The sequence below is a fragment of the Trichomycterus rosablanca genome, chromosome 2, assembly GCF_030014385.1.
Source record: "Trichomycterus rosablanca isolate fTriRos1 chromosome 2, fTriRos1.hap1, whole genome shotgun sequence".
NCBI classification, from domain to species: domain Eukaryota; kingdom Metazoa; phylum Chordata; class Actinopteri; order Siluriformes; family Trichomycteridae; genus Trichomycterus; species Trichomycterus rosablanca.
The window spans coordinates 25,793,168-25,915,884 of NC_085989.1; the positions used below are offsets into that span (position 1 = coordinate 25,793,168).

The 122,717-nt window shown below is 37.8% G+C and overlaps 7 protein-coding genes across 11 annotated transcripts; 1 reads left to right on the forward strand and 6 right to left on the reverse strand.

The window, feature by feature from the left end:
- Window positions 1–3,131: 3,131 nt before the first annotated feature.
- On the reverse strand, window positions 3,132–37,028 carry med30 (mediator complex subunit 30). The gene is made up of 5 exons (XM_062990471.1): window positions 36,978–37,028; window positions 33,091–33,303; window positions 31,041–31,199; window positions 22,620–22,727; window positions 3,132–3,488 (listed from the first exon to the last, which is right to left on the reverse strand). The coding sequence occupies exons 2-5, from the start codon at window positions 33,241–33,243 to the stop codon at window positions 3,393–3,395; spliced, it is 516 nt and encodes a 171-aa protein (XP_062846541.1). The 5' UTR covers window positions 33,244–33,303; window positions 36,978–37,028; the 3' UTR covers window positions 3,132–3,392.
- A 4,973-nt stretch (window positions 37,029–42,001) lies between these two features.
- LOC134331617 (proton-coupled zinc antiporter SLC30A8-like) lies at window positions 42,002–47,376 on the reverse strand. Its single transcript, XM_063013103.1, has 9 exons — window positions 47,324–47,376; window positions 45,267–45,412; window positions 44,983–45,129; window positions 44,741–44,894; window positions 44,617–44,660; window positions 44,426–44,547; window positions 44,236–44,341; window positions 43,593–43,727; window positions 42,002–42,408 (listed from the first exon to the last, which is right to left on the reverse strand). The coding sequence occupies exons 1-9, from the start codon at window positions 47,344–47,346 to the stop codon at window positions 42,263–42,265; spliced, it is 1,023 nt and encodes a 340-aa protein (XP_062869173.1). The 5' UTR covers window positions 47,347–47,376; the 3' UTR covers window positions 42,002–42,262.
- Window positions 47,377–57,177: 9,801 nt separating this feature from the next.
- Window positions 57,178–68,897, reverse strand: LOC134331624 (regulation of nuclear pre-mRNA domain-containing protein 1A-like). Its single transcript, XM_063013115.1, has 7 exons — window positions 68,637–68,897; window positions 64,627–64,756; window positions 64,385–64,491; window positions 63,249–63,340; window positions 63,026–63,152; window positions 60,749–60,924; window positions 57,178–58,642 (listed from the first exon to the last, which is right to left on the reverse strand). Exons 1-7 carry the CDS (start codon window positions 68,785–68,787, stop codon window positions 58,493–58,495), a joined length of 933 nt encoding a protein of 310 aa, XP_062869185.1. The 5' UTR covers window positions 68,788–68,897; the 3' UTR covers window positions 57,178–58,492.
- A 1,454-nt stretch (window positions 68,898–70,351) lies between these two features.
- On the reverse strand, window positions 70,352–86,155 carry grinaa (glutamate receptor, ionotropic, N-methyl D-aspartate-associated protein 1a (glutamate binding)). 2 transcript variants are annotated; one of them, XM_062990477.1, is made up of 7 exons: window positions 86,065–86,155; window positions 78,882–79,229; window positions 76,408–76,526; window positions 76,058–76,258; window positions 72,971–73,099; window positions 71,927–72,070; window positions 70,352–71,332 (listed from the first exon to the last, which is right to left on the reverse strand). In XM_062990477.1, exons 2-7 carry the CDS (start codon window positions 79,219–79,221, stop codon window positions 71,183–71,185), a joined length of 1,083 nt encoding a protein of 360 aa, XP_062846547.1. In that variant the 5' UTR covers window positions 79,222–79,229; window positions 86,065–86,155; the 3' UTR covers window positions 70,352–71,182. The 2 variants fall into 2 exon arrangements, with proteins under 2 accessions (XP_062846547.1, XP_062846555.1); XM_062990485.1 differs by lacking the exon at window positions 86,065–86,155 and adding an exon at window positions 84,482–84,523.
- Window positions 86,156–88,205: 2,050 nt separating this feature from the next.
- mapk15 (mitogen-activated protein kinase 15) lies at window positions 88,206–99,057 on the reverse strand. Of its 2 annotated transcripts, XM_062990492.1 has the most exons (15): window positions 98,840–99,057; window positions 98,607–98,701; window positions 97,332–97,430; window positions 95,571–95,600; window positions 95,001–95,091; window positions 93,830–93,960; window positions 93,569–93,732; window positions 93,339–93,478; window positions 93,032–93,089; window positions 92,111–92,248; window positions 91,857–91,962; window positions 90,722–91,016; window positions 90,477–90,610; window positions 89,674–89,826; window positions 88,206–88,662 (listed from the first exon to the last, which is right to left on the reverse strand). In XM_062990492.1, exons 2-15 carry the CDS (start codon window positions 98,673–98,675, stop codon window positions 88,471–88,473), a joined length of 1,800 nt encoding a protein of 599 aa, XP_062846562.1. In that variant the 5' UTR covers window positions 98,676–98,701; window positions 98,840–99,057; the 3' UTR covers window positions 88,206–88,470. The 2 variants fall into 2 exon arrangements, with proteins under 2 accessions (XP_062846562.1, XP_062846558.1); XM_062990488.1 differs by having other exon boundaries at window positions 98,607–99,057.
- Window positions 99,058–101,380: 2,323 nt separating this feature from the next.
- Window positions 101,381–114,282, reverse strand: vps28 (VPS28 subunit of ESCRT-I). Of its 3 annotated transcripts, XM_062990504.1 has the most exons (11): window positions 113,405–113,444; window positions 112,522–112,579; window positions 111,702–111,758; window positions 111,566–111,594; window positions 111,263–111,300; window positions 111,027–111,116; window positions 110,847–110,952; window positions 110,328–110,429; window positions 109,467–109,520; window positions 109,254–109,345; window positions 101,381–101,813 (listed from the first exon to the last, which is right to left on the reverse strand). In XM_062990504.1, exons 3-11 carry the CDS (start codon window positions 111,739–111,741, stop codon window positions 101,693–101,695), a joined length of 672 nt encoding a protein of 223 aa, XP_062846574.1. In that variant the 5' UTR covers window positions 111,742–111,758; window positions 112,522–112,579; window positions 113,405–113,444; the 3' UTR covers window positions 101,381–101,692. The 3 variants fall into 3 exon arrangements, with proteins under 3 accessions (XP_062846574.1, XP_062846579.1, XP_062846570.1); XM_062990509.1 differs by lacking the exons at window positions 112,522–112,579; window positions 113,405–113,444 and adding an exon at window positions 114,265–114,282; XM_062990500.1 differs by lacking the exon at window positions 112,522–112,579 and having other exon boundaries at window positions 113,405–113,516.
- Window positions 114,283–116,465: 2,183 nt separating this feature from the next.
- LOC134307546 (aurora kinase A- and ninein-interacting protein) lies at window positions 116,466–120,788 on the forward strand. The gene is made up of 3 exons (XM_062990517.1): window positions 116,466–116,668; window positions 117,948–118,110; window positions 119,727–120,788. Exons 1-3 carry the CDS (start codon window positions 116,573–116,575, stop codon window positions 120,710–120,712), a joined length of 1,245 nt encoding a protein of 414 aa, XP_062846587.1. The 5' UTR covers window positions 116,466–116,572; the 3' UTR covers window positions 120,713–120,788.
- The last annotated feature ends 1,929 nt before the right edge of the window (window positions 120,789–122,717 follow it).

The window sequence follows — 122,717 nt, forward strand, 5'->3', positions numbered from 1 at the left end:
TTATTTTTATACATTTAGTTGATTTTGTTTTAGGGTTGTAAACCTTCTAGTTTTTTTTTCACTGATTTTGAATGACCAAAAAGTTCTGTAGCTGTACCTTTTGCCACCAAACTTCCAGGCAGCCTCCAGCAATTAGTGCTGTCTGCAAAATAAATCAGTGATTTGGTAAAACACTTATTCTTCTACATTTTTACTTCTAGGTTCATTACAACTTCACATGGGATTATTTCGTGAGAAAGCAACATTAGTAAATTTAGCTTAATTCTTTTCTGTAACAGTTTTTGCAGTCGCGAAGACCCAATTTGTGAACCCGTATCCTTTTCACACACAGCAGTTAAGCCACACGCACAACATGCCAAATGTCTATCAAACGCTTTTTGACAGGCTGTTATGCATATTCAGTACATATTCACTAAAATTAAAACCATAAAAGGGAATGCTTATCTTTTTGCATGAACAGTACTGCAACACAACAATTAAGATAGGCCGTGGTGTGTATTGTAGCTTCCATTTATTCTATTACTCAATTTTTGAGTGTAATTTAACGACGGTCATGACAATGTGACATTTTCTCTGTAAACATTTTTGAAAAACGAGGTTTGTGAAATTAAGCTAATTTTTCCGTAAATTTAGTAGGGCCTTACCTATGATGGTCTTTCGCTGGTGTTTGTTTTGGCAAGGTTGAAGCAAGCTTCATCAATGTAAAGGAACTTGTTTTTCCGCTGCATCAACATCTAATACCATCACTCTCTGAAACCAAACATTACAGTCTTGTATGACAGTATGAAATAGGCACACAGAGGTCAATAATGCACCAGACACTGGATTACAGTACCAGTGAGAGGGTAGTATAGCACTCTTGCACATTCACAGCGCAGTTGTTTCACGCTGTCAGAGTTGCACTGAAACAGTACCCTGTATAGCTCCTTCATGCATACTTGATGTCTTTTCAGGAGACGGCCCAGTGCAGATAAGCTCACCAAACAGATGTTGCTGAACGTAATGTCAGTAAAAATGTGCTGTTTTAGTAGTCGTAAACGTATGCTGTTGCTGCTCTGACCATGTTTACAATGCCCCCCTCATGCTCTGGGGTGAACAGCCTTTCTCCAGCAAGGGGGAGTCTGGCAGCTCTGCAAAACATGATGTGAATGGTTTTTCAAGATAAAATGGAAACAAATGTACTGTAATGATATGGAACCACACTAAGGTAGTACAGTAATGAATTACAAAATATCTGGATGATGCTTGCTACAGTGTAGTGGCTCAGATTAGGCTGGACCCTCTGCTCAGTCTCCTGAAAATTCAACCTGTGGTTGACCACATGGTAAACCAAAGTGGGCTGGATCTTGGGTCGTGATGGTTGCTCTTCCTCATCCTCTTCCTCTGTCCAGTATTGGCTTTCACTCTTGTGCAAACTAAGATAAGTATGTAACCTGTGGTCACTTTATAGGGCTCAGACTCTGACCGCTAAATATTTGTAAAAAATTAACCAGTGTTTTCACTTGTGATGGGTTGGGTTTGGGTAATTGGCACATGTGTTTGGCAGTTTTTTCCCAAAAGAAACAGTGTTTTCACTTTTAATTATGTAGGGAACTGTGTTTAGTGTTTAGTTCAAAATGTGTGTTTTAGAATTGCTAAATGAGTGTAAGGCAGATTGTTTAGTGTACCAGGGTCCATAGATGGGCTCCATGAGTTAGTGGTTTCCAAAACTATGCTAGAAGTACCAGTTTTTGGGACTGTTAGTTAGATTTTTAAACATGAAGAAGAGCAAAAACACCAGTCAGCTGAATGTGAGTGAGGAACTGCTGATTTATTTTTGCTGAAAGTGCAAATCAGAATCAACATGTAAATATTTTACATTACACATGAATGGATAGAATTACAAAATTACAATATGTTCTTTAACAAATAAAAAAGGCAAACTGTATAAGGAGAATAAAGCACTACAGCATATGCAAGTAGGGAAAAAATATCAGCTCAGTTTTTTTATTGGGGTGACATTAAACGACCTGTAGTTGACATTTAGCCATATCTTCTGATTTTATTTTAGTCATATCCTATTACTCACTCTATATCTAAAACCCACTCTACCTTTACCTAAGTAATCTACTACAAATAAATATGGTAAGTAAACAAGCTCAGATAAATAACACAAGAGCTTATGTATACACAGATGAGCCAAAACATTAGAACCACTCACCAAATACCTGCCAAGACATGGTCAGATCTAAAGGAGTGTCTGTCCTACAGGGAATCCTGGTGTCATCTCTTCCTCATGTATATGATGCACACATGCCTGACTGTCCACATAAACTCAGAGAAAACAGGATTTATCAAACCAGTCAGACTTTTCCCATTGTTCTGATGCATTTGTGCCCATGTGTGTATTGTTGTATCTTTCCGCAGTGGAGTAAGCATGGCTAATGACTACACAGCCCTATATAAAAAAGTGTTCGATGCACTGTGTTTTGACACATTTACTTCATCAGCAGTATTAAAAGGATTTGCAATTTGAGCCACAGTACCTCTTGTGATGGAACAAACCAGACTTCATGGCTTCATGTCCTCTTGCATCCTGGCCAAGATCAAGTCTTGGCTTCTCAACAACTATTTGATAGTTTGTGGTTTGGCCCTCCTTGGACTACTGTCTGTGGGTACTGAACACGGCCTGTGGGCACATCTTGCTGTTTCAGAGGTATTTTAACCCAGTCTTCTGGCTGTAATGATTTGGTCCTTATTTTGGTCTTAATGCTTGATCGTATCTTCCACATTCAACACGTGTAGGAGTAACCATCAGCAGCCCAACATTTAATTTATCCCTAAAGTGCACAACTGTTTCTGAATAGGCTAGTGCTATGCACATTTTAGGGAGATGGTCCTAATATTTTGGCTAGAAGTTATATATTATAATTATACAATATATAGCTGATAAATAATATTTTAGCATTACATAAGCTTTGCTTTAGCTACGCACAAAAAATAAATTTAGTATGTTAAATGTAATACATTTTCATGCTACATTTGTTTTAGACGAATAGTAAGATACTTTACTGAATAAAAGTAATATTAAAATGTAAAAACATACAAAATATAATTAAGACTGTAATTTATCACAGCAAAGAGAGAACCGCTTTAATTTAGCAGGAAATGTTCTAGCTGGAAATTTAATTCAAAGCATTAAACGGATTGCTTTCTCAACCATGTAGCATGAACGAGAAGCAAAATTTACTACTTTTCACCCAGCCGTTTCTCTTTCCTTGTTTCCTTATGCAATTTTTCACCTCAGCGCCCCGTTCTGTCTTTGCTATCTTTCTGCTTCATGCTCAGTGAAATCACATTGCATTATTGCAGCATGTGAAGACAATAATATGTCTTGCGAGTGTGTGTGCATTTTAACTCCTCACAGCCAGCATGGAGTTAATCTCCCAGATGAGGTTTCTAAGCTGGTCCATTATCTGCTTCAGCTGTTGGTTCTTCTGTTTGATTTTCTGTAAAAAATTGAAAGGTTTGTATGTTACTCTTTGATGTGTATTCATAATCTTATTCACTAAAAACTAGACAACAGATATGCCATATGGAGAATGTAAATGTTTTACGTTGCAAATCTGTCAGAACTGTCTTATAAATAAGTTCCTCTGAAACATCCAAATACAGGATGATGTTTAATAAGGAGTCCTTACCAGATGATGAATGTCCACAATGTTGGCACTGATCCATGTGCATTTTAGGTTTGAGTTAGTAAATGTGTAATGTGTATGAATTATTGCCCTTCCTATGGTTTTTACTGTCCTGCATCCAGTATTTTCTTTATATATATATATATATATATATATATATATATATATATATATATATATATATATATATATATATATATATATATATATACAGGGGTTGGACAAAATAACTGAAACACCTGTCATTTTAGTGTGGGAGGTTTCATGGCTAAATTGGACCAGTCTGGTGGCCAATCTTCATTAATTGCACATTGCACCAGTAAGAGCAGAGTGTAAAGGTTCAATTAGCAGGGTAAGAGCACAGTTTTGCTCAAAATATTGCAATGCACACAACATTATGGGTGACATACCAGAGTTCAAAAGAGGACAAATTGTTGGTGCACGTCTTGCTGGCGCATCTGTGACCAAGACAGCAAGTCTTTGTGATGTATCAAGAGCCACGGTATCCAGGGTAATGTCAGCATACCACCAAGAAGGACAAACCACATCCAACAGGATTAACTGTGGACGCAAGAGGAAGCTGTCTGAAAGGGATGTTCGGGTGCTAACCCGGATTGTATCCAAAAAACATAAAACCACGGCTGCCCAAATCACGGCAGAATTAAATGTGCACCTCAACTCTCCTGTTTCCACCAGAACTGTCCGTCGGGAGCTCCACAGGGTCAATATACACGGCCGGGCTGCTATAGCCAAACCTTTGGTCACTCGTGCCAATGCCAAACGTCGGTTTCAATGGTGCAAGGAGCGCAAATCTTGGGCTGTGGACAATGTGAAACATGTATTGTTCTCTGATGAGTCCACCTTTACTGTTTTCCCCACATCCGGGAGAGTTACGGTGTGGAGAAGCCCCAAAGAAGCGTACCACCCAGACTGTTGCATGCCCAGAGTGAAGCATGGGGGTGGATCAGTGATGGTTTGGGCTGCCATATCATGGCATTCCCTTGGCCCAATACTTGTGCTAGATGGGCGCGTCACTGCCAAGGACTACCGAACCATTCTGGAGGACCATGTGCATCCAATGGCGGTGCCGTGTATCAGGATGACAATGCACCAATACACACAGCAAGACTGGTGAAAGATTGGTTTGATGAACATGAAAGTGAAGTTGAACATCTCCCATGGCCTGCACAGTCACCAGATCTAAATATTATTGAGCCACTTTTGGGTGCAAGAAGAATGGCTTAAAATCCCTCTGACCACTGTGCAGGACTTGTATATGTCACTTCCAAGACGAATTGACGCTGTATTGGCCGCAAAAGGAGGCCCTACACCATACTAATAAATTATTGTGGTCTAAAACCAGGTGTTTCAGTTATTTTGTCCAACCCCTGTATATACTGTATATATATATTTTTTTTCTTTATGCATTTTCTCCCCTTTTTCTCCCTTTTTAGTGCGTCCAATTGCCCCATTGCATCATGCTTCCTCTCCACCAATGCTGATCTCTGCTCTGATTGAGGAGAACGAAGCTAACCCACGCCCCCTCCGACACGTGGGCAGCATGCCGTATGCATCTTATCACCTACACTTTGACGAGTGCAGTGCAGCCTAGCTGCGTGTACGGAGGGACACACCCTAAGAGCACTATTTTCTCATCTCTGTGCAGGCGCCATCAGTCAGCCAGCAGAGGTCGTAATTGCACCAGTCATGAGAGAGAGACCCCATCTAGCTTAGTCCCGCCCATATGAACAACAGGCCAATCGTTGTTCATGTGGCCGTTCAGCCTCAGCCGGCAAGGCAGAGATTCGATATGATGTATTCAAGATCCCAGCTCTGGTTCCAGAGTGTGTTTTTACTGCTGCGCCACCTGAGTGGCCCCGGCATCCAGTATTTTCAGGTAGTGCAGACTCACCATGACCCCCTTCAGGATTAAAGAGTACTAAGAAGTATAAATTTAATACATTTTCTTTTCATACCACAGTTTTATTCTGTTCAAGGTTGTGGCAGGTCTGACCTCCACAGAATAACTGGGTAAAATGCAGTAACAAACCCCAAACAGGATGCTAGTCCATGTTGGGGTGTTGGCCACCCCCTTCCCTCAGACACAGTAAGTAAGTAAACATTTATTCATATAGCACTTCTCAAAGATACCCTACAAAGTGCTTCACAACAGTAAAGAAAAAATAAACATAAAACATTAAAATTAAAATACACATTAAAATTTCAACACAATAGCAGATAAACTAGATGTGTCAATCCACTAGGGCAAACACATACAGAGACCAAGCAAATCTAAAGGCAAGAGCAAACCATTCCATAATTTAGGAGCACAAACTGCAACAGCACAATTGCCCTTTGTTTTCCACTTAGTTCTTGGGACTACTGAGTAACCTTGGCTGAAGAACCTCAATGCAATAGCATTAGAATACAGAACTAATAACTCAGGAATATATTCCGAACCATCTCCATGCACCACCTGGTATGTTAAGATCAAAATCTTAAAATGTACACTAAAAGCTACATACAGCCAATGCAATGATGCCAGTAGACAGCCAATTATGTTTGTATGTAGAAGCCCAACTGGCTCACAGCACCACTGGGGATTCGTGCCCTGGACTCCAGCAATCAGAAGGTTGCTGGTTGAAGGTAAGCAGCGCAATTTGTCGTTGCACCACCCGAGTATTTGATAGATAAATTATTTAATTATGTATAGGATTTGGCTTATTTCTAATTATACATACATACTAATTGATGAGAAAGATCCACAACTATTTAAACCATATGTTTGTTCTAGTAGTCATTAATGCAGAATTAGAATGCATTTTTTTGTTAAAACAAATTTTTAGGCTGACCTTGACCCAATAATCTCTTCTGTATGTGTTCTTAACAGTCAGTGCACACTTAAATATCACATCAGCTACAGCACACAGAAGCCAAAGAACCATCATTAGCTTGTTCTTATCAAGGACAGATAAATTTCTTTAATTATATTCCTTTTGGACTACTTTGTCACATAAGTGAGAACATGCTGCCTAATTTCGCTTCTCCCTTCATCTGCTTCTCTTTCCCTCACAGCTCTAGAGAAGCCATCCCTGATAATGTGTCTGAGAAAGGGCTTTTGATCACATGTTGGCTTATTAAAATTCTAGTTCCTTCTAATCTGTCAGCTGTAAGGTCAGGCCATTGAATTTTAAGACTCCAAGACTCTGCTCATTTTATTTAAAAAAAATAAAATGAAATAGGTCATTCTGCTTTAAGGAAACTAGTAAGCAATGTTAGCAAAGAGAACTGCCAAATAAAAGATGGATGGGATCGCCAAATTGAGAACAACAGTGTACTTAATTGCAATTTACTTTTAACAACTATCAAACACCTACAAAAGAAAAAAATCTGTTTAATTTAGTATGACACTAAATACTATTACTTAACAATGTAAAGAAATTTGGGCACCTCTCTCCAAATTACATATCTGTAGTTGTTTGATTTTTGTGGTGGAAATAAAATTAATTTCAAATACAATTCTATTTACATTTACATTTTCGGCATTTAGCAGACGCTTTTATCAAAAGCGACTTACAGTTGTGACGATATACAATCTAAGCAATTGAGGGATAAGGGCCTTGCTCAAGGGCCCAACAGTGGCGAGGCTTGAACCAGCAACCTTCTGATTACTGGACCAGTACCTTAACCACTAGGCTACACTGCCTACTGTCTCCATTTAAATGTAAATGCAGATACATGCAATGAACTTAATAATTAAATGCAGAAAATAATAATTGCGGTACGGGCAAAAGTTCGAACACCCTTTAAGAACTTGTTTTTTCAGAACTTCTGAATTAACTCTTTAGTACATGTTAGTCAAGTCAGGAATTTACAGTTTTATATAGCAGGAGTACCTAGGTTACATTAAACCTACAGCTATTAATACTGCTATGGCAAAAGGCCTGCAATAGATTGGTGCCCTGTCTAGTGTATTTTGTATTGGCTGAACTTTATTCTTTAATTAGTGCTGATCCAGCGAAACTTTCATTAATATAGCCCTAAAATAGTCTGTATGAATCAGCAACCCACCCTGTGTGAAAATTAGATATTAGTTATGAGAACATTGCTATAGGAGAATATTCTAAAAGACAAAAACAGACAAGCCCTGACATCCCTTTTTTACATTTTGTACATTTTTGGCATTTAGCAGATGCATTTATCCAAAGCGACTTACAATTGTAACAGTATACAGTCGAGTGTTAAGGGCCTTGCTCAGGGGCCCAACAATGGCAACCTGGCAGTAGTGAGGCTTGAACCAGCAACCTTCTGATTACTAGTCCAGTACCTTAACCACTTAGCTACAACTGCCCTACTGAATTAAAGCCCTTATCTATCTCTTTTTTGTAACTTACACCATTAAAGCCCATGTCTAAGTGGTCCAGATCCAGCATTCAGTCTCAAGGAAGACAGGCAAAAACTTTGCCTGTCTGTTCGAACTGTTGAGTTTCTTGCTGTCTCTTGCCGACTGAGCACCCAGCTTTGTTTATTTAGTTGAATGGGAACTAGCCTTATACTTACCAATGTTTTTTTAGTTCTCCCACTTACACTGTAATTTCACATGGATTTAACAGATTTAATTCTTTGACTGTTGTCTTTTTGTACTAGAGCAAGAAAATGTTCACTGAAGGAAGCACAAAACACTTTTGTAGATGGCTCTGGATAAGTGCATCTGCTAAATGCTGTAAATGCCCATAAATACACACCTTAGCCGATTCCCATGCTAAGAACTCGTCCTGGATGAGTACTAGCATACATCAAATAAGGGCATTCTAAAATTCACAAAGACTTTACAATTCTGTACCCCATTAGATATTAAACCTAACCAATCTAGATATATGATATCTATATAATGTATATGTTACATTTAAACTAATAAAACCAATAATTCATTTTAAAGGTTTAAAAAAACATTACTTGGAGAAACTCACATGCACCATATCAAGCACATTAGTCTTAGTAACTTGTGGTTAGCCCAAAATGTTTAGTTCTACTGGAGAGATTTAGTCCTAAATCATATTTGATGCAGTCTGTGTTTGTATTTAGTTTTCATTCTAGTGAGATTAAAGAATGAGCATTTTTAGGTTACATGGTGCACAAAGCACTGTGAAGAAATCAGTCAGTGGCTTCTAATTAGGAATGCAAATTTAGGTCAAGTCTTTTAACCAATACCTGATCATTGTTAGACACACAGCAGTGGGCTTCATAATAATGGTACTTTACATTTAAAGAAACAATAACACAAATATAAATATCAAGAAGCAGTCTGCAGCTCTAATATCATGCCTTTCAATTATTTTATACAACATGAAATAACGTGTATTTAGATGCATTTATTCTGTGCATTTAAATGAGCTTAAATTATATTTCTATTTTAGGTAGGTCAGTACTACCATGGTGATATCAGAATCTAAAAGAGCAAATGTAACAGAGTATAAAGTAATGGTGATGTTGCTGATTCTGAATTTGTTTTGAGAAGTTCAGCACTCAAGCCAAGGCTAGACACCTAGACGCCAGAGCTTTAAACACTCTATCCAGTCTATCCCATTAGCCTATTATCTACTATAGCAATTATGGTATAAAATTGTAGCATATTTATACAGTGGATTCAGAAAGTATTTAGCTCCATTGTGCTCAATTTCTTGTGCTGTGGCTTTAAATAGATATACTTTCCATTTTTACCCATCAATTTTCACTTTAATCTTCATAATGACGTCAAACTTCATAATGACGAAAACATAATTTAATTTGTAGATCTCATTCTTCATGGCAGATCCTCTCAAGAATGAAGGGTGCTATCTCAAATCTTTTCACAGCTGCTCAATGATTTTCAGTCTAGGCTTTGGCTGGACCATTCAAGGACCTGCCCCAAAGCTACTCCAGTAATGTTTTGCTGTGAACTTCAGGTTATTGTCATATTGAAGGTTGAACTGTTGCCCCAATCAGAGTTTTTGTGCACTCTGGAGCTTTTCCTCTTTGATGTTCATGTGTATGGCAAACGTATAAAAAGTTAAGGGGTCTGAATTCTTTCTGAATTCACAGTATCTCTGTATGAGCTAAATTACTGAATGGGATGATACAGTATAGAATGTACAGATCATTATTATATGTTACATGCTATTGCTGTCTAAACAACTAGACAACATTTAAAATATAGAATGTAATTTTTAAAAAAGAAACAAAAAGCTCTGTTTTTATAAAGCAGATGTGTCATATCCATTCAGATGATTACATATAAATCAGAGAGAAAAGTACGTGAAAACTTCAAAACTTAAAACTGAGACACTTAAAACATCACATTAGATTAGAGCATTATTACACTTTATTATCATATTAATTGGCCTTTATGTCCAGTCAGTGGTCCCTAAATTGCAATGGTTATCAAATTATGCCAGGTCTTAACAGAATGTATCTATACCAAGTAGTAATATGAACAGAGATGTATCCTTTAACAAAACCATTAGGAAGCAAAGATTGAGTGCCGTGGATGTAAATGTGAAGAATGCATTAACAGACCGTCTGCATTTGACAGATGGCAATGCATCAAAATAATGCTCAGTCACTGACAGTGTGTGTATAAGTCTATAGCATTAGCACAAATGACATACAGTTTACTTTAATAAAACAAGGCTGGTTATATAACAGTGCTTTATGTATTATAAAATCTTGTAAACATAGGTTATAATTAAGTGGTGCAAATATTGTTTCAGACTCTTCTTACTTAATTGTGCAAGCCATTTAGCAGTGTTTCAAACACTTAAGGTCATCATGATATTTTAGAAGATATATAGATTATACCTGGATCAATAAAACAAATAAATACCCTGACAAACTGTACATCCTTCGTTGGATCTGTACTTCTACTCTGCACAATGACAATAAAGTTGAATCTAATCTAATCCTCTTTTTTCTTCAAAATAATGAGACAGTAAATCTGTAATAAAATAAAATTCATAAGTTAAACCATATGGACACTGATTTATAGAACACTGTAAACTGTGAACTGTAATTCCCTCTGCTCATAAACACACCTATAAAAGCCTGTCTGTCAGTACATTTTTGACAAATGCCAAAGTATTATTTGCTATTAGAAAGCAACATTAATACAGAAATTCTAGACATCAGTATGTGGACTGCAGGCACATATCTGTGCTTTCCCCAACACACTGGAGAGTTTCTGGCATTAGCCACAATAACACAGATCAATTTAAAAACACCACGTTTATGTTTTCATGTTTACAGTCTACACTAAAATGCATTACAATGATAGAAAAATTGCAGATGTCTGGAAACCTGACACATCATACCTGATGCATTAACATACTTTGTGGTACAGAATGTAGACTATATAAAAGCATAAAATACAATTCCTTTGTAAAAGAGCTTATTTTGGTCACCTGACTCAGAACCTGCTGCTTAACTTTTTTTAAGTTACCTACATTCTGAGAGAATAGATACACTGATACAGCCATAGCATTAAAACCACCTCCTTGTTTCTACACTCACAGTCCATTTTATCAGCTCCACTTACCATACAGAAGCACTTTGTAGTTCTACAATTACTGACTGTAGTCCATCTATTTCTTTACATTCTTTTTTTTAGCCTGCTTTCACCGGGCCCTGTTGGCTGAATATATTTTTGGTTGGTGGACTATTCTCAGTCCAGCAGTGACAGTGATGTGTTTAAAAACTACAACAGCGCTGCTGTGTCTGATCCACTCATACCAGCACAACACACACTAACACACCACCACCATGTCAGTGTCACTGCAGTGCTGAGAATGATCCACCACCCAAATAATACCTGCTCTGTAGTGGTCCTGGGAGAGTTTTGACCTTTGAAGAACAGCATGAAAGGGGGCTAACAAAGCATGCGGAGAAACAGATGGACTACAGTCAGTAATTGTAGAACTACAAAGTGCTTCTTTATGGTAAGTGGAGCTGATAAAATGGACAGTGTGTGTACAAACAAGGAGGTAGTTTTAATGTTATGGCTGATTGGTGTATATAATAGTAAAATTTATATTCATCTATATCAGATTCTCTGGTTTAAAATGTGACCATCTCAGAATCAATCCATAAAACAACTATGATGCTCCCTTCACCATGTTTTACAGATACAATGCTACACTTACTTTCCAGGTAAAAGGGCAACAGGAACGGACTGCAGATATCTGTAGAACATCTTAACATTTGTTTGTGTCTATAAGAAAATACTAAACAAAAGCGTGTTCTTAAAGAACAAACTGCTGCTGTAAAAACATATGTTTACAAATGACCTTCTGAATATTACACAATGCTCCTGGGATGATGTTAGTGTAGATTAGAAGCATTTTTCTGCAAAAATACACAGCAATATGTTTGGAAGACAAAAACAATCTATAAAGCATATTAAAGGAAGCATCATGATTTGGGGCTTGCTTTGCTTTTTAGAGCCAAGATAGCTTGCAAGTATTGAAGGCCAAAGCTCTGCAACGGATTGGTGCTCGGTCCAGGTTACTCTACACTAGCACCCAGTGTTTCCCAGAAACCGGACCTATCGCGATCCTGACCAAAGCAAAGCAAATGCCAGTGTACAAGAAGACACAGCATGTTACAAAATTATTCTGACCCCTTTGTCCAATACAACATTACCAGTGTTACTGCTTCTGCATATTTAAATTAAAAGGAAACTCCAACCAGTTTTCTCTATTAGTTCTTATTTGTCACATTTTTGGATTTAGTTTTAAATCCTCCAGCTAATTTTAATATTAGATTAAAAAAAAACATGAGAAAACAAAAATGCATTTTTTATGATGTTTGCAGAATTGTTTAAATTTAGCTACACTGGAGGGTTTGTTTAAGATCCTGCCACAGCATCTCAATAGGATTCAAGTCACCCACAAAAGGTAAAAACTATGCCACTGTAAGGGCATACAAAATGTCTACCCCAAAAAATCAATAGCTAACATGCTGTTTCACACTAGATTTAGCTCTGCTAATCCAGCTTGTCACTACTACTCCAATCACTGCCTTTATTCCAGCAGATGAAGTGGGAATCAGAAGTCTAAAGCTGAATTCCTTTCCACAGGGTCCCTAAGCAGTGCCCTTGTACTTCCTTGTACTAATCACGTGATACCAGCTAAGGGAAATTAACTTAGTTAAATCCCTTTTAGAATGCCCTGTAACATCATAACCTAAACGTCAGAGCATCATGTTAACAGCAATCTTTAACTGTTTCTTTGCTTTCTAAAGTAACTAGAAAATGAATGAATCACAGCCTTGTATCATATTGTGTATGTTATATGGAGATAAATGTGATTTTTTTTAAACATACAACAGGTTTGTGTTATGTTTACACTGTGTCGTATTGCTTGTGATTAGCTACGTGGAAGTTAACAAGCTAAATTTGTTTTCTGGCTGAGATTGCAAGGTTGCTGGACATTTACTGGTTATTTTCACATCGTTGGTGGTATTCAGCAAAGATTAATGAAACATTAGTCTGACATAATCTTGCTTGTGCCAGCTGTCCTAACCCGCAAGACACACAATGATTGATGGGTAAAATTTACTGTCAACTTCCTGGGTTGTGATAAACCATTACTCACTACTCCCTATGCAGTTTGAAGTTCCCTTCAAACTCAGCAATTTCACTCCCTATGGTTTGGAAACTCACTTAAACTGTCAGAATTCCCTGTGTAGTCAACTTTAGGGGGTCCACCTTGAATGTCTGGGAGTTTGGTGAAGGGATCAGGCAGGTGAAGTGAAAGGAGGGGAGGGAATCACTAATACCACTGTTGCACCTTGTCCTCCTCATACAATACATTGGTCAAGTAAGTAGGAGTGCAAATATCTTCTATTTTCTCATAAATTCCTCTGTATATGCAAAGTTTCCGTCAAGCAGCACTGCCTGTGGGTGTAATAAAAATAGATCTATAAATTCATGCTGTTGCAGTGATGGTGTGAAGGCTCCATGCCCTGAGCATCTCTGTTTTTACAGTAAGAGGGGAGCAAGTGAAAAATGAACCCATTTGTTAGTCAAGCTTTAGAAAGCATCACATATGAATTTCTGAACAAGACACAGTGTGTTACAAATCCACAGCTTTACTTTGTTTTAAAACATTATTTTAAAAATTATTTGGACCCCTTTGTCCAATATAAAGTCAGTGGTGTTCCTGCTTCTGCATATGTAAATTACAAAGCAACTCCTGATTTGAATTTGCTTAGTCATCGTTATGTCTTTCTTATCTGTTGTGTCATTTTTGATGTTGTGCTGTACAAAAGTATTTGCCCCCACCCAAATTCTTATTAAGTCTTATTTGTCTCTTTTCCAAATTTTGATCCCCAGCTAATTTAAATAATAGGTAAAAAAAACAAGAGTAAATTAAAACTGCAACTTTTACATGTTGCAACCTTTGTTTAAGATAAAAATATATTTAAAACCTATACCACTGAAAAAGTAACTGCCCCCCTAAAACCATTAACTGGTTGTGCCACCCTTAGCAGTAACAAACATTTGATCAAACTTCTGATAAGTCTTTTACATCACTGTAAAGGAACAGCATACTCTTTTGTGGTGCAGTGGTTTGCACCTTGCAACTTTCAGTATGGATGCCAATTCCCTATTGTGGAATTATGTACATTAACCTTAACTGATGAGGCCTAAAGTTTTTGTCTGAGTTCTTTTGACCTCCTGGATTAAATTTTGGTAGGCCGGTCACTCCTGTGAAGGTTTACCACTGTTACAAGTTTTCTCCATTTGTGAATAATGGCTTGCACTGTGGATGGAGTCTTAGAGCCTTAGCAATGAATTTGCAACCACTTTCACACTGACAGATTTTAATGATTTTGTTTCACATCTGTATTAAAATCACTTTAGAGCCGCTCAGGTGGCGCAGCGGTAAAAAAAAACATCGTATCGAAAAAATAGAAAATTAAAAAAAAAAAAAGTGTGGCTAGTATAATTGAACACAATTGTCAAAAATGTTTGGTTAAATGATTGATTTAGTAGGTAATGTGGCAATTACTGTTGAAGATTAGGACAGTGATATCATAGTGGGTAAAGCTTGAGCTATCAAACAGAAGGTTAAGGGTTCAAATCCCAGTCCTGCCGTGCAGCCACTGTTGCGCCTTTGAGCAAGGCCCTTAACCCTCTCAGCTCCAGAGGCACCATGCAGTAGCTGACGATGTGCTCTGACCCCAACTTTTAAACAGATAAATAAAGTCATTTCATTTACCTAAACAGCTTTTTTTTTCTTGGATGAATGAAATCAACATAAAAAATTGCTTATCTTGGGTTATCTTTTTCTAATATTAAACATAGTTTGATTATCCTAAATATAAAAGTGACAGGTCAAAATAGAAGAAATTAAGAAAGAGGCAAATAATAGGAATTGATTGTATTGTCCACTTGTTTTTTCATCTGACCTGGAGCATTACATTAGCATGTAAATAATAAACTGCAAATGACCCTAAAACTGTTTTAATATTATTTACTTGCATGAATACATCATAAAATTGCACACTGACAAGTAAATAACTCATTAGCCTGTGCCCCACTGGATAAATGCTCAGACCCTTCTTGTTAATAACCCGTGCTCCAGATGCAAATTTCTGTAAAGCTACCGGAGGACAATATGGTACAAGGACAGAAGGCACTGCTTCTGTGTTAGACTTTATTGATCAGCCTTGTATCCCTGAACATTTTTCAATCAAGCGCTTTTGCTGTTCGCGCTTTATCTGTCGGTGATATCGATCGTGCTGTTTTCGGTTTCATACTTTGCAGTAGTTATTTATCAGCCTGCTAGTCTTAAAAGTATTTTATGTGCTATATTTGGATCCAATGCAAACCCAATCCTAGTGCATAGCACAAAGCGCTCAATAAGAAGGAAACAAGAAAATGTTTGATTGGCACTAATAAGACAAAAGTATTTACTTACCTGGTCTGGCAGCCTGTGTTTTTGTTCAATAGCTGCTTACTTCTTAAAGCTCTATTTTTATTTCTGAAATAGGTCAAATAGTTGTATAATACAGATGTTAAAATGTATATTTAATTCTTTAAAGCAGACTTTAGGGTTAGAAATGCCCACCCTACTGTGACTGGACTAAGATAGAGAACAGCAAAAGTATATTTTCCTGGAGGACGAACAGGGTAAAAAAAGATAGTAGGAGGGATGGTGAGCACCAGAAAGATGGACACTGCCTGCAGCATATACTGATGCAAAAAAAATCAGACATGCAATAAGAAACAGGATAAGAAAAAGCCTGTTCTCAGTGCAGGGTGTAAATAACTGATAAAACTACTATCAAGGCAAAGCACAAAAACAGGACTGATATTAGCTGTTCAGCCAAACACTGTTTCAACTGTGGACCAGTTTAAAACGGTTTTGCTACAGGACAATGTTTCATACAAAGACTAAGTCTGTGCCTTTCATGCTCCTGCAACTTTAAACTTATGCCTCTACTGAAAAAGGATTAGGCCAGAGTGCGCCAAGTGATTCCAGTTATCAGAGATTTAGAAAGATCCGGGTCACAATGCTGCAAAAATGTAATCTTATTAAACCAGAGAATATTAAATATAAACAAAGGCATATCTTTTCATTAGTTTTTTCATTATTCTAAGATAAACAGACTAAACAAGATTTGTTTGTACAAGATTATTCAGCTAGCTTAAATCAAAAATGTTTTGAAATGTTTAGACAAAATAGCTATTAGAGTACTTTTAAAGTCTTTTTCACTTAATCACTTTAATTTATGAGACTCACTTTTATGGCAAAACAAAAGTAAGCAAAGACAAAGAAAGTCATCTGTATAAACCCAAAGACTGAAATGTCAACAATTCATAAGTACTTTACTATACATTTTAGCAGCTGTTATAGTAGTCAGTAGTCTTCTTGGATTAGTTAAAGTTTTCTAGGCCAATTCCTGTTTGGCAAGTAGTACTAGGCACTACTTTTTTAGTAGTAGGTTAAGTTTATGTCACCGAATCCATTCAATTCTTTTTGTATAAAAAATCTTGTAAATTATAACTGAATTACATTTTAGTACAGTGTTGTTTACCTTATAAATGTAGTTTGTTTATAAATAAACTGGAAGAAAAATATACTAAAAAAGATTATTCACTTTTACACTTAATAACCAGGAATTTGACGAGGCTATTAGTTGCGTTTTTTTTTTTTTTTTTTTTTTTTTGAAGTGTGGTCTAGCTGCATTTCTCAAAAACACCTCAGCTACAGCTCATGGACAGATAAGTTTCCTCAAGAATTTTCTGTTAGAGAGTAACTTAATTGTTTCATTTATCCACAGCAAGTGGCCTAAGTTCTAAAGCACCGTAGCACCCACACACCACCACACTACCACTGCCAAGTGGTACCACTGATCTTCCTAACAATAAATGCTCTATTTGTTATTTATAATGGGTAAAAATGTGATCTAATGCTGTGAGTAATGCTGACCATGTCTTGGTAGTTGCTGCCAAAAGGAGCATGCTATTTTCATGCACAACAATCTGTACAGTTTAGAAAGAATGAGCAAACTGAGCAGTGGTTCTGCAGGCACTTTTCTACTGAGGTTTAGAAAAGAATGATCAACCTGATAGGAAGAGTGAGCAACCTGATAGGAAGCTATAGCAACTCAAATAACTAATCTTTAAAATCTTGGTAAGCTGAAAAGCATCTCAGAATGGACAAAATACACCAATCAGCCATAACATTAAAACCACCTCCTTGTTTCTACACTCACTGTCCATTTTATCAGTTCCACTTACCATATAGGAGCACTTTGTAGTTCTACAATTACTAACTGTAGTCCAGCTATTTATCTACATACTTTTTTTAGACTGCTTTCACCCTGTTCTTCAATGGTCACACACATGACCACCACAGAGCAGGTATTATTTAGGTGGTGGATTCTCAGCACTGCAGTGACAATGACATGGTGGTGGTGTGTTAGTGTTTGTTGTGCTGGTATGAGTGGATCAGACACAGCAGCGCTGCTGGAGTTTTTAAATACCGTGTCCACTCACTGTCCACTCTATTAGGCACTCCTACCTAGTTGGTTCACCTTGTAGATGTAAAGTCAGAGACGATTGCTCATCTATTGCTGCTGTTTGAGTTGGTCATCTTCTAGACCTTCATCAGTGATCACAGGACGCTTCATCTGGCCATTGAAGAACTGGGTGAAATCAGGTTAACAAAGCATGCAGAGAAACAGATGGACTACAGTCAGTAATTGTAGAACTACAAAGTGCTTCTATATGGTAAGTGGAGCTGATAAAATGGACAGTAAGTGTAGAAATAAGGAGTTGGTCATAATGTTATTCCTGATAGGTGTATATGCCATGCATTAATTCAGCATTGCGGAACAGGGGCAGTGGTAGCTTAGTGGTTAGGGTACTAAACTAGTAATTGTACATGGCCACAATTGTAAGTTGCTGTCAATATAAGAATCTGCTAAATGTCGTAAATGTAAATAATAAGATCCCCTTCCTGGGATTCCCTGGCTTATTGTAACATACACCAAATATTCAGTGACTATAACTTATTCCTGCAACAAGCATTATGATTTTTGTCTGACCTAACATGCACAGCAGATACTTACTCCTTAAATGCTGCACCCTAGTTTAAATACTTTTTCCTCATACCCTAAGCATGCTGTACTTCTTTGGTTCAGCCCCTAAACACCAATTAAAGTAAGCTCCATTCAGCAGACCCAATCTAAAAGGCAATATATGAAGTAGCCAGGTGCCTTCTACAAGAAGTAGAAGTGTGTGTGTGTGTGCCTGTGTGGCAAGACAAGCCAGGGTCTCATTACAGCTTTGTGTGTGCGTTTGTTTATCAGTCCCTCCCAACCCCAGCGCTGCTTCAGCGATAAGAGCTGCAACCACAGCTGCCAAAACCACTGCTCATTATGTGCTCGCCAGCCGTTCCAAGAGTCCTATTTGAAATTACAAACATTCTCTTTTATAATATCTCACTTTCTAATTTGAATAAAGAGGACAGACGTGGTAATTAACAGAGTATTAAAAATGCTAGGGGAGGGAGGGGGCAGAGAGGGAAGGAGGAGAGCAGAAGGACAGTCTAAGAATTAATAAGAGCTGCGATCTCTCCAAGGCCTTTTTAATGGGCTGTGACAAGAATTTATTCACACTTAGAGAGATATTAAATCAAACGGCCTGCTCCGACAAAAGACTGCCCGTCACCATAGTGTCAGCAAACTGAGGCCGTTGGGACCCTCGGAAAAAGAGCTTGGGTAATGCATGAGGGTTCGCAGAGGGAGAGACCAGACAGGTTTGCAGTCTCGGAGATCAGGTGGTGTTATAAATTGTCTAGAGCCCAATAATGAACTAATTTGCTGCTGTAGATTGGATCGGCTTTATTTGTGTTCAGCATTTTGTGTGTCTGCTTCTGCATTAACTTGCAGGGAAAATTCAGAGGCTCTTTTAGGTGAGACAGAGATGCATGTTCACAATTAAGCTAGTGAGACAACACTTGAAAAATGTGACAAAGCAAATGGACTGGACAAATCATTCTCACCTCTAAGGCGATATAAAAGACTTGGAAACAGACACACACATGCCTTGTTCTGTCTGTGAAAGTGTGTGTGTGTGTGTGTGTGTGTGTGTAAATGAGAGGAGTGACATGGACGAAGGCCGCTCTACTGCTTGGTGGACTGCTGAGCGATTTTTCACCCAGTTCCTGATGAACAGCAATTACCTCAATTGACAGATAACAAGGACAGGGCTATCATTCACAGCCAGGCCTGTCCCCAAAAAAAACAAAACACAGTGCATTACTATTCATATACTGCTATACTTCACCCTAGTGGTGACTGGATCCATGCTTATAGCCCCCAGTTAGACTAATCAATTTATTAATAACTTCATAAAAAGAACAAATGCAAACATTTAGTTATACTCACACATTCACTCTCATTTACTCATTCTACACTGGCCTATCCATCTACTAGCAGCTTTTAGAGGTGGAATAAAACCAGATTATCTAGAAGAAATGAAGAACCATGTCAAACTTCTTACATGCAGTTACTGGAACCAAGGTTCCCATAAAAGTGCAAACTTGCAGCACTAACACTAACTGCAGCACCATTATAAAGTAATTATGATTGGTTGTAACTAGTGAATGTTCTGTATAAATATGAATAAGGATAGAAATGGTGCTGATTTTGGAGCAGGGTCTTTTTCTTGCACAGCCAAATCCACACGGGCAAAGCTTTTAGAGACATGTTCAAAAAGACTGGCAACTGTAATTGCTGCCACGATGACCTCTACAAATTATTGAATAAAGGGTCTGAAATGGTTTTATTTAGTGAATAAAAGATTGTAAATTTTTTCACTTGTAACAAAAATCTAAAAAACAGCAACATTTTTGCTTTGTCATTATGAGTGATAAGTGTAAATCGGTGAGTAAAAATGGCAATTATGTAAATCAAAACTATATCCTCAATACAACAAAGTGTGCAAAAAGCCGATGTGTCAAAATACTTTATGAATATCTTGTACAATTCTCTTAAAGGGGCCAATGGCAGATTCGTACAGAAAAGATCCTACTCAAGCCGCTCAGGTGGCGCAGCGGTAAAAAGAAACCCGCTGCAACCAGGGCTGGATTCTGAGAAGCGTGGTATCGAATCCAGCCTTGCTTTACCGGTTCGAAGCTGAGTGGCTATATGAGCAACGATTGGCCGGTTGCTCATGTGGGGGGTGGGACAAAGAACCGGATGTGGGTCTCTCTCTGTCAGAATGCGATTGCGTTCTCTGCCGGCTGATTGGAGGCGCTTACACAGAGATGGGAGAGGGTGCCATTAGGGTGTGTCTCTCCGCATGCAACGCTAGGTGGCGCCAAACTCGTCAATGTGTGGGTGGCAAAGATGCATCTGGCTGCTGCTCGTGTTTCGGAGGGGATACGGGTTAGCTTCAATCACCTCCGTCAGGGCAGGGTTCAGCATAGACAGAGAGGAAGCACGATGCTAATTGAACAATTGGATGCGCTAAAAGGGGAGAAAAAAGGGGTAAAAAAATAAAAATAAAAAAATAAAAAAAGATTCCTACTCAAAAAGAGGAACATCCCAGGTCCTATGTATTTCTCTGTCGCTAGTGCAATCAGACAGGGAGGTGACTTCTAGTCCAGCCTGTCCCCTTCTGACACTTCTAATTGTGGATGTAGAGTGGCCAACCACACCAGTGGAGTATTCATGGTGAAATAATTTTTTTTTTTTTTTTTATAATGCACCAATGCAAAATAAAACCTGAATGTTTCACTCTTGAGGGTTACAAACAGATGACACAAAAGCCTTCAGACTACAATTATGTGTAAGGCATAAATCCAGGTAATTCCAAAGCATCCACGAAATCTGCCAAGTCTGCCTTGTGGATCCAAAGTCTGCACGGTTTGACAATGTTAAATTGACATGGTATTAGAATTTAATCCAGCATAACCAAATGTAAACAACATGATTTTGTATTTTCTAAGGCTGGTAATAATACCAGAATATAATTGATGAAAACACTTCCCCTCTTTTACTATTTTCTTTGTAACAAATGATTTGAAATATTTTTTCCATGTGTGTTTTCTTGGAAGTATTCCATCAGTCGCATTCACGCTTGATAGCATAGCTGAGCCAGATGCAGAGAGGCGACTGACATCTGCTCCCCACATTCTGCTGCCTCCCCCAAATCCCCCCCCCGCAACATGTTCTTCTCATCCAGAATGTCATTTACAGCTGCCTAGTTGGTCAGCTCAACACTGTATGTGGGTCATTTTTGAGCAAAACAATGGTGGTGATTACACACAGCAATGGCACCATTTATTACTTGTCTGGACCAAAACAGCCAGTTATTGTTTCCAAAAGCACTGATGAATCTTGTGGATGGATCCCAAAGATTTTTTTTTGTGTTCCACAAAACACTAACAATGAGCCTGAAAAAACATGTGTACACTATATGGTATATGGAAACAATACCAAGCGTTAAGGTTTAAGGTTAAGCGTCTTTGAGTATCTTGAAAAGCGCTATATAAATAAAATGTATTATTATTATTATTATTAATACCTTTTTTGGACAATCCATTTAAAAAATGTGGGCATCCCCACCATCACCACCTTTTTTTCTATTTATTTATGCATTTTTTCCCTTTTTCTCCCAATTTAGCATAGTCAATTAGTGTTGCGCTGCTGCGGATCCCAGCTGTGTTCGAGGAGGGTATACTTGCCAGCCCCAAGCCCCCTCTGACTCATGTGCAGTCCCTCAACCCCTTCTTTTTCAATCGCACCTCGTTGGATGTGCACATGATGCCAGATATCACGCACAGAGAGACACGCACCAATCTCCATGCTCCTCCACTTCTGCGCAGGCGCCTTAGGCTGCCAACCAGGGTCCTTGCACAGCATTTAAAGACCCCCACCCATTTATTAGTTCAGTCTTTTCCCACCCAGCAGACTTTATGGCCAATTTTGTCTGCTGCAGGCACTGGCTAGAGGGCACCCAGACTACCAGTAGCAGAGCTGAGATTCAAACTGGGAAGTGCTGGTGTGCTAACAAAATATTCTGCTGCGCACCTGGGCATCATACAACTACCATTGCAATGAGTGGTCAAGACTCTGTGAAGGCCTCTGTAGTTCTTCAATAACTCAGTAACTAATCAAACAATGTCTTCATGGACCTTGCTTTGTGCCCAAAGGCACAGTCATACTGGAACACGTAAGGGATTTCCCCAAACTTCTGCCACAAAAATTTTAAGCATATTATCTATGTAATGTTTTATGATGTTATACATCTGACAGCAATGGGTGTGACTAAACAGCTGAACTCAATTATTGGAAACAGTATTGTGTATTTAATTCAAGTATTCATATTGCTCCAAGCAATACATCAGACTGTAGAACACTAACACAGCATAAAGAGATGACACTGACCTTGTTGACCTCGAGAACTTCTCTTTTTTCTTCACTGGCTGAACGCAGCTGACTGGCCACACGCTCATCTAGCTTTGAGCCGTCATCTTCCACATAAGGAATAAGTTGCTGTAGGGGGAATAAAGTAATTTGAACCAGCTGAATGACTAAGCTGATTTTAATACATTTCTACAACTGGTCTTTTGGACTAAATGAAAGAAACACACTTCTTTGTCTTTTACAGTTTTTCACACTTTTACCAGTTTGAAACTGTTGTGTTTTAACATTTGGTATCCTAGGTGCCAAAACGTCTTTTTCAGTGTTGTGAGAAGGAATAGCAACATTACAAAGTGCTAAATGTTTTACCGTCCCAACTTTTTTTGAAATATGTTGCAGGCCTAAAATGCAGCAATGAATGAATATGAAGCATGACATATATTGGGTTCATACTGTCTGTTAAATAAAAAACACACTTATTGTCCCTCTCCATATATTATGGTACCTAATAAGGTTAAACAAATAACAGTTTGGAATATATGGTGACTATATAGACACAGACACACACACACAAACACATACACACACGTTTTTCCATGAATACATTCAATACCACAATATTAAGCCTTTAGTCTTTATGAAAGATCCAGTCCTTAATATGCTGACATGCACATTTTGGTAATGAATAACTTGAAAACCATTCTTCAAGAACCAACATGTGACAACGCTTTAAGGGAAGGGGAATATGGGTAGAATGTTCTTCATACTCATGTATGGGAAAACTAGTACTCATCTGAGATCAGAGCACAGTTCTTTGTTTGATAGCTTTAACATCTTTGTATAGTGCTTATTACCCATGCTTGGCATCGCTTTCAAGCGCTTAGCAAATAGCAACTGTCTCATAAACATCAGATTAAAAAGACTAATGATGTGCAGACAGACTGATTGGATTTGAATCCTGCATTTATTAATGCTGTTCCTTTTTACAGCTACATTGTTAGATTGTTAAGCTGTCTGCCTGATGTGACTTAACACTTCATGGGGTATCTGTTCATTGGTTAAGAGGAGACAAAAAAATCTTGTTAGTTGTTTCCACACGAAATGGCTAGCTAGTGGTAAGCATTTGCTTATAGTGCTCAAGAGAGAGACATGGGGACATCAATAAACAACCAATAACTGTTAAACATCTGTAAGTTCAATGATGAAGGTTAAATTGTTGAACCATTTAAATTGTGAACTGGATCTAGACCAGGAAAACTAAGTGGTTGTCAACCAAATTCTGCTGGAGATTCAGAATTTGGCACAGCAGACTGTACCCTACACATGTAAAATGCTATTTCCTAATTAACATGTTTTATAAAATATTTGAATAAGATATATAAGGTATTAACAGTTGTGTGCTGTTCTATTTTGGTAGCCATTACAAAATTAGCCCATTTATTTCAGATTTATTACAAAAAGTTCAAAATTGCAGTCTACATTTTCACTTGTTTGTTCCAAGTGTGGCCTCTGAATGCTAGACTAGCGCAAGGCATGGCTTTATGTTCTGATGGGGTAAATGTAACTAGGCTACGTTAGACACTTTTTACAAATATTTTACTGAAAGTCTAAAGACACGTTAACAAATTTTTAAATATTTAGGTCACTGTAGACTTAAATGTCAGCCATTGATTAATGACAGTCAGGTAATGATAAGTCTTAACAAGTTAATAACAAGTTAAAATTGCACCCCGTCATTTTCACCATTGTATCTCTGTATCCTTCTTGTCTAGGGTCTTCTATATTTTGCAGCAACAAACAATTTAACCTCTTCCAACAATGACAACTTTAGTCCTGGGATTCAGCTCTAGCATACAGTGTGTTTGACTTAATCCGTGTCAGCCTTCTAAATTCTGCCTTTTTCATTCTTTCTTTAAGCAGCCCCATTCAGACATAACCTTGACAAATTATCAGCATTACTGGTGTAGACTATCATCTCAGCTTAATTCACACTGACACCTGCTGGTGCAGAAATTCTGAGGCAGCAACTCGACTCGAAATGAGGAACCAGGTAAGTAAGCTGAATTGGCAAAATGTGTTTAAACTAGGGCTGTCGAAGTTAACGCGATAATAACGCATTAACGCGACCTCAATTTAACGCGATTAAAAAAATTAGTGCCATTAACGCAAATTCTAGTTCATGTTGACACTTGACTGGTAGAACAAACGTTTTAATGTCGGACTTGCCACCGTTTTTCATTTGCGGTTTGTTAACATAATGTAACCGATCGTGGTAGTGATGCACTTGCATAATAAAGAAATAAATACACGCTATATTCACAAGTTGTCGGGAGCAGAACACTTTATTACACTTAATTAACTTATTCTTCTGTACCGAATACCGGAAAGCTGAGTCGAGCACGTTAGTTCATGAACTATGGAAGCCCCAAAGGGTCAAAACACACTCACTTCGTGTAGAAACGTCCATCAAACCATCGTCACGATACAACCACAGACAAGTCTGTTACAATAACTACGCCTTATCCCACCTAAAGCACCGCTGATCTACAATGTTTGCTGATGGAGAAATTCTAACCTACAATCTGACATTTACTGCCTAGTATGTGAGTGAATAAAACTCCCTTACAGTTTTCTCTTGTCCCAACAGTTTTTAACATAAGTACATTTAGCATAAAATATGTTCACCATTTTAATTGTAACATTTCACTTAAAAATCCTTGTTTTCTATAACATTTACACAGATTTTTTTTAATGCGATTAATCGCGATTAACTATATGAAATTCTGAGATTAATCGCGATTAAAAATTTTAATCGTTTGACAGCCCTAGTTTAAACACACAGGAAAGTGAGCTCATGTGATTATAATTATAAGAGCCACGTGCCTGAGTTCTGGGGGTTTAAATCTCAGGTTGGGCCCACAAGTACAAAAGCCACATGGTCTTATGTGAACCCAGTCACTGGAGAGAGGCACACATATCAGTGCACCCCTACAGCCAGTCCCAAACATGGATAAGCAGGAGGTTTGCATCAGAAAGAGTAAAAACTGAGCCAAATAAAATATGGCAAACCTATCTGGGGCAACTACAGGGGTTGGACAAAATAACTGAAACACCTGGTTTTAGACCACAATAATTTATTAGTATGGTGTAGGGCCTCCTTTTGCGGCCAATACAGCGTCAATTCGTCTTGGAAATGACATATACAAGTCCTGCACAGTGGTCAGAGGGATTTTAAGCCATTCTTCTTGCAGGATAGTGGCCAGGTCACTACGTGATGCTGGTGGAGGAAAACGTTTCCTGACTCGCTTCTCCAAAACACCCCAAAGTGGCTCAATAATATTTAGATCTGGTGACTGTGCAGGCCATGGGAGATGTTCAACTTCACTTTCATGTTCATCAAACCAATCTTTAACCAGTCTTGCTGTGTGTATTGGTGCATTGTCATCCTGATACACGGCACCGCCATTGGATGCACAAAGTCCTCCAGAATGGTTCGGTAGTCCTTGGCAGTGACGCGCCCATCTAGCACAAGTATTGGGCCAAGGGAATGCCATGATATGGCAGCCCAAACCATCACTGATCCACCCCCATGCTTCACTCTGGGCATGCAACAGTCTGGGTGGTACGCTTCTTTGGGGCTTCTCCACACCGTAACTCTCCCGGATGTGGGGAAAACAGTAAAGGTGGACTCATCAGAGAACAATACATGTTTCACATTGTCCACAGCCCAAGATTTGCGCTCCTTGCACCATTGAAACCGACGTTTGGCATTGGCACGAGTGACCAAAGGTTTGGCTATAGCAGCCCGGCCGTGTATATTGACCCTGTGGAGCTCCCGACGGACAGTTCTGGTGGAAACAGGAGAGTTGAGGTGCACATTTAATTCTGCCGTGATTTGGGCAGCCGTGGTTTTATGTTTTTTGGATACAATCCGGGTTAGCACCCGAACATCCCTTTCAGACAGCTTCCTCTTGCGTCCTCAGTTAATCCTGTTGGATGTGGTTTGTCCTTCTTGGTGGTATGCTGACATTACCCTGGATACCGTGGCTCTTGATACATCACAAAGACTTGCTGTCTTGGTCACAGATGCGCCAGCAAGACGTGCACCAACAATTTGTCCTCTTTTGAACTCTGGTATGTCACCCATAATGTTGTGTGCATTGCAATATTTTGAGCAAAACTGTGCTCTTACCCTGCTAATTGAACCTTCACACTCTGCTCTTACTGGTGCAATGTGCAATTAATGAAGATTGGCCACCAGACTGGTCCAATTTAGCCATGAAACCTCCCACACTAAAATGACAGGTGTTTCAGTTATTTTGTCCAACCCCTGTACTTTATCAAACTATTCACAACCGGAATGTTTAAGGAGCTTGCTATGGCTATATAACTTTTTTCACTTAGCTGTTTCTGAAAACTTTAGAAATAACCCTTCCAAATTAAGGGTTGTCATTGATCCTAATTGTTTAATCTGTTGTAACCCAACTTTACATCCTACAGAATAGCAGTATGTTTTAAAATCAATCAGCTGATAAACACTTCATTTGAATTCAAATCTAGCTCTGCAGAAAAGTTATAAATCCATATTTTCCTGTGACCACTAGTGAAAATCCTTTTATATTTATTACTATAATTTTTTAAATCAATTTTAATATGATGTTTTTCAATACTAATCGTATTATCATCATAGCGATTTGAGTTAACTGTGACCCCCTTTTGCTGTAATGACATGATGGCATAGACTAAACAAGATTACCAGTAAGCACTCCTTAAACTTTTATGGTCTTTAAATAGTGTTGCAAAGCATTGGTGTGTTTTGGGTCATTACAGACAGCTACTTGTCTTTTGAGACCACTACTATGTAGTTTTTTATTCAGCGCATTCTGTAACTGTGTTGTTCTGTTTCTCAGTAAACAAAGTTTGATGTATTGGCCTTCTGATTTATTTTATTATCTTTATCCGTTATTAAAAATCTACTAATAAAAACCTAAAGTATGGCCATATTTCCAATAAATCTACAATAGAGCATATCTACTGGATTTAATTAGATCAATAATTAATATATAAATGCAATGTGACCCTGATCGAGATAAAGTAAATGCAAGGTGTTTTTTGTCCGCCACAATGGATCAGTTTTACATACCAGACTTGGCCGTTTTTCACCTACTGCCATTCCAGATGCAACCCTCCCATTTTTATCTGGGCTTGGGACCTGCACTAAAAGCGCAGTAACAAGCATGGGGTGGTATACCTTCCAATGGCTAGGCCGTTTTGGCCATCTCCTCCTCAAACATTAGTCAATCATGTTCGTGCAGACATGCCTGACCAACCAATAGCACCTGTGGATATGATATCTTAGCAGTAATGGGCTAGCGTAATTTACTGATGCGTCGCCACTCAGGTGGCACAGTAGTAAAGTACGCTAGCTCACCAGAGTTGGGGTTTCCAGATACATCGTATCGAAACTCAGCTCTACCTTTCCAACTGGGTTGGGCGGCAGCATGAACAACGATAGGCTGTTGTTCAGGGTTAGGGGAAGAAGTTGGAGCATAGGTCCCCATAACTGGTACAACTGCGGCCCCTGCTGGTTGACTGACGGCGCCTGCACAGGGCTGAGGAATAACATTGAGGAGTGTGTGGCCCTCCGTGCGCAGTGTCTCTTGGTGTATGAACTCGGCTCGTGCAGGTGGAAAATGCAGGCTGTACTGATTGCGTACCGGAGGGGGCGCAAGTCAGTTGAGTGGCGTCCTAAGTCAAGCGGTGAAGGGTCTTAGATTAGATTAGATTAGGGGATAAAAATTGGGGGAAAAAGAGGGAAAAAATAGATAATAAAAATAAAAATAAAAAACTTTAATCCCACAGCTAGAGTATTGCTCATGCTTTACAAACTGATGCTGTGTGACTTAACAGTTTGCTGCTACAAATATTAAGGTTTACCTCTTCCCCATATAAAAATATATGATTTGCAACATGAAAAATTTCAGGACATTTAAATTTTAGCCTGAACCTTCATATCTCTGCAGCCCAACAAACGTAAGCCACGAACAACACAACTTCTTATGCTGTCAAATCCTAGCTCCAAGAGAGCTATACTTTTTACTTTTTGGCAGGTTTATTGAGGCTGGAGCTGCAAACTGAATAAATTCCACACTTGTTATGGATGACAAGTTTAAGCCAGGGACGGAAAAACAATCCAAGTTTTTTTAGCCAAAGCTCATATCGAGTTTTTAAGGTAAAAGATGTGAACTGGCAGCAGGCAGGGGGAAGAAGAACAAAGCAATATCACATTTCTCATCGTAAATACTTTGAAAGATGGATGTGGGTTGCTATTTGACAGAAAATAATGACTCAACATGGTCCACTCGATTTCCTGGAAAAACTGAAGCTGTAAATGAAATGACATTGGCTTGTTCTGCTGTACAGGAAATTCCAGAGCACCGAGTTGGGCTCTGCTTGCGATGGAAAATGCTGAGGTGAGCACCTTTGCCAGCTGTTCATATTGCGGGCTGCATTTAATTAGAGTTGTGATGAGGTAATGGCTTTGACTGCAATTCAGTTTCCTGTCTTAGAGAGCCTCCACCAGAAAAAGTGACTATGCACTCATTGAAAACTGTAGAGGCCAGTATAAACATCCACCTAGAAAAAAGGGTATTCCGGTAGGCTTGGTGACTGTGATATTTACTCAGTCTTCGAGCAAACGAGTCTACAAAATATACTTGTACAAAGAAGTTGGGTAACAAAACCTGGGATTTAAACCACCACAGCTAAAATCCAGGTTAGAAACTCAGCTGGAGCTATTGGTCAGCCAGAAACCTACACAAACATGATTGGCTATGTCTGGGTGGGTGTTTGAAAACATGATGGATTGGCTTGTTCCCAATTTTTCTGTAAAAACTGGGCCCACCATGATCTCGACCAGGATAAAATGGATTTGGTACTAGAATTCAACAGAAGTAATTCGTTCAGTATTCATAAATACAAATTCTTATTTAATAGAATTCAGGAGTGCATAAGTGCATTAATAATTCAACAAATTGATGAAATAAAAAAAACTTAATTTAATTTAGTCACTTCTCTCACTACCACAAAAAATAGAGAAAACAGTATTTGCTTGATTTTAAGGACAGCAATTCAAACCATCACATTTCTTTTATCAGCTCATGTCTTAATCACCTCAAGACACATAAACTGACTGGACGTCACAATTTTCTTGAATCCTATAGCTTAAATAAACTACATTCAAACTGCTGACTGGTAAACACAGCAGCACTGAAGCTATACAGCAAAACACTGCATGAAGTCAGCCCGCTGCTGACAGGAGCATAAAATCTAGCATACAGTCCCGCCGTCTCCACAGACATACACTAAATGTACAACGACTCGTGCCTGAGTACCTTTAATGGACAGAGCTGGCGTTGGTGGATGCCAGTAAAACCCTACACTTGTGCCAAATGTCTAAAGGAGGAAAAGCAATAACAATCTGGCTTGCAACTCTATGTACTATTCTGAGCAAGGAAGACTGAATGTAATGCAAAAAGTATGAAGACAGCAAACAAAAAAAGTTTTAATCTTTTTTTCTGGGATTTCTACAATGCATAAAATGATATGATAAAGCTGGGAAATGAATTAGCTCTATTTCTCCTAACAATTTCATGCTTTAAATGACAATCAAATGTCATACTTTTATCATTTCAAAATTCACAACTATTCTGGCATTAATAAATTATTTGGCCTGGCAGTATTCTGACTGATCAAATAATCAAACTGAATTACAAAAAGATACTAGTCATACAAGGTAGGCCCAAATTTACTCTTAGACACAGTTCTTTGTGGCATGTTAAAACATTACTTTGATATTCTGCTCCATGCTGACATGCCTGGATTTAAATCTGGTGACTGGGGATGCCTCTAAAGTACTAATCAGAATGTTTATTGAAGCAGTTTAAGGTCTTAACTGATCAGACCATGCAACATTGTTCTTCAAATGTCAAGTGCCATTAGCTTTGTTCTTTCCCTGAACTGAAGCTTTGGACTCATGACTGCATGTTTTTATGCTGGGTGTTCCTAATACGCTGGCTGGTTTATTACTTAAATCTCATATACTTAAATACTCACTTGCTTAGTGCTGTGTAGCTACCTTAGTACAACTACAGTACAACTAACATTATAAAACTAATAAACAAAGTACATTAAATACTATTAAAATCTATCGAAAGCTAATCTAATCCTTGAATTACAAGCCATCACAACCAAGCTATTGTGGACAAAATATACTGGTCTCTTATATACTTGGAGACAGAGCTCTGCGTACATGTGCATGAATGAAAAGTATACCAACATTCTACCCAATGCAGCCTTAAACATGTTTTGGATTAATTGCCTGCTCTGCTGCCTAGAATAAAAACAGCTGTCTTTAATGTGGTAATGTGTAAAAGTGGGTAAGACCTCAGGGGGTATGGGCTCCAGACCAGCACAGTTCTCGTTGCATTTGTCATAGACAAGTCGTAGTTTGCGGAAGAGAACAGACAGCATACGTAGGTGCTCCTGCAGTTTTCCTAGCCGGTCCTGATGGGTGTTAGGATGGTATGTTACCCCATTTGGTAGCTAAAAAATGTAAAAGAAAAAGATTATCAGGCATGAAAACATTTAAGTGACAGCAGGACACTCAGTAAGTATTAACATGCACAACAATAATCCGATTATGAAGGAATTTCTGCAGTTATCTGATAATTTCTGCAGTAATATGATTATTTCATTACATGATCTGAAGTGATCTGAAACCAGAAGAAATACTCTACGAGTTGTTTAATATATAAAAGCCATTTCTGAAAGAGTTGGAACATTTTGCAAAAAGCAATAAAAGAAAAATAGTGATTTGTTCGTTAGTTCTTATGAATCTTTTTTTGTAACTGACAAAAGTTCAAAGAAAAGATTTCCAGTGTTTTCACTGACCACTGTAAACAAATGTAGAATTTAATGAATGCAACACGAAAGTGGGACAGAGGCATCTTTACAACTGTGTAACATTACCTTTTCTATTAATTACACTTTTTATTAGTTAGGAGAGCTGCGGACTTCAGGCAAACCAGTAAAGCATGCACACTTTGTGCCCACAAAGCCACTTTGATATAGTGCAGGGCTTTCAAACCCTTGTGAGCTGAAAAAAATGGGTCGCAGAGAAAAAAAATATAAAAAATTTTAACTTGTACGCGAACGCCCCCTTGTGAAGGCTTTATGTTACATCTTGTAGAGTTCATTTATTTATAAGGATTTTCATTGCATGCTTTACACACTTTGGTTACATTCATGATAGGACAGGTAATTATTCATTACACAAGATTAATCAGTTCACAAGGTTAATGTCAAACACAGTCATGGACAATTTAGTGTCTCCAATTCACCTCACTTGCATGTCTTTAGACTGTGGGAGGAAGCCGGAGCTCCCGGAGGAAACCCACGCAGACACGGGGAGAACATGTAAACTCCACACAGAAAAGGACCCGGACCGCCCCACCTGGGGATCGAACCCAGGACCTTCTTGCTGTGAGGCGACAGTGCTACCCACTGAACCACCGTGCCGCCCTCTTGTATAGAATAGAGAGAGTAAAATACATTGTCATGCCCAGGTTCCATACAAAAATCATGTACAAAATGTGGGTCACTCAAAAAAAGGTTTTAAAAACACTGTTATAGTGCATGCATAATAATGTCTGCCATTGTCTTGCTAAAATAATCATGGACTTCCCCAAAAAAGATGTCACCTTGATGGCAGCATGTGTCTCTCTAAAATTCCAATATACACCTTTTGCATCAATAGTACCGTTACAAATATACAAGGCATTGACGCATCCAGATACCATGACAGATGTTGACTTTTGCAGCTTCTGCTGATAAAAGTGTGGACATATTTTTGGCAGAAAAAAGTACGTCCGTTTTCTGTAGCATGGACTAATTTGTAAGCCCAAGCCCAGTAAACTCAGCAGTGTTTCTGCATAGAATTGTATAGTCTTCTTTTTGCATAATAGAGTTTCAGGACGCATTTCTTTATACAGCGGAAGATGTTTTTCCAAAATAAAAGGGGTTCATGCGGCTATATTTATCACAGTAGCATAGTGGTTTCTCATGCAATGCTGTTTCAGGGATCAAAGGTCACACACAGTCAACAATGGTTTCCAGAAAGATTTTTCTAGACTTATTTCTTCTTACACTGTTAGGTATGGTAGATGGTGAAAGACCTAAATCAACTGCTGTTTTGAATGGAGAAATGTTCTTTTTGAATTAACTGATGTGTCAAGTGAGACAATTCTCTCACAAAGTTTGGCACAAAGTGGTGAGCCACAATCCAATCATGATACCCTCACCTGTTACCAGTTCACTAGCCACTTTTCACTCTCATTTAGCCTCTGTCCCAATTTTTTGAGTGTGTTGCAGGTTTCTTTTCACTATTGAAAAGGCTAAAAACTATTAACAAAGCATTGTCATGCAACCTTCATACCTGCATGTTTCTAAGCAGCTGAAAGATCTCCATGGTTCTTAAGACAATGTCCTGCAAAGTTTCTTGTCCGATGCGACAGAGCGAAGCAGTGTTTACATCCCGTGTTGCTTGCGCCTGCTGCCCAGCAAACTGGGCAAGTGGTGGGGTTGTCATGAGGTCAGAGGGGAGGGAAAACCGGCCCAGGTGATTACTGAGAGTTGTACAGTGACATGTCTAAAACACAGCAAAGCAAATGTCAAGGGCATGTGAGAATGCTGAATATTTGTTTTACAACTGGTATGTGTAATCATAGGCTAAAACATTCAAGAAAAAGCAGACACAAAACACATACTACTAACAAATACGTAATGGATCAAATAACACAAAACAAATTTTCCTTGTCACAAATCTTGTTCACAACTTTCCACATAATTATGACCTTTGGCTATGAAGCTATAATAAGCCTTTATGCCTGCAAACAATTTCATAACTCATTATAACAAGGTGACCAAAATTAACACAAAGGCACGTCTCACATTTGCCGAAAAACATCTAGATGACCCCCAAGACCTGTCAAGAAGGCAGAAGTCTTATTTCTTTTTGGCACACAGCTAACACCACATTCCATCATAAGAACATTATTCCAACAGTCAAACAAGGTGGTAGAGTGTGATTGTCTGGGGCAACTTTACTTGACACAGTTAACGGAACCATTTTTGCTCTCTATCAGAAAATCCTGAAGGACAATAAAGTTCAGCTCAAGTTCAGTTGGGTTATACAAAAGGACAATCTGAGGCACACAAGCAGGTCCACCTCTAAATGGCTTAATGACCACAAAATTAAGGTTTTGGAGTGATTTATTCAAAGTCCCCACATAAATCCCATTGTGATGCTGCAGCAAAAACCTTGAAATTGTATAGAATAAAAATGTTTGTTAGAAAAGTGTTAAGTATATTGATACGAAGTATATAGACATTATATAAATAAAACCACTGACGGTTTAAGGCATCTGGGGGTAGAATATATTTAAGGCTTAAAGTTCTTAAAGTTGATTTGTTCGAAGCAGGGAAAATGACAGTAGCATCTAAAAGATAAAGTGTCCTGTCACACTGCAAATTGTTCAGGAATGGGTTGAGGAACATGACAAAGAGTTTAAAGTTCAGGATGTACTGAACAAACAAAGCCCCATCCATGAAGGTCCCACCTCGCAACCTACGGGACTTAAAGGATATGCTGCTAAAATCTTGGTGTCAAATATCAGAGAACACACTCAGAGGTCCTGTTCAAAGCAGTTTTGATAGCACAAGGGGGACCTATACAATATTGGGCAGATGGGTTTTATGTTATGAATGAAAGGTGCTACAGTAGCTCTACTTTTGTTCCCTACCAGATGCCAGAGCCTTCATGTTCTCTGGCATCAACGATTCTTGGTTGCCTTGGCTGTACCTGCTAGGACTAGTTGGTATGTACTTACCCGGGATGTTTGTGCCAAACCACATAAAGAAACAGCTTTTATTATGTAAAATGGGCACAAATCCACTCGTAAAACTGCTAGAATTACTATTTAATATCACAGATTCTCTTTTATGTATTTGGTATGCCTATGTGGTACATACCACCATTTTACATTTTTGTTATGCTAGTCACACAAGATAAAGCAAGATAAAGCCACACTATTTCTGTAATAAGGGAAAAAAACTTCTTACAATGCATTAGTAAATAATAAAGTGAAAATCTTTGTATGAGGAAACTGAATCCACCGCACTGGAACCATCTTAAGAAGGCTAAACAAAGAAGGGCAAGAAAAACTGGAATATTTAGTCATTTGTACATTGTTGATTTTTGTAGTAAAACATAATCAGTTACATCTAAAATGTTAACCCAGGGATTTACAATCAAAACCATTCTAAAACAATGTTTGGAGAAAGAAGAGTTTAGCATCTGATCACAGAAAAAACATATATTAAAATTTTAATATTAATATTTTGGGTTTACTAAAAAAACATAAAAAATGCATTATTTGGCAACAAAGCCTCTGCTCCTGCTTTATCTATGTGATGAACAATGATCAATCAGTCTTGTTTATTTATTTATTAGGATTTTAAAGTCATGTTTTACACAAAGGACAGGTCATTACTGGTTACACAAGATTCATCAGTTCACAAGTTTAATGTCAAACACAGTCATGAACAATTTTGTATCTCCAATTCACCTCACTTGCATGTTTTTGGACTGTGGGAGGAAACCGAAGCTCCCGGAGGAAACCCACGCAGACATGGGGAGAACATGCAAACTCCACACAGAAAGGACCTGGATCGAACCCAGGACCTTCTCACTGTGAGGCGACAGTACTACCCACTGAGCCACCGTGCCGCCCTCAATCAAGCTTAAAGATGCCAACTTTGTAGCAGGAACTTCTATCTTGCACAGCAGCCCTTAAGCCATTGTTGATGTGAAGCTGCCTCGTCTGTGGACAGTGTCATCAGTATTCCAGCTGCTTTGAACTTCTAGTAGTTGGTGATGGTTCTTTGATTAAAGCTTATGTTCTTACAGCATTGGCAGGCAGTTTGGGTTTTCTTCTGGAACCTCTTTGTATACAGTCCATTTTACTTTTATATACACCGATCAGCCATAACATTAAAACCACCTCCTTGTTTCTACACACACTGTCCATTTTATCAGCTCCACCTACCATATAGAAGCACTTTGTAGTTCTACAATTACTGACTGTAGTCCATTTGTTTCTGTGCATGCTTTGTTAGCCCCCTTTCATGCTGTTCTTCAATGGTCAGGACCCCCACAGGACCACTACAGAGAAGGGATTATTTGGGTGGTGGACCATTCTCAGCACTGCAGTGACACTGACATGGTGGTGGTGTGTTAGTGTGTGTTGTGCTGGTATGAGTGGATAAGACACAGCAATGCTGATGGAGTTTTTAAACACCTAACACACCACTACCATGTCATTGTCCCTGCAGTGCTGAGAATCATCCACCACCTAAATAATACCTGCTCTGTGGTGGTCCTGTGGGGGTCCTGGCCACTGAAGAACAGGGTGAAAGCAGGCTAAAAAAAAAAAAAAAGTATGTAAAGAAACAAGTGGACTACAGTCAGTAATTGTAAAACTACAAAGTGCTTCTATATGGTAAGTGGAGCTGATAAAATTGAACAGTGTGTGTAGAAACAAGGAGGTGGTTTTAATGTTATGGCTGATCATGTCAATTTTACTGGTCACTGTCAGACTTGCCCTATTTATATAGGCAAAAAGAAGTCACCAGATGTAATCAATTATAATAAACTATTAATAAATTAGGGGAACATGCTACAAGGTTGAATGACATTATGAAACTTTTACATCAAATTATTTATATTAGTTGCTGTTGCTTGCTTGTTTTTGAATGTAATTAATTTCATGTTTAGTTGGTACGTGTTTTAATCATAGTCCCTTATAAGTGTGTATACAGTTTTCCTTCAGTTGTATAGAGATGGGTTGGTATTACATAGAAGTAAATAAACGTTCTATTTACTTTAAATGCGAAAATGCTCCTAAACTATTTTGTTACTAATTGGTTGAATAACACTACTGGCGTTTATAACCGCTTTAAATGCTCTTTTGGACGGAGCAGTTTTAGCTAACACTTCATTACAGCATGTACATGTTGTGCTTGTATTGTAATACCTAAACAAATGTACTGATAAATAACAACATTTATAAGTATCTAAACACACTAAATTAATCAAGCTACAGCTGTTTGTCGCTCCTTAACTACTAACACAGTTAGCACAACTGCCTACAACTTGGAGAAAAGTCACAATACATAAAACGACAGAATTCCTATCACACATCCTAACAGAAGCCATTGTTTACATATCAGCGGCTTTCTCCACTCAGTTACCTGTACCCTTACCTCTAATAGTGATGTTGACGAGGTGTCAGTATTCCTTTGCGCCCCGAGATCCCCGCTGTATTACAGTTATCGCGAGAGTTCGACCCAATTTACCGTAATGTACCTAAAGAAAGCTCACTGCTTCAAATACAAGTGCTCTTTACTGTTCCTCTTACAAGTATAGCCAGTCTTTAAGATCAGTTCAAATGTGTCAACTTTTCTTTTGTATCAAAGCTAAAAAAAATAAAATCTAACAAACAAAAACAAACATTCAGGGCAAAAGAACACAGCACTTGTATTATGGTTGCCATTGTGCTGATCTATGTTTTACTGTAACACATTTATCCATCATTAAGTGTACATATCTATAGGGTATTTTACAAACACAATTTTGTAAAATGCAATACATATAAGAATTTGTGATTTCCTCAGATCAGATGATGGTCTTGAACCTTTTTAACTGACAAAAGTACAAAGAAAAGAGTTTAATCTTTTCACTGACTAACTTGTCTTTTTTAAATATGAGGGATCATCAAAAAGTTTCTGCACTTTCATATTTTGGTTGGAAACAGTGAGAGCAGGAGAAGTAGTAATTGGTCATGTTTAAGAGACTGAGAAAGATTTGTTTGTTTATTAGGATTTTAACGTCATGTTTTTTTTTACACTTTGGTTACATTCATGTCAGGAACGGTAGTTATTCATTACACAAGGTTAATCAGTTCACACAAGGTTATATCGAACACAGTCATGGACAATTTAGTATCTCCAATTCACCTCACTTGCATGTCTTTGGACTGTGGGAGGAAACCGGAGCACCCGGAGGAAGCCCACGCGGACACGGGGAGAACATGCAAACTCCACACAGAAAAGGACCCGGACCGCCCCACCTGGGGATCGAACCCAGGACCTTCTTGCTGTGAGGCGACAGTGCTACCCACTTAGCCACCGTGCCGCCCTGACTGAGAAACAGCTCATAGTCCAGATTTAGCAACATCTGATCAGCTCAAAGAAGCTTTAAGGGGAAGAAGATTTTCATGTGATGATGTGAAAGCGGCGCTGCATCAAGCACTCCACCAAAAACATTTTTTGCTGATGACATTAAAACGTTGGTACGACACTGGAAAAATGCATCAGAATGTGTCTATGTATAAAAGTGATGTAAGTTGTTTTTGAAATTCTTAAAAAATAGAGTTTAAAAAAAAAACTTTTAAATACCCTCGTATTAACTCATTTAAAATGTGAGGCCTGCAACACACTCAAAAAATGGCCAAAGCTATTCAATGGATTGCTAACCAAATCCAGGATAAAGTGGTTGATGAAAATGAAAAAAAATTTATACATATGCATGTAATCATCAGTAAGTGTACAGATTTACTGTAAAACACTGACATGGTATTCACACGGGTTTTGTAAATACAGTCCAACACATCCGCATTCACATAATTACAAATGCATGTAACATAACCCGAAACCAAAAAGCATCACTTGAATAGATGCAAATGGAATGTTAAAGAAGGGCAGCTGTAAAGATCAGCTATTATTTTTATTCACATTTATTACTATTTATTTCTGTAACATCTGAACTAGTCTGGTAAAAGATCGTTAATAAAGGCTACTTTCACACAAACATTTTGCTATCAGTTACAAACTAATTCCAAAACTGGAAAACTGTAAAGATGACCCTCTTCCATGAGTTACATTTAGAAAATTGTGCAAAAGTCAAAGACAGTAAAATAATAAAGTAGAAATCGCTGTACTTATCCAAAACCAATTTAAACAGAATGTTGTTTTTGTCATATCTATTCTACAGCAAAAGCTTAAGTGCACTTGTGGCTGTGTCCCAATCCACATTATTTTCTACCAAATACATGAAAGATACTAGCAGTATTAATAAGTAGGTCTACTTTGTATGTAGTTTGAGACATGACTCTCAAGGTGCTTGTCAGACAATACGACCATAATTGGAAGAAAGCATGGAAGTTTGCTAAAATCATGTATTTTCTTAATTTTGTTAAAGTTTAAAGAGAAATGTAACTTATTCTTTTATGTAGACACAACAACAATATTATGGGCTATATATAATTCACATCCATTCATGTTTACTCATCACTTCTACTGTTGTAGTTTGCACACGCCGACAAAGTGCTACATTGATTTTAGTAAAATAAAATGTGTTTATAGTATACATATTTGAGCAGCTTATAAAAAATAGGAGATATATGTCTCATTTGTAAAATCGTATATAATCAAAAGTTTCCCTTTTGTGTATACGACTACGTTGGCTGTTCAATGTCATAGAAATATGAATGTATTTTACAGCATACGCGGCATCCTTGAGAAGATCCCTCTAACTGCTGTTCTTTATTGCAACCAAAGATGTTTTCCCTAAAGCTATAGATGCACATCCTGACAAAGTACAGTACATACACTGATGAGCCAAAACATGAAGAACTTACCCAAAAATGTACATGACAGTGTGCATGTCACTGTCATGGATATTTTAAATGTTGGGCTGATGGTAGTTAGTGGTACATGTGTTGAACGCAGCAGATATGCAGCAGGATTTAAGACCTGAGTTACTTTAATAAGGGCTGAATTGTTTTGACCAGACGACTGAGCTAAAGTATTTAAAAAAAAACCAGGGGGGTGAGAACTCACAGACAACATACAAACCACCACCAGGTTGATGGGCAGCCAAGTTTCGTTGATGCCAATGGACATAAAGGCTGTGGTGTCTGGTAAAACCATCATAAAGGCTGTGGCTCTGATTGCAGATAATTCTAATATTGGTTATGAGTCACAACACAGTATAAATGTCACAACACACTGCATCAAACCCTTCTGTGTATGGAGCTGCATAGTCACAGGCCAGTCAAAGTGCCCAAGCTAATTTCTGTCCCACAATGATAGTACCTACAATCAGGGGCGTCGTAGTGGGGTGAAAAGTGGGACTGAGTTACCAGGGCCCCAAGTCGGGGGAGGGCCCTTGAGGAGTCTGAAATTGTATTTTCCTTTATATATTAATATCATTTAAAGATCACAATAAATGTTGCTAACTAATGTAAGTGTAATGTTTTGGGTAAATAAATCGGTTGATTGATGGATTGAATTGTGTGTCCTAGCCTACATATAGTGTCTGAGGACAGGCACCCCCACCTCTTGAACGAAATGGTTTAGTCCGCCTTCACCGGGCTAGGCGCATTTAACTTAAACTAGGTTTAGCGTTCATTTCTGCTGAAGCGGCAGTGCTCGCTGTATCCGTGCTGTGGAAGGTGGTGTCCAATAAATCTAAATCGGTTTTCAGAAAAGAAAAGAGAGGCAGGAAAGAGAAAAAAAAAAGAAATGTGGGAAAGCAACTGCTAACGAACTTCTTTCCCAAGAAAGGTGAGCCCAAATGTGAAAGCAAATAGCCTACATTACATGAACTCCTGTGGTTATAAAACGCTTCAATACCACCGCGATTGTCAGTGCTAAAAACTGCATAACACAACATTAGAAATAACATGATGCCTTATCTGTAATCTGAGGTAAACTCTAAATAAAATTTTGTTTGCATAGCCTACCACACCATTGCAGTAGTACACTAATTCGAAAATTAATTTAATATTTATTATTTTAATGAAAAATGACTAGTGAGTCAAGTTTTGTTTTTCTTTTTTTTTTTTTTTTATAAATAAAGACTTTTTATTAATGTGGAAATCTGAAATGGCATTTTTATTTTATGTAATAAATAGGCTACTTGATAAAAAGCTGTTCTCTTCAGTTATAGCTTTTAATTATTCTGCAAATAAAACAAGCAGTGCCCATGGGCCCCCCTCAGGCGGGAGAGAGAGATTGGGGTGAGGGCCCCCCCCCCCCCATGGGCACTGCTTGTGCATAGGGCCGAGAGTTTGGTGCTACGCCCCTGCCTACAATGAGCATACTAGGCAGAGTTTCTTAGCTTCAGTAAAATGAAAGCTTAATGTCTAGATCGTTGTGGTTTCAAATCAACCCCTCTTCAAGAGCTGTATGACTTCTGCAATACACTGGTGGAACAATTGGTTTTTGCTAGTCCAAAAAATTCTGATGCACACCTGTAAAATCTAGGCCTAGAGAGAGTTTAATCATTTTATGCACAATAGGCTGACGTTAATCTTCCGAAGTCCATCAAGCTGCTGAAGCGCACCTTTTCACAAGGCATTGTTTGATCAATCTCATACTGTGGACACTAAAAGGATTAAGTCAGATTAAAGACATCTACTAAGATAAAATGTTTCTGGAAAGGGTTTTAAAACTGAAAAAAAGCACAATGATTACTTCATTATGTCTTTTATAAAACAAGGGGTGGTGACACCTGAATTTAGATTTGTGGGTGTTGCAGAGTTGATACTTGCTAGAAAAGAATAAGGGAAAAAAAGAATGTAAGATTAAAAGATTAAGATTAATCTACAGAAAAGCATCTCATTGTTGTTACAACTGATAACCAAGTATAGTAGGTCATTTGGATGCAGGAGTCCAAAAGATCATATTTAGACCTGCTGTTTGGATGGGACACATGACATTTTCACTAGCCACTTTCTTCTTTAACACTGATTATCTATTGTTACAAATAGGTGAGACTATATCTGCTTTAAATAAATTGTTATCTTAAGTCAGATGGATGTGCAGATGGATTGGACCATATCCCGAAAATTGTGGGCACATAGAGGGAATAAACCATGGACCAGCAGCCAATCATATAATGATGCAACATAACTGCGCAACTGAGTTTCAAAGTCAGATTTGCTAGCTTTGAACCTTAGCAATGTGATCAACAGTACAATGCTTAGCTCATCACATAAAACAACATTTGGCCCTTAGTGGCCAAGAGATTGAAAAGGAAACACACAGCTTGTTTACAATTTAACTTTTATATTCATACTAACATTGTTAACAATACAAAGCAACATCCGATTGCATTACATAACAGTAAAATAATGCAAATAAAGATGTCACAAATACTTCATTTATTCTTTGTTTTTACATTGGAATAAAATGTTAACTACCATACTATTTAAATGCATGAAATAACATATAGTAAATAGGAAAACACAGTAGAGTATCAATAACAATACACAAAAACCTTTAACTTTGGAAAATTGGCCTTCTTATTTATTCACATTTGATTTTCACATTGTCTTGCCACTGATGACAATCAAGAAAAAGAGATTTATGGCCCAAACTTGAGTAGCTCAGTGAACCTTCAGTTTGACTGGTAAACATGCATTTTTTTTTTATTTAACTGGGCTCCTCAACCTTGATATTAAGGGAGCATATGCCTGGTGGATTTAGATTTTGGGATCCTGGCAAAGGCTGCAGTCTGGTCTCTGGTCTGATTGCTGCTCCAACTGGATGGTGACAGAGTGAAAGCTGTAGGTGGTGAAGCAGGACTGTGTGATTTCTCTAAGCACAACCTGTGGCTCTGCATCATCAACTGAAGAGGTCAACAAAGACTTTGGTTACCATGATTATTAAACCAGCAATAAACATTTATATTTATATTTATTTATTTATTTTTAGTAACTACTCCATCCTGGTTAGCATTAACCACTACAGGACATTAATCCCACATACATTATTATTATTTATATGAATTGCTCTCACTGAGCCCTTTATAATATGTCTGGAATATACAGTCACTGATTATTTTATAAGCTATAAATACTATACAGATAAACTTTGTTGTTCTGTAGACTTTGTCACCCCCCTCATAACCTGATCAAAAGGGACCCCCTATGACACCAACCCAGCTCTTCTCAGCTCTCAGCCCTAACATGGTAATGCCATTGTTGTATGCATTGTTTATGTATGATACCTTTTGGGAATTATATAATTTAAACTAACTGGCCTTATTATAAACATTATACCCTATTAACACTTGTTGTAGGTGTACAGTTCTATGAACACTGTGGGCTTTATATATTTAGTTGGAGCACAATTCTCACAGTATTGATATTAAAATGTTTAAAAATCCCAACAACACTGCTATATGCAATATGTATTTTTTTTATTATTTCTATACCCTTATTCTTTTTGTTTGTTCTTTATTGTTTTTTTTTACCATATCAGCATATTTTACTGTTTTTTATGTTGTGTGGCACCCAGATCCATTTGGACACCTGACCATGAGCTTGTTAGACATCCTGTTTCAAAAACAAAGTCACTTCTGAGACTTTAAAGTATATCTGTGGGAATTTGTGCCCATTCAGTCAAAAGAACATTGGCTGGGCACTGATGTTGGTCAAGAAAGCCTGAATTGACGTTCCAGTTCATTCCAAAGCTGTTTAGTGAGACTGAGGTCAAGGATCTGTGCAGACCACTGGAGTTTCTTGAAACTAAGCTTTACTTTTTTTCTCTATAGACCTTGCTTTGTGCAAAGGGGCACTGGGGCACTGGAGCAGAAAAAAGGCCTTCCCTAAACTGTAACTGCTAAGTTGAAAGCATATAACTACCTTTATGTAATTGATTTATTATACCAGTTAGCAATTGCTGTGTGTGCAACACATTAATTTAATAAAGGGGTGTCTCAATACCTTTGTCCATTTAGTGTATATTCATTAGTTTAAGACTAATACTTTAGTAAAACCTTTATTAGAACCACAAAAAGCTCATCCTTACCTATTGCAACATGGGCAGAAAGAACAGCCTGGTTGGCGGTTAGTGCCCAAATGTGGAGGTTGTGGACAGTTTTTACTCCCTTGATGGAGAGCATCAGATTTCTCACTTCCTTATAGTTTACACCTGCTGGTGTTCCTGCAGGACACACACACACACAACCACACACACACGTAAACAAAGAGGGAGAGAGAGACTATTTTTTAAAAACCCATCTTCAAAGACTTGAGAGATTTGCATTTTTTTTAAATGTTGTAATTCATGACTGTAAGTGTTTTCAATAAAGGATACTTGTCAGATTTGTGTTAGTACTTTGCTATTAATCTTTTGTTGTTTTACCTCGGAAATGGCACCTTTTTGCTCCTGGTATGATCCATGTAACCCCCAATTAATTTGTTTTAATAGGAAAATTGTTCCAGGTAACATAACGTCTTTAAGATGAGTTGATTTAAACTGTGTGCCTTTTGAGTGTGCTCACTATGTTCTATAATTGCTTTCTTGTGTGTTATTAGTTTAGGCAGAATGTGTTTGTCTAACTCAAAGATCAGAGCACATTTTATACTAATGAATGTACAAATAATGCTAGAGGGCTCAAAACATTTTTGCAACTGCTTATGGATTGTAGTTACGAGGGTGATAATTGTACCTTCCATCAGTACCACCAAAATGTCTCTCAAGATGGTGAATGTGGTGAACAAGACGAAGATAGAAAACAGGAAGGTGCATATAGGGTCTGCAATCTTGTACTCAGGCTACACAAAAATAGAGATCAGTTAATTAGTAACTTTTTTACAGGCAGCCACTTTAAAAACCAAACTGTGTTGATCCTGTCTTACCCTGAAGAAGATGATGATAGCACTAATAAGCACACTGATGCTCTGTAGAAGGTCTCCAATCACATGCACAAAGGCAGCCCTCACACTGGCATTTTCCTGCATCTTTTTTCCAGATCCATGTCCTTCTGGGTCCTGGCTATGATTTTTATTCTTTTCATGGCTATGACCATGTCCATGAGAGCTAAGACCACCATGGCTGTGTCCATGCCCTGTCTGGAACAAGGTGAGTGCCATTCTACACATGAAAAGAAAAAAATGTTGAATCACCACCATTAAAAGTAGGTTTCTATTTATGTTAAATTACAGTTCACTTACATGATGTTGGCCAGCACAGCGCAGCCTGAAGTTATGAGCATAATGGTGCCCTCAATCTCATAATCTTCAGTGATAAGACGTTCCACTGCCAGATACACCAACACACCGGTCACCAACCAGATAGTGAAGACAGACAGCAGAGCACCCAGGATCTCTAAAAATTTATTAAAGATTCCACAACACATTTAGTAAATACCACAGTGGTGATGATGATGATGGTGATGTGGATGACAAAGACTCACCTGCACGATGCCAACCATAATTAAGTCTGTATGTAGCTGGCCTGGATGATAGCCAAAGAGAGCACAGGCTTATTATGAAACTGGCAAAGTCCACAAGCAGGTGAGCAGCATCTGTCATTACTGCCAGACTTCCAGCAAAATACCCACCTGTTTGCACAACCACATAAAATCAAATACATTCATATACGTACACTCATGTACAACATATATTAGGTCATTTTCACAGTATTTAAGTGCTGTGATATTTTTCAGATTGCAACAGATCTGTAAAATAACCTGCACACCTAAGATTTCTCCCACCATGAAAACCAGACAAACTGCGCTGACGATGTACAGTCGTTTTCTGGCAGATTTCTTCTCTTGCTCTCGGTCCTCAAAAGCGCGACTGCTGTCATGACAGTGCTTCCTGTCCTTTTGCATTGTCTCACCACTGCACATATTAGTAACAAACAAAGGGATATACAATAAAGTAAGCTGGGTAGGTGACAAGTCATGAGGAATACACACTAATAAGCCACAACATTAGGACCACCCCAAATATGCATGTTAATACCTATCAATACCTGTTATGGTTAATAATCATCACTGTTGTGCATGTCATGGTCAGGAATATAATAAATATTGGACTGATCACAGTATATGCGATGACAGTCAATTTGTAAAGCACCTCTGGACTTTGGACTTGGTGGATGTCAGAAGAATGTTGCCTGCCCAACCCCATATATTTTGTATATTCATTATTGTGTTTTTTTTATATAGAAACCGTATTAATAAAAACCGAATAGGATAAGCCATAGGACAGATTCTCTCTTTACAGACTGGACACAACAATCATTTACAACCTTGTTAGAAAAGACCAGAAAATAGTCCAAATGACCTAGAATATTTCCAAACCATATCTTTATGTCATAATTTAGTCCATGGTTTTGTTTACATTAATTTTTTTTATTTGATTAAGGTATTTTTTCAGTTCGGTTTTTTTTACTTGATTACAGTCAATTTAATTTAAAATAGCTTGTTTTATATACTTATTAAATTACTTAATATAATTATTTGTTTTTATTTAAGTATTTTTGAGTAATGCTTGAAGATTTGGAACAATTCTAGTTACTCATCATTAGCATGAAAGCACAATGTGAGAGCTACAGATTTTACAAAACAATATGGAAATAAAATCACAGAATGCCAGTGAAGTTCTGATTGTTCAGGATAGTTTTGTCTAGACTGCTTGATGTTCATTTGTAGATGTAAAACTAACAGAGAAAAATGTTATTACTTCTGTCTTTTATTGTTTACAGCATGTTATATTCAAAAATGTTTCCAGTTTAATTTTTTGTCATTTTTAGGTATAAATACATTGTCAAAGAAATTAAGAATACTTATATAAAAGATGCTCATATTTGCGAATCGAAAAAAATTATGGGAGGTGTAAACTTTTTGATAAAATAGGATTGTGGTAAAAAATTAAAAAGAGAATAGCATTTAAAAAAAGTATTTTAAAACTAAAATAAAGAATACATTTTTTTCAGTAAAACAAATCATCTCATTTCTCTAAATGGGTGTTATTGCTAACTTTTTTTGACGAGTTCCTCCCACTGTGCAAGCTGCTGCAATAGCATTTGTCTTGTTTGGTGATCTAATGTTTTTTTTCCATTTTAATTTTTATTTCTTTATATTCCTAATGGAACACATGGATATCAATTCTCAGTATGAGGAACACAAGCTAAAGTAAGTTTTTTTTTTTTTTTATCTTTGTATTTCAGTGCAGTGATTTACTGCAAAAAAAACAACAACAAAGCATTATCAAATACTAAACTCTGGGTTTTTTGATGCTCATTTATTTAAAGTTAAATACATTTTATTGTCATTTGTTTCATATAAAATTGTCAATATAGATACAAGTACAGCCTTGTAATATTACAAAATATAATATTAGAATGAACTGGAACATCTGTGGCGGCTTTCTTCTCAACATCAGTGCCCAGCCATAGAAATATGGTGTGTGTGTGTGTGTGTGTGTGTGTGTGTGTGTGTGTGTGTGTGTGTGTGTGTGTGTGTGTGTGTGTGTGTGTGAACTGTGCGCTTAATGATGGGGCTCTGTGCAGAGTTTGCGCACCGCCAAAACTCTAGACACCCGTGTGAAGAGCTTAATTCTCCCCAAACACCCAACCCTTATCTGCGCTTTTTTATATCAACTACTAAATATCTGCTGACAAAATAACAGAAACAATAAAAATAAATTAATACATAGAAATAAAAAGCCACAAACCAGATAAATTAAGTGGTAAACATACTGAACTAAATACAGAGAAGTAGGATTAGAAAAGCGATAGTGTTTTACCTTTCCCGTAATATGGTGTACATTTTAGCATCTTTGTTCTTGAGTACTAGCTCTTTCTCCGGGTCCTTCTTGAACATGATTATGGTTTTCCCACTCCTAAATAGAAGTGTTTAACAAAATCAACTAACTAATCAATTAATTAAAAATAAAACAAATAAAATGAAAAAGTCCTAAACAAGCTATTAAGATAATGTAAGAAACTCCGCTTTCTCTGTTAAAAAATATAATATAAAAATATATAAATATAATTAATTAATATTAATATGAATCTATGTAAAAGTTTGTATGAGCTGTCTGTGCTGCATTCTCGGTAATGTGACTCCAAATCACTTTTCTCTTTGTTATAAGCAGCTCTCTCAGTCTGAAACCGTGTGACTGTGATCCGTGTGCAAAAAACACTCAAGCTGCTCTCAGCACCACTCAAGAGGGGTGGAAAAGCTGCAGGCAATCCACCCAAAAACCTTAACACATCAAGCACCAGGGCAAACACACAACCATCACGAAACGTATTCTAGCTGTGAATTGGTTGGTGCAGACATTACCAACAAATTACATTCCGACAAGCTTTACTGCTTTATCTTTAACACTACCTTTAACATTCTGGAGAATCTGTTTTTAATAAGATATTGTATTATTAATAGGATCTTTGTATTATTAAGGGTAACTCAAGGTGCCTAGGTGTTGCAGTATAATTTAAAAGCTGTAATGTTACTAGAAAACACAAGAAGCTACAAAAGGCTATAACATTTTACACAGTGGCGATTTCTCTAAGACTGCAAGGGAAGCTCAGCTTCCCCTAAAATGTCCAAAATTAAATGGTCAAATATGTACAGTTGTGTTAACATTTTATTGACTACAAATGCCTTAGAACACGTTCATCTCGAAGACGAGTTCGTTCAGAATCAGCTAATTATCACAAATCGACTGGATTTTCTTAACTTAACTCATACATTCCCGTAGCGTCAATGCATTTGTCCGCAGAAGCTGAGCGTCTCTTCACTTCTATGGGACTGCTTTGAGGTTTTTTTTAATGCTATTTTTTTTTAACTCGCCGGTCATTGGATAAATGCCTCGATTTTGTCCCGCCCCCGGACGCTGAGCGTCTCTGAGGGTGAATGGGGCTGTGGGTGGGTCTGGACGCTGAGCTTCTGCAAGATGATTGGAGGATCAGTGGAAAGGCTGAATCCCGTTTTGATTGACAAAACTCAAACTCAAAAGAAGCTTTATTGGCATGACAAATAGGGACATTCGTATTGCCAAAGCAATACACTTCATTAGTCACTTAATCACTGGGAGCTTCAGTCCCATCGCGGATTTTGCGAGTGAAGTCGAAAGACAAACTGCAACCCATTTCAGGCCATTTTCTTGTAAAAGGAACGGAGGGCAGAATTTATGTGTAAATAAATTGACAAATTTTATGATGTAAGCCGACAATGAACTTCCCCTCTTTGAAAGACCAGCAGCCGCCACTGATTTTACAGCTATATGGTAATAGCCAAGTAATGACATGAATATGAATATTTTCACAGAAGTTAGTTAGCATGCCACATGATGTCTGTTACTTTTATGTATTCCCGTTGTCTTTTTTAACAAATAAAACATACTTAGAAATGAACAAAACAAATAAACTTACACTCGCCTTTAACAAATAGTAAAACATTGCAGATCACAGAATTAATAACCAGTATTACCAGTACTATGTTAAGTTATAGAAGTAAACAGAAACTTTGCTATAAGACAAAACATGAGGACCACCACCCAAAATTGTGCATTACAATGCCCACTTTGTAACAATTGAGCAGGTCATGAGATATATTAATAATAATAATAATACATTTTATTTATATAGCGCTTTTCAAGATACTCAAAGACGCTTTACATAAGACAAATAATCAAAACAAATACGTACATACACCATACAAATCATAGTACAAAATCAAAATAGTACATCAACATCAAGAATAATTAAGATAAAAACAAAGAGAGCAGCATAAGACAGTTCATTAAAAATTAGCTAAATTATGAGAGAGAACAACAAATATAGAACAATTTCTTAAAATTAGACAGAAACAGGACAGATTTACATGCAATCAGGAAACTGAAAACTTTACAAGTTTTAGGATCTAGGACTTCACATTTCTGTCGTGATCTAAGTATAAAAACTATTAAAAAGAATAGCAAAAATAAAAGCATTTATTTCGTGTTGTTACAAGTTAAATGCCATATTGAATAGATGAGTTTTGAGAAGTGACTTGAATTTGGACAGGTCAGGACAATCTCGTAGGTGTTTGGGGAGAGCATTCCATAAAGATGGAGCAGCTATGGAAAAGGCCCTGTCACCCCAGGTCCGGTGCTTGGTCCTAGAGGGTATGGACAGTAGGTTAGCCTCAGAAGAGCGAAGGCTACGGGAGAGAATGTGCTGATGGAGCAGGTCGGTGAGGTAGGATGGGGCCTGATTATGGAGAGCTTTGTGAGTGAATAGAAGAATTTTGAATTGAATGCGTTGAGCAACGGGAAGCCAATGAAGTTTTTGTAGAACAGGTGTAATATGATCACGGGAGCGAGTATGAGTAAGGAGGCGAGCAGCTGAATTCTGGATATACTGAAGTTTTTTTAGGATTTTGTTAGATGTACCATAAAGGATGCTATTGCAATAATCAATTCTGGATGTAATAAAAGCATGAATCAAGGTTTCGGCGGCAGAAAAGGAGAGTGATGGACGTAGACGTGCTATGTTTTTTAGATGAAAGAAAGCAGTTTTGGTGATGTGATTTACATGGCGGTCAAAAGAGAGGTTGCTATCAAAAATTACACCAAGATTTCGGATGTTAGAAGACGGAGACAAAGTGTCATTATCAATGGTAATTTGAAAATTTTTTGTGGTTTTTGCCAGGGTTGTAGGACCTACGATGATCATATCTGATTTTTCACAGTTTAATTTGAGGAAATTAGCTTTCATCCACAATTTCATTTCAGTGATGCAATTTGTCAGAGTGGAGTGAAGTTCAGTATTAATGGATTTGGAGGAGATGTAAAGCTGAATATCATCAGCATAGCAGTGGAAATGTAAACCATGCCGACGTATGATGTCACCAAGGGGGAGCATATAAAGAATAAACAAAAGGGGACCTAACACTGAGCCTTGGGGAACGCCTTGGGACAGTGGAGCAATGGCAGAACTACAATTGTTGATATTAACAAACTGTTGTCTGTTTACGAGATATGACCTTAACCACAAAAGGGCAGTACCAGTGATGTTGACAGAGGATTCAAGGCGGGACAGAAGAATGGAGTGATTAATGGTGTCAAAAGCTGCAGTAAGATCAAGGAGGACGAGAATATTAATTTGTCCAGAGTCTGAGGAAAGAAGAAGGTCATTTGTGACTTTGAGGAGGGCTGACTCAGTGCTGTGCTGGGGGCGGAAACCAGACTGAAATGATTCAAATAGATTATTGGAATTTAGGTGATCTTTGAGCTGTGAGGCAACAACACGTTCCAGTATTTTCGACAGAAATGGAAGATTGGAAATGGGCCGAAAGTTACTCATAATGTTAGAGTCAAGTCCAGGTTTTTTAAGTATGGGAGTAACAGCAGCCAATTTGAGTGATTGAGGGACTGAGCCAGAACTAAGAGAGGAATTGATTATCTCTGTGATAAGTGATGAGATAACTGGAAAACAACCCTTAACAAGTTTTGATGGAGCAGGATCCAAAACACAAGTGGAGCTTCGCATCCCTGTTAAGATCTCAGATAGGTCCAAATGAGACACAGGTGAGAACTGAGACAGAGGCTGGGTAATAAATTGAGATGAGATAGGCGGAGAAACAGAGATGACAGGGGAAACTGTCAGAAAATTGTGGATATTCTCAACTTTTGTTTGAAAAAATGAGAGGTAAGAGTTACACTTGTCAACTGTAAAGGAATTGGTAGTATTGTCAACTGGTTTGAGAAGTTTATTTATTGTGGAAAAGAGAGTCTTAGGATTTGTTGATCCAGCATGTATGAGTTCGGAATAGTAAGTGGATCGGGCTGCCGTAAGAGCGTCTTTGTAATGTTGAAGATAATCAGAATAAATCTGATAATGTACTGTTAGACCGGTTTTCTTATAAAGTCTTTCAAGCTGGCGTTTACGGGATTTCATTTGGTGAAGCTCAATTGTGTACCATGGTGCGGAATGACTAAATGAAACAAATTTGGTTCTCAAAGGAGCCAGCTCATCAAGACATGAGGCGAGTATGTCATTATAGTAATCGACAAGGTCAGATGAATTACTAGACAGTACAGGACAGACAGACATCTTTTTAACAAGAGAATCTGAGAAAGCAGAGGGAGAGATATATTGAAGATTCCTGAAGGATATTTTACGTTTAGCTCTAGTGATGGGCCTAGTGACCTCAATGTCCATGATGATTGTCAAATGATCAGAGACAGTAAGGTCATGGCTGGACGGCTGATGAACTAGGACACCAGTAGAGCAGACAAGGTCAAGAGTATGACCTTTTTTATGAGTTGGAAAATGTATATGTTGTGTGAAATTAAAACACTGTAACAATTCCAAAAATTCCCTGGCAAATTTACAGTTGTTGTCATCAATATGGATGTTAAAATCACCCATAAGCAGTACAGAGGATGAGAGGGCACTAAGCTGGGTTAAAAAATCTGAAAAATCAGAGAGAAAGGAAGCGTTTGGCTTTGGCGGACGATAAACTACAGCAGTGACCAGAGGAGTAGGCCCTGACAACTTGAAAGCCAGGTGTTCAAAAGAAAGAGCAGCAGGAAAAGACAAAGTGGTTATTTTAATATCATCCCTATAGACTGCAGCAACACCACCACCTCGCCCTTCCATACGAGGTTCATCAATATACGAGTATCCCATTGGCGTGGTCTGATTTAACGTAAAATAATCCAAGGGTTTATGCCAAGTTTCAGTGAGACAGAAAAAGTCTAGTTCACTGTCAGATATAAATTCACTAAGTACAGTACTTTTTGTGTTGAGTGAACGAACATTAAGCAATGCCATTTTCAAGTGGTATTGTTGTGTAGTTGGCTGTGAGGAACGAGGAAGAGAACGGAGATTTGCTAATTGCTCATATATTGAATGTTGGGGTGATGGCAGTTACACATAGTACACATGTTATATGCAGCAGATATGGGCAAATCATACCACATATCAAGCTTAGCTTTTGGGATGATGCTCTTATACTCCGGATGTAATGGCACCCATGTCTTCCAAAAAGTTAATTTCCTTCGGAGTCAATAAAGTTTTTATTTATCTATCTATCTATCTATCTATCTATCTATCTATCTATCTATCTATCTATCTATCTATCTATCTATCTATCTATCTATCTATCTATCTATCTGTCTGTCTGTCTGTCTGTCTGTCTGTCTGTCTGTCTGTCTGTCTGTCTGTCTGTCTGTCTGTCTGCCCGCCCGTTCTTTACTCCACAGAATATTATTCCAAGTCTTGGGTTTTATTAAGATGTTTTTGTCAAATGGGAGATGTACCAGATGGCAGTGGTTTATGCTCTGCATCTCTCCCATAGATGCCATTTTTGACCAATGTCTTTCTTATTGTGAAATAGTGTGCACTGACCTTAACCGAGGCAAGTGAGGCTTGCAGTTTGTCAGATGTTCATCTGGGTTTTTTTATAACCTCCTAAATGAGTCATTGTTATAACTGTGGTATAATGTTGGTAGGTCAGTCACTCCTGGTTTACCACTGTTACAAGTTTTTTTTCTCACTATTTTTGGATAATACCTGCAGTAATCATGCCTGGGTGTGATATATCTGATCAGTTTAGCTAAGGGGGCAATCACTTTTTCACATAGGGCCATACAGGGCTGAACAGCATCATGATTTCCTAAAGTTGGGGCTGGGTTCTAAATTTATGGCTCAAAACGAACCCTGTACAACTACTTATTGTATAATCATGTGTTTTATTTTAACTTTCTCACAACATAGATACAATGTAGCAAATGTCAAAATACACATTCTATACACCAGCATGTGCCAAATACAAATCACACATCCTGTATACCTGTACAAGTACATGTACACCAGTGGCACATTCTGTACACCAGCAATTTCCTCATACCACATTATTTGATCCAGTATTACATCATATAATTTAGACCAGTCCTACATCCCTACATCCATCTAACCGGTAATACAAAATATAAACCAGCACTACATTCTACTAACAGTAACACACAACCTTGGCCAAACTACATCCTGCTAAACAGTAACACATCCTGTGCACAAGTTGTATAGCTTGCTGACAAGTACAACATTCTGCTGAGCTGAGTGTGTGTTCCCACAGTGTACTCCTGCTTTTTACATAGTGTGTCTAAGAGCAGGCTTCAGAACTAACACAAACATAGCAGAGTAAAGCCAAAACTGAAAATATTACATGGATAAATAAATCAATAATCAGTTGTATATTATGATTGTGTCATGAATTTGATCCCTAGGTCTAGTTCCTAGATCTATTTGGAATTTGGCATGTTCATCTTATGTTCATATCGGTTTCATCTCAACATAAATCTAAGCAATATAATGAAAGCAATTGTGAAAAGAAAAACTACCCTCGAGTGGAAAACAAGTGCACCAGACTGCCTTGTGCTGATAAACCATGTGCCTCCAGTATGGTGTCACAATGATTCCTGGGAGTTCTTCTTTTATTTGATACAGACACAATGACATCAAAAGGTTTTCCTTAACATTTTAGTCTGAAATGCTTTCAATGCTATTAAAATAAGTTTACTAAGAAAAAGGAAACTTATTTCCACATACTTTGAATATGTAATATGGCCTTATAAAGCCAAGACATACACTATTGATAGTAGTGTTTTGAATGTATCACATCAGTGTTTATTTGATGCTCTGTAAGAGATAAGCATATAATAGATGTGTGTATAATTTTGTTAGAATAAATAGAGAACATTATGCTATATTTAATTTTGCAAGAGATTTGTGGAATTTTGACAAAGTAGTTTCTGTAATTGAGTTTAAACATTTATGAAAAACTGTAATTGGATGTTGGCAACACACTCAAAAAAAGTTGGGATACATTTACATTTTCGGCATTTAACATTTATCCAGAGCGACTTACAAAAGTGCTTCCATAGTGAACATTACCTTACTCTAGTTTAAGTAGACAACAGTTCAAGAATACAAATCTGCTCATTCCACCACCCGGGTGCAAGTACACAGAAGAGCCTTGATGCTTGCCTTCCTCGAGTTCTGGGTGGAGGATCAAGTCGAGTGAGACTAGTGGCTCGGAGGTTGCGTGGTACAGAGCGGGGTTTGATTAGACCTCGAAGGTAGCTTGGGGCTGGTCCATTTTTGCTTTGTAGGTGAGCGTCAGTGTTTTAAACTGAATGCGTGGAGCTACAGGAAGCCAGTGAAGAGAACGCAGCAGTGGGGTGATGTGGCAGTGTTTAGGTTGGTTACAAACCAGCCGAGAAGCTGCATTTTGGATGAGTTGCAAGGGTTTAATAGTGGACATAGGAGCACCTTCCAGGAGGGAGTTGCAGTATTGTGAGATTACAAGTGACTGGACCAGAATCTGAGTGGTTTCCATGGAGAGAAATGGACGAATCTTGGGTTGGGATGTTGTAGGGGAGGAATCGGCACGGTCTTGTCATGTTGGCTTCATGAGAAGAGAAGGTCAGCTGGTTATCCAGGACAACACCAAGGTTTCATACATTAGATAGAAGCAAGAAAAGATTGAAAAATGTATAGAATATTCCAGTTACACCACTGTTGAATGTGTGTGACCTTCGAGCTCTCAGACAGCATTGCATGAGTCCTGCTACTGTGATAATAAAGCCACATGGGCTCTGGAGTACTTCAGAAAACCACTGTCATTAACACAGTCCATCACAGCTTTAAAAACGCAACCTAAAACTCTGTTATGCAAAGTGAAAGCCATATATCAATTCTATGCAAAAACACAAAGTCCTCTGGACCAGAGCTTATCTTAGTGCTGTGGTTGGATGAATCCGTGTTTCAGCTTCTGGAAAAAAGACAAACATGGAGTTCTCTGTGCAAAAGACAAAAAGGACAACTCAGACTATTATCAGTGAAGATGCAAAAGCCAACATCATGGCATGGGGTTGCATCAGTGTCTACAGCATGGGTGACTTGTGTTTGTGTAAAGATACCACTGACACAGAGACGTACATAGAGATTTAAAAAATATGCTGTGATCAAAGCAACACCTTTTGCAAGATCGCAGCAGTCAGTATCCTCAGCTCCCAAAAGATTAAAAAGTGTAAATAATAGAAAAGGTGATGTAACAGAGGTAAATAGGCCTCTTTGAGCAAGAGGATAGGTTTGAATTGTTTAAGAATCCATTTGTTTGTCTTTTAAGCCATCCAAGGAACTCTCAAATGTCTTCACCAGCACTAAAGTTCAAAGCATCAATATTCTTTCTGTCCTGCCTTTGTACTGTCCAGCTTTAATATACATCAAGAACCACAGAGAAGATCATAGTCTGGACAATTCTGATATTTGGAGAGACAAATACTTCATTCTTGTTCTGCCCAGTGCCTGTCTGTGTATAAAACAAGGATGCCCAAACACAACACTAGTGCAAAGTATTTATTTACATGAGTGATCAAACCACACACACAAGTATACAAAATGCACGGAATCTGTCTATACCATAATCTGAAATACTAGTATAACATAAATAATAAATAATATAAGTGTGCAACTGTGCAAAGACCAGTAAAATGGTGATCTAGAGTGACACTACATAAATCACCATGCTAAGGATAGGCTAACTGGTAATACTAAACAAGAATGATTGATGACTAACCACTATGATCAAACTAAGCTAACCGCTAATGCAAAACCATATATACAAGCAGATTATGATATTTGCTAAGCTGAAGATATGCAAACCACTAATGCTAAGAGAGCACAAAACAGACTGATCCAATGACTATATTATCTAGAAAGACAAGGAACTAGACAATAATACCATAGCTATGAATACACAAGTAAGGAAACACTTTGAAATCACTGGACCAAGGAACATGGAACCAGGAAAAAGAATTGTCCATGTAGGAAAGAGAAATAAGAAGATAGGAAATGAGCTGAGGGATGAGCTTCAGGTAGGGGATGATCAAGTAATGTGGTGTGTTGAGCACGATGGGTCTTGTAGTTTGTTAGATCTAAGTAAAAAAAAGCTATCCACCACTTGACATCTTTACCCTCACTGGTAAAGTTAGTGTTTTTTTCATACTGAGCTAAAGTCCCATCTTTTCTTTGTGAAGGTTGATCAGTGATGGTGTCAAAATGCAGATTCCTCATTAAAGCAATAAGATGTTCTGGTATTCCCATCTTTCTGAGGACATTCCATAACTGTGTGTGATCAGCACAGTCAAAAGCTTTGCTGTATTCAATGGAGCACACACTGATTTCCTTCCTAAATGTCTTGGCTTTTACTATACTCCAATGTTCATCTGCCTCTTATAAATTTTGTTTGCAGATCTGGCGGTTCACTCTCTCAGCGTAAAGCTCTTGATCTGTGATAATCATCATATTTTTTATTGGTGTGGTTTAAGAAAATGTGTATGTTAGTTTGCACACTCCTTGTCTCCTTTATTTAATATTGGGTTATTAACTGAGCTCTTTCAATCTACCAGCCATTTAGTGGTTTTTAAGATTTGCCAGAGTGATTCGTTCAGCACTTGTTAAAAAAATAATCTTCAGAATCTTGGCAGTGATCTGTGTAGCTTGTTGCAAGCATCAAATTAATTTTTTTTTGAAAAGCCCTGGTTGAAATGGTTGTTTTCCATTTGAAAGACCCATCCCCTTTAAGCTATGAATAAACTTAAAATAACCTTCATATTTCCTTTTTATTTGGCTCACATATCTAAACATTCTACAAAGCCTCGATGTTAAGATACACATTGACAAATAAGTTATAAATTGTCAAATGTAAGACAGGTCCCTTTAAATGATCTGCTTATGTTTGCAAAACCCGGGGGTCACAATACAGTAAACACGCACACTATATAAATGCTCCTACCTCCAAGCTCAAAAGAAAAAACACTGTAGAGCCATATTTATTAAAACATCTTTGGAAATAGATTTATCACATAACTAAAGGCCCTTAAAACACGAGACAACCATTTTAATAACATTTGGTGCCTATTTCATGATTGTTTATCATTAGAAACTATACCAACAAATATTGTAGACATCAAACATACCTTTAGATATTGTTCAAAAACTGTAACAATGACAAAATTAAGCAAATGGTTAAAAGAAACATTTGCTGTGTTTATCATTGGTGCTATAAATGCTTGTTTAACCGAGCACTGAATACAGAAAATAAAATTTTCTTGCAGCATTTTAGGAGAACCCATAAACTACAGCTTCTGAGGGTTCTGTATTTTTTTTTTATATGGACTAGCAATATTTTAAAATTTCAAGTAAAAGAGATAGTTATTAAGATTTCAGCTATTTGTTGTTCTTGTGAATTACTAAAATTCACCAATACAAAAATATTACAGCAAATATACACTACAAGGTAATGCTATGCAAAGCACAAGAAAGGAATCTACTTTATGTAGTGAGCAGATATAGTGCTTTACATGCCTCATAAATCAGAACACTCATGTTTGCCAGTGTTTGAAATATCATGAAAACACTTTCATGAAAACACAATTTTTTTTCTGCAAAATTAAAAAGCACCAAAGTGGTTTGAAAAGAATTAACAAACGTAGTATCACAGCAGAGACAAACTAATGTTCACTCAACAAAGTGGAGTGGTTTTTGTTGTGCAAAGACTGAATTTATATCGTATTCTAGGACTTTCAGGTTTGAATAGACTAAGACTCTGTAGCTTATACACTCAACCTGTCTTCTTAATTTAAAACTGATGGGATTTTTCCTAATAGAGCTGAGTAAGATGACCAGTACACATTTAAAACACAGCTCAAGTAAGATTTACAAAATCCATGTTGTCAGGAAAATGGTGCAAGCCAAATGTTCATAGGTGAAAAACTACTCGATAAAACTTTTTTGTTACATATCACATCCACACACCTAAAGTAGAACAGGATTGCGGGCAAACACAGGAATTGGGAACAAGCCTAAGGTACGACAACAAGCTTGAGTTTTAGCCAGACAGATAGATACAATCCAGATTAGTTAGAGGAGCTGTAGAGACCAGAGGAGGGCAGGCGTACATGGCCTTCTGTTACATTAGGGAGCCGGGAAATGTCTGGCATGCTGTTTAAACGAGACCGAAGCTCCTTTCGCACCTGTGTCACTCTTGCCAGCTTACACTTGTACTCCTAAAATACACACAACAAAGAAGATTATTAATGACTGCAGGGCATGTGTACTAATAACACTGAATGTGATTTATTACAGACAAACTGGTACCGATTTATGATTTACAACAATGATACTGACAGCAAGAATGAGATCAGTTTAATCATGGATAGTTTAATGTAATATCAAAACTAAATTCACTGCTAGATCACCAGGTTTTACATTACGAATTTAACATTCCAGTGCACACATCTCTTCTCAGAGAGTGTAAACAGAATCTATGAATTCAAGCTGCTCTGATCGGAAATTGTGAATTATGCAAGCTAACGTTTCCCTAGTTGCACAAGGGTACTTTTATTTCCCTAAATCAACCAGTAAACTAAACTTTTGTATTTGATTTTGCTGTATTTTTCTATTTCCATGGTTTGATTTAAAATACATTAACAACAGTTAAAAACTCAACATTAGGACGAACACTGAAATCAATCTTGTAGTCATGTCTGAAATGCAGGCCTAAGTGATTTATTTTTACTTTATCTTTTATCTATTACTAAGTTTATTTCACTTTTTAAAATAAGGTTCAATGATAAATGTTATGTTTAAAAAGAAAGAGTTTTGTTTACTTTTAACATATTGGAGCAATATTGGACTGGTACCCATGAACTTTATTGCTAAAAATATATGACATTGTTTAAGTTTACTTTTAAGAAACTTCGATCTAAAACAGATCTATTCATCCAGTGCTTAGAAAGTAGGTAATTTTTTTATAATCCAGCTTTCTAAATAAAAGAAAATCCAAAATGATTCTTGTGAACAATCTTGTCAGGACTCTGCTCAGTTGTAGTTTTAAATTACTGTATTTTATACATTGCGTAAAAAAAACACACACCTTACATGAAAGCACATGGTTTTATGTTAGCTTGCAAGATGTAATTTTGTAGTTTGTGTGGTGTAATAAAGCACCTTTGAGGTAAAGGCATTTAAGGTAAACACCTCCAAACAAAAGTCCAGACACACCTGAATAAAGTGAATTGAATTCACATAACTGAGTAATAGGAAAGCAACCAACCAGCATATGTGGGAACTGCTAAGTCAAAGATTTGGCCAAGCTCGTGTTAAAGCAAAACGGTAGACATTATATAATAGTTCAGATTTTTCAGACGGTTTATTATACAATAATATATTTGCATAGATATTATATGCAAGTTATTTAATAAATTGATCTATTTACTACTCGTTTCAAAGGACAGTTATAGTTAAGAAACTACTTTAAAAAACCCAAGCATCTATGGCAAGTTGTGTGCAAATATGTGTTTTAAAGGAACCAAGCATCTACACTTAAAAATACACAATCTGTTCCTACACAAACTTAAAAAATGTGCTTCTTTTACAAGTAAAACTATTAAAATAAATGTTGGCAATAAACATTATTAATAATAAGGACAGTGGTAGCCTAGTGAGTAGAGCTGTGGGTTACCAACTAGAAGGTTGTGGGTTCAAAGGTTGTGGGCCATGCAGCCACTGTTGGGTCCTTAACCCTCTCAGCTCCAGGGATGCCGTACAATGGCTGCCCCTGTTCTCTAAGCCCAGGATATTCAAAAAAGGAATTTAATTGTACTGTATGTGCATATATGTATATATGACAAATAAAGGCCATTTAACCTGCCCTAGTTAATCCTTACTATCCTTAGTATAAATAAACTGAACTATAAAAATGTGAAGCTATAAAGTCATTTAATTGAAAATGTGTTAAATTACAATGTTAAAATCAGCTGCAAATACAAAATCATAAATAACACCACGCAACACAACTGTATATTTATTTATATCTTTATTTGATCTGAAATGATGAAGCCAGCATTGACACCTGCTGAGAGCTGTGGACAAAAACTAAAAAGTTATTCAGCATTAATAAACATAATTTATGTTCTATTTAAATTGTTAGTCAAATGTAAAAAAAAACCGAAAAATAAACTTGAGCATTTCTGTACTTTCCCCTCCATTTAAGACACTGTGGTGGGAAAATGTCATCCCAAAGGTATTTGAAAATAGAGGTAAACATGTAAACAGTCAATTACTGTAAGGAGGCAAAATCAGAGTAAAAGGAATAAGGAAAGTATACGCACTTCTAGTTTCTGCTCGTTTTTTGTCAGGCCGTCCCGCTGACTCTGCAAAAAGAGAGTAAGCAACTGTGTGAGCTGCCTACGGTCATCTATCTCAGCTGCCAGACGTCCACTGTAGTCTGCTAGGAGCATGCATGCCTCCTCTACCAGCCTGGATAAACGCTCACCAGAATCCTTATCTAAAAGAAACACACAGCCTATGCTCAGTCCACCTTTAAATGCAATCAGGCAAAGTATGCAGCACTTTCTATACAGAACAGGGTGTGCAATCCAACAAAACGGAAATTGGCATTTGTTAAAAATCATATTTAACATTTTAAAAAGTAAAAAAAAAAAAAAAATCAAAAACAGGCTATTAGCGTTTTATGTATAAAACCCATTTAGAAAAAAGTTGGGACATTTTGTAAAATGCAAATAAAAAAAAGAATCTGTGGTTTGTTAATTTGTTAAAGATTTTCAATGTTTTCACAGATCAATTTAATGGTATTTTGTAAATATAAACATAATAAGAATTTGATGCCTGCAACACATTCCAAAAAAGTTGGGACATGTTCACGTAAAAGGCGTGTTCACCCTGTGTTCCATCACTTGTCCTATTAATGAGATATTTTAATAGTCCATAAACTAAGGACACGAATTGTAGTTTTGCATGTGGAATTTTTGTCAATTTTTGCTTGAAACGAATCATAAGCTGCTTAACAGTCTGTGGTCACCATCGACTGATTTGCCTCTTTTTGATGCACCATACATTTTAATATGAGACAGATCTGACAGACCCATGTTACCTGCTGCTATAATTATTGTTACATTTCAGGTACTGGACTGGTGACTAAAAGGTCGCTGGTTCAAGTCCCACAACCAACAAGGAAACCTGAGCAAGGCTTTTAACCAACAATTGCTTGCAATATATTTGGTCATAACTGTACGTTGCTTTCAACAAAGGTGTTTGCTAAATGCCTAAAATGTAAATGCCAAAAATACTGATTGCCAGTGGGCACTTAAGGGGCCCAAATTTCCACAATCAGCTCTTCAGGGAAGACTTTGTAAAAAAAAAAAAAGTTGTGGGTCAAACACACTGGTGAGGTCAGACACTGTCAGACAAGAAGATCTGGGACACATTCAAAATTCCAATTTATCACAAAGGTGCTCAGTGGCATTGAGGGAAGGGCTCTGTGCAGGCTGCTGGAACTCCTCCACACCAAACTTGTCTAGTCATGTCTTTATGGACCATACGTTGTGCACTGGGCACCACCATGCTGAAATGAAAGACAGCCTACATTTATTGTATACACATCTTAGTAAGGAGTGTGGCCAAAACACCTACGTTGTAATTTAGTGTACTGTAGTGTATTGTTTAGTTTTTTGTATTGTACTGTAACAGAATAGACTCTGTCACAGTAGTAGGCCCTACCTTAGCTTATGAAAGGTTGCAAAGCCTCTCCAAGCCTATAGGGGGCATAGAGGTTTCTATTTCTCTGCTGTACCTAAAGAGAGAAGGAGTAATGGGCAGGGGGGATCAATTGTTTGGTGAGGCCTTCACAAATGTGGCAATGTTTGAGGTAAAGTTTTGTTCCTAAAAGAACTTTTAAACAATCAAGAATTTGTGATTAAAAAGCAGGAGGCCTAGCCTTATAGCCTGTTGATACACCCTTTTGAGGAGCTAGTAAGCTCATCTACTCGTAGTAAGTGTATATATTTATACAATGTATTAATCTGTTATGGTTTAAGCAGTGTGGTAAATAGTCACAATGGTGTTGGGGTATCTGTAATGTTTATATAACTACATAAGGTGTTTATGAATGGTTGAAGCTTAATTAATGTTATATTTTTTATTTATAGAGGGTTTTTTTCATGTGCATCTGTGTGTGGTCACCTTGATGATTTCGACCATCAGCTCCTGTTCTGTGAGTCCGATTGGATACATTTTCTAATCTACTGGTTTCATGGCGTATGGACTTTTATTCCAATTATTCATACGGAATAGGAGGACTTCAGTCAGTACCCAGTCGGGAAATATGCCAATATAGACTATACATAATTCAAAGTGGTGGATGTATGAAATGATTTTCTGAGTGTACAGTTATGTGTTGTTGTTTTTTCTATGAAGGTTATGAGAGATGATGGAGCAAATAAATCAATTTAAATGACTTGATCAGAGAGTCCTGACCTTTGAAAACTGCAATTCTTGTTGTAGTTCTGTTAACCTGGTTGCTTAAAGAAGAAAATTAGGTCCAGTGTTACAGTACTATTACTGACATTGCTAGCTGTGTGACCAGGTACCTGTGACTTTGTGTAGCAGGGAGGAGTCCTGCACCTCTGGGGGAAGAGCATAGATCCTTTGACGAAGGGCAGAGTCACTTGAGGCAGCGTTCTCCAGCTCCTGCAGTGCCCGAATTAATTCTGCTGTCTGACACAAAAAGGACTGTTACTTTTAAGTGCAACAGGCTAAATCAGTAAGTGTACAATGCTGGGCTAAAGGTGCATTAAAGAAAACTCTTATCACCTGTGGAGGGTCTGTGGGAGAGCTCTGTGAGGCAATGTCTTCATCTACTTTAATTTCTTCATGTACACGCTTCTTGGCCTTCTTTTCTCCATCTAGGGGATATTAAAGAGAACATGCTTCAATTGCCTTTATACAACAGGTAGTTCCGACCTTACAATCTGATTGGTTGAGAAGCGTTCTAAATGTGCTGATATTCGTGATAACAGCACGGTCTTTTCACACCACAATGGTATTACTCCGCTGACGCGTTGCCATTAACGACAAGCTTCATGCACACAAACGCACACGCAGGCAACACAGCCTTTTTTTCCCGGTCGCGTTTTAAATCCGTTATCTGATATACAATCTAGCGCACTGTGTAGGGAACATATATCCATGATCTGATACACAATCTAGTGCACTATTTAGGGAACATTAATGTGTTTGTAACGTGAACAGTTAGTTAAGCCAGTTAGCAGCTCCTAGAAGTTCTGTTTTCATCCATAGCCTTTGGTGTGTGCGAGAGGTTTTTTTATTTCTCACCTTCGGTTTGTGCCTGCGACCAAATCACAGCCGTGATGTTATTCGCGATAACACACTCCCCCTCGTGTTCTATTGCTTAATTTTAAAACTTTTTTTTTTAATGAAGTATAAGACACATAATGAAACTCTTAATTTTAATAATGAAGCATTTAAGAATTTAGTGTTTAAATCAAGGAAAAATGCAGCGTTTCTAACATTTAATTTCAATTTTCTTTCATTGCAGATAGTATGAACCCAAGGTATTTAATGTTTTCTCTGGTCAACTTCATTTCAATAGTTAATATACATTCATTCCTAAATTTGTTGCAGGAATTGATGTATATTTACAACTGAAATTAAGTTGACCATGTACGAGCGCCTGATTCATATGTCTTTCACAAAGCAATCTTAAATCTGCCCTATTCCACTACTAATGTACCCCCAGATCACCAATCCACCACCAGGTTTCACAGTGGTTGCGAGATACTGCAGCTTCTAGGCCTCTCCAGGTCTCTGTCTAACCATTAGACAACCAAGTGCTGCGACAAGCTGAAAATTGGACTAATCAAAGCCCACTTTAAAATGTGATAATTATTACAAGTAAAAATGAGTTTTGAAGTATGGTAGCTACTTACGTAGAACTACAGAAAGTTTATCGAGAAGATCATTCTCATACACAGCTCTCTCCTGCCAGATGGACAAAATCCGATCCAGCTGTTTCTTGCAGCCATCCTCTCCATCCCTGCACACAGCATGGACAGTAACAATTAATCAGTGGATGGGAAAACTCTAAAAATGCAGCTTCATTCCACTCAGTAAACTACCCAAATCCCACCATGCTAAAAAAAAAAGGTGAAAGCAAACAGTGGGGCCCCACCTGAAAACATGTTTAAAGGCATCAGTAATGACTGGGGCAAAGTCCTGTGTAAATTCTGGCCCTTTCCTCTTGCTATTCTGGATGACATCATTCGCAAGATAAAGAAACGTCAGTTTGCGTGATACCTGAGCTGGAAGGAAGGACAGAAAAAGCAAAACAGAAAAGGTTGCAAATGAAGCCCATGAATAATTCATAAGGATGTTGATGATTAACTGGTTAACCAATAAAGAAGTCATTGTTTGATTAATGCTGTTAGGTAAAAACATAATTTACATTCATTTTCAATAGTTGACGCTTTATTTAAATTGAGAGTGCAGTTAAAGACTGTAGAGTAAGAATGCTAATTTAAAACACCTGCTTACCCACCCCTAGTGCATAGGCACCAGCTCCATGGTCGATTATCGAAAGAGAAATTAGTATACCTAAAAATTAATTAGTTGTTTAACAGATTTTTAAAAAACATGTTTTTTCATATATCCTGTAAAGCCTTAAAAAGGCAATCACTTCTATGGCTGCAAACAAGCTCAATGAACATCGCATTCCAAAACCACAGGCATCAATTTGGATATTGTGTAGAAGTGGTTAGACACATCATTTGGCAAGATGGATATCACACTGTCTACTGTTTAAAAATACTGATTCAACCGCATCAGTCCACTGCCATAAATTAATTAGATTCAGAAAGTAACTAAAGTTTAATTTTCTCTATAATTTCGCATTTTAAGTTACAAAAAGGTGACTAGTTTAAGCCTAGATTACAATACTAGCATGTTAAAAACACACACACTTACAATTTAAAAATATTCAACTCCCCTCACCTTAAAAGGTAATGTGTGATGTGTATAGATTTGAATAAAAACAGAGAAAGAATATTTATTGATATACCAGCAATTTGGGGAACATAAGTTTTCTTGACAAATCATGTGCACTATTATTTAACCCATAGCCTCAGTACTCAGAACATCCTTTTGCACTGATAACCTCTGAAAAGTGATTTCTGTGAGTGCTAACAAAGCTTCTGACAGCGTTCTTGTGGAATCTTCACCCATTCTGCAACTGCTGTTTTTAAATCCCATCAAAGATTTTCTATGAGATATGAAACAGGAGATTGAGAAGGCCATGCAAGGATATTTTCAAATCTCCACCAAGGTTTAATTTTACCACAGAAGGCATAACATTTTTCTGTAAAATGCCTTGGTATTTCTGTGAATCCACACAGCAAAAAAGCATCCCCACATCATGAGTGAGCCATTCCATGCTAAGGATTAAATAAAAATTACTTTGTGAAATGCTACTATTTGATGTTACTTCCCAAACTGCACAGCAACAACAATGGTAACCCACAAGAAGGCCCTTCATATATGTTTATTACCAATATTTTTAAATATGTCTGTTTTTCAATATTTCCATAAAGTTTTACATGTCCTGCCAACTGGGTTTCTTTTGCAGAGCTTTGCAGAACACATTACTAAAAAATAAAATGTCACTATGGATGAGACATAAAACTGTCCCCCATATCTAGAGAGAACACCACCCTAATTGGGTCATATTATTCTGTGTGGCATTTAAAGTTGTCAAGGCTCATCACATTACTTATGTATAGGTGCTATACTTTTAGCAGCTTCATACACAGAAGGGTTCGATGCACAGTGTGTTGTTACACATTCACCTCATCAGGATTAAAGCTCTCTAAGTAGCCCCTCTGTTTGTACCAAACACCATAGGCTTCAAGTACTCTAGCACCCATGGGGCTCAGTCACCCAACAACATGTCAGCAGTTTGTGGCATGTCCTTCCTTGCACCACTGTTTGTGGGTACTCACCACGGCTTCCTGTGAGCATTTCATGTCAAAACAATCTATTATAGCCGCTCAGATGGTGCAGCATTAAAACACGGTAGCACACCAGAGCTGACATTTCGAACTTGTCGATTCGAAACTCAGCTCTGCCATCCGACAGGCTGAGCGGCTACATGAACAACGGTTGGCTGTTGTTCATACAGGGTAGGAGCCGGGTGGGAAAAATGCAAAAAACAAAAAACAAAAAAACCCCGATCTATTACACCAGGTTTGTGTAAGACATGCTTAGCAAGTATATACACATGATGTATGAGTTTAATTCATTTGAAGCTTGCTAAATGTATATATTTATTTATTTGGGATTTTTACGCCATGTTAAACATGTGTGTCATTTAATGGCAGGAACTGGGTATTATATATCTGTCTTTATCATTTGGTCCATTTTATATTTTCATTTTTATGGTTGCGAGGTATGTTAGTACTGTTCTTGTGTTGTCTTGTGTAAGGATTTCTTTTATGGTTTCAGGCATGTGCACTTGTTGTCTTTCCTCTGTGTATTTAGGGCATTCTATCAAAAGGTGTTTTATAGTTGTAATTGTTTGGCAGGTTTCACATGTTGGTGGGTTTTCTCCTTTTACCAGGTATTGGTGGGTTACCCTGGTGTGGCCAATTCTGCATCTTGTGAATATAGTTTGGTCTATGCGTCGTCCCTGGTGAGTTCTAGGTTTGGTATTGATGTTTGGATGTATTTCTCAGAGTTTGTTTCTAAATGTATATAACCCTAAATTATTTTATTAAAATGCAAAACATCACAAATTTGAACAAAAATCAATTTTGCATTAGCAAGGCTACTGTCAAAAGGAAATCGCCAAACAAACTTGATATTCAAGATGTGTTATTCAAGCTGCTTTAAAGTAATCTGAAGAATCAGAAACGGTCAAGGACAAAAAAGACTGGAAGGCCAAGAAAACTTTCAAAATCTGATGAGCTTCATCTTTGAAAAACCGACAAGGACACAGCAAGGACCTGGCTCAGCATCTGGCAGCTTTATCGGGATGCCAAGCGGACCCTTTTACAGACGAAAGAAGCTTGATCAGGAATGGTCTTTTTGGAAGGGTAGCAGCCAAGAAACCACTTTTATAAAAGGGGAACAGGGTGAAAAGGCTAAGACATGCTAAAGCTCACAAAGACTGGAATGAAAATCAGTGGAAGAGAGTATTATGAAGTCATTAGACCAAGTGTGAAATTTCTGGGCCCATTGTAATATGTGAGAAGAGGACAGAAATTGAAGAATGAGTGCTTGTGGCATTCAGTGTAACATGATGAAGGGTCTGTCCTTGTACAGACAGCTTTTAGATCATCATGGTACTCCTTCTGGAAAGTGCCTATTGGGATTGGTTTACTTCTCAGTATGATGAGATCCCAAGCACACTGCTAATGTAGTGAAATAATATTTGGAGAGAAAAACAGCTGATAAAACACTATCAGTCACAAACTGGCCTCTACAAAGTCAAGACCTGAGTATTATAGAGGCAGTATGGGATCACAAAAATACATTTTGTGTACATATTTCCTATATTTTCTGTTTGTATCCAAGAGATATGGATGGTCAACTGCGCAAAACAACAAAGGTAGTGGATGGCATAAGACTTTTGCACAGTAAATATGACTGCAGTAGTTTTAGTCCACCACTAGCTTGCGTATGTGTGTGTTGTATGTTACTGTAAACTAACAAACTGATTTAAATAACCCAGCGAGTCCTAATGATACAGCTAACACGCTAACCGTATACACAAACAAGTCAGATTAGCAGTTACCCATAAACGTGTTCACCTATAACACATATATAACACAAACATTTACCAGAACCGACTGCCTAGCTATGGAAGGTAAACAATAATTACTAAGTGGCTCTGCAGGGTTAGCAATTACAACAGTCCCCAGGCTAGCCTGCTAATAGTGTTTAAATAGTTAAACGGCTAGAAAGTAAACGACTAAAATTGCTAGGTCACTGAAGACTATACTAAAGTAGCTACTCCGGTATCGAGTCAGATAAACTGAATACAGACCCAAACATGCAATAATGACTGCGGGTCGGTGCTAACAAGCTAACCTCAGCTATGTTGTGAGGGTTTAAGTTGCAAACACACATATGCTAAAAGCTGCTATGCATAAATGCTAGCGTGTTATGTAAATTGGTTTCTGCTCTTACCTTTTGTTAGTTCGTTATACCAAACTTTGACGATGGTTCTGGAGTGTTTTCTGTGGTGAATTAACCACAGAGATAAGGTCTGCACGCTCTGCTGCGAGTTACTAAGTTCTGCCAATTTTTTCTCCAAAGCCGGTTCGGAGAAAACTGACATTTTCCTTTGGACTACTTATCAAAAACTAGCAGAATGACTATTAATAAATAATTTTCACCAGATAACTAACCACTCATAAAACGTGGTTTAGCAGCCCATTACTGCAAGCCTCTCAGGTTCAACTGCGCATGCGCATTAAACAGACTGTCCGTTCAATCGACTCAGCAGCAGAAGTCGATTCCTCCGGTTCCCACAGCGATTCAGAATCCCTAGTTTGTCAAGTCAACTCCTAGTGACCATATGGATAGTGTATCTCTAGCATCTCACCTTTACTTTAACGCTTCCAAGCAAAATTGTCTTTTGCATTTAATTGGTTCTTCTCATAATGTGTCCAAAATAAAAGAGCCTCAGTTATCTGGGCTTCAAGAGAGATTAGATCTGATCTGGCCAAGGATCCATGTCAGTGGTACTTTTACACATATGCAAGTCAAGTCATGGGCACTGATGCACCCCCACAGCATGTCAGATGCTGGCTTTTGAAACCTTTGCTGGTAACAGTCTGAACAGTCCTTTCTGGTTCTGAAAACTCCTTTTCTGTCTGTATTTTCAAAAACAGTCCATATAGGATGGGCGTGGGCACAGAGAACTCAGCAGTGTTTCTACATAGATTTGATGCAGGTTTTCTCTTTGCCCCTCTCCCAACCTTGCTCTGACACCTTGCTGAGACTCGGACATGGGTATCTCATGCACTCAATGTAACAGACCACTTTTGAAGTAATGCAAACAGAAATATACAGGGATAAAATCCAACTTTATTTTAAAGCAAATATACAGTGCAAAGGAACTACAAGGCCAAACATATTCTATACAACTTAACCCACTAGTTCAACAGGGAGTTTTGTTACAAACACATTTTTCATCATTAGTATAACATGGCTGCAGCACATTAAATGTAATATTATTAAATGTCTCTCAAACAAGTTCAGTGATGTCTCCACATGCAGACTGGGGAAGATGCGTGCAACTGGGGTAACATGAACTAGAAGTGATATTAGAGAGCATCTTGTTCAATCACATTCAAGTCAACAAAAAGCCACGGACTAGCATGGTTAGAGATTATTTATAGATTACTTATGTGTGGACACATGTAATATACAGAACATTTATATACCATGTTCTGTGTTTTTTTTGTTAATACAGTTTGCAGATTTATTTTTTATGTCACACACATGAATTCTACATTTTTAAATGCAGTAAAATCAAAACAAAGCTGAGAAACTCTCTTATTTTTGTTATACCTTATGCTGGTCTGTTCTCTAACAATAAATCCCCATTAGAAAAGCAACCACACTAGTCATTTTCCTCCACAGTTCTACTGGTCTTAGTAACCTAATATACATGAATTATAAATAAAGAAACTGCAAAAAAAGCAACTGTGTAGACACCCTGCATGTTACATATTACATAAATAAAACAGCTGACTACAGTGCATAAATAAAAAGCAAAGTTTACAGTTTTTTTAAACAAGAGAAAGGGGTCATGTTTAAATAAATCACTGTTTAAGGAACTTTCAATAATGTATTTAAAACATATAGATAGCACGTCCTCTTAAACTGCACATTCCTTCATATGAAAATATCTCTTTGAATTGTAAGTGATAACTATGTATGAATATGTATACAGCTTGGGTGTTAGTACTGGTGTTAGATTATAAAAATCTTGTTGATTTGACATGTATATTATGTGTTATTACATATTAAGTTATCTAATGCTATGTTTTTCCATAGAGCACCACAGTACTTACTATAGACATGCTTTGAGCTAAGGGTGAGAGCTCATATGAATATTTACGGCTGTATATTAAGCAGGAATAATAAGAGTGATTTGTGTCCTGTTGTCTTCCTTCATATTACTTTATCATGATGAGTACCAGTACACTTACTAATAAAAATAAATAAAAAGACATAATGACTCACCAAGCATTTTGTTTTCCTGCTTTGCTATTCTGCTCAAAATATTGTTTCCTGCGTCAACGTCATGCCTTTCTTTTTCAATGCCACTGCACTGCTACCTTTATTCGGCAATGTGCCAAGCTCATAGAAGTCATGGGAAGAGAGCGCTCATGCTGTTTGGCTGTGACCAATGAGTTATACTACACAACTATTTAAAACCGTACTGAGGTTTTAAGGGAAACAGTGGTGGTGCAAGCAAATAATTTAGGATTCCTGAATGTTTAAATTTTTTAATAAATAATTAACAGTGAGCTTCTCTTTGCAATGATTCACATCAGACCTGCTTGATGCATAGAGCTAATAATCTTACTTGCACATCTGCTAAATTGAGAAAATGTTAGAAGTGGACAAACGATGAGGAGACAGGTCTACAGACTGAGAGACGAGGTGATTGATTGCGTGCAACATCATTGCGCTTGGCTTGTATTCAGCTCTTTTTCCCCTCACTCTCGAGAACGACCAACAATAGCCAACAGATACATAAAGATGTTGATGATGTCAGTGTAGAGGTTTAGAGCAGCAAAGACATACTCCTCGGGGCTAAGTGCCAGCTGCTTGTTCCCTAGGAGGAGTTGAGTGTCCACGGCCAAGAACTAGGAAAAGACAAATAAAAGTTTAATGATTGTTCATAAAACTATTCTATTTCTTCACTGTCTGAACAGGTCTATATACAGTTTGTTATACACAAGACACCTTAGAACTTACTTATAACACAAGAATGCAAAGAAAACTTGTAATTGGGTGGAGATTTTTATGTTTTTATCTTATTTTTTATATTTTATTCTTATTTATTTGAATTTCCCATACTTACCCGATTTTTTTCTATATATACACATATTTACATACTGGATCATTTAGGTAATTGAGTTCTTTTAAGAAAAATGACTTAATTACTAGTAATAGCTTTATTTAAAAATAAAGATTTAAATGTAAAATTTAAATGTTTAACATTGTCTTTGCTGCTTTGACGTGCTCTTTGAAACTTGTCCTTTGCACTGTTTAAATATGCAAATATGTGTAGTACGTATGTGTAAGAGTTTAATTTGAGTACATATTGTCACTGATGTTTGCACCAGTAGCATCTAAATGTCCCCTTCGGATAAAGTCAGTCTGTCTGTTTGTGTTTCTAAAGTGAGTCCTCAAAAATTGCACATTATGTTCCACTGGAAACAAACTGTTGAACTTACACAGGTGAAGAGCAGTGCCCCTAAGGAGGCGTAGACAATGTGCAGAATTTTGTTTTTAATGAAGATGCAGAGGATGGAGAAGAGGAAGAGCACAATGAGGCAGACAAAGAGCACACCCCAGCAGGACGTGAAGTCATATTTGGTCTAGTTTTGGGGAAGAACAAGGAGATAATTTAAGCTAATGTCATTAAATACATTTCTTATGTTTCTTCCATAAACTATAAACCCCATTTTAGAAAAATTGGGAAATGTTGCAAATGCAACAAACAGAAGAATCTGTGATTTGTCAGTTAAATAAAGCTTTAAAGGAATGAACAAAAGTGCAAATATAAGATTTCAGTGTTTTTATTGACCAACTTGATTGCATTTTGCAAATATAAACAAATTTTGGATTTGATGCCTGCCATTCTCTCAAGTTTGAGGAATTTTTACCAAGGTGTCACCTCACCTTTCCTGTTAATTCAACTTTTTAATGGTTTGAGAAATGAGGACACTAACTGTTGCAGTGTGCAGGTGGAATTTTTGAACATTCTTGCTTCTCAGTCTTTGGTTGAGAAATGTTCTTTTTGAACTGATTGACAATTTTCTCACAAAGTTTGGGAGAAATCCACAACCAATCATTGCTTAGAATTACTGAGCTTTTGGTGGTTCCTCCTTTTATACCCAATTCCGAAACCCTCACCTGTTACCACTTCACCTGGTTATTGTGAATTGTTTATAAATGGCATAACTTAAATTATAATTAAACTTTTTAACCTATTTTATCCAAGTACTTTTTTTGAGTATTGCATGCATCAAATTTAAAATGTTTATGTTTAAAGAATTACCGAATCACAGATTCTTGTTTTTATTGCAATGTCCAAAAAATGGGATTTAATAGTTAAGGAAATAACTACTACATAAACAGGACAAAAGAAAAACAAAACATAACTAAAGAGCCATTACAAAATTGTTTTGTATGTACACAAAATTCGATTTTTACAGGGAGAAATCAACTGAGGAACATAGAAAGAAGCAGGATGTAGACAGATGCAGCAGACTGACCTGCAGGGAGAAGACCACCACTGTAAAACACACCACTGCAGTGATGCCCACAGCCATAATGACTGTGTCTGTATCATAGAAGCTTGCAATCATCCCCACCATATAGGACAGGCTAAGAGTCAGAATAGACTGAAAAAAAAAAAGAAAAAAGGTAGTCAAATATATATTTCATTTATCATAACCTGGACACTCAAAAGTACAGTGTAGAAAAAGTTCATTACAGCTTATCCAGGAAGTCACAAAACACTCAGATAAACATCCAAGGAACTGCAGGCTTCATTTACCTTAAAAAGGCCAGCAAAAATACAGTTCATGGAAAAGTTGCAAGGTGAAAACCAATTCTAACCAAGAGAAACTTTTGAGATCACATTGGCCCAAAACACAGTGATGACCAAAAGGACTTCATGTTTTGTAAACTGATGAGTTTTGTGAAACATAATAAACTGATGCATTATATTTAAACAGTAAGAAGTTCCTTCAAAAAGAGTGGGCCAAAACTTCACTGCAGCAATGTGTAGAACTCTTATCCAGTTATCAAAAGCATATGGTTGCTTAAGGTAACGGAACCAGTTACTATGCTTTTATCAGTTGAAACGGCAAAAAAACAAAGAAAATGGATGATGTAAAATTTTAGAGTAACAGAATATTTTATTACTGCCATGTTACAATTTTTTTGTATTTATGTAACCCCCCACCTTCTAATTTTTTTCCCAATCTAGTTGTATTCAATGACCCTAATTGTATTTTCAGCCCTGCTGCAGCAGACCTCCACTCCTGATATAGGAAACCCACAACCGTCATTCGCCCCCTCAGACGAGTGTTCAACACCGGCCAGTTTATTTCCCCTGCACAAGGTTCATATGGGTATCCATATCGCACACAGAGAGTCATGCACCGATTCTCCATTATCCCCCATTTCCACTGATTGGTCAGCAGAGGCTGTAAGTGCAGCAGTTATAAGGAATCCCTATGGCCTGCCCTCTCTTAAAGAAGCCAATTGCTGTCAGTGTAGGCACCCAGCATGTCACAATTACTTAGCCCCTACACATACTGCTAATCTTAAAAACCTACTGCTTGTCTGTAAGACCTAAAGCTGGGTTACAACATGATTAAATAACTAGGAACTCAATAATCACCCTTAATTTGCTTTAGCTGTGATGTATTATACATACACCATTCAGTGATTCAAGTGTTCAAAGTGTGTTAAAACCATGGTGAAATCTAAAGAGCTATCACAAAAAAAGGCAATTGGTATAAGATTTCCAAGACCTTGGCCATTCCAAAACCCATTGTTTTGTCCAGAAATCCCAAACTTATGGTGAAGCAGCAAACCTGTCTGGCTGTAAAAGAAAGCTTTCTTTTAAGATTTCATCCAGAGGCTTTAGCAATCTTACAATGACAATGAAGAAAAATTTTACAAGATGATCTGATGAAATTTGGCCATATGGATTATCAAGGCTTATGACCATAGGTTAGTGATGATGTGGGGATTTTTTTCTGCTGCAGGAACTGGCAAACTAGACCATGTGACTAGCATCATGGATTCACAGTAATAACAAAACTTTAAAGAGGAATGTTATGCCTTCTGTGGGGGAACTGACAATAACCCCTAGCACTGTTCAAATTTCCAAGTCAAACAGCGCTTTGTTAAGGAATCAGGCCCGGAACACAATGTTTTTCATTTAAACTCAAAATTATGTCAACGTATGTTATTAAAACTGCTTGTATGTCAATATTCCTTCTCTGTTTACTGAGACTTCTTGTTGTATATTCTGCAACTGTATTTAAAGGCATAAACATATTTAAGTGATTTTTAATTCATGAGTTCTGACAGTGTTGAGAAATATATTCTTTTGCCAGTCAATTTGTTATAAGCAAAAAGTATAAAGCAGAAGGATTTACTGTAAACTTTCTAAATTAAATTATTGTTCACTGTCTTGTCTTTACATACCTTTGTCTTTATCAACTTTTTGTTTCTAAAAATATGCCTTGATGATGGTGAGAATGCTAAGGCTGGATGACAGGCGTGTTCATTTTTTCTTGCATCTTTCAGGCAAGAGTGAATACCTGGGACATAGAAAGGGCTTGCAATAAGCAGATGTCGCTGACTACTGGGCAAATTAGGAACTACATGAAATCGTCATACCAAGCAATACTATAACATAACATGTTTTCGGAAAGTAACATTTTGCTTTGGGTCAACTTAAAATCGTTTGCAATCCAGTTCATATGTTACTATCCTTTCCTAAGGTAGGGAAGTCATTGACTTCTAAATCCTTGTTTGATTAATGATGTCAGTTAAAATAACTTAAATTCATTTGCAATGGTTGAAGGTTGACCTCTACAGAGTAAGGGTGCCAATTTAAAAAAACGCTCTTTCTCACCCTAGTATGCATGGGCCAGCTCTGTGTACAGCAGCATTTAGAATTTCTAACCCAAACAGTAAACCTTTTTTATGCATTCAAATCATTGAAATAATAAATGTCTAAACTATTTTGAATTGAAATCACAAACAGTGAAGCTAGTTTATGTATCTAAGGAGTCTGACTGCATGTTAATTTCTGCACAAGGACCTGTGTGTGTTTTAATTCAATATAATGTGGATGTTTTGCATCATGCTCCAGTATGAAGGTAAAACTGCTTATCATCTCATAATAACCACACTAATGTTGTAAGTAAGAGCTTTAATCTCACTGACTGCTTCTTACTTCATTATGATTAGAATGTTTAGCTAACGCTTATAATGAAATGTTAGCTACATTGTGTGAAATCTACATTCTGATGCTGAACTGGTTCTGCTCAGTGTTTATGTTCATCTTGCTGTTCTACATCACTGCCATGTTTGCTATTGTACACTGTTTTTTAATCAGTAAAACATGTGATTTGTTCATAGGAAACACAGTGGTGTCATATTGTACTGAGTTGCAAAAGCTAGACAGTTATCAGTAAACCGTTGACATACGATGGTTGGTTATCAGTTAAACCTAGTATGAGCCCCATAAAGACAGTCCTTCATAGTGCAATAGCTCATCCTACAGTAAAAGTAAGGACTGACTGATTGCTTTTAATGTTTAAAATTTGTCTTACCAGTGCCACTAGGTTCCATGGATGTTTGCGGCGAAAGTCTCCACAGCAGCTGAGCACAATAAGAGACACAAAGAAAACAGCGTAGGACACATAGTACGTCCACCGATTTTGTTGTACAAACAGCTTGACATCATTTGAAAAGGTGAAGACAGCAACAAAGGAGAATGTCACCATCAGCTGTACAGTTAAGACCATGAACACCTGAAAATGGCGAGAGAGCACAAAGGTTTATTCCCATAAATAAATGCACCATCATGATAGCATCCAACTATGATTATAACCACTGACTGATAGGACTTAATAATATTGTACTCATATAAATTATTTGCTTGTACTCTTTCTTGCCTTACCTTTCTGATAAAGGCCTGCCGTATAGTCTTGTCCTCCCAGCCAGAGTTGGCAAACTCTTCATTACCATAGTAAGATGGAGGCCCATCTCCACCATGATAGCCAGGGCTACCTGTGGGAGCTGCCATTAAAAAAAGAGAATATGAATGAACATTTTTCTTAAAAAGGAATATGACAAAACACAGGCTGCAGATAAAATACTGAAACTTTACACTGTTCACAAAGAGAACTGTAGTGTAAATGTCATCAAATCAGTTGTCTGGAAACAGTTTATTATTAAGCAAATGCAGAACTTTAATAATAGAGATTGGAAAGTGAAACTAAAAAGTCTTGAAATTGCTGCAACAATTCATGCAAATTATTCAAAAGTATGCTGTAAATGCCCTGCAGTGTGTTTGCCTAAGAGCTCTTTTGTTAAAATGACCTTGCGGAGACATTTATCTCTAAAATTCTTTTAAACATAAAACAGGTAATTGAACAAATAGCCTGGTAATATTATATCAAAATTAAATAGTAGAAATGGGTGCTTGCAGTGGTAAACTGAGCTGGCCCACTACCACTGGAATCCTGGGTCTGAATCTACAGTAGTGCTATCAACTGGTTGAACATCTACATATAATCATGATTAGCTATGTATGATAGAGGAGTGAAGGTTATCTACTTTCTTTATCTTTAGTCTGAGACCATTGTTTTAAAATTGCATTGAGCACTGAACCAGCTAAGATTTGTGGTTTTTAAGAATCCCAAAGCATTTGTACTGAATGGTCAAGGCGTTTGCTATGGTTCTGTGGTAAACATTTTCTATTTAAGTGTGTCATAATTTCACCCCTGAGAACTTCAGAAAGCTAATGTGATATTAGGCAAAGAGAATTAAAAGCAAAAAGGGAATACTTTTCTTCTAGGTATAATTATAAATGTGGGTCTGCTATTTGTTTGGTTAAAATTGACATTAACATCAGTGGAGCCATCTCTCTGTAGCCATGTTTTCTTAATTTTTGAACCTTTGTATTAGCTGAAATTAGGGCTGTCGCGGTGAAAGAATTTCCCCTTGCGATATTCAGCCTGTCTCAATATCGCGGTATGCGGTAATATCGCCATTTTTTTTTGTTTTTGAAAATTACTTAATTGATCTGGATTTTAGAGCTATATAAACAAGCGTTATTGTTAGGCCACGATTCGGTATATTATTGCTTTATAATGACAAAGATGAGACGGCTTTAAGACCAATGAAATGCGTGTTTATTGTTAAATACAGAACAGAGCAGGGATGCGCGTCTTTTCTCTATTAAAAAAAGGTTTAAATTAAGCTTCTAGGCTAGATATACACTGAAACGAAAAAAAAGTGTTTAGGCTAAATATTTTAAACGCGCATCTAATCAAAATATGGTAAAAAAATAAAATTGAATAAAGAATAAAGTCTGTAAGAGTTTAAACCTGCGTTATCATGCGCGCTAGAAGAACCAACATGTTCACCTGATGTGGTTTAAAGAGGATCTGAGTGGGGTAGTGATGTTCCCGACGTTACCGTTGTTGCACTAATACACACGTACTGTACCTGCATGCGACTTTACAGAGCAGAGCAAATCTAGCCTGGTTATCGCGCCACTATTAACTATCTATTTAGTAGGTATAATTAACATAATATATACTACATTTTAAGTTATTATTCGTTTTAACACTTTTTTTATTCAACGAAAAAATACATTTAAATCATTCCAGCAAGCCAGCAAGAGAATATTTGCAGGCTGCAATGCCATATTAACCGTCATTAAGTGTTTTAGTACACCAAGCCTGTTTGAATATAGTCTAAATTACAAATATTTATTGAGTGTGAACTCAATTTAATCATTAATAAACTTGCCTATAATTAATGTTGCCATTGTTTCCATTTTAAAACACAAAGCCTGACAGCAGCAACGCATGAGAACAGGTTGCGGGAAAATGACGCTCTTAGCTCATTTTCATTATGAATTTATTTAACATTTATTATGCCCGTATGTAAGCGTAAAACAAGATGGACCCTGCAAAAAAAAAAAAAAAGAGAGAAGGAAGAAAGAAAAAACGTGAATATCGCGTTGATGCGGTTGCTTGGCATGCCCTGCGGTTGGCTGGTCTATACCGCGATATTTCAAAATTGCGGTAAGCGCGACAGCCCTAGCTGAAATGTCTGTTTTAGCTTACTAATACTGGTATTGTTGGAAAATAAATTATACTGTTCATACTTCAAACCAAAACAAAATGCCTCAACCCAAAAATACTGGCAAATAATCCAAATTGAGTCACATGTTTTGTTTCTTTTCATTTCTGGTATTTCCGGCTTTTGAAATTTTAATGACATGGCATCAAAACTGCATAAGATAATATTTGTTCTATTGCCATTTTAACATATACAAAGAAAGAATGGAAACTCCCAAGATTTGCTTATTCTAATTTATTAAAGGTAATGAGATGAAGCATTAAAAAAATTAGTACTTACCATTAGGGTCTCCAGTATAAGGTGGCTGCCCTGGCCCCTGCTGGTAGGGGCCCTGTGGGTATGGTTCCTGAGGATAAGGCCCCTGTGGGTATGGTCCTTGGGGGAATGGCATTTGTGGGAAGGGCATTTGAGGGTAGGGCCCTGGAGCAAACCCTGGTGTTCCCTGTGGGAAAACTGGCTGGCCGTATGGTCCTGGTGCTGGGTATGGAAGCCCTCCTGGAGGTTGGCTGTAGTTGGGTGGAGGCATCCCATAGGCATTAGGCTCTGGTGGCCCATAAACATTATTCTGTATGGGCTTGTTCTCCCCCATTACGGGGTAGTCTGTCTTCTCCTGGGACATGTGTCACTCTAGTGTGCAAAGAGATGAAAACAAAGGGACAAGTGAGTATTGCTGAATCAATAGCTACTTATTTACTACTGCTCCATCCAGCACCATGGAGCACAGTAGGCTTCATTCTGCCTTCTCCCTAGAGTCGGTTTACTTATTAGCATAAATAACTCAACAGAATTTCACACTGATTATATTACATACAGCCTTTTCTATCAGCCGGCCAGGTGTCTACGTAGACACATGATTGGCTATGTGTCTATAAGGGCAGGACGATGGCTGAACAGGGTTTTCTCTTAACTCTTGCAAATGTGGCCTCTGCTGTCTGATTAATGGCACCTGCACAATTAGACGGGGGATAATGGAGACTGGCGTGTTACTCTCCAAGCATGAAACGGATCCCCATATGAACCCGCCTAGTGCAGATGGAAAGATGCTGTCAGTACTGCACAAGTGTCGGAGGGGGCCTGTGACGGCTGCATTCCTCCTTGGTCTTGAGTGGAGGTCTGCAGCAGTAGAGGCGTATTACGATTGGGTTAATGGATAGGACTAGATTGCAAGTAAGGTTGGGGGAAAATGCATAAAAACAAAAAAACAGTCAGAAACTGTTACATGCCAGTTTCTAAATCCCTCATGTTTACATTCTGCAGAAAGTGGGTACAAAGTGTGCAACAAACCATACACAAAGGTTTTTGATTGATATCATGACAATCATGAGGGGCGTAGACCGTCATGCATCTTGTCTGACATGCATGCTGTCATCGACCCCTTCTTTTTACCTGCTAGAAGTGGCATATCATAGATCGCAGTACCACGTATGGATAGCCCCGCACTGCCATCCGCAATCAACCACCTCTTGTGCAGGCACCCTAACCGAGTAATTGCAGCAGCAATGAGGAATTCCTGTCCAACCAGTGTATATCTGAGTATTTAAGTAGTTGCATACTTGACCTATAAAATGACTAAAATGCACATGAGGTAAATAAGGCACACTTTTAGACATCACACATAAAGCACAGGACAGTTTTCCCAGAGGGCTGGAGTGTTAATAATTGTGTTTTATTAGTGTATTTCATGGCTGAATACGTCCATAAGTAAACCCATGTTAAATGAAGTGCAAAAATGGCTCAGATACGTGGACAAATGTTATCAGCAGCCGCCATCATGAGCAATTTGTGGCACCTTAGCTTGTTTAGAATGGTGTCTCCGCTGACACCACAAACTTTCCACTCTGTTACCTCTCTGTCTCACAGACACACTCACTCACACAAATATACTCAAGGCCCTATGTGGGTTTTTTAAAGCTTAGAACAGATTCAATTCATTGTGCCACTGCTTCCACAAAATATGGATAATCCAAAAGGTGCTTTGTTGGATTCATAACTGATAACTAGGAGGGCCATTTGTGATATGGGAAAATGTCATGCTGAAAGTAACTTTTAAAAAATGGTAAATTGTGTCCATAAGGGAATGTACATGGTCAACAACAGTACTCAAATAGACTTTTTCTCTTTCAGCTGCTGTGTTAATAGGGGTTAGAACATGCTTTATCCGGGTCCACATACCTAAACTGACAGAGTTTTACGCTGGATCCCCAATTGTTTCTGTTAGACGCCCAACTAGGTCGCCAGGGATTTACAAAAAAACCCATGGCTGCAGTTAAAAAGTAGAAAACTGGGGATCTAGGGCCCACTCCTAGCAGCACTGTTGTTTTATATAGGGAAGTAATAATGGAAAGCCAAGTGTCAAAACAATGGTAAATTTAACAAACTATGCAATCAAAGTAAGCAAAGAACAATGATGAAAAAGGAAAGAAATTGCTTTAAAAGTCAAGTGATGCAGAAAGCATGTGATGATATCCTTAGGTGAGCAAGCCAGGGGGAATTGGAACACATTACTGTAGATTAATTCAGTCAAATAACATACAGCTGATCCAGAGCAATATAAACAGTAATACCAACTGCACTCTATTACTGATCAGAAGCACCTTGAATTTCTGCTATTTTACTGTCCTACACAATTCATTTGTTTCATATTGAATAAAAGTACGGCATCATGGCCGCTCAGGTGGCACAGCGGTAAAAACACACGCTGGAACCAGAGCTGGGATCTCAAATACATCGTATTGAATCTCAGCTCTGCCTGCCGGCTAAGGCTGAGCAGCCACATGAACAACGACTGGTCTGTTGTTCAGATATGGGCGGGACTAAGCCAGATGGGGTCTCTCTCTCTCTGACTGGTGCAATTACGACCTCTGCTGGCTGATTGATGGCGCCTGCACAGAGATAAGAAAAAAGTGCTCTCAGGGTGTGTCTCTCCGTACACAACGCTGAGCTGCACTCATCAAAGTGTAGGTGATAAGATGCATACGGCATGCTTCCCACGTGTCGGAGGGGGCATGGGTTAGCTTTGTTCTCCTCAATCAGAGCAGGGATCGGCATTGGTGGAGAGGAAGCATGATGCAATTGGGAGAAAAAGGGGAGAAAATGCATAAACAAAATATAAAAAATAAAAAAAAGTAAGGCATCAACATGGACAAAAATACCTTTTTCCACTTTCACAGTCTCAGCAAACTGTATCTGAATCATGCCAGTATTAGATTGCTGTTTCTGAACAGAGACCAACCAACATTTTTTATGTTTGCAAACCGAAACAAAAGCCTGTGCTTCACCACGGGCCATATGTAATCCCTGGCATGTGATAATGACTCTTTTAAATAGCATGCTGCAGAGGAGGCAAAAACTGTACCAGACAAATCTCCTAAAAAGCATCATCAGACTGGTAATTTATTGAAACTATCAAGCAGGACTACAGCTCATAGAAACATGCTAAGTCATTGCCTTCGTCTTAGAACCAAACTTACCATCAATATTTACATAACATGCAAACATTCTACAACAAAAATAAGGCTCACTGTGACAGAACGTAAAAGCAAATCGCTGAAGAGAATTTCAGAAAATGGCAGGTCAATTTTATGCCTTTTCAAAGATGTTTTATCCGTTTTTAAAAATGATGTTGTTTTGGAAACAAGCTTTGTAACTGTTTCTGAATCATGACTTAAACGTTGTACACACATTAGATAAATTACATATTAAAACAGGGCAGCTTGGTGGCTCGGTGGGTAGCACTGTCACCGCTTCATCCTGGTCAGGGTCACGGCAGGTCCAGCTGGTGAAATAGATTGTAGCTGTGGCTGTGTACCAGGCATAATAATGGGGTACAACTTTAGTAAGTTAAAAGCTAATGTCAGACACAATGTTATAGAGATTGCATATTCATATTGGGTCTTGTAACCTTTGTGCATATAGTCTGCAGGTGTAAGAGTAACTACTATTAAAAAAAATCCTTTAAGTAATCGAACTAGTCCCAATTAGCAGGTAGCGCTTGCAAGGAGATTAATCTGAAACTTGTTCTTGTTACTGATATTATTAATAATGATGCACTGACAGACTGAAAGTACAAACGCACAGCAGTGCAGTAAAAAAAGACAACCTGCCATCCATTACAAACTTTCACCAGACATAAACTTGTCATGAAACACCATACAGTAATTCTGTGTTAGCCAACACAGGACAGAGAGGACTGTCATTAAAATAAAGTACAAATCCACAAGCTGCATAACGCAACTCCTTCTGTCCCTCTACACTTATTAAACTGAAACTAAAAATGTGACTTAGATGATAAACCAGCCCTTGGAGATGCCATGAAAGGTGCTTATTATCATCCTGAAATACTGGAACATTATCAGGAAAGAAATCATGTGTAAATGCCTTTTGCTGGCTGTCATATAAGCATAAAAAGTCATATCTGGGCTGAGGCAGAGATGTGTTTAAACTAGTATAGGGTGGCACAGTGGTCTGTTTGGCTAGCCTACACTGCTGACATCTGGTTTGAATCTTTGTGGTGGTATCAGCCAGCTTGGCATCTACACTGACAGGACTGGCATCCTATCCTTGGTATACCTGCCTTGTGCTTAGTGTTTGTCAATTGAACTGGACCTGCCCCGACAATGACCAGGATAAGGTGGTTAACGAAAATGAAATGAAACAAAAAAACTAATAAACTTTAAGCATAGGTGACAAGATACTCATCAAACCATATTACTTTTATTTAACTTGACAGAACATACTCAGAGAATGATGCAGTAGTTAACAGATGACAGAACTTTAGTAATTTACCTCAGTAAGTAAGGTAAAGAAAAAAATTATTTACTGCCCCATAAGATACATTGATTAGAGAAGATTAACACTAACACACAAAAACATGTTTTACTGTTGAACCCAATAATTCCCTATAAACGCATCCTTACACAGCCAATCAGTAAAGTGTAACAGGATATCGTCACACCCTATGCAAATACAGCTGCCACAGCTGCACTAATGCAATGCAGTCGATTGTAAAGAATTGTTATTATACCATCATGTAAAAGCAAAGTTATGTCCTGATCTGTCTATTTTTTTCTACTCTGACTTGTCTGCATTGGCTATATATTTACTGTTCTCACTCATTACCATGCGCCACATTTTACAAATGAATTCAAATAAACCTGCTGAGGGACATTTCAAACAAAACAAAAAATTCTTCACATGAGAACATTGCAAAAAAAGATCAAGAGAGCCATTTCATTTAAAACTTGATCTTTCACTGTGTCTAAAACATATTTCATTGTGTGCTGCAAACATGCAAAATAATTCCTTTTATTTTTATGTTTTTTTTTATACTAGGAGGAAAAAAAACAAATGAGTAAAATAGAGAACACAATAGAGATAACCTTGTGCTTTCAAACATTATAATGATTTATTGATGTTTAAATCTGTTAATTGCAAGGACCATTAAAGGTGCTGGACTACGATTTTGGCCTTTAATAATAAAAATGTTTCTAAATGGCTGCCCTGACCTGAATTCTGAAGCTCACAGTGTTCCGATTTTATGTTTTGATTCATTTTAAGACACCTAGCCTTTAAAGTGTTCTATTTATCTATGTTAGTAAGCCATTACTTGAGACCCCCTTTCCTATTTGCTGGTATATGCTGGAAATACTTTAAAGACCTTTTTTCTGATTGGATCTACAATTAGGGCACCCACTACTTGGAACTATCTTAGTTGGCCCATGATGCTTTAAAATCCATACACTTGCCTATTTTATAGCTTTTATAGCAGATCCATAATGTTAAAAGGAAAATCATACTTGTTTACCAATGCAGCTGTGTTTATAAACGTGATTTATTCAGCCTCAGGGGCGGCACGGTGGCTCAATGGGTAGCACTGTCACCTCATAGCAAGAAGGTCCTGGGCTCGATCCCCAGGTGGGGCCGTCCGGGTCCTTTCTGTGTGGAGTTTGCATGTTCTCCCCGTGTTTGCGTTGGTTTCCTCCGGGAGTACCGGTTTCCTCCCACAGTCCAAAAACATGCAAGTGAGGTGAATTGGAGATACAAAATTGTCCATGACTTGTGAACTGATGAATCTTTTGTAATGAATAACTACCGTTTCTGTCATGAATGTAACCAAAGTGTAAAACATGACGGTAAAATCCTAATAAATAAATAAACAAATAAATCCAGCCTCAGTGGTAAATAGGTATATGTGGCGAGACATTAGGCTTTAGTAAGTTACTGTGAAGTCATCTGCCGGGTACTAAATGACAGGACGGTTTTATTCTTTCCTTGAACTATTCAGCATCACCTATGTAAATAAAACACATTAATAAGATATAGGTTCATGTACTGTATCAGTAGAACCACCAGAAAGATCTGGTAGTTTCTATGGTCGCTGTCCAAAGTCACAGCTCACACAGATAACGCATAATCTTTTAAAGCAAAGTAGCACTGTCACCTCATAGCAAGAAGGTCCTGGGCTCGATCCCCAGGTGGGGCCGTCCGGGTCCTTTCTGTGTGGAGTTTGCATGTTCTCCCCGTGTTTGCGTTGGTTTCCTCCGGGAGTACCGGTTTCCTCCCACAGTCCAAAAACATGCAAGTGAGGTGAATTGGAGATACAAAATTGTCCATGACTTGTGAACTGATGAATCTTTTGTAATGAATAACTACCGTTTCTGTCATGAATGTAACCAAAGTGTAAAACATGACGGTAAAATCCTAATAAATAAATAAACAAATAAATCCAGCCTCAGTGGTAAATAGGTATATGTGGCGAGACATTAGGCTTTAGTAAGTTACTGTGAAGTCATCTGCCGGGTACTAAATGACAGGACGGTTTTATTCTTTCCTTGAACTATTCAGCATCACCTATGTAAATAAAACACATTAATAAGATATAGGTTCATGTACTGTATCAGTAGAACCACCAGAAAGATCTGGTAGTTTCTATGGCCGCTGTCCAAAGTCACAGCTCACACAGATAACGCATAATCTTTTAAAGCAAAGTGTCTGGCCTTCTGTAATCGGGATTAAGAAGGTATCAAATGCACCTCTATTGCCTACAGACGTGCACCACATAGGGTTATGAAAGGTAGTTTGTTCGTGCTTTTTAGTGCACTATATTTCTATCATGGAGGCATTTGGAATTGCACCTTAGCGGGTACGCATCAACCTGTCTCAAGTGAGGCTGTGGCTCACCCGACTCCGTCCCGCTAAACCACGACATGACACCAACGCTAAACACACACATACGTTACAGTATGTCAAACTATAATGTACATAAACACATACACCTAATTAAACATTAACGATACGATAAAGATGTAGGCCGGCCGACTGTACTATACGCGTTTGCTTACTAAACATTACTACACATCGTTAGAGAACGACGTATATTTTATTTTTGTTTGTATTGTATAAAGCTTTGTATTTATATAACAAAAGGTCCACAACACATAGCGAGTTACCAGTAAAATCTTACCTTATGAGCCGTCACGCCCACAACCGTTTTAATTTTGGAACAATAATACTATGGTTGGTGCCGGTGGCTGATTTAGTTACTGGCCAGTCCGTCCTACTGTCGTGTATGTGATGGCGCCCCCAACAGACTTTGACGTCACTTCACAAGTCACATGACATAACCCTATTCGGATGATGTGATTTTTATTTTTTTTATTATTATTATTATTATCATTATTTTTAAAATCTGCAAATCCTGTTAGAGGTTGCCACAGCTGATCATTCATATTCACCTTGTCTCTATTTGTCATTTGTCTTCATCTTGCCCTGTCCTGAGCATCCTCCTTGGTCAACCCAACCTCCTGCATGTCCATTCATAAACCTTCTCTTTGGTCTTCATCTTCTCCTTTTGCTTCAGCTTCAGCACCTTTTGCTTCAGCACCTTTATTCCGATATACTCTCAGTATACTCTAAGTATACTTTCGCTGTTGCTATGGCTCCTTTAGGTGCTCTGTACTCCAACCCATTTTTTTACTTAAAAGTTCTACTCCCTGCCACTACTCTCTGTAAACTGATATTCTGACGATTCCACATTGTAACTACATCTAATGTTTTTTTTTTTTACCCCAAGGTAGTTCTGACGGAGACCTGTTTTACCCTCCCGAGGTTGATGACTGCGGATCGAGACTGCATGGCCAACGGTGCTGCTCCTACAAGATGAGACGGGAACCTGGCGTGCCCCTACTAGATGGGACGGGAACCTGGCAGGGCACAACAAAAAAATCTGGCGTGCCCCTATTAGATGGGACGGGAATCTGGCATGTTGCAACAAAAATGTCCAGAACTTATAATGTCCAGGTCTTCTTCAAAGACTGGATTAAAAATAAAGAACTCCTCCAGGCCACCCAAGAAGGATGGGTTCCTGCTGAGTCTGGTTCCTCTCAGGGTTTCTTCCTGTAATTTTTAAGGGAGTTTTTCCAAGCCACTGTCACCCTCGGCTTGCTCAGCAGGGGTAAAGTTGATGTGAGACAATGTTCATAGTAAGAAGCGTTATATAAATGAGTCTGACTTAACTTGACTGATACACGTAACTTGTGTATAATCTACCTCACCATTATTTACTCAGTACCATGTACTAACCAACACTTGTCTCTAGTCTTGTCTTCCTTTATTTATTTTAAGCATTCTCATATTATTGTAATGTTGTCTACCTGCACTGTACTGTACTGTACTGTCTTGCACTTTTTGTTCTATGTTGCACCTCGGACCTGGAGGAACGTTGTTTCGTTTCAATATGTACTTGTACAGTATATAGCTGAAATGACAATAAACCTCTCTTGACTCTTGACTCTCATCCCTTCTCTGCGCATGCCCGAAACATCTCGCCTTCATAACTTTGCCTGCGCTGTGCCTCTAATAAACTTGTTCCTAATCTTCTCCATACTTGTCACTTTCGATGAGAATTGCAGCATCCTCATTTCTGCCACCTCTAGCTTCCTCGCCTGTATTTAGTCAGCGCCACTGCCTTCAGGTCATTTCACATATCAGGCCTCACTACTGTCTGGTAAACTTTTACCCTTTCACCCAGATATCCTTCTATCACAAATCACTCATGGCATTCTATGCCATCCACTGCCTGCCTGCACCTCTCTACCATTCTCCATTACTTTATACACTCAAACCCAAGAATTCATAACTTGAAACTTAACCCTTCCTCTCATTCACGCATATGTGCCATGTGTTGGATTGGCACCCTGCCCACAGAAATGGAACTAGCAGTGACCCTGACCAGGACAATAAAAATAAGATGAAAAAAGAACCTCATTTAAAAGTGAGACCCATTTCAGCTACCAACATTCATTGTACTGTATTGTAGTAGTGTCTAATGTTTATTGTGTTACTTAAACATTGTCAAAAGTTACATTGTCAAAAAGCATACAGTACATTTCTCAATGGACATACAATGCAAATATAGATTCAGCAGTGGTCTTTAGAATTTGATTATGAACCTTAAAGGTATTTTTAAATAACTAAGGTCACAAGATGTACTGTACATCATATAATATCATCCCAGCGATAAACACTTTAACCTTAAAATTAAAACTTGTTTAGAATCTTTTTTTTAGAAATGTGTACAAGATCACAGTTAAATATCAAACACTATTGTTTCTACAAAATCCATTTATTGCATTATCCAAGCATTAACCAAGGATTTATCACTTTTTTCTGTACAATGGATTTTAATTTTTATTACAGCATTAATCCTAACAGAGCTTAAACAAGCTCATAGTGACTTTTAATGTTAGTACTAAAATACAATTCCTTTTCCATCATTTTACATGCCGCAATCACTTTGGTTAAAGGTGCATTTTGCAGATGCATATGTCTCCCACTGTTTGCATTTATTTACCTATTTAGTCTACAGGCTTTATAAATGCTGGCGATCCCTAAACAGATTAGCTAGCTCTGTTCTGTTGATGGTCCCATACGCCTGAGAGTAGCTGCCTAGCTTGGCACGAGGGTCTCCAGTGGCAGAAACATTTGAGTTGCTCTGGAAGACCTTCTTGCTAAACTTGGGAGGTGGTTTGGCATCCCGAGTCTGAGAGGGTGAGCGCTGGTTCTGCACAGAGAAGCGAGAGCATGTTAGGAAGAAAGAAGATATGAACTATAATACTGGTATCAAATTGATATCGGCTGATACCAATATTTGATTATTTATGTGTTGTCTTGCTAAAAAGCTGAACCTTAGGTAGCACCCAGGTGTTGTGTTGAAATGTGGGATTTAATCTACATTTTCTGCAAAGCGTAAACATACAACTTGTTTTGATTCATGTGATTAATACAGCACTTTGTATGTATATATTAACCTTTGTAAGTATAGTGTTATCTGACTGTTGTTCTGTACACTTTTTCATCTTTCTTTTTTCGAATCTGTCACAAGGAACCCTTATAGGACCCCCACTGACCAGGTGTTATTTGGGTGGTCAACCAATCTTAACACTGAAATGACTCAAGATCATGGCAATGACACAAGATCATGGCATGGCAGAGTGTGCTTAGAAAGGTCGACCTCACAAATATCTCAGTGGGGGTCCTATGGGGCGCCCTTTCCATTAAAGCATGGGATAAATTGGGGTGACAAAGTACAGAGTAACAGTAATTGCATATTCACAAATTGCATCTATTTGGTTGGTGTACCTCATAAAATGGCCAATAAATGTATGTACAAGGTTGCTGGTAAGTATATACATTTAGCTTTTGTCTCATCTCTTTTGACTGAGCTGAATTTAACCAAGTTACATCTAAGTCCCAGAATTATCGGGGTACAGGTGAAATAGATTGTTAAAAAATCCTGCATGCAAAAAACATCTAAGCAGTGCAGTAGATTTAAACAGTCAGCAGAGACATGTACTGTATATTCTCTGTATGTAATAAAATGTGTGAGACTTTCACTAGTAACTAGTACGAAATCTAATACAGAAGAATGCAAAGATCAAATGTCTAAAGCCTGGAGGCATTAAGTTTCGCAGCAGAGACACAGCAGCATTATTTCCTGTTTTTTTGTGACACCTTTATTTTATGAACTACTGTATGTAAGATTTGTAAAAGCATGTAACAAGTGGTCACTCACTAGATGTGCTGAGGTAACACACAGACTAGGAGACAAGAGGGGTTCCTCTTTGCGAAGCAGAGGGTTATTCTGAGGCTGTAGAAGAGTAAGGGAAAAGGAGCGGGTGCCTGCCACAGGGGCTGAGTGGCCCCGCTGGGGACTCTGCTCTACAACCTGAGAATTACACAAAGAACACTCAACACACTATAATCCCTGAGGGATAGACCCTGAGGTTGCAGAGGTAGTTTTGGACAGCAACGGACAAGATGTAGACAAGAAGTGTAGTCATGGAAAAAAGCTAAAATATTCTACACTAGCAATTATGAAATTGTTATTATCATTTACGGTATTACAATGACACTACTCTATATGGGCAAAAGTATCTGGACACTTGAAAATTAGCTTGTTGAACCCCTCTTCCTATTATTGTGGCTATAACAGCCACCACTCCCCCAAAGTAGGCTTTCCAAAAGATTTTGGAGTGTGTCTGTGAGACTGAAAGTCATCAAACAATATTTTAATGGACCTCACTTTGCGAACAGAGGAGCAGTCAAGCTGGAACATAAAAGCGTCTTTTAAAAACTGTTACACATAAAGTGAGAAGTACATAATTTATTTATTAATAATTGTTTATATATGCCTGTTAGTAATTGGTGTGGCATAACTACCTGAACCTAAAATGTGTGTCCACATACTTTTAGCCATATAGTGTTCCACAACAGCCATATCATAGTACCTGATAGGAACGCACTGTGAGCAAAATGAATCTACAAGTGAAGACTTTTAGTCAGAGACTGAGAAGGAAGAGAGGTGATAAGACTTACCTTGTTAGAGCTTTCTACAGGCAAGATGCTACTGCTTTCAAGGTTCTGAGGTTGCTGCACCATCTTTCTGCCAAATCGATAATTCTGATGTGGAGGGGATGCAATGGGATTGCAGGCTGGTTTGACCACACTATCTAATAAAAAAACATTTAATACTGAAGTTTTTGCATAATACTATGTTGTATTTTAATCAAACTTGAGTGTTTAGGTATTAGGGGTAAGCTGTACTGTAAAGCAGTTCTTACTGGACACATGTGTGATGGGGTTGTAAGATGTATTGGCCATGTTAGGGTTTGTGGACTGACTGCTTCTCCCAATGGCTTGCTGAGTTTTGTCTGTTGTAGAGACAGGCCTGCCAGTGGTTGGTCGTGGGCCAGGTTGATCTTTCGTGGAATTATTTTCCTCTTTCTCCTCCCTGTTACATTCACTGTCTTCTGCATCATTCTTGTCCAGTTCATTGTTCGCACTATCCATTACAGCTTTGGGCATCAGTTGAACTTGTCTTGCCATTTGGCGGGTGGCTCGTTTTTTCAAAATCATCTGTTTATAACGAGATTATTGGTTATTGGTTTGTATTTACTCTGGTGTGCTAAATTATGTTCTTTATATTAATTTAACAATAAATTACTTCAGTTTGTTTGTATTTATTATTAAAACATTAGCTTCAAGTTATCTTTCAGTTTCAGTGGTGCCACCAGCCTGTTTGGGCATCTACCAGACACAACAGGTCGTGTCAGAAGGAAGAAAAGCTGAGCTGCAACACTGATTCTCACTGTCTGGTCTTGGCGACAACATGAGCACCAGATAAATAGAGAAGACATGGAGGGAGTTCAGCAAAATGCACATTGGAATTGAATATGTCTATAAAATCGGGACAGTGCAAAGAGGGAAAAATAAACCAATAAAAAAACACACAGACTGTGCATGGCAGAAATACATTCTGGACAAGTCACCAATATATTCCAGGACAACACACACTTATTCCTGGCCTACACATTTAGCCTACCCAAAAGACACAGAAAACCTTATTCCAAGTTCCAAGTTTATTTTTGGCTTATGGATTCCCAAGCCAGAAGTGAAACCAAGTTATTATAATGAATGTAATAAACTGGTGATTAATGGACATGTTCAAAGATGTTAAGTTTATAAAGTAAACTAAGAAAGAAATGCTTAATTTCCATTAAAACTAAACTACTAAGTGATTCTATTTCCCACTGAACATATACAGCTACATTTTAGAGAATAAATCAAGTACTGTCTAAGCTCATAGTCTTTAGCTACTATGACACAGTACTTCTTTTATGGCACATATCACATGACTGAGTTTACATTAACGGTTATGAAAGTACTGTTATGAGTGCAAACAAATCAGAAGACTACCTCATAAATTTTGTTTCTGTACTGAGCAACTGAGAGCTGGACATCATCATCCACAGGGAGAGTAACATCATAAGCCAGACTGGGTTCTCTGGCTGGGTTGTGAAACCTTAAATTAAAAAGTAGTTAAAAACAAAATGTTTTACTATGTTTAATACAAGATGACAAAATACTACAAAAAATTCCAGAATAAAAACTGACACACTTTCAAGGAATGTAGAAACCTTGTGTAGGAAAAGTTACAAAATTGAATTTACTTGGCAACATAAGGATGCTGCAGGGCCTCCTCTGCAGTCAGCCTCTTATCTGGGTTGAATACCAAAAGCCGCTGTAGCAGATCAAGAGCATCAGGAGGCACTGACGGCTGCAGTAAATCGCCTAACGGCACCTGTGGTCTAGACGGTTACAAAAACATATGCCCATCAGTGCCAATCTCAACAGATCCAAAACATATCAGAAAGCTAAGTCATGACAGTTAGTTTAAAACTAATGATAATATACAAGAGAAACCAAGAAGTGTACAGCTAGGGTCAAATGCAAATTTTAGCAAGTGCAAATGCTAAATTCCTTCAATACGCATTTTATCACAGCAGGATCCTTATTTGATTCTTTAAATTTGAAATCATTGAAGCATGACAGTGAGTATATTAATAGTGATGATGGAGCATATATGCCTTTTAACTTTAAACTACTCCTTTATTCTGAGGTGCATAAAGCTCTTACTCTTTTAGATACAAATAAATCAGCCGGACCAGATTATTTAGATCCAGTGTTTTTAAAAATGGCAGCTGATATTATTGCAGGACCATTGACTTATATTTTTAATCTCTCATTAGCTACAAATGAAGTTCCCCAAATATGGAGGTCTGCCTTTGTTGTGCCCCTCTTAAAAGGGGGAGATCCTACCATGTTAAATAATTATAGGCCCATCTCCAAAATTTCGATTATAGCAAAAATGTTAGAAACCTTTGTAAATGAGCAATTAAAGGACTATTTAACAGTGAATAATATCCTGAGTTTCAATCAGGTTTTAGAAAAAAACATAGTACAACTACAGCAGCATTAAAAGTGATAAATGATTTAATTTTATCGTTGGATAAGGGCGATCATTCTTTGACAAAAATGTCAAATGACTACTGTTAGATGTCTGATACCTAGTTTTGTCTTTGGACACATACCTAAGCAGCATTCTCTGAATTACGGATGCTCCATATTCAGATCTGATGGCCAGAATGTCTAAAATGCAAGAAATCAAACCAAAAAAATTATTAAACATTATTCCTGCACCCCAGTTCTACACTACGAATGATATGATAATGTGTATCTCTTAGATTTTTAGGATAATTGCAGAATTATGAGCTAGAAAGAAACTGCATCCCACCTCCCTTAACCTGGTGAGCATTTTTGGTGGTATAGCATTATAGAACGCAGAGCCCCCTACCATCCTACATAACACATTTAAATAAAGCTAGAGAGTAAAGTTACCCTCTGGCAAAGGATGTGAAATTGCACTCATGACTTTTTCAATCTGATTGATGGTGGAGGTCCCAGGAAATAATGGCTTGCCAAGCAACATCTCCCCAAGAATGCAGCCCACACTCCACATGTCCACCCCTTTCGTGTATCTACACAGAAAGCATAGGTAAAAGTCAAACAAAAAAAAGAGGAAACTATACAAGACTAATGTAAAAAAAAAAAATTATGTGGAAAAATACCTAGTGGAGCCAAGAAGAATTTCAGGTGCACGGTACCACCGTGTTGCTACATATTCTGTCAGGGCAGGGTTCCCAGCATCCTCTTGGATCTGGTAGAGTGAGCGTGCCAAGCCAAAGTCACATAGTTTAACAAAGCAATCTGCATCTAGGAGTATATTGGATGGCTGCAAAAAAGAAAGAAGAAATAGAAAAAAATAAAATTGATACAAAATGACTTTTTAATATGTTTTGCAATTAAAACCAATGTGGAAGATATCCTACCTTCTGGTCCCTGTGGATAACATTTCCTGAATGTAAGTATTTGGTGGCTTTAAGGAGCTGGTACATAATATACCGTTTATGAATGTCCTTTAAAAGATTGCTCTTTTTAATAACTGCATGCAGGTCGGTATCTGGATGGAAAAATATTGGTAATCAATTTCAGTTGTTTTCAAAGTCCATTCAGTTGCATTACCTAGAGTCATCACACAAATGTAAAACAATAAACACATTCACAGTTTGCGTCAAACATTTAAATACATGTAAGTGACATGTACGTATGTCTTGATAGTCTTGGGATTTCTATCATTGGAGACTAATAACTAAAAAAGACAAACATGGAAAGACAATTTGTCAGAATGATCAGATATCTAGAAAGTTAAATGCCACTCAATTGCCAGTCTACACCAGTCCACTTTAAAATGGACATCTGCACCTAGTCATTTATGTAACCGTCCAAAAAGCAAGACAAGTAAATTGCAGTGCATTGCGTACAATCATACATAAAGGGTCAAGAGTATCAAGTGATGTTCACATTAAACTCCAGAATGGGAAAAAAATATGATGTTAGTGAGTATGTAAAAAAAACTGCTGATCTATTAATACTTTCATACACAACCATTTCTAAAGTTACAGAATAATACAAAAACATAATTGAGCTGCGGTATTGCAGAATATCAAAGAAGAATGGTCAGATTGATTTAGTATGACAGGAGGCTCCAGTAACTCAAATATCCACACTTTACAACTGTGGTGAGTAAAAAAGTAAAGTTTTTAACTGTAATTTCTGCTGAGACATGCAGATGGTACGGTCAGAATTATTGGTGGATGTGCAACAACAGAAGACCGCATTGGGTTTCATTTCTGTCATCCAAGAACATGAATGAATGCTTTCTTGGCAAACTTTGGGCCCATAATACAAATCAGGCATTGTTTGATAGCCTCAACTTATGTGAGTATTGCTTTATTGCCATAATTTAGCATCTTACGATGGCTACTTTAAGCACTGTAATGTGCCAGGTTACAAAGCCCAAGTAATCTCAAACTGTTTCTATAAACATGACAGTGAGTTTAGTGTACGTTAAAGAAGGGGCAGGTACTGCTTGGCAAAAAGGTCCACAACAGTAGGATGCTTTACATTTATTTCATAGCCTGCATTTGAATTAGGCCTTACCCATGTACTCAAATACTAAATAAATATCCTTATCATTCTGGGCTCGGATGACATTGAGCAGCTTGATGATATTTTGATGATCCCCAAACTCCTAAAGAAAATAAATAAGGCTCCAGTTAGACATGTTAATACTTTTTTAAATCAGTAAAACATAAGCAACTGTTGAGTCACTGTAATTTAATGTTAGAAGACACAGCTAAACATTAAAAAAAACTTTAAATGCTGGGGGAAAAGCAGTGACTGTAGGAAGGCCAATCTAGAGATATGAAAGGTTACAGGCATGTAGTAGTGGTTTGCAGTCATCCAGTGTCAAGCCTTGTCCCATTTTTCATTCATAAAGAAACAAATTTTTTGGAAACTCATTGCCCAAGCATGAATGCGTGACCTGTTGCAAACTTTCAATTTATAATTAGCATACATTACAATTTCACACCCCGTCCCAACCTTTCTGGAATGGAGGTTTGTATGTAATCCAAACATTTTGTAAATACCAAGAAACTACCAGTGTCGTTAACAATAAAAGCCAAATGTATGTTTGGTATTACTTATTAACTTATTAAGTGTTCTTACCTGAAGAAACATGATTTCTCTGAATGTTCTCTAAATAAAACACATTATTATCACAAACATTAAAAATAGGCATAAAAGTACATTTTTTATATGTTTTATACAGAACAACAATAATATATAAATTCATATAAAGGATATACAGTGTATCACAAAAGTGAGTACACCCCTCACATTTCTGCAAATATTTCATTATATCTTTTCATGGGACAACACTATAGACATGAAACTTGGATATAACTTAGAGTAGTCAGTGTACAACTTGTATAGCAGTGTAGATTTACTGTCTTCTGAAAATAACTCAACACACAGCCATTAATGTCTAAATAGCTGGCAACATAAGTGAGTACACCCCACAGTGAACATGTCCAAATTGTGCCCAAATGTGTCGTTGTCCCTCCCTGGTGTCATGTGTCAAGGTCCCAGGTGTAAATGGGGAGCAGGGCTGTTAAATTTGGTGTTTTGGGTACAATTCTCTCATACTGGCCACTGGATATTCAACATGGCACCTCATGGCAAAGAACTCTCTGAGGATGTGAGAAATAGAATTGTTGCTCTCCACAAAGATGGCCTGGGCTATAAGAAGATTGCTAACACCCTGAAACTGAGCTACAGCATGGTGGCCAAGGTCATACAGCGGTTTTCCAGGACAGGTTCCACTCGGAACAGGCTTCGCCAGGGTCGACCAAAGAAGTTGAGTCCACGTGTTCGGCGTCATATCCAGAGGTTGGCTTTAAAAAATAGACACATGAGTGCTGCCAGCATTGCTGCAGAGGTTGAAGACGTGGGAGGTCAGCCTGTCAGTGCTCAGACCATACACCGCACACTGCATCAACTCGGTCTGCATGGTCGTCATCCCAGAAGGAAGCTGACGCACAAGAAAGCCCGCAAACAGTTTGCTGAAGACAAGCAGTCCAAGAACATGGATTACTGGAATGCCCTGTGGTCTGACGAGACCAAGATAAACTTGTTTGGCTCAGATGGTGTCCAGCATGTGTTGCGGCGCCCTGGTGAGAAGTACCAAGACAACTGTATCTTGCCTACAGTCAGGCATGGTGGTGGTAGCATCATGGTCTTGGGCTGCATGAGTGTTGCTGGCACTGGGGAGCTGCAGTTCATTGAGGGAAACATGAATTCCAACATGTACTGTGACATTCTGAAACAGAGCATGATCCCCTCCCTTCGAAAACTGGGCCTCATGGCAGTTTTCCAACAGGATAACGACCCCAAACACAACCTCCAAGATGACAACTGCCTTGCCGAGGAAGCTGAAGGTAAAGGTGATGGACTAAACCCAATTGAGCACCTGTGGCGCATCCTCAAGTGGAAGGTGGAGGAGTTCAAGGTGTCTAACATCCACCAGCTCCGTGATGTCATCATGGAGGAGTGGAAGACGATTCCAGTAGCAACCTGTGCAGCTCTGGTGAATTCCATGCCCAGGAGGGTTAAGGCAGTGCTGGATAATAATGGTGGTCACACAAAATATTGACACTTTGGGCACAATTTGGACATGTTCACTGTGGGGTGTACTCACTTATGTTGCCAGCCATTTAGACATTAATGGCTGTGTGTTGAGTTATTTTCAGAAGACAGTAAATCTACACTGCTATACAAGTTGTACACTGACTACTCTAAGTTATATCCAAGTTTTATTTCTATAGTGTTGTCCCATGAAAAGATATAATAAAATATTTGCAGAAATGTGAGGGGTGTACTCACTTTTGTGATACACTGTATGTATAATTCTAAATATGTTAATTGTACCTGAGCATCAGTTTTGTTTCTGAAGGCATCAAATATTTTTTTCACAGCCACTGTCTCCCCTGTCTTTTTATCCACTGCCTTCCACACAATCCCATATGCCTGTTATGGAAGACAACATAGAATTAAACAATATACTTATATAATTAGTGACATTTTTAGAACTGTTGCCAAGCAATGTGTGCTTAAGTCATAAAAATACTCCAATTATTGCGTTGGAAAGAGTTGGGAGAAAACATCCCAGACTGGTTATAGAAAAGAAACCACCTAAGTAATAATTACGTTATCAGTTTATTTATTGTGTATGCATCACAGAACTAAGATAACTCCTACTGATTTGGTTTATTTTCAAAAAATATGTCCTAATTATATTGCCACTTTTAGCACAGAATATAGATAATACTTTGCAATTTGTAAAGTAGGGATACTACACTTTATGAATTCAACACACAATTGTTTTCCCAAAGGCGCAACAATAAATTACATTAACCCACTACTGCTAGGATCCAGGGTTCAAACCCCCAGCGGTGCTATCAGCTGTTCAAGCATCCATATACAGATGTGATTGGCTATGTCTAGGGGGTATGTCGACGCCCCACAATGGATTAGCGCATGTCTAGGGCATGGAAAATCAGACCCACTGTGACCTTGACCAGTATAAAGCAGTGGTAAAACATGAAAATTAAATAATTCTGTTATTATAGCAATGATATGTTTATAATTTTAGAACAAATATTATTATTACTACTACTACTAATCTGTAAAATGTCACAACACGGCACTGATTATTAGAAATTATTATTTTAAATTATTATTATTATTACTATTAAAACATTACACCTGTGGCTGAACTTGCCAGTGCTATACATTACACAACATATCCTGTATAGTGATATACAGTGAAGGATGGGAGCACTAGTGCATTTTTTCAAGAATTAAATACAAGCCATTTAATTGGCATAACAAGGTTTAAATGAATTTCAGTATGTTCCCCGTTTTGTTGAAATTACAACATGCACTCGAGCAGGTAAAGACTCCACAAGTTTGTGCCCCCATAAATGCTCCATGGGGGTTAAATCAGGTGACTGTGACAGGACTGTCACCACTTTTCAAGTCTTTAAGTAAGTGTTGTTTGAAATCTGTATTAAAAAACGTAAGAAATTTAAGGAAATGCCACATACAAGCATTTTTATTAGTGCTTTCAGACTTTTGGTCCCTACTGTATGTAACCATGATTATAAAATGACATTAAACGTGATGGAGTCTTTCAGAGTTTACCCCTTTGCCGAGTCTCCTCTTGATTTCATACTTCAAGGTGATGTGCTCTTCCACTTCCGTCAGGTTCATTATGTCTTTCACGTCCCCTCAAGCCACTGGGAATTAAACGGAGCACAAAGTGTCCGAGGCAAATAAACTTCACTCCTCGCTGAATGTGTTTTATTAAGAAGTAACAATATGTTGTTTTTTAACTTAATGTTCAAATGAGAGTGCAGGTGACGTTGCTAACTCACTAGCTAACGCCTTCAACCTGTTCTAACTAGCTAAACAAAACAGCGATAACTTAATAGCATTAGCCTGCCAGTGAGTGTTCTAACCACGACTGGATAAAGTTACTGGTCTGTTAATGTTGCTATAAACATTTTGAGGTGACAAACTGGCGTTAACTGTATGTAAGAATGCGATCGAATCTAGGTTTCTGCAGTCTGACTCTCCTGCACTAGCGGTGACGGCAGTTGCGCATCGTTTCGTTTTGAAGCGTTGCCATGGGGACGCATATAGCGGCGAAGCAGTTTTGTCTTAAAGGAGCCGCAGCACTAAACCCCCTGTTAGATAACATTATTTATTTAGATTTCAATTAACATAATTGTTTCAATAGTTGCAACCTGATACTTACAGAACAACTGTTGGAGATCCAGTCAAACGATCAATTACAATATTAAATAAATGCCAATGGACAAATGTAACTTTGTTGAAAGTAATCATTAAATTACGCATTAAAAGTCAAAGCAAACACCTTCAACACCTCTCCATGACCCTCCGTCAAAGCAAACATGGATAAAACGATGTACCTAAACATATTTACAGAGAATTTAATCTCAATCTTAAAGAGGCAGTGGTTAGCTTAACCTGCCCAGGAGAACAGCATATTAACAGCCCTTACCATGACTGACTTTGGGCTGGAATGTGATGAAGAAACTAAGTGGGTGGAAATGAGAAACATCTAAATTGAGACATTTGGATTATAAAGATTGCAATTACAAAATGCAGATACATTTCCCTAGTTTTTTGTATTACTTTTTTGAAACTCTGATAAAGCTAGTCTGATGTAACCCCAGGTGCTCCTAGAGGTCAAATGTCCATTGTGTTAAAAAGCAGGTTTTCTCACCAAACTGTACTTATAATTTTTTGTAGTTTTCTGACATTTTAAAACATCTTTTTAGCTTATGTATCTTTGATCTATTACAGTAATCGATTTGCTGTGAGAACTGGGAGTTTTTCTAAGTCTCCTAGTACAATCGGTTTAAAAGCATTTCTAGAACACAGAGTGACTGCTGATTTATTGAGCATATATCTCTATGGGGTTTACCCAGAATTACAATAAAGAACAGGAAATTTGGATGTGCTTCTGGGCACAAATATAAGACGCACCACGATGAAGGCGCCATGTGACTAAGAACATACAAACTGTGCTTTATATGTCTAGGCACAGTGAATTTTACAACGGCCGTTCTCTAGGGATTCCAGGCCCACAATCTGAAGTTTAACATACAGTGCCTATGTGGAAAAAGACACCACTGAGCAAATCTCTCTAGCTTTAATATTAATTTTAATACTTACAGCTTTCCGGGTCTTATACATCCATGCATAGACTGTGCTTTTTTAGTATTTCACTGCATAGCTTGGATTAATGACTAGATCTGAATGTTGTGCTTCAAAACCTTGTATCAGAAGAGGACGTTTATTTAATAGAATTATTAAATTTGCATACAGTAAAATGAAACAAATTTATCTAAACAATAATAAAACAATATTTAAATGAACAATTAATAAAACAACTAACATTGTTAAAAATACATTTTTTTAAATGGCAAAAACCCTTAAATTCCTTCAACAGATTTGAGACACCACAAACAAAATGTATATGCCAAGCTGCTTCATTATCACATGCACTAATCTAGTGCTTAATTAACTGTTCGTTTAGTGTATAGAGATTATTTACACTTGCTGGCCACATGTACTGACACCAGTTCTGTGGTAGCGACGCTTGACTCCTAACCCCCCAAAAAATCATACAAACTTAGAATGCCTACTTTTTACCAGTTAATAATTTAAGCTTTTTTTTTTTAACTAAAATGTGAGGAATAATTTGAAAATTAGAAATAATTTTGAAAATTATTTCTAATTTTACAAGGCTGTGTTTGTATCAGTATTGACCAGTTTGAGCATCAAAAAAACCCCAAAAGTCACAGCAGCCAGAAACAGAAATCTGTGGTAACATTAATATGACAGAGAGGTTCAGTCTATTTCATTGGCCTTTTTAGATCTGAATCCAATGCCTTTGTAATGTGTTAAAATAGAAAATTTGCATGAATGTGATATGTAATGCAACATGTCGACACGGACCAGTCTCAAAGAAACGTTTCCTACAACTAATGAAATTCATGCCACACAAAATTGGATGCTCTAAAAACATGGGGTTCTACCAAGTGTTGGAATGTTCTTCTTAATAAAGTGGCCAGCAAATAAATACATATGTAATAAACATATGTTGCTTTCTGAACTAGACTTTTTAGACCAGAGTGCAAGGAAGGAGTACACACTGAAAAGGGTGGCAAACTATCACAAAGCAATATACACTAACCCATTATACCTTTTGCACATTTTTTGAGATAGGAGAGTACTAAACTTGTGTAGTTAATAAACTAGAACCTCACTGTAGAAGTACCCATTAAACCACATTATAAACTTTTTTCTGACATGTCCACAATTACTGCAAACCAAATATGATTTACTGTTTAATCTCAAATCACATTCATTATTATTTTAAATGTATTAACATGTAAAATAAGGAAAGTACATTTAGACATGAAAAATATAATATATATAGTTTAGATGTGTTAACACTGAAAATCTATTTTCGAAGACAAATAATTATAATTCCAGAAACTATAATTAAACATGAACTTAATCAAAAGCAAAAATTACAATTTGTTAAAGTAAGTCTGTAAAACAAAGAGATTGACAGCAAGGTCAATAGATTTTCCAAGCCGAAACCCCGAGTCTGTATATAATGACTGAAGATTATCCTTTACAGAGAAATGGTTTGGTGAGACTGGAGTAAGAAATGTCCTGAGAAGTGTTGTCTAAGAGGAGTGCAAGAACCGATTGAAAGCATTGTAGGCCGACTCTAGGTCAAACAGCATCTGGCGAACTTGAGAGTCATCCAGCTCATCGGAGGCAGACATGCTGCTCAGCGTAGTCAACCTGAGAGTGGAAAAGGGTTAAATACATTAACAATTTGTCCATTTGTTTAACCCTTAAGAGATCCTAGGGACATTTTGTGCCGAATAAATACAGCTCATATTTGCCAGAGGATATTCATTTTTAACTAATTTTAGAATTGTTATTTCAATTCCTTAAATTAGCCTAAAATGGCTAAGCTACACAAAAACTGACACATTTGTTCCTAAGGACAAAAAATATTCCATTGAAAACGCAATTTTTAACCCACATTTATCTGAACATAAACTAATGGTTTCATTTAGGTTAAGATCTCATTTTGAACTACTAGCTTTCAATTTTTAATTTATATATTTTTCTAACAGTTGGCGCTACTTTTTCCCATTTAAAACGTAGCAAAATTTCACAATTTTTACTGTTTTCTAAAAGGGTGCCTTGATAAGTGTGTGTCGCTATTGATGTTGGATAATGGTGTGTGTGTGTAAAAAAAAAAAATAATAAGTGTCTTGAAAAGTGTGTATCACTATTGATGTTGGATAACAGTGTGTGTGTGTGTGTGTGTGTGTGTGTGTGTGTGTGTGTGTGTGTGTGTGTGTGTGTGTCCAACTTCATAAATATTTTCTCTTTGAAGACCACACTCTGCATTATAATCTAATTCAATAATAAAAACGATGAGTAGAGAGAACCAAAACAAAATAGGACATTGTTTGGGCTCTCGCTCGGGTTGTTTATGTAGGTGTACTGCAGCCATGGGTATAAGTATTAGCAGTAGTGCAGGAGTGGTCATTTTGGAGATGGCAAGTCATTACAGCACCCAGGAGGCGCTGGGATTGATCATGCACTCTGAGTGCGGGAATGGCTCCTCAATCTCCTCCGAGGACTCCGAGTCTGATGGAGAGAAGGCCTCAGAGGTAGAAAATGACCAGCTGGAGTCCAACTCCAACTCATCTGAAGATGACAGCAGAGAGGACATGGACGAAGCAGCGGTGGAATGGACTTCAAAAAATGGCAAAATATTTTGGTTTCCCTCAAACACTGAGGTGCTCCATTACATCCCAGAAGCCAGGTTTGATCCTGGGACACACTATGCCACTGCCCGGATCAGTGGCTCGACGTCCAGCTTTTTACTGCTGCTGACGGATGAAATCCTGCAGCATATTGTGGCCATGACACACCCTCATGGGAGATGTTCAATCACAGACTGGCAAGATGTGGACACAGAGGAACTGTAGGCTTATGTAGGGCTGCTTATTTCGGCCGGTGTTTACAGGTCAAAAAATAAATCAACCCTTAGCCTCTGGCAATCCAACTGAAGTCAACCAGGGGATGAGGGTGGTCCTGGAGATGATAGAGGGGCTCCAGGGACACATCATTACCTGTGACAATTTTCTCACCTTCTTCGCACTGGCAGAGGAGCTGCTCAGAAGGAAACTGGCCCTGGTTGGCACAAATTACCGACACAAGCCTGAGCTTCCCCTCAATTGCTTCAGGCAAGAGCGCTCTTCTCCTCCACCTTTGCTTTTACAAAGATCCACACACTGGTCTCTTATTCCTTGACTGGGCAAGAATGTGCTGCTCCTAAGCACGAAACACCGCACAAGGTGGGAGAAATGCCCCACACATCAAAAAGAGAGGGTGTTTTCCCCGCTCATCAGCTGCTGCAGGAATGGTCGCAGATATGCAGGGTGCTGCTGCAGACCCCTCTCTCTCATTCATAAATATAAGGGCAGGAGGCAGTTCAACTTTTGCACAGACAGAAAGAGAAGAGTTGGGAGCACCTGCTGTACACTTGGAATATTCACATGCAAGGACCACATTCTGTCCATTTGCAGCCTCGGCGCCACCTGAGCTGGACTTTCACACTCAGACACATACTCTCTCTCTCTGTCTCTCTCTCTCTCGCCCTCTCTGTCTTTCACCCTCTCTCTCACTTGCTCTCGCTCTCTTTTGCCCTCTCCCCCTTTTTGGTTTACTCATTTAAATTAAAAAATATATAATTTTACAGCGGTTTTTGGGAAGAGGCCATTTTTTGTCCTTAGGACCTCGAGTGTGAGTTTTTCTTTTAATCTGACACTGCAAAAAAAATAAAAATGCACCAAAATCAATGTTGCTGCCAATCATTGACCCACCTCAGGGCCTAATAATAATAAGAATCGAATGCTCCTTGAAATGTATTTTATGGAAATTATTTTAGTTTTTTTCGATAAAAAACAGTGGTGCTATGTAAACAAACTGGCCTGTAAAGGGTTAAAAATTCCAAAAATATCATTAATATTTGGTATGTATATTTCAGGCAGAAGTAGTTTTAAAAGTTTGACTCATTTAAAGTGGAAAAAAATATTAATATATGATATTTTTACAGCAGTTTTGGGGAAGCGGCCATTTGTTGTCCTTTTGTCTCTTAAGGGTTAAAAATGTAATAATAAATATCAGAAAATTTGGGAATTTAAACTCACAACTAATGAACTATGTAAAATGCCATGTGTGTGCATGATTTTGGAGGGAAAAAAGCTACAATAATACCAAAACTACACACCTGTTAGGGATTTGTATATTAACATTGATTTAGATACTTGTGACCTTTATGCTTAGTATTAGAGATGTATGAGTACGGATACTAGTATCGGGTATTAGCCCGATACCGCGCTCATTAACTCGTATCCGATACCTTGTGCCTAGTGCACGTTGCTGCGTTAACGCAGGGATTTTCAACCTGTGGGGCGCGAGTGCCTGACCGGGGGGCGTGACATTGCGAGATTTTTTTACTTCTAAAAATGGGAGACAGATTGAATTATTCTCACTGACCACGCTCACACGCACGTTTAATGTTATTTAGTTCCGTTTGACAAAAAAAACCCTTCAAAATAGAGCTCACAGTGAAGATAACCGGTTACAAAAGCGTTTGTTATATTACAAGTGTTATAGGACGTGTTTGTGTTCAATACTCTGTTCACAGTGTCGATACAGGAGTCGACTCATTTTAAGCGCAGCATAAGTTTCTTTTCTCAGTCAATTCTCCGTGTTTACTGTTATAATGAATGTTGCGGTTGTAAATAAACACCAACTACTACAGAACATTTTGTGTGACTCGCTTACATTATAAAGCTCAGGCTTAATTATACTGCTTATTACCACAGAGCGGGAGCCGACTCAGAGTCGTTTACGATTTACCGAGGTGAACCACGAATGTACAGGGGTTGGACAAAATAACTGAAACACCTGGTTTTAGACCACAATAATTTATTAGTATGGTGTAGGGCCTCCTTTTGCGGCCAATACAGCATCAATTCGTCTTGGAAATGACATATACAAGTCCTGCACAGTGGTCAGAGGGATTTTAAGCCATTCTTCTTGCAGGATAGTGGCCAGGTCACTACGTGATGCTGGTGGAGGAAAACGTTTCCTGATTCGCTTCTCCAAAACACCCCAAAGTGGCTCAATAATATTTAGATCTGGTGACTGTGCAGGCCATGGGAGATGTTCAACTTCACTTTCATGTTCATCAAACCAATCTTTAACCAGTCTTGCTGTGTGTATTGGTGCATTGTCATCCTGATACACGGCACCGCCATTGGATGCACATGGCCCTCCAGAATGGTTCGGTAGTCCTTGGCAGTGACGCGCCCATCTAGCACAAGTATTGGGCCAAGGGAATGCCATGATATGGCAGCCCAAACCATCACTGATCCACCCCCATGCTTCACTCTGGGCATGCAACAGTCTGGGTGGTACGCTTCTTTGGGGCTTCTCCACACCGTAACTCTCCCGGATGTGGGGAAAACAGTAAAGGTGGACTCATCAGAGAACAATACATGTTTCACATTGTCCACAGCCCAAGATTTGCGCTCCTTGCACCATTGAAACCGACGTTTGGCATTGGCACGAGTGACCAAAGGTTTGGCTATAGCAGCCCGGCCGTGTATATTGACCCTGTGGAGCTCCCGACGGACAGTTCTGGTGGAAACAGGAGAGTTGAGGTGCACATTTAATTCTGCCGTGATTTGGGCAGCCGTGGTTTTATGTTTTTTGGATACAATCCGGGTTAGCACCCGAACATCCCTTTCAGACAGCTTCCTCTTGCGTCCACAGTTAATCCTGTTGGATGTGGTTTGTCCTTCTTGGTGGTATGCTGACATTACCCTGGATACCGTGGCTCTTGATACATCACAAAGACTTGCTGTCTTGGTCACAGATGCGCCAGCAAGACGTGCACCAACAATTTGTCCTCTTTTGAACTCTGGTATGTCACCCATAATGTTGTGTGCATTGCAATATTTTGAGCAAAACTGTGCTCTTACCCTGCTAATTGAACCTTCACACTCTGCTCTTACTGGTGCAATGTGCAATTAATGAAGATTGGCCACCAGACTGGTCCAATTTAGCCATGAAACCTCCCACACTAAAATGACAGGTGTTTCAGTTATTTTGTCCAACCCCTGTATGTGCTGATAGAATCGGCTCAGATGGGATCGGACTGTATTATCTTTTTAAAGTAAATATTTCAATCAGCAGAATCGCATCGCATGTATGATGTGCACAACGTTAATTACGTGCGTTTATTAATGATGAACGTTAATCACGTGCGTTTATTAATGATGAACGTTAACGTTAGCTTGTCAGAAGCTTTCTCAATGATGTCTGTGCAGTGTTTTTTTTTTTTTACAATTAGTGATGGCAACCCAAGCAACTGTTCCACTGCACTATTTTACACTAAAAACTACACTATTCCATAATGCTCCAGATTGCATCATTTTAAATAGGTATCGGTATCGGCGAGTACAAAAATACATGTACTTGTACTCGTACTCGGTTGGGAAAAAATGGTATTGATGCATCCCTACTTAGTATAGGATGGTTGGTGAAATGTCTGGTGTAAAAGCTTGTCTATGGGCAGTAAATCCACTGCTGCTTGCCCTGATCTGAACAAGAAGAGCCAGATCACCATTTGCACGCTCCACGGCGGTCTAACGCACTATTGTACCACCACAGAATGTTTGAACTAATGTAAGACTCTCAACAGAGCTACCAACCTGGACATGCATCCACACAAACACAATAGGTTAAAAGGAGAGAAGGTTGCACATGGTCTATTTACACTGCCGCTACGATATGTGATATTGGGGACTGGACCGGACCTTTGCATAAGCCAAAACATTAATAACACCTGTCTAATATGCTGTCAGAAAAGCTCTGACCCACCAAGACCTGTATTTCGGGTACCAGGAATTTACCTGCAGGTCCTTTAACTTCTGTACATTGTAAGGCAAATCACTCTACACCTACAGTGCATCCTGGTGTCATCTCTTCCCCAGGTAAACAATGCACAGGTACCTGGCCTGTACATGTGTACAAGTAACTGCCTTCAGCCCAAAAATGAACATATTTCTGACTGTGACATGCACAATTATTATGAAATTGGTGAGATACATTTTCGGGGGATGTAAGTAGCCATTTAATAAACCATAAGTGGCTGACCTACTAAATTTGCTTAAACAACTCATTCAAGGAATCAAAAAGAAACCAGTCAAACAGCTAAGAAACAGCAGGCCATAATAACGTTATTTTTAATGGTGAAATCATGTACCTGACCTTTAAGCTAATGAAACAGTTGCAGATGAAACCCACATAAAGGAGCATAAAGGCTCATTTCCAATTCCATTGAATGTGTTTATATGCACACTAATCTGATTATTCAGATGGGGAGGGAGGGAGGGATGTTGAGTACTAATGAGAACTGTTTATTCCCAAGAAATATTCTTTCGACATCATACTCAGGGCTCTAGACTAACGTTTTGCACTGGTTGCACTGGTGCACCTAACTTTTTTTCTTAGGTGCACCAGCACAAAAGTTAGGTGCACCCAAATTTTCGACCGCATCGCATTTAACACCGCAGTTTTACAGGTTCACTTTTTTTTTTTTTTTTTTTAAATCACTGTCCATACAGGCAATATTGACTTGGAAATAACTAACAATCTGGTCAACATGGCCTCGTCTGATGATCTGTTTGCTGCTGCCTGACAATGAAGGGCAGTGGGGAGAGGGGACACTTGGGCAGTGCATTTATCGCGGCATGTAATGTGTTTTATAGATGCATTGGGCTTTTTCAGCCTTTCAATTCGAAATGTATTAGAATCAGTCACAAATATACTATTGCCGGCCACTGTCTTCTTTACAGTTAATTATAGTATTACAGACTAATTATAGCACACTTATAAAAATAATAGAGTAAATGTGTATGTATGTGTGTATATCTATTTATATGTGTGTGTATATTTAAAATTATATGTATATGTTTGTGTGTGTGTTAGAGTGTAATCTTAAATGCAGTGCATTATATTATCGGCTTTACTGAATCTTTTACACAGATTCCCAAAATCGCTTGCGGTGCACTCACTGCGTATTTTGACTACATGTATTGTAATATATTTTGGTCTTTTAGTTATTTTTATATTTTACTTAACGAAAATATTGTCGTGTTTTTACTTTCACTATCGCGGTGGGGATGCTGCGGGTCTTTTGCTGTGCGGTGGTGGAGGTGTGGGAATAAAGGCACACGACAGGGTCGAGTCACTTTAACTGTTTAGTCAGGACTTAAGTGAGCGTTACAACACTTTACACCGCCGAGCTCCAGAACCCGAACTTCCATTCTGGGGACATCCGGCGAGTCTCATATACAAAACTAAACTTACGGCAGAACGTCCGAACGCACCTGGTGCTGCATTCTGATTGGCTGAGCTGAATGTCGCTCACATATCACCGCTACAATATTGTCCCGCCCTTCACTATCTCTGATTGGTTTAGACCATGATATTGGCCTAATGTGTGTCTGTTGTTTTTCTTTTCCCTCGGACGCCTGGTCGCACCGGTGCGACCTGAGATTTTTTTTAGTCGCACCATTGAGAAATTAGGTCGCATGTGCGACCAAATTGGTCGCACTCTAGAGCCCTGATACTTCAATTACCTTAATCCGAATAAGGCTATATTCAAATTATGATACCTGTCCACTAATCAGGTTCCTCAGAAATATACATACATAGAAAGTGTATACAAAAGTTACTATGCTGATAAACTATTGTGCTGTATTTGTGATTTAAGATGCTGCCATTGAAGCATCTTAAAGAAGAAAAGATATCCTTAGGGAGCATACTAAGACGTTTAAGTGCCTTTCATTCAGAAATTTGAGTACCTTTTTAAAATAAGTTGAATAGAACAGTTTAAGTGTTTTGTTAAACCTTAATATTATCACCAGTGACGCATTAAAAGTAATCACTTCTAAAACATACAAAAAAACGTTCAAGTCTAAGTCTTCGAATTTTGTCATTTTCCACAAACTGTGTGAAAACAAAATCACACAGTAGTGAATATAAGTCTCTGATGATTTACCTCTATAAGATCAATATCACCAAAATCTATTGTGGTGACAAAGAACTTAAGTCTATTTAGTGAGAATAATTAAGCCTTACCAGAGGCTGACTTTCGCTTTAGCTTCTGAATCTGTTGGCATGTTGCTCATTCTGTTCATGGTCTCCATCAGCTCTCTGAGGTCTGGTTGAATCTAAAAGAAACAATGATATGGAAAAAAAAAAGTTTATGAAAGCAATTTTGCCTATAGCACTGAGTTTTTAAAAAGGTATTTTATTAAAATAACATTGACAAATTGCAAAAAATCAGAATACCTCATCCATGGCTCGAATTTCCAGTCTCAGTTTGTCCATGACTGTAATAAAGAGCTAGTAAAATAAGAAAAAAATAAATAAAAAATAGCGCCATTAGTATTTACCTACACAAGCATTAAAAGTCACAGTGGCATTTAAAAGTACCCCCCCGACTGCCACTATTCTCAGCAAATTTGTTACAGTAAATGATTTAAATCAGTAAAGAAATCGTAATGTTAGACACATAACTCAGAAACTAATTTTAACTTTAGATCACAAAATAAGTTCAGAATTCATGGTTGTCAGTTTTGGCAAATCACCCAGAACCTGATGCATCAACACATCCCCACACTAACACTACTTCTTTTACGTTTGATTGTTGGTATGGTGCTATTAATGTACAATACTATAATAGCTTTACAGCAGAGGGGATAATAGTTCCACTTTTTTTTTTTTTTACATTATTCCAAAAGGCTTGCCGGTTATCAAGGTGCATAGCATGGGTGTTGCTTAATTAAAGCCTAAATGCTCATAATTTTTTATTTATTTTATTTTAAATTTATTTATTTACTTTTTTGTATAAACAGGGCCAGTTTTTTAATGACTGAAGGAAATTATTTAACATTCATTTTGTTGTTAAACTGGGTTGTCATAATAAATTTGATTGAAAACAACTAAATGTGACTAATGTGCAAAAATTAAAAAACAGGAAGTAGGCAAATATCTTCTTAGTACAATGTAATCAGGCCTTATTGAGGTTATGTCTCCTAAACTGTTTTTAAAAGCAGGCTGACAATGTAACTGCTGACAATGCTTTATAGCAGAGCTTGATTTAAAAAGCCCTAATGACAGTATATGCTTAGACACGACAAAGACACCTACAGATACAATATCTGCAATGCAGCGATTCAGATTGCCCTTGTCATCCTTTATGGTAATTGGGCGGTCTTCTTTGATTCTCTCCATTGCTAGTGGGCAGTCAAGCTGTAACAATGAGAAGACAACAGAGGTTGGTTATTTCACAAAAACAGTAAGAGTTACTTGAACTATAACCCTTTCATGTTTATGTGGCTTTTTATATTTTAATTCACATTTTAATTTAATTTTAATTTACATTTTAATTCTACACAGACACAGCTCATATCCTCAATGCTGATGAAAATAAATGCTTTATGGAAATAAAATTGTTACAGATATTGTAATAGTAGAATTGTAGAAATAGTTGAGTTTGTGCTTTCTTTTGAGACAAAGTTTTGCGCTTGTGCAGTGAATTCTACAAACTATTTTTGGTTAAATAGGGCTAAATATTGGCTGTAGTGTCATAAAACATAGGAAATTGCTTATTTTATTACAAACATTAAAATATTTGTTATAAAAATATTTATAAAGTTTAGTAATTACCCTGTATTTCCGGCAAAAGTCATCAATTGAACCAACATCTGATGCCTGAACCTGTTTAAAAGCAGCCTTGTACTGGACAAGCAGTCTGGAGCAGGCACCTGTGTATCTGAAGGAGTGAAACATATCTTAATTAAACAACCTGCAAATAGCAAAAACAGTGCAATATAAAAATAAACTTACTCGTTAGGTGTTACACAGTCTTTAATGTAAGCTTTCTCCAAGGCTTGGAGTGTCTTTACTACGGCGAACAGCTCTGCCATATTGTCATACCTTTTGATAAAGACAGAACAATACATTTAGCAAAAATCTATTTATAAGCAATATTGTGTGCCTGCAGCTTCAGTTTAGTCATGTAAACAAATCAAGCATTAGTTTTACAACACAGGGGAAAAAAGCTACATAGAATTATTACTTACTTTTCTCTTTCTCTTGCATTTTTATACAGCTTTACTTCCTACAAAATAGTAAAAAAAAAGGGCTGTTATATAACAAACAAAATCAAAAGTTATCAAACTGTTATTAAATTAAATATAATATGAATATTTACAACATTGATAAACATCTATTTAGTGTGTTGAAGTAATAACATTATTTAGTAATTATTAAACACAAGTTCAACCCACCGGAAACTAACTTATACTTTAGGTATGTGATGTATTAATGTATTTAATGTATTTAATGTATTAATGTATATATTTATTTGTTTTAATGACTCTTACCTCATATAATTCTGGCTTATTGGCTTGAGCTTGACATTGACATAAGGGAATAGAATAAAAAAGAGAGATAGATGCATTAAAAAGTCATTAACAAGCATTTGTAACATTTTGAATAATACAAAATGTTTCAACATACCCCCTCCCATGCCTCCTGAAGCTGGTATTCCATGAAACATTGTTGCAATCCCAAGACCTGTGGACAATTACCATACATGTACATTATTAGTAGTTCAATTAAAAAAGCACAATGTATTTTTCATAGCTGCATGTTTGTAGTGTATATGTGTACACTTTAAAATGTGCTTGTTTAATTCATCATGAAAGGCTTTTATTAGATTTTAAAACATGTAATTTTGATTTAGCCACAAGAACATTTGAAAGATCAGACATTGATTTTAGGTGATAAGCCAAGCCCCCCCCTCCGCCCCCCCCCCCCTCCCCAAACCAAACCAAACCTGGCAAGCCATATAAATGCTAAGCAAGGTAAGGTATTTCCAAAACTGTTCCATGACATACATTCTCTAGAACATTACTGTATGCTTAAGCACTGAGCTCCCTTCGCTAGAAATAAAGAGACCTGTCCAAAACAACAAAAACAACCTACACTATTATTTCTCTCCCACCAAACTTTAGAGTATGCACTGTGACGCCTGCACTACAGCCAGATTAATCCACGCAAATGATGGCTGTTACATCAATATTTATATTTGCGGCATTTAGAAGACACTTTCATCCACAATTATCACTGAATACAATTTAAGCAATTGAGGGTTAAGGGCCGTGCTCAGGGGCCCAACAATGGCAACTTGGCAACAATGGCAACTTGGCAACAATGGGGCTTGAACCGGCATGATTACTAGTCATGATCATGATTACTAGTCCAGTACCTTAACCTAAGCTAACACTGTCCCTGTCACTGTTCCTATCTAACTGTGGATGTTAGATATACCACTTACAAATCCAACTACTTCAGCTGATGTTTGGCATCACACTTGTGTGCAGCTCTTCGGTTACCTGAATACAACCCATGAAACTTATGACAAGCAGGTATAGTGTCACAACTCTTGATAATACTGGAAAGTTTTAGTTTCAGTAGTCCTATTTTGTGAGCCTGTTGGGCTTATTGTTTTACAATAACAACAGCGACAGATTATGGAAATTTAACAAACTTATTGAAAAGATCTGCCGTCCTATAGCAAGAGTCATTAAGGTTATAGGTGTAATTCTGCTTTCAGGGTTGGTCAATAATGAGCCCATGCGTGATATTATGAACCTAATTTAAATAGGTGCGGCTGAAATAGCCAGTCCAGCTAATTAAGATAAATGTTCACATACATTTGGTAAGACTTGCACACCATACTGTTACACTTGACTTCAGTAATATTGTGTATAATAATATATACACTACAATTTATGCTCTGCCCCTAAGGAACAAAAACAGTTATAAATATTCTATTGTTTTGGTTCGGAAAAAATGCGGAAATATTTAAGGTGACTAAACAATAATAGAAGAAATCGACCCATATAAAATTAAATCTGTAGACAAAACTTAGAATTTAGGATATTTGGGGGACAGATATCTGTAGGTCAGATTTGATTTGACTGAAACCAGTCAGTTTGAGAACTGTGATGGTGGATTTTATCGGATAGCTTAGCATAGCATAAACATTTCCAACAAGCTTAGCTTTCCATCCTGTCACTTAGCAGCTCAGCACCAACCTCAATTTGACTACCTAGAAACGTAATAAAATATATAATAATCTAACATTGATGTCAGTCTACTATTACTGACACTGAATTGATCTAAAACTGAACAAAGCACAGAGGAAATATTCTCACCCGAACTGTGTTTACGTCAATTCCTTCTCTGTTGGTCGCTCAATGACTGCATCACCTCCACTAGTTTCGAGGGAGGAGTGTTTTCTGGTTGCCAGGTACTCAGATTATGAAACACGCTTGTGTAGTGGACGAAGATTTGCAATGCATTCAATCACAGCGTAGCAAGCTTCGTGGTTACAAAGTTGTTAAACTCGCTAATACTGAGATATGCAACTTTTTATGGATGTAGTTAAAAAGTCTTAATAAAAATACATACATATTACATAGTGACCACTAAACGAGTGTTTTAAAACGTTTCGGCTTGCTTATTTAGCTCAACAACCCTAAATATTTTCTTCCTTACGGCCAAAGTGAGAATTATACATTTACAGTTGAGGGTAGCTTAACTTTTTGCCAGGAAAGCTTTCTTTAAAGTTACAATTTAGCTAACTAACAACCCCTCAAACTATTATTTTTGCCTCTTTTGGTGGGTCAGAGTATTAATTTGGATGGTCAGACCTCCCAATCCCCCTCTACCGTAATTAGAACCATGCTTACAGCTTTTATTTAGGGGTCACCACAGTGGATTTGGTTAGCAAACTAGGGCTGTGTCCGAAATCGTATACTTAAATAGTATTTACTAGATTCGAGGCAGTATGCACTGCTCGGCCGGTAAAGCAGTACTCTCTTTTAGTATGCAAGTGTGCAGTATGCACGCAACCTCGTACGTACTACGTCTGCCATCTTACCAACGTCATGTGATGCATGATGTCTCATCGCAACAGCAACATCGCAAAATCAGTTTTGTCGTTCTCCACAAAGCTACTGATAACCATATTCAGGGTTGTACTAAATCATAAAATGTTTAATGTTTGTCTTACTCCGCTTTCCGCCATCTTTCTTCTTCGCTACGAACACCTTAGCAGCTCCAGTTGCATTATGGGATAGATTATCGGACCGTAAGTGTGCATCGTTTGCATATTCAAAAATGGCTGCCCAGGCAGTAGGTCATCTGGGTACTTTTCGCTTACTTTGTAATGTATACTATGTATTTGGACATACTTACCGCTCTCGCATACTGCTTTCGTGTACTGTTCAGTATGGAAGTATGCGATTTCAGATGCAGCTTAGAACCTTTATCTGGGCTAGGGCCCTGCACTGAGAGTGCACTGACAAGTGCACCTCCCAATTGCTAGGCTGTTATATTGGTACCAACCCACAAGATACATAGGCTAACATTTATTATTTTCTTTCTATACAAGTAAAGTAGACACAATGTTATGTTGTCACCAACCGATATGTAATATTTGCAACCCAATAAGTTGATGTTTTTTGGTGGTGCCAACCTATTACCAACTTAAATACAACTTGCATGTGGGTTTTCTGGGTTTCCTCATATCCTGCATAGACCAGAGATTCTCTACCTTTTTATGTCACGGTCAACCTAAAGATCATATGTTTACATGCACTTGTGAAAGTGATATATTTTAATGACTGAATGAACTGTTTTCATTTTGTATCTAAATGATCAAACACTTTTAGAAATATGAAATTGTCGACGTTTCTCATGGGTTTTCTGACAAAAAACAAGCAGGGTTCAGACATGTATTCTGCAACGTAGTCATTTGTGTTTGCAAAAGTATGAATACCATCAAAACATTGTCACGGCCTTCTAATTGCTTGGAATGATGATTGACAACAGCCTCTGGCTTGCTTGACAGCACCTATTACCATGACCTTTACAGCTTTACAGTGGTCCATAAGTATAAAAATACATGGAACAGTGGTCTGTTTGCCAAGGTCAAGAAAAAATTTCAAACGGTCAGTATCTTCGCTTCCTGCTTGGGTTTGTACCTTTAGATCTTGTATTTAAAATACTTGATGTAAATTTAAGGTACATAACACAATGTTAAAAGACTTAAATGACTTTCATGTACTTTCCCATGTAAAAGATACAAAATAAAGACATACCATTGAGGGAACTTCGCTAAGCTAAAAACAGCAACCCTGACCAAAATGAAGGTGTTAATAAAAATAAATATATTCATAAAAGAAAACCCTCCATGTGATGCGTATAAAAACTTTGGCCCAGTGAATAATATTTGTTGTCCTAGACCAGGGGTGTCTAAACTACTGCCCATTACTATTTTTGAAATGGCTCGCAAAGTATTTTATAAATAAAGGACTAGAGGAAGACAAGCATCAAGGCTCTTCTCTGTACTGGCACCCAAATGGTGGAACGAACTTCCTCTGTCCGAACATCTGAGTCTCTTGCTATCTTTAAAAAACGATTAAAAACCCACATTTTTATCAAGCACTTAAGCTGACTTGTACTTACTTCCTAACCCTCTTTACAGGTTTGAGCAGATGTGTGTTCTTGGACTGTTTTTTACTTAATCTAGAGTAATGAAATGTTTACTATGGAAGCACTTCTGTAAGTTGCTCTGGATAGGAGCGTCTGCTAAATATCGAAAATGTAAATGAAAATGTAAATAAATAAAAATGCTCTACATCATCTTTCCCCAACTCAAAACATTAACGTTCCCGAGTTTTTGGATAAACATGGCAGCTTCAAAGAAAACTAGACAGCGAATGCAAAAGATTTCAGGCGTGCTGGGAAAAAATATATCTATATTTTTACTGAGAATGTAAATAAATATAATAATCTTCCCATTATGATTATAAACTGGTGAGTGAAATTGGCAACATCTTAGTTTACACAACACTATCATAGATAGTGTAATTGTTAGTAATCAGGTAGCTGTATTATATGTTTGTTTTATTACAAAAAGTATTTTTTTCTTTGGACTTTGGATTTTCCCCTGATAGACCGATACAGAATGTGTAAGTAGGTTTTTGAACTTACTTGGCAACCCACAACCTTTAGACAAACGCTGTGCGCGGGAACTATGAACCACAACACAAGAAAGAACAAACCTACAGTGGATATCGTTTCTTATAAAAATGCAACTTTATAGCTGGTGTAGTTCATTATATATTACATTCATCAGGTAATATATATTTTAGCTTTGGTAACTGATAGTTGACAACTGTTTGGCCATGCCAGGCGTAATAACGTGAAATATTCTGTTGTGAACTCGCAGTGCTAGTTCTGGATGTTTCGCTTAACAAAGACCGGATGAAACTGGTTTTTATTAGCTGTGGTTTTACTGTCACTAAAATCTGAAGATGAAAAGTACCAAGAGCAAAAAATGTACATCTGCACCGTCAGAGGATTGTGGAGTTTGGCTGGACGCTTCTGAACGAAGAGCAAAACAACAACAGGCGAGTTTCATTACTTATTGTATGCTCTGTGTAACCTTATGTAATATTGAAGTAATGTTTACATACTCTTGGAGCATGGATTAAGCTGGTTAATTTGGTGGTGTAAAACGTTATGTAATTACATTTATCTTTGGCATGGCCTCTTTTTACAATTACTGGTGATTTCTCTGTGCCCAGTTTAACTGCATCCAAATGTACATGAAACAGTGGTCTCTTGCCAGGGTCAGAAAGAAACCCTAAACTGAGAGATGCTGAGAGACCTTTTCAGAAGGGTGGCACTGTGGCTAAGTGGGTAGCACTGTCGCCTCACAGCAGGAGGGTCCTGGGTTCGATCCCCAGATGGGGCGGTCCGGGTCCTTTCTGTGTGGAGTTTGCATGTTCTGGGCGTTTTCTCTGGGTGCTCCGGTTTCCTCCCACAGTCCAAAGACATGCAAATGAGGTGAATTGGAGACACTAAATTGTCCAAGACTGTGTTCAATATTACCTTGTGCACTAATTAATATTGTGTAATGAATAACTACCGTTCCTGTCATGAATGTAACCAAAAGTGTAAAACATGACGTTAACATTCTAATCAAACAAATCTTTTCAGAAATTTAGATCCAAGCGGCACAGATATCTGCCTTGTATTAAAACAACTAAAATGCAAGTAACACTGTTTACAAGCAAGCATAACAGCTCCATGGGCCTAGGCTACAGAGCAACTATGAAGCCCTTGCTTCCAAGTCTAAAGTCTGGTGTTGATCACATAAACCAAGAAAATGCAACAGCTACCTTGTTTACAGCAGCCTCTATCCCATAGCAATATCAAGGCTGCTTGACTGTAAACACTGTACCTATGTTTAACACGCAGCTGTCATAGGATGATATCTTTATGACTACTGCTGGTAAGAATTTGGCTCTACTGTTTATACTATGGTACATAGAACCATGGTGAGAACACCGTCATTGGACTGGCAGTCTGAAGGGTGACTTTAAACTTAAAGGATGACAGGACAATACTATAAACCTAAATGAACAGTGCCAAAGTTAGGTGAAAGTCAGTCTGAGGAAGGTCCATCTTTGTTTAAGCATGTTGATGCCAACACAAAAAGGTCCAGACAGAGCCATTAGCTCAACTCCATCCAACAACTTTGAATTAGATTGCAGACTGTGTGCAAATCTTTAAGCTTTAGAATCTATTGAAAGATCTTCCAAGAACAATGGAGGCCTTTTTTGACTTAAACGGTCATAGATTAACTGCTAAGTGACCATTTTTTGCCTCTTTTACACATTACAGAAACAGGTACGACCAATTTCCAAACTGCTGAATCCACTGGCTCGGGCAGGAGGTTACAGCACTGCAGTGGCACTGAATTTTACCCAGACTAAGATGCAAATGCCAGTGACCAGGCAGAGTACAATCTCATCATTCTTTCTACCACGAAGTAAAACAAACGAAGGTAAGTTTAAAGAAAAAACTATAGGATCAAGCTGACGTGTCTGTCTCTTTTTACCCAATTTGATTGCATTGCATTGATTATGACCACTGACAGGTGAAGTGAATAACATTGATTATCTCTTCATCACGGCACCTGTTAGTGGGTGGGATATATTAGGCAGCAAGTGAACATTTTATTCTCAAAGTTGATGAGTTATAAACAGGAAAAATGGGCAAGCGTAACGATTTGAGCGAGTTTGACAAGGACCAAATTGTGATGGCTAGATGACTGGGTCAGAGCATCTCCAAAACTGCAGCTTTTGTGGGGTGTTCCCGGTCTGCAGTGGTCAGTATCTATTAAAAGTGGTCCAAGGAAGGAACAGTGGTAAACCAACAACAGGGTCATGGGCGGTCAAAGCTCATTGATGCACATGGTGAGGGAAGGCTGGTCCGTGTGGTCTGATCCAACAGACGAGCTACTGTAGCTCAGATTGCTGAAGAAGTTATTGCTGGTTCTGATAGAAAGGTGTCAGACTCCATGTCTCTCTTTTTAACAAAAGGTGGTATCTAATTGTAGATTTTGTGACCCAAATTTCTTGTATTTTTTTGCAAGTCTCTATCTCTGATCTACAGAGAAATTATCGCTTTAGTCTTTCTCTTCACTGGGGTCAGGGCTGTTTTGGCAGCAAAAGGGGGACCAACACAATATTAGGGAGGTGGTCATAATGTTATGTTTGATCGGTGTATGTGGGCAGTAAAATCTTCCAGGTGCATAATGGGATTGCATTCAGTGATCTGAAAATGAGAAAGCATGGAGTCTAGATGAGTCAGGTGACAATTTGATCTTTTGAAAAACATCAATGCACTGCGCTGATAAACAAGAGCTTCTAATAGGTCCTCTATTAAGTCAGTGATTAATAATTATCGTGGCAGCCCATAATAGTGTTTTTGTTGCCAATGTAATTGTTGAATTATTTAGTAAGGTACTATTTGATTCTTGGTAATCAAATAATACCTGTAAAATGTGAAAAAGTTTAATACCATGGCAAAACAGAAATGCCATTAACTACAATATTTTACCTAAGAGTCTAATTATAAACATAATTGTATTTGTTATGTAAATCTATTAAATGAAAAGTGTATATTCAAAAAATGTATGTTAATTAATTTAGAAGGGGTTAAATGGGATCGTGTTAGCAGTTCAAGTCAGTGTTACCAATACTGAAAAAAGTACTGATACTCTTCTCACATTGGTATTGGTATTTTGATGCCATGTTAATACTTTTGACATTTTTACTATTCAGTATGATAGTATGTGGTTTGGAACAGCCAGATGCAAGGTTTTCTCTCTTTGACGTTTTCACACATGCATCGATCTAGTGATACTAAAGAGAATCTGTTAAAAGTTAGTACAGTATGTTAGTACATTTACTCAGTTACTCAAATTACTAGCCTCTAAATCTAGACGTCTTTATCATATTTCTTGAAATTTGATAATAGCCTAACTTCTATCTATGACAGACAATCTGAATTCTAAATAAAAACCTGCAATTGGATCAAGTGTTGGATCATTTACCTAATTAGTAGCGAATTTGTTAATTTTAATGCTTTGATTAAACAAAATTATTTCTTGCCTAGACCCAGATGACTTCAGCTCTTCTGGTCCTTCATGGATGTCCTCTACTCCACTACCACAAGCTCTTACTGGAACTAAACGGAAGCGTGAGAAGTTGTTCGAATTGTCTTCAGAATCGGACAACTTTATTCTTAATAAAGCTGAAATACAGCCAATGGATTTTAATGCAGAATCAGAGAGCAAGTCTGAAAGAATCTGTAAAGATCCTAGAAAGGAGCAGCAGTTTTTTCATTTGATTTGGGGGTATCAGTCAGATGAGCCAGCAGAAAAGAGAAGACCTGAAAACACGAAGATTGAAAATATAACAGACACACAACAGGAGGGCAACGAAACTATTTTCCATGGTTTCAAAGATTCAGATGAGCTTGAAAATACTCATGAAACAATGCTCCATAAGGAACAGACCCAGGAGAACATGGAAGATTCTCCAGCGCCTCTCACTGAACGGGACTATCGCAATAAAGTGCCCTTAAAGGACAGAAATGTAATGGCAAAGAAAATTTCAACAAGATCAGACATAGCAAGCCAAGAACGAAGGAAAAATCCCTTCAGGTTCCAAGAGGACTCAGAGCTGGCTGAGCAATTCCATCAAGCATCTGTAATGATAAAGGATAAAGAAAACATCAGACCCAACAATACTGAGTTTTCACCTGTTAAACAACACCTAACTCTATCCAACAGCCCAGCAAAGCTGAATGTGCATATAAAAGGGAAGTCTTGTCGAACCCCTACAAAGTCAATCAGGTATTCTGTGGAGAGTGAGGAAGACTCCATGGCCATGTTGTTCACTCAAGACTCTGAGGGCTTCCGGGTCATCGCCAATCGCAGCCAGTGGTCCAGACGCCCACTGAAAGACCAGACTAACTCACTTTTGGGCAGAGATTGTTTTAACATTTCAGCTGTAAATTCACTGGAAAGTGAGAACTCTGTAGAGCCGGAGATGCTTTTCACACAAGACTCTCAGGGAAACATGGTCATTAAACACTAAATGTTTTTATTATTACTAGATGGTTGTAGATACAGTCAGCTGTAGAATTGTTGGTACACTTGGTGAAGGTGGGTCAAAAAAGGTAATTAAAATATTACTGGGTATTAACTTATAATGAAAATGTTTTTAATCAAACCCATAAATATAGTACATTTTAATTTTTTTCAAATGTCAAAAATGTATGCTTTTTACAAGTCACACAACCAAGTCACATTTATTAGAATCTTTGCAGCTGATACGTTGTGTAACCTTTTATTTTTACAAAAAGGTGGAATCTAATTGTAGATTTAGAAATTTTGTGACCCCAAGTTCTCTTTTGTTTTGCAAATCTCTATCTCCGATCTACAGAGGAATTATCGCTTCAGCCTTTCTCTTCACTGTGGTGTGGGCACATCACAAATGCTGCAAGCCCAATAATTACAGATCTGCTTTTTAATTATTGCCCTGTTACTATTTTTAGAACCATTGCCTGATTTATGAAGATTATCCTGGTGCTCGTGTGGTTAACCTGGGTGTCCACACAGACATGATTGGCTATGTCTAAGGAAGGGTTGGCTGGAACCCTGTGATGGTTTGGCACCATGTCACACCCTGTATACCTGCCTTGTGGATTTTTTTTTTGCTGCTTTAATATCTATTTGGGCAGCACAGTAGCACGGTCGCCTCACAGCAAAATGGTTCTAGATTTGGTTCCCAGGTGGAGCTGTCCGGGTCGTTTCTGTGTGGAGTTTGCATGTTCTCCCCGTGTCTGTGTGGGTTTCCTCCAGGAGCTCACTTCCTTCTACTGTCCAAAGACATGCAAGTTTTGGAGATACAAAATTGCCCGTGAATGTGTTTGACATTAAACTGATGAATTATGTGAAATCAAAACTATCTGTCCTGTCATGAATGTAATGAAAGTGTAAAATATGTTTAAATCTTAATAAATAATAAATAAAATGTCTTTTTCTTATTGTTATTTACATTAATTATAAATTTGTTTATGTTTTATTAGCTGTCTACTTAATTAAACACACCCTTTATGATTTGGCTCCAGAAAGATGAATAGTTGCTTTTTTAAGGCTGAACAATAATAGCCTGGATATCATTGGTCCCTGTAAAGTTTCACATGTTTTTCATGTTTCATCTGGGTACCTTAATTAAACATACATAATAAATGTTCTACTTTTAATTGTCCTTTGATTGGCAACCGGTTCAGGTTGTCTTCTTATGTTGTACCCGGTGTTTTTAGGTGGCACCAGACCAGGAGTGGCAAGGCTTGTGCTTCTACATTTTTGTAGTATGTTCTTGTACGTAAATGTGTGTGTTTGTTCTGTTGTGGACGTGTACTAGAGCCGAGATACCTGTTAACATAACCACTTCACTTTTCTACTCGTTACCCACCAGAGGGCACAAATGCTTTATAAAAGAACCGACTGTGACCATGCCATCATTTGTCTGTTCTTACAAAGCCGATTATACAGTGTCTAATGGTTTTAGGTGTACTTTATGAATGAAAGCCAGGTGTGAAATTTGATTACTGCCCTAAAATTCAGAAATCAGAACACGGATTGATCTATATTCTGCATTTCCGAGGCTCAAAAAAAGAATTAAATGATTATTAAAACAAAAACTGTGACTTGAACACACAGCAAAACAATGCATTTACAAATGTTGATTTAAAAGTTGTGAATCAATGTGCTGTAAATCAAAAAACAGATACTGGGTCTGAACAAAGTTACTGAAACACCCTTGTGGACCTTGACTACAATCTTTCTATTCTGTTGGCTGCTCTAGTTAGGGGTTGTTCCATTTTGCCCTTTGCTCTGTCCTGAGCATCCACCTCCGTCACCCCAGCCACCTGCATGTCCTTTCTCAGTGCATCCATAAACCTCCTCTTTGATCTTCCTCTCCTCCTCAGCACCCTTCTTCCAATAAAACTCACCACTCCTCCCTGACTGCAAAACATCCTACATGTGCTGTGCCTCTAATAAACATGTTCCTAATTTTGTCGATCCTAGTCACT

What these genes read in the sequence shown, in the direction of transcription:
- LOC134307546 (XM_062990517.1), top strand. Translation starts at nt 116,573, where the DNA reads ATGAAAAGTACCAAGAGCAAAAAATGTACATCTGCACCGTCAGAGGAT. An exon ending in GAAGAGCAAAACAACAACAG is followed by an intron (nt 116,669 to 117,947) that starts GCGAGTTTCATT and finishes TACACATTACAG; the next exon opens with AAACAGGTACGACCAATTTC. An exon ending in ACGAAGTAAAACAAACGAAG is followed by an intron (nt 118,111 to 119,726) that starts GTAAGTTTAAAG and finishes TTTCTTGCCTAG; the next exon opens with ACCCAGATGACTTCAGCTCT.
- med30 (XM_062990471.1), bottom strand. Translation starts at nt 33,243, where the DNA reads ATGACAACCCCACCACTTGCCCAGTTTGCTGGGCAGCAGGCGCAAGCA. An exon ending in AGCTGCTTAGAAACATGCAG is followed by an intron (nt 31,200 to 33,090) that starts GTATGAAGGTTG and finishes TACATTTTTTAG; the next exon opens with CTACCAAATGGGGTAACATA. An exon ending in AAGTTCTCGAGGTCAACAAG is followed by an intron (nt 3,489 to 22,619) that starts GTCAGTGTCATC and finishes AATTTTTTACAG; the next exon opens with AAAATCAAACAGAAGAACCA.
- grinaa (XM_062990477.1), bottom strand. Translation starts at nt 79,221, where the DNA reads ATGTCCCAGGAGAAGACAGACTACCCCGTAATGGGGGAGAACAAGCCC. An exon ending in TGGTGGTCTTCTCCCTGCAG is followed by an intron (nt 72,071 to 72,970) that starts GTCAGTCTGCTG and finishes CCCCAAAACTAG; the next exon opens with ACCAAATATGACTTCACGTC. An exon ending in GGGCACTGCTCTTCACCTGT is followed by an intron (nt 71,333 to 71,926) that starts GTAAGTTCAACA and finishes GTCTTTTCCTAG; the next exon opens with TTCTTGGCCGTGGACACTCA.
- vps28 (XM_062990509.1), bottom strand. Translation starts at nt 111,741, where the DNA reads ATGTTTCATGGAATACCAGCTTCAGGAGGCATGGGAGGGG. An exon ending in ACTTTTGCCGGAAATACAGG is followed by an intron (nt 110,430 to 110,846) that starts GTAATTACTAAA and finishes TCATTGTTACAG; the next exon opens with CTTGACTGCCCACTAGCAAT. An exon ending in AAAGCGAAAGTCAGCCTCTG is followed by an intron (nt 101,814 to 109,253) that starts GTAAGGCTTAAT and finishes TTCCACTCTCAG; the next exon opens with GTTGACTACGCTGAGCAGCA.
- mapk15 (XM_062990492.1), bottom strand. Translation starts at nt 98,675, where the DNA reads ATGAACCTGACGGAAGTGGAAGAGCACATCACCTTGAAGTATGAAATC. An exon ending in TTCACATCCTTTGCCAGAGG is followed by an intron (nt 93,090 to 93,338) that starts GTAACTTTACTC and finishes CTTGCATTTTAG; the next exon opens with ACATTCTGGCCATCAGATCT. An exon ending in ATTCAGAGAATGCTGCTTAG is followed by an intron (nt 92,249 to 93,031) that starts GTATGTGTCCAA and finishes GTAACCGTCTAG; the next exon opens with ACCACAGGTGCCGTTAGGCG.
- LOC134331624 (XM_063013115.1), bottom strand. Translation starts at nt 68,787, where the DNA reads ATGTCAGTTTTCTCCGAACCGGCTTTGGAGAAAAAATTGGCAGAACTT. An exon ending in GTATAACGAACTAACAAAAG is followed by an intron (nt 64,757 to 68,636) that starts GTAAGAGCAGAA and finishes CCTTCCTTCCAG; the next exon opens with CTCAGGTATCACGCAAACTG. An exon ending in AAAACGAGCAGAAACTAGAA is followed by an intron (nt 58,643 to 60,748) that starts GTGCGTATACTT and finishes TGTGTATTTTAG; the next exon opens with GAGTACAAGTGTAAGCTGGC.
- LOC134331617 (XM_063013103.1), bottom strand. Translation starts at nt 47,346, where the DNA reads ATGTACACCATATTACGGGAAAG. An exon ending in TTATGGTTGGCATCGTGCAG is followed by an intron (nt 44,895 to 44,982) that starts GTGAGTCTTTGT and finishes ATAAATTTTTAG; the next exon opens with AGATCCTGGGTGCTCTGCTG. An exon ending in GCTGTGCTGGCCAACATCAT is followed by an intron (nt 44,661 to 44,740) that starts GTAAGTGAACTG and finishes TTTCATGTGTAG; the next exon opens with AATGGCACTCACCTTGTTCC.